This window comes from Carlito syrichta, unplaced genomic scaffold, assembly GCF_000164805.1.
Source record: "Carlito syrichta isolate Samal-C Ts95f unplaced genomic scaffold, Tarsius_syrichta-2.0.1 Scaffold113587, whole genome shotgun sequence".
Classification (NCBI taxonomy): Eukaryota; Metazoa; Chordata; class Mammalia; order Primates; family Tarsiidae; genus Carlito; species Carlito syrichta.
The window spans coordinates 429,796-553,390 of NW_007057683.1; the positions used below are offsets into that span (position 1 = coordinate 429,796).

General features: G+C 39.7%; 1 protein-coding gene and 1 pseudogene across 1 annotated transcript; one reads left to right on the forward strand and one right to left on the reverse strand.

The window, feature by feature from the left end:
- Positions 1-15,610: 15,610 nt before the first annotated feature.
- On the forward strand, positions 15,611-120,900 carry LOC110596790 (serine/threonine-protein kinase Nek10-like; the record flags this gene model as incomplete). The annotated part of the gene is made up of 15 exons (XM_021719133.1): positions 15,611-15,648; positions 39,429-39,558; positions 40,110-40,180; positions 47,196-47,412; positions 63,458-63,641; positions 63,736-63,822; positions 66,420-66,474; positions 76,300-76,337; positions 76,438-76,578; positions 91,699-91,728; positions 94,155-94,255; positions 103,843-103,953; positions 118,711-118,819; positions 120,709-120,761; positions 120,845-120,900. Coding segments are annotated over exons 1-15 (1,388 nt in total), but the record flags the coding sequence as incomplete, so codon positions are not given.
- Positions 29,193-30,738, reverse strand: LOC103274363 (annotated as a pseudogene).
- Positions 120,901-123,595: the final 2,695 nt, after the last annotated feature.

Genomic DNA, 123,595 nt, shown 5'->3' on the forward strand with positions numbered 1-123,595 from the left:
TGCTATTTGTGATTAATGTTCAGGTTTCACTTATGAATGAGAGCATGTGGTGTTCGGTTCTCTGTTTCTCTGTTTCTGTGATTACTAAGTATGATTGTCCCCACCTCCATCTAATTTGCTGTAGAGTTCATGATTTTGTCCTTCTTTATGACTGTGTAATATTCCATTGTGTATATGTACCGTGTTTTCTTTATCCTGTCTACTTTTGATGTGCAGTAGCGCTGGTTCTAAGTAAGTCTATAATTTTCATGTAATTTCTCCGAGCTTATCTGCGTCTATAAACATAGACCTGGGATACCTGGGTTCCTTCTCTCCAGAGTTCCCAGAGTTTGATTTTGCCCTTTCCTTTTGCTTTTTCTTCCTCGGATACTAATTTATTTAATGGAAAGATGCTCTCTTTGTCAACTCTTGTAGGAAAAGAGTCAGAGTATTCTTTATTCTGTATTCAGCTACTGAATAAATAGTTTGTGGACACATCACTGGACCAATTGTACATAACCAGAAGGTCAATAAAAGCTCTTTTTCTTCATCTGATGTGATTAATTATTAGGCAGTTCTTTGTTGTTGTTCTCAAAGAAAATAATCTCCAAATATGGCACTTGTCCTAATTTTTTCTCTTCATGTCTTATTCCAATTCTAGAGAATAATATTGCACACCATCTTCAACTGCATTTTCATAGCAGATTACAGAGTGTGAAACTCGGGGGAACATTATAGGCTAGGTCTTCACAGGATGTACGAGGGGACCCAAAAAAACTCAGAGTTAGTTTTTGGAAGGCTGGGCCCCTTGTGGTACAAGCTTCCCCTTCTAGGTAAGTGTTCTAGGAACTCATTGGCATCAGTGTGCCAGCTAGTGTTGTGGTGAGAGGCTGCAATTGGCTTCAGAAATTTATTTTTGAGATTCTTTCAAAACGTCTGCCCACATTGATTTCTGAGCACACCTGCCCCAAACTGCCAGCAGTTTTTGACCACAAATGGCATGGCCCCTGTGCCTCACCCTCCCTGTTCACCCGATCTCACCCTGAGTGGCTTTTTTGTTTGTTTGTTTCCCTGGATGAAAACATTCCTCAAAGAGGACTGTTTGGCCGATGAGGAAGAGGTGAAACAAAAAGTGGCAGAAGCACTAAAAGGCCTCAGAACTGGAGTGCAAAAACTGTTTTGGGCAATAGAAAAGCCTCTCAAGAGGTATACTGCATCAAACAGAGAGGACTTTGATGGTTACTGAAGTTTAAACATTTAAGAATAAAGACACCATTTTTTATAAATAAATTCTGGTTTTTGGGGGTCTCCCCCAAAATGGGATTTGTTAAGCGAGTATGATGTAATAAAAATGGAAGAATTCAACCATTTCCAGAATGGAAATTATTCAACACTCTTGTTTTGTGTGATCCCATTTATACTATGGCATTAGATAATTGGAAGGGAAGCTGGTGGTTTTTAGCTGAATAGGTCAAATCAAACCTGTAGTAAACTTGGGCAAGTAGAGGAAAAGTGATGCCAACCATTGACTGTACTTCTTAAGTCCGTAAGAAAGCTATAAGACGGGCTCGGTGGCTCAGCCTGTAATCCCACGCCTTTGGGAGGCTGAGGTGAGTGGATTGCCTGAGCCCCTGGGTTTGAGACCCGCCTGGGCAGCGAGACCTCATCTCTACAATAAATCAAAAAATCAGCTGGGCATGGTAGCGCATGCCTGTAATTCCGGCTACTCAGAAGGCTGAGGCAGAAGGATCGCTGGAACCCAGCAGGCGAGGCTGCGGTGGCCGGGAGCGGCCACTGCACTCTAGTCTGGGCGACAGAGTGAGACTCCAACTCAAAAAAAAAATGAAAGCTATAATACACTATAATACACTCAAAACTGAAAGGTTTAAATGGCTCAAAACACTTCAATGACTTCCAGTTGTTTGTGCAAAGGCGAACATCCTCAGTATGGCTACAGACAGGTGACCCTGCATACTCTGGCCTCTGTCACACTCTCCAGCTTCACCTTAAACCAGACTTTAGCAATTTCCAGCTGTTCCCGCTAGGCTCCCTCTGACCACAGGGCCTTTACACATGCTGGTTCCTGGATTACTCTTTTCCGTTCGTCATCTGGTTAGTTGATACCCATCCAGCTCTCAGCTGGAATACATCACTTCCTTAGGTAATCCCCCCATCCCCACTCAGATAAGGTGTATTTCCTCTGATCTACACACTCCTTGTACTTTTCCTTCATGCAGTTGGATTTTTTATTTGGTTTGTGATAAGCAGTGATGATTGTGTTCACTACTATCCCTGGCACTGAGCCCAGAGTCTGGTACTTGAGAAACTCACAAGAAATATTTGCTGCATGAACGATCCACTACTGGCATGATTATGAGCGGTACCCAAAATAATACAGTGCTATAAAGAACAGGGTTTCTTTTTATTGTACATGTTTTCCATTTTCTCCCACTCCCCGCCCCCCCTTGTGGTTTCTTCAGCTCTGCTAAATGCTCCTCCTGGAATGTCCTTCCTCCAGAGGATGGCAGAGTGTACTTCCTGACTTCATTTCAGTCTCTGCTGAGATGTCCCTTCTGTGGAGAAGATCTCACTGATCACCTGCTCAAAATGGCCTCCTCCCTTCAGACTTCAGCCCCGGGCCCTGCTTTAGTTATTCCTAGCCCTTGCCTCTGCCTGACCTCACCTGGTGCTTTTGAACCGGCTCATCACGGGTCTCCCCACTGCAATGCAACATTAGCTCCACAGAGAGAAGGGCCTTTGTTTTCTTTGCTCACTGCTGTTTCCTCAGGGCTGGAGGAGCCCACAGGCCGAATCTTAATAGATATATCGAACAATTAAAGTGAAAATAGATCATTCTGCGTTTTAATGTAATTAAAAATCAGTGTGCGTTTTTATTGGGCTCCAAGGTACTAACATATCTGTAAACTTTTTTACTTTGCCCTAACAAAGCCCGAGGTGAATGCTTTTGGTTTGAGACAGTAAGTCCCTTATTGGCAAGTTCTGTTTCATCTTACTTTTTTTTCCAGTTTATGTATTTTCTCCTTACGTCGTCCATAGTTACTAGAATAGTGAATAATGGGGTCAGGTAGGAGGTTATCATTTTTTAAAATGTAGAATAATTATACATTATTGAGACAAATGTTCTGTGACTGATAAATTGGCCCTGAGAGAGACTGCAAAGGAAGAATTTTCAGAAATAAGAGCATAATTGGTGTAAGACCATGGTATAAACAGGCAGGTAGGTAGGTCGTTATTAATAGCACAGACACTGGATTCAGACTGCCTGGGTTTAAATTCTAGGTCTGCTGTTGAGAGCTTTGAGTGACTGAACTTCTTTGTGCCTCAGGTTCCTCATCTGCAAGCTGGGATAATGGTGGTGCCCCTCTCCTAGGATAGTTGTGAAAATAAATGGGGTTGATGCCTGTCTGGTGCTGGGAAGAGTGTCTGGCTGGCCAGGGAAAGCACCCACCAGCTAGGGAATAGTGATTGCTGTCTGCAGTCAGTGTACACTTTGAAAGGATGATACTCACTGAAGATAGATTGTATGGTGCCTAAGAATCAGATTTGGTTCCTAATTGTTAGAATACGTGAAAGTCAGTTATGCTTATGCTGTGGTTATTTAAAGCTCCGTCTCCCTTCCTGTCTCTGTATTTGTGTCCTGGATGGCCGTTTGGGCTACCGGTAGGGACCAGGGTTCTTCTGGCAGCCAGGCCCAAGCAGGTAGAGGGATGAATAGGAAGGCAGAAACTCTGAGCGTGCCAAAATGAGAAACTTGTGGGAACGGAACTTTCTAGGATGGGCTTGGAGCAGGTGTGCAGAAGGGTCCTTTCACCTGTGCCGTCTTTGTTTCTATGCATGGCTTTTCTGTGGCCTAGCAGGATGAGACTGACAAGAATAATATCACCTCTCCCTACCCCATAACTCCCCCGTCTCTTGCAGCTCCATATGCACACACCATTGTTTTATCACATTATTTGCTTAAATCAGGTAGGAAATGAATTCTGGATTTTATTGTATAAGCCTGAGCTCTAAATGTATCTTAGAGACTCTATGGAATAGGTCAGATGGTCTCATAAATTTAAAGAGAAGCTGCCAAATAGAAACCACTAGAAAGCCTGTATTAATGATGCACCATCACACCATGTCTAGAATTATGTTGCTGGTCACGTGTTTTTCCTTATTTATATGTATCAACATTGATCTAGAGCTTACTGAGTAGTAGGAACTGTTAAGTGTTCTATAAATATTAAGGCATGAAAGTTTATTTTTTAGTTTGGAAAATACAGTTTATTTAGAAAGTAAATTAGAGAGAGAGAGAAAGAGAATGATTCACCTCCCCAAGGTAGGGAAGGAGGCCAAAGCTAAGAAACATGGCGGTGGTGGCTCAGAGAGCCACGTGGAAACACCAGAGTTCAGCAAAGCAGCGGTCAAAGTAAGTTGTTTAATCCTCAAACTTCCTTTAAGATAGTTGTGTCTATCTTAAGTGATCGTAAGGGAGGTTGAGTGATCTTGTCCGGTATCACACAGCTAGAGAGCAGAGGAGCCTGGATTCAGGTCCACACAGCCTGAGCCCAGAGTATGTGCTCCTAACCCCTTTGCTACACTGTTTGCCCATCGAATAGTGAATAATTGGTGGACTGAACTCCTGTGTCAGCAATTAGAAATATTGCCCTGTGACTGATATTTGCTTCAAGGGCATTGTGATTTGTTCTTTAGAATAGATAAATTCCAGGTGGACTTTATCAATGCATTTGTTATTTACCAAGTTTTACTTTTATTCAACTAAAATTCTGATTTAAATTTTTCCCTAATTTTTATGATTTTCTCATCATTCAATGCTTAAAAAATTTTTCAGGTAGGCTTTTGAATATTGATAGCAGACATCGTGTCTAGAAACACCTTCTGAATTAAAAATGGAAAGTTATGGAGTTTCTAGAAAAAGTAAAAAAAAAAAAATAAACACATAATTCTAAGTTAAGGACATTTATGGTTTCACATAACTTTGACATTATAGTGTCTTTGAATCTGCTGACACCATGGGAAATGTATGGCTGGAAGAAAAAACATTTAACAGTATGTAGTTAAAATATACCTAATTTTCACTTTGCATGTTTCTGGCAGTGTTGAATGCTTAACTTAGCCAAGATTAAAAGTCTGAATATAGATGCATAACGACAGGTACATTATAGATTTTTCAGAGTCTGATTTGCTGTGGACTCCCCAGCAGCACAAAAAGCAGAAAAAGGAGCTCTCTAATGATTGATTCCAGCAGTGGAAGCTCTGACTTTTTCTATCAGTGGGTAATTCAGAAACACTTACCTCCAGTTTCTGAATCTTCTTTCTCTTGTCTTTTTGTTGTCTTTATTTTTACAAGTAAACACAATTCTGTAAACATTGGGTTTCTATGTTCATGTTTATTTAAGCTATTTATCTAGTTTGTCATTTGAAACATTTAATACCCAAGTCATTATGTATAGCATTTTACATTCCCTACCGGAAAGCTATGTGAAAAGGAATCCATAATGACACGAGGTCTTATTTGAGCATGTTTTTCTGAGGCTGGGTGGGATTTGGTCAAAAGAAACGTCTTCATATATTTACTACAAGTTAATTTATCGAATAATTAAGAAATTAGGAGATTCATTTGACAATGGGAAGCTGTATATTTTAGTTATCTATTGCTGTTTAACATTCCATCCCCAAATTTAACTGCTTAAAAATATAGCAGTTTGTGTGGGTGTGTTTGGCAGTTCCCCTGTTGGTCTTTCCCGAGCTCATAGACATGCATTCAAGCTAGGTTACTGGCTAGGCTGGAAGATCCAAGATGGCCTCCCTTATCTGGCAGTTTTTGTTGATGCTTGGCTAGGATCCCCTGAATCTCTTCTAGGTGGCCTTTCATTTCTGTGTCAGTGTAGGAGCAGTATTCCAAGAGGCAAAAATGGAAGCTGCAAGCTCTCTTAAGGGTCATCTTGAATGTCATTTAACATCTCTTCCCCCACATTCTATTGGTCAAAACAAGTTAAGGCCAGCCCAAATTCAAGGGTGGGGAAATACATTTACCTCTAGATGGAAAGAGGTACGTGAAATTAATATTCAATAAAGCATAAAGTAGCACTGCCATTCATTAAAAAAGAAGCAGCCGGGCTCGGTGGCTCAGCCTGTAATCCCGCGCCTTTGGGAGGCTGAGGTGAGTGGATTGCCTGAGCCCACGGGGTTCGAGACCCGCCTGGGCAGCGAGACCTCATCTCTACAATAAATCAAAAAATCAGCCAGGCGTGGTAGCACATGCCTGTAATTCCGGCTACTTGGAAGGCTGAGGCGGAAGGATCACCGGAGCCCAGCAGGTCGAGGCTGCGGTGGCCGGGAGCGGCCACTGCACTCTAGTCTGGGCAGCAGAGTGAGACGCCAACTCAAAAAAAAAAAAAAAAAAAGAAGCATCACCCCTAAGTAGCTCCAGGGGTCAAGACCTGGGAAACAAAGCAACAGTATTTTTTTAAGCTCTAACAGTTGGCATGTTAGCTCCAAATCTTGTAATACAATCTCCAATGAGGAGATAGAGATGACACAGTGAGCAACATAGGGAAAGTTTAGTATAAAGAGTGATGAACTATGATAAAAGAGTCAATGTAAGATACAGGGAAACTCTCCATGCTACCCTAGGACTGAGGGAGAGTATCTAGGAAGATAAACTTGGAAGGGGTTTAGACTTCATTGGAAAAGGTATGACAGCCCTTTCCAACAGAGAGGTTGGCTGGATAGGCCAGGCTGCAGCTGCTCTGAAGCCACTGGGCAAGCTGGGAACACTGCTCTGCAGAGCAGGTTGGGGAACAAGGCGCCAGCCCCCATGGCATGGGCACACAATGGGAGTCCAGCTGTCCTAGGGATAAATACATAAATAAATAAAATAAACACACAATTCTAAGCTAAGATATTTATAGCTTCACATAACTTTGACATTATAGTGTCTTTGAATCTGCTGACACCGTGGGAAATGTATGGCTGGAATTAACACTTTACAGTATATAGTTAAGATATGCCTAGTTTTCATTTTGTGTGTCTCTGGCAATGTTGAATGCTTGGCTTAGCCAAGAATAAAAGTCTGAATATAGATGCATAATGCCAGGTACATTATAGAAGGCCTTCAGAGCATGAGGGCCACAGGAAGGGAAGATTGGAGGCGGGTCTAGGCATTGCAGAGGCAGGAGGCCTTTGGAGGGTGAGGCTGCACAGAGGCTCTGGTTTCTGTTTTGAGAGGGTTGCAGAAAAATGGTCACCAAGCTGAGGCTGCAGGGTGTCAGAGGGAGAGTATTCTGAGCATACGACTGGGACAGGCTCTACTGGCTAGTTCCACACCTATACCGCCTACCCCTGGCCCATGCCTGAAATTGCAGGGAGCCTCTTCCTCTTCCTCTTTCCCTCCAGCACCATGTACAGGGAGAGCTGACCATCATGCTCACTTTAAAGGAGAGATGTTTAAAGGGATTCCATTGTTTATTGAAGGGTGTGCTAAAAGCCAAGAGTCAATACATTAATAATGGACGCATTAAGTAGCTTCAGGGCTTGACCTAGCATACCTGTGGACTGGGCAGCTAGAAGAATAGGGCCACACCCTGCCATGGCACGCTCAATGCCTTTATTTCCCTTTGTACAATAAGTGTTTTATTTCTCTATGCCTCTAGCACTGGTTCATCTCCAGAGTATCTTTTTGAATTGTGAAAATTAAATCTTCCTTCAGTTCGATTCTGAACAGGCTCAGCATGTTTAGGGAAGTGCCGCAGCTACAGTTCAGCTGGGCTGAGATTTATGCCGTGATGATGGGCGACCTGGAATTTTCCTCTTGGTGGTGTGGAACCATGGGGCATCTCTCAGCCTGACAGTCACTTGGAAGTGATGTTTTTCTGGAAGATCTGCGGAATGAAACTGAAGAAAGGGAAGGAGAGATGTTTTGTGTTCATCCTTTTGGCTGTCCCTCAAGTAGATACTTCAACATATACTTGTCAAGGGCAATTGACTTAATTCTTTCTCACAAGGAGAATTCAGTTTAATTTGGAAATACACACACTCACACACAGACAGCTAGGTATCAGTCAAGGGCTCAAGAAGGGTCGAGGGCTACAAATCCTCTGATGTAGTGAGGTTCCATCAGGCGCACATCACAGGTCTCCAGGACAATTCAGAAATCTATGGGCAGAACAAGTGCCTGCCAGCCCAGCATGCAGAAGGCCCAGGGGGCTGGGGCAGGAGCTTTGCTTTCCTGTATAATCATCCCCTATACTGGGTACTGCATAAGAACTATACGAAGGGACTTATATTTTCTGCAGATTCAGACGTTATGACAGTGTGCACTTGGAAGTGAGTCTGACCAAGGGATTTGGTGGTAACAAGACAACCGAAGGGGAGAAAGGAAAAGATAGCGATGCTATGAGAGAAAGAAGTCAGAGGAATTCAACAATGAGGAAAGGTGGAAGGCAGATGGCCAGAATAGAGGTAAAGGAATGAAAGAGACATTTTAGTTATTTTGCAGAACTACATTCCACATATGTTATTCCTATGAATGAATTACTCCAAATGACCTTACCAATCATGTATCCCTTTATGTCAATTTATTTCAGAACTTATTTAGCTCATGTTACTAATAAGCAGTACTTTATGCTATTATTAATTTTGATGATTAATTTTTTTATCTTGGCATTTCAGACTGTCCATAGCAACTCTAGAAGCAATAATGCAATGTCAATAAAAAGAAACCTTCCTTTGAAGTGCCAGAAATTGCTCTCTCTAAAACAGTAGACTGTTAGTCAGAAGGCCAGTATTTTGAAATTCAAGTTTCCCTTTGGAGAAGGATTTAAAAAAAAAAAAAATACACCTAAAAACAAAACAATAAATTGTCAAGTTGTGGCAATTTTATGGCCTATAATAAAATGTCAAAATAAAGATTTGAAAAGGTGAGTTATATGTAATTTTGACATATACTGGCAACACTCAACCATTTAAACACTTTCATTTTCACAGAAAGATATACGTCTAGGTTGCACACATTTGGGGGTTAAATTTTGGAGATGTTATATATGAGGGTGACCCAAAAAGTCCAGAATTATCTTTTGGAGGGTGGGCCCCTTATAGTACAGGCTTCCCCTGCTAGGTAAGTGTTCTAGGGACCCATTAGCTAGCGTTGTGAGAGGCTGCATTCAGCTTCAGTGATTTTTTTTTTTTGAGATTCATTGCATTTGCCCATCTCACGATGGGTGATTTCTGAGCACACCTGCCCGTACTGTGCTGTGTTTAGCAGTTTGTTTGTTTGTTTGTTTACCAAAAATGGCATGACCCTCATGCCCCACCCTCCCTACTCACCCGATCTCACGTTGAGCGAAATTTTTTGTCTCCCTGAATGAAAAAAGTCCTCAAAGGGAAACGTTTTACCGACATGGAAGGGGTGAGACAAAAGACGGCAGAAGCACCAAAAGGCATCAAAATGGATGAATTCAAAAACTGTTTTGAGAAGTATCTCGATAGGTGTATTGCATCAAACGGAGAGTACTTTTGAAGATGGCTGAAATTTAAACAAGTAAGAATAAATATACAATGTTTCATAAATAAATTCCAGTTTTAGGGGAGTCCTCTTCGTATATAAGCTAATCTCATTGTAGTGTTCTAGGTTTCCAAAAAGGCCATATCTATTCCCCAGTAAAGACCTTGCCTCTCTGTCTGCTCACCCCCTTCTCATCTTATTTTCTCTGAATTCAATTCTGACTTTGCTAATGTCTCCTTTATCCATAAACATACCCATCAGTGCCCCAGAACTGCAGCAGTGGGGAGGAGCATGAAGATGCCAGTGGACATCTGTACAGTATGCACACTGAGGCATCTGTGCTGCGTACCTGTCTCTTCCCTTAGGAAATGATAGATGCAGTGTAGACTCTAAACCTGGACTGCCTGGGTTTACCTCTGGCTCCACACCTTTCTATTTGTCTTTGGCAAGCTATTTAATGTTTCTGGGCTTCAGTGTTCTCATCTGAAATGGGGATGGTAGTGATAATGATAGTTTCTACATCACAGGGTTGTTACGAGGATTAAAAAGATGGATGGATGGATGGATGAATGGATGGGTGGATGGATGGACATACCAGTAGATAATGATAAGTGGTATAGTACAGCAGGGGTTCAATAAATAGTAGCTGGTGTCAGGCTGGGACCAACAGCCTCATTCTTTAGATAATATTTCCTCCCCTTCTTCACTCCAAGCACTTTACATGGCTTGGTAAGTCCCACTGCTTTAGAGATTTTGCTTCCCTGGTGTTATGTGGTGGACCAGTCCTGGCATTCATGTCCCTGTAGCCAAAAATGACGGCAATAGTTGTGTTTCCTTGAATCAGGTTGACCCCGTTCTTTCCTGAGAACTATATGTAACTGACATACACTGGCAACACTCAACATTTAAAAACTTTCATTTTCACAGAAAGATATACACTGGGTTCCACACATTTGGGGGTTGAATTTTGGAGATTTTATGTACGAGGGATTCTTTCCTGAGAGTGTGTTGAGCTGAGGCTCAGTCAAGAGTTGACACTGAGAGGCAAATGGCCAGGAGCGTTTGGTGGCTGTGTTTGCAGCTGTGGAGGAAGTCTGTTAGCATGAGGTCGATACTCAGAATAAGAAGGAGACTTCTGGCAATGCCCAACCTCAAGATTTCATTTTCTCCAAGATCCAGCTGTAGTTTTGCTCTTCTTGCACTTACAGGAACTTATCAATAAAGTCTGCTATTTGCCTGACCTTTCTGGGTTTCTTCCACTAGTCTCTTATTTTCTGTTGCCCTAAAGGCAAACCCTGAGACAAAGATTCAAGTGCAAGCGGTTTATTCCAGAGATGATCCTAGGAAGTGTGAGTAGAAGAGTAGGGAAGTGAGACAGGAAGAGACGTCAGCAGGTAAAGGATTTCTTGGTCAGGTTACCACTGTGGTCAGCTAGAGCTCAAATCTGTTGAGGAAATTGGTAGTCAGTTTAAGCAAATAATTCAGAATTAAAACACCCAAAGGGGGAGAGTGGGGTGTTCATATACCCAGCTCCTGCCAGTCACTGAGTAAGGGCTGTGTCTGGGGTTTGTTAATTCCTCAGCACTTTAGGTCAATCCCTCTGCAGGCAGAAAAGGTCAAGGGATTAAAGTACATCCTCAGACAAACCTGAGAACGGTTGGAATTCAGTCTAGTATGTTCTGAAAAAGCACCTCTGTCACCTGTTTCAGCTTAATAATGAGAATAGCTCTGACTGGCGCAGTAGAGATATGCCTGCAGGGTGGCCTCAACGTCTTTGTAAGTGCCAGGTGGAAGTTGTATGTATGATCCCCTCCCGTTCTCTGAAAAAAATCTAAAATTTCCCCCATGCTCTCAGGACATAGTTATCTACATTAATAGCTGGAAGACATTAAAGAAACCCCTGACAGCTTTTTTTAGATTTTCCTCATAGCCGGATGGCGTTGAGAATTTTTCTCCCCCTAGTCTCACCCAGAAAGACTCTCTGCCTTCCTGTAGTTCTAAGCTGCTACTGTCTGCACAGACTTTGCAAATAAGAAGGCAGTATCAGGTTGATGAGGTAATGACCATTTAAAAATAGATGTGAGCGGGAAACTGCCAAGGAATGGGGAGGTGGGACTGGCAGTTGAGGGAAACTGCCAGGGGAAGGAGGGGCACAACTCATTAACAAGGGGACACTTCATCAGCAAGGGTACCTGCATAATGAACATTTGTATACCTAACCTGAATTGTATCCCACATCTTTAAAATAAAAAAAAATAAAATGAAGGACAGAAAAAAAAAATAGATGTGATCATAATCACTGCAAATCAGAAGCCGATAGGAATATTCTCTCTTCAAGGGTCTCTGCTACTCATGAAAAGACGGCCGGATGCTTACTTGGAAACTGCTCGATTGCCTTTTCCTCTTAGTCTCTTTTTAAGGAGTAAGAATACACATTTTTATGTAGTTTTATATAGAGACAGGCATTTGTATGATAATATGTTGTAATTGAGAGATTGTATTATCCTTTGTGAAGTTGCCATAATTATTTAGTTATGTACTTGAATTTTAAAAGCTGATGATATTTGGCTTGAATACAAATACAAAATGTATGATGTCAACTTATAATGCCATCTGTTTTTTTTTTCCTAAAGAAATCGTTAGAGACAAGAAAATGGTAGTTGAGGTATAATGAGAAATTTCAAGACTGTTGGATCTGAATTTAATTTGTGTTTGTGACTCGAAGTAGGCAGTGCTGGCTAATCATTTGATGGCTGGAGTGTTATCACTGGGTGAATGTAATCCATTTGTTTAACTGCCCAGCCTCCTCACTGTATTTACAGTTAATTGGTTCCCATTAAGACCCTCTTAGTAGAAACCATAAAGCAGTAGGGTTAGAGAAACCTGAAAGGGAACATTTAGTTTGAGTTCTTTCTTGAAGCCAAGACCTAACAAGTGTTTATCTGTTTCATTTTTCACCATCTTCAAGACAAGTTAAGGGAGAAAAAAAAGACTGAGGAAGGTGATTTATAAATTATTTTTACTGTTTTGTGCCTACGAACACTTCTATAGCCAGAAATACAAAAGCCCCAAAGTGTTCATATGTCTAGTTGAAACCCTTCTCTTATGAATTGAAATTCTTTTTGAATTTTAGTGAATGAGCAAAGCAAAGCTGGTCACTACCCGACATCCAATAATTCCTTATATACCGAAAATTCTTTTTTTTTTTTTTTAATTAGGGTCTCACTCTGTCGCCCTGGTTGGAGTGCAGTAGCATGATCATGGCTCTCCACACCCTTGACCTCTCAAGTTCAGGCAATCCTTCTGCCTTAGCCTCCTGAATAGCTGGAATTACAGGCATGCACCAGCATGCCCTACTAATTTTTGGATTTTTTTTTTTTTTTTTGGTAGAGATGAAGTCTTGCTATGTTGCCCAGGCTGGTCTCAAACTCCTGGGTTCAAGCAATGCTCCTGCCTCAGCTTTCCAAAATGCTGGGATTACAGGCATGAGCCGCCGCACCTGGCCCTGAAGATTTATTTAAACTTTTTCTTTTAATTTTTTTTCCTCATTCTTCATTGTTCTTCTAATCTTTTAATTCGAACTTCTAGATATTGCATACGAAAATCTCACATGAAACCTCCTAATATTTTAGGAAAGTCATGTGAACCCACCTGATGAGGAGAGATACATGTGTGATTGCAGTGTTGTGTTTTTAAACTTAAATTTTTTCTTTTTTCTCTTCATGAGGGCTTATTTACTTCAGGACTAATGAAGCAAATTAAAATTCTAAATTCCCCCAAAAGATTTTCCCCTCCCTGTCCCTTCCCCACGGTTACCCTCACAACAAACTCTGGCGCTTCTCTGAGTCATTTGGGCACCAGCCGATCTGGAAAAAATTGGAAAGTAAATTGGTTGTGGTATTTTTATTTATAATAAAAATAGTGAAATTACTGTCAATGAGTGTCTCATCACGGATTTTTAAAATCCATTGGTAGTATTTAGGAAGCTTTCCATTCTTTTGGGGGACTTGACAATTTTAGCTACTTTAGTATTTTTTTCTTCTTTGTACTTGATATTTTATTTATTAGTTATTTTCAGCTAATTGTGAGTACTGTGCAATTGTCTAGATAAATAAAGGTAAGTGGCAATATTGTAATGTATTTAGTTGACCTAGAAGCATACCCATGACACTAAATGAAAAGATAGGTTATCATGAGCAAGTTTTTGATGATCTTACTAAAAACAAAAACATCTAAAAATATTTCCAAATCCAGCAGACAACATAGACTAAAAGTGAATTAGAAATTAAAGGACTACAAATATATATAAACAAAACATACGCGGCAACAAAAATTTAAATCCCAAAAAGGTTCATAATTTTTTGAATAAAGTTTCTTATACTGTTTTCTTATTACAAAAACAGTACATTCTCAATGAAGAAAATTTAAAAAGTCCCATTAGGGACATTCATAATCCTACTAACCCAGAAAGGGTAAAAAAACTCCACAAAAACAGCTTGATATTATCATTCCAAACATACACACACACATTGATGTTAATGACTATGTTTTCTGTAGCTTTGGTTTTCATATCTGTATTCTGTTGTCTTGATAAGTCATAATTTATCCAATCTCCTTGTTTTAGATATTCACATTATTTTCAGCTTTCCCCTAATTTACATTACATAGGTCATGCATAATTGGCTAAAAATAAGTTAGACGCGAGAAGACAAAGTTCTTTGTGGCAAAGTTAGCCTCTGGAATACCATCCCCTCCTTACTTCCCAAATAAAAAGCCCTGACTACACTTGACTGTGAACTTATACATCAAGACTTTATTCTTGGCTATGGTATATTTTAAACCTTTCTGCTGCTTGCAGCTCACTGATCTTTTCTGCTCTTGAGTGTGGGCAAGCATGGTGTGTTATTGGTGACACAAGTCCTTCTAAAAATATATTTCAAACATCGTAGAGCCGGTTACAGAAGGATGGTTTGATGATTCAGGGCCCCCCTTTTTTGATTTGACACAACCAGCTCCCACTCAGCTCCCGCTTCTCAGCAGAGCCTGTCATTCCTTGTGGAATCTCTTTATCCAGCTGTCAAGTATTGCCAAGAAATGGGGGTCATGGTGGAAGAGAGCACAATGTGCCGATTACCAGGGAGAAAATGCCAGCATCTAGCTAAAGTTATTTGCCAGAATTGCTTTGGACCACTGGGAAAACAGAGCTCTAGTATTCGTCTGTGACTGGAGATAGAAAGATGTCCCGGAAGAGAACACAGAATCTAAGCAATGGGAGGGAATATGGTGATTCCTAGGACATCATCTCAAGTCACCACCAAGAAACGAAAAGAGTGAGTTGTGTGGGAAGTGGGGTTTGATTTCTGCTTTTGTTTTAATAACCCAAGTCACATATCTAATAAATTGGGCACCAAAGAGTCAAACTTGGGCTTGCGTTATACCTCAACATGAAAGAAAAATAAAAAGATTTTTTTACAGCAAAATCATTATCAATATGTGGGAAATCTGGTGACTGGGAGCATTCATTGGTGATCAATTTCTTGTTTTATCAAAGAAAAATTTCACTTCTTGACTATTAAAAGTTTCTTTTTCATCATTAAAATAATAATAGCTAGCTATAAGTTAATGTGACCTCATATGACATCTGACGATTAGGTTCACAAACAATCCTAGCAAAAGTGCTACATACCTAATTGCTGAATATTACTACTGTCATCTTCGAAGTACTTCCCTTGGGAAGCTATGCACTGATGCCAGCACCTAGTCCACCTGTCAAAGCAATTTTGAAACTCCTTTTCTGGAATGGCCATCTGAGCTGTCATTGTTATTTGTTGCTGTCTGAACACAAAGTTCACGAACTTAGCACTGTGCGCTTACATCGGCAGCACTGTACAAATAACTGTATTGGAACACCCTCCCTACTCACCAGTTACTATTCTCTTTATCTGAAGATAAAGGAAATATTGAAAGGAAGACATTTGATGACATTCAGGACATCAAGGGTAATATGACGACAGCTCTGATGGCCATTCCAGACAAAGAGTTCCAAGATTGCTTTGACGGGTGGACTAGGCGCTGGCATTGGTGCATAGCTTCCCAAGGGGAGTATTTCGAAGGGGACCGTAGTGATATTCAGCAATGAGGTATGTAGTACTTTTTCTAGGATGAGCTCACAAACTTAATTGCCCGGCCTCGTATGTGTCAGTGTTGGAGTTTAAACAAGGTCTGTCTTACCTCGAACGCCTTTTGATCAAGCAGTTTTGACCACATTGTCTGCCACACAGTTTTGACCACATTGTCTGCCACGCTATTCTGCCCTTCCAGAGTGTCCATGGGCTGCTGGTAAGTCGCCACACCTGTGGTACTTCTCAGACGACTCCTATTCTGCTTTATACAGTTAGAAAAAGACTTTCATTATTTTCATTATTAAAGACTTTCATTATTCATTATACTCTCGTCACAGGAGTCAAATAATGTTTCCTTGGTTATGGGCATCACCTACCTAGTGATACTTTCAAGTTCTACACTCTTGAACTAAGACGCAAAATCACAACCTGGCTTTTGATGGAGTCAAGTGTTTATTGTGTGCTCCCTCAGCTGTCACATCAATGGGAACAGCTGAGCAAGCTTGGGAGGACACAGGCAGTTGACAGGACTGAGAACTGGTGAAATGGGGACTCGGTATGCTTTGTAAAGAGGAAATGTTTGACTTGAGTAAGATTTGGATGAGGATGATGATTTGGCAGCAGGGAGGGGTTTTGACTTCAGTCTTCATGCTAATGGCCCTGCTCCCTACTTCACTGAGAAACAAGGAGCCATCAGAAGAGGACGTCCACAAACTTCTGTGTTCATGTCTTCCTACTTGCTTGCACTTGTGTCCCTGTAACTGACCTTCTCTCATGTGATTCTGCTTCCACGATCCTAGTGAAGGCCAACCGTCTTCCCGTGTCTTCATTTTCTCAAGGGCGTTGTTCTAGCAATTCTCAGCTCTTCCGCATCAGTTTCTCTGCCTCCACTAGCCCATGCCAACCAATTTGCTAGCATCCTGTCATTTTTCCTATCTTAAAAAAAAAACTCCTTCACCAGGTGTGGCCTCCTTTGGGAGGCCAAGCAGGAGGATTGCTTGAACCCGGGAGTTTGAGACCAGCCTGGGCAACATAACGAGACCTCGTCTCTCTCTATATTTAACATTATTTTTTAAAAATTCCATGAAAGAAAGAACTGGCACATAGGAGGTGCTCAGTAAATACTTGTTCAAAGAATGAGTGAATGAATGAAAGCATTTAAAGAACTTTTGTAATAAGTTAGGTGTGGGCTGATTTGGACTTGTTGGTGATGAGAATAAAAAAGAAAGGGAGATAGGATATAAACTTTGAAGGAAGAATTAAAAATCCTTAATTCTTCCTTCAAAGTTTATGTGAGTTATTATATACATATGTAATGTAGTCTGTAATTTTAGGATTCTGTGTTTGATAATAAGATTATTTGGTGGTACAACCAATAGGGATGCACTTGAGAAGAGTGGTTTGTTTTCTTCCTTCAGGTGCTTTTGTTTCCATTTTTTATATTTTTTCTAAGAGTAAAAACCCTCATTATCTTAATATTACATATACTCATTGGCCAGATAATGTTTTCTTTTAAAATTTGTAACTAATGGTAGATCATTAACATGGGACCCAAGAGTAATCTACTTTGGTTCACTTCGAGTTTTAATTACTGTTTGGAGTTAACTGAGAGTTAGAAAAAGATGACCCGGAGTTCAAAGCATTTAGCCCACTTTGCTCAGGGCATCCCAAAGTGTTTCTGTGACCTCTGTAGCAGCTGGTCGATTCACTCATGAAATAGCTGGTGCTCACCCTTGGACCCTGAGCAGTATGGACTACCTAGCATGGAATTTACTTGGCAAGAATTCCCTCAATAATAGATTGTTCCTGCCTCCCCCTTTCTCTTTCAGTCTTCCTTTTTTATTTGGAATTGTATTTTATTTGGTTTGGGACATTTTTTCCAACAAGCGTAGAGAGAACAATTGTCATTTTCTGGCTGTTCAGTTGACCTCATGAACACATTTCAGTATTGGGAGAATGTCCCACTTTATGAATATCCTCTCCTTAAGCAAGTCACCAGACGAATGTGTTTTCTTAGCCTCCCTTGCAGCTATAGTGCAGTCTTAGATGCCATCAATCAGACAGCCTCAGCAAGTGCTAGATTTGCAAGTGAGAAACGGAAGAGAGCATGTACTCGGCAGAGTCCAGTCTGGGGTGGCAGCAGGGGTGGTGGTGGAAAACGGCAGTACTGAGGTCCAGGTCTGCTGACGGTGTAGTGGTGCAAGGTGTGCCTCAATCCAGTCTTGACTGGAGTTTTGTTGTTCCTCACTGTACAGCCTCTAAGCCTGACTCAGGTCCTCCCTGGGCCGCTGTGAGCCTCCTAACAGCCCTTCATAAGTGCCTTTTCTGTGGAAATGAGCTTTTCAGTGCTTCTGTGGCACAAAGGTCAGGGTCATGGTCTTTAAAGCAGTGCAATAAGGATAAAAGGGAAGAGGGGACATCATGTACACACATTCTCCAATTTCCTCTTCCCCCACCAAAATGAGAGAGGAACGCAAAAATGGCCTGAGTCTTTAAGTATTTATTATTAATAGTAACAAGTAATAGTTTCTGAACACTATTTTCAGGTACTGTGCCTTTTGGACATTGTCCCATAGGGTCTTTTTGGTGGTCCTCCGAGAACAGCCATCAATAGTTCTATGTTTAGATGGGAAAACTGATGTTTAAGTGACTTGCCATCTTTGCTTGGGCTCCACAGAAAATGAAGCTCACATGTGAGCTCCTTCCTGGGGAGGGCAGGTGATTACTCCAGGACAGTGAGAGTAAGGGAAAAATGCAGAGTGAAAAAGAGAAGGAAGGACAATAAATACAGTGTGGTGTGTTAGCCTGCTTGCCACAGTTATACTAAGAACAACCTGTTACTTGGTCATGAGAGATGTCTCTGGACAGATCTCATGGAACTTTCCTGCATCAAGAGTCCACTGCGGTAAGTAAAGGAGAGGAATTCATCTCCTGCCTCTTATTTATCACAGCTTGCCCGTAGGCCTTACCTAACCTCTCCATAATTTCGATTGTGTTACTCAGCCCCACTGGAAGTGTTGTGGGGGCAGCCAGGTTCAGAAGTGCTGCAGCTCTTACCGAGGCTGCCATGATGGAATCCATGCTGGGAGCCAGGCCTCTCCCTGGGAGCCAGACAGCTGGAAGTGATGAGTGGGGCTCTCCATTGGACAGGTTGCCCAGAGCTGGGGAGGCAGGTAGGACAGGACAGGCCTGGGAGAGGGCCTTTTGGAGGCACATCACTCTAATCTCTGCCTCTGTCATCACACAGCATTCTCTCTGTGTCTATGCCTGTGTCTCTGTTTCTTCTTTTGATAAAGACAGTAGTCATAGTGGACGAGGGTAGACTTTAGTCTTCACTTGATCTGCAAAGAAGCTCTCTCCGAATGAGGTCACGTGCACGGGTACCAGGAGTTAGATTTCAGCACGTCTTTCCAGGGGACACAATTTAACCCACAACAGCATCTAGGTCATGAAGGAAGACGTGGGGCCGAATTCATAGCAAAAGAGAAGTGATGAAATCAGTTTTGAGTATGTTGCGTTTGCATTGCTTTTGAGACGGTAGTCCAATAGGCAAGCCAAAGAATGTTTCTGGAGCCTCAGGAGAGATTTCCTGGCTGGTAAGGAGACAGGAGGTCATCAGCATCTGTATGGAACTTGCTGTGAAATAGACGTGTGCTGAATAAGACCTTGGGGACCTCAGCACTTAATGGGAGAAACAGAGAGAGAGGGAACCGTGGGGGAGTAGGCAGATGCGAGGTTAGAAAGAAGAAAAACTAGGAGAAAATTGTGTCAGTCAAGATGTGAAAAAGTTTTCAAGGATCTATATGAGGCTTTTCTCAGGTCAACAGTGGCAAATACTGTGGAGTGGTCAAGTATTGAGGATTGTAGTTTTCATGTGGCGATTTCAGATGACTTCACTAAGGGACTGAAGAATATCCCTTGGATTTGCAATGATGAACCAGAGAGGCTTCAGGGGAATGGTGAAGGTGGAGGCAAGACTACAGGGGGGATGGCACGCAGTGGTACTTAGAACTGGGGCAACAGCCAGTAGAGAAGACTGTGCTATGAAGAAATGAGGACAGGAGTGGTGATTAGAAACCAGGAGACTTGAGGACGTTGTCTTCAGATGTGAAGGAGCCATGGTGGAGAGAGAGGATAAGGATATGGGAGAAGGAACAGGAGGCAGTGCCCTACTTCATACAAAGCACTTTTGCTTCGGTTTCCAAATGTGCTTCTGTACATTACTTAATATGAAGAGAGAATTCTAGAAAATCACTGGAAATGATTGAATTAGGTGTTCCAGCTCTAAACAAAAAATGCATTGTCATAAAAGATAGCTCTATACAGAGTAATTTACAGTAATAGCTTGAATGAACAACACATTTAGATAATTCTAGGGTATTTCAGGTCATGTTTTCAAAAATACCTTATTTGATAGGAATAATTATTAGAGTTGTGACTATTTGCATTTCAGTTCCTGGCTTGCTCTTATTTGGATCTGTGTAAATTTCAGCTTTTAAATTTTGGCTTGCATTTTCAAAAAAAAAAGAAAAAAAAAGCATTTCCCAGCACTGAACTATTAAAATTATCTGTGGAGCTTTTATATCAAAATGTATTTCTAACACTGGTTCAATTTTTAAAGTGTATACTGCAGTTTAATAAAAAAATATTTTTATAGTTCTCTGCTTAAGCAAAGTTACTGGTAGCAATATCTTTAAAAGTTATTTATTTATTTTTAAAATTTATTTTTTATTGATGTAAAATGTACATATATAATTTACCGTCTTTATCTTTTTTTTTTTTTTTTTTGAGTTAGAGTCTCACTTCATCGCCCAGGCTGGAGTGCAGTGGCACGCTCTTGGTCACCCCAGAGTTGACCTCCTGGGCTCAGGCGATCCTTCCGCCTCAGCCCTCTAAGTACTGGGTGCTACAATGCCTGACTAATTTTTTTATTTATTGTAGATACGAGTCCTCGCCAAGTTGCCCAGGCTGTTCTCGAACCCATGGGCTCAGGCAGTCCTCTCACCTCAGCCTCCCAAAGTGCTGGGATTATAGGCTTGAACCACTGTGCCTGGCCAATCTTTATCATTTTTAAGTGTACAACAAAGTGATATATATATTATTAAATTTTAGAGTTGTAGGATACAAGTGGGAATTTGCTACATAAGTAGGCTACATGCTGGTGAAGTTTGGATTTCTATCTGGCCCTCACTCCCTCTGACAGTGGACCAGGTACCCATCATGCTGCCACAAGACTCCCTCCCTCCCTCTCTTCCTCCCTCCCTCTCCTAGCAGTGCCCAGCATCTGCTGATTCCACTCTTGTGCTCATGGGTCCCGAGTTTAGGGTCCACTTATGAGTGAGAACATGAGGGATTCAGTTCTTGGTTTCTGTGATAGTTCACTTAGTATGATGGTCTCCAACTGTATGCAAGTTGCGCAAAGGCCATGATTTTGTCCTTATTCATGGCTGTATAATATTCCACTGTGTATATATACTACATTTTGTTTATCCAGTCCACTTTTGATGGGCATCTGGGTCGGTTTCATATTTTTGCTATTGTGAATAGTGTGGCAGTAAACATGTGTGTGCAGGTGCCTTTTTGGTAGAGCAATTTACATTCCTCTGGATATACTTCCAGGAAAGGCATTGCTGGATTATATGGAAGCTCAGTTTTTAATTCTTCTAGAAATCGTCACACTGCTTTCCATAGAGGTTGAACTAGTTTGCTTTCCCACCAATGGTGTAAAAGCGTCCCCTCACAAAGGGATATAATTTTGGAAAATATTTGTATTGTTTCTTGTCATCATAAAAAAATTCATGTTGGTTGGAGGAGTTTAAAAAATATATAAACAACCGGGCTCAGTGGCTCAGCCTGTAATCCCAGCACTTTGGGAGGCTGAGGTGAGTGGATTGCCTGAGCCAGCGGGTTCAAAACCCGCCTGGGCAACTTGGCGAGACCTCATCTCTACAATAAAAATCAAAAAACTAGCCAGGCATGGTAGCGCGCGCCTGTAGTTCCAGCTACTTGGAAGGCTGAGGCGGAAGGATCGCCGGATCCCAGCATGTCGAGGCTGTGGTGGCCGGGAGCGGCCACCGCACTCCAGTCTGGGCGACAGAGTGAGACTCCAACTCAAAAAAAAACCAAACAAACAATAACAACAAAAAATATATATATAAACATATCAAGTCAAAATTAAAATCACGTCATTTTTACCACCTAGCACTACTTATTATTTCAATATCTTTCATTCTTTTGTATGATGAAATATTTTGTAAGTATAACAAATGTTCATCTGTGCACACTAGGTTTTAATACACTATAACTTTTTTTTTGGAGAAAAACATTTTTAAGGAAATAATGCTACGTGTTCAACTGAAGGACCCTCCTCGTTCTAGTTCCCCTTTCTCTCCAGAGGTGACCACGCTCTGGAAGTTGGTGCGCATCCTTTCTGTCTCTGCTTTTATGCTTTTTCAACGTGTGTAACTATTCATTATCAGTATGAAGAAGTATCACTAGCAGCTGAAAGCTCTGCCTGAGCTGAGGCCCCCTCAGGAAAGCGCCTCACGAAAGTGTCTGAGCCGAGGCCTTTGAATGGCGGAACCTGGACACAGACATGCCCATGAGCTGGGCTGATTGGGATTGAGGGGTGGGGGACCGGCTTCTTAACTGCAGTTCCCTCCAGAAACTGCAACATACTGGCTGTGCACCAAGTTGGTGTGGAGATGGCAGCTTCTCCCCATGAAGTCTGCCAGGCAAAGCCTTGTAACTGTCTAGGGCTCTACCTGGAAAAGAATACGCAAGATTTGGGCCTGGAGCCATACTCCTTAATATGGTAACTCTATGTTTAACTTTTTGAGGAACTGCTAAACTGTCTCCCAAAGTGGCTGCACCATTTCCGTTTCCATGAGGAATGTATGAAGGTTCCAATCTCCCATATCTTTGTCAACAATTATTATTTAATGTCTTTTTGATTATTGCCTTGCTTGTGGGTGTGCCATGGTATCCTATTATGGTTTGGATTTGCATTTCACTGTGTCTAATGAAGTGGAACAACTTTTTTGCCCATTTTAAATTTTGGGCTATTTGCTTTTATTATTATTATTATTATTGAGTTGTAAGGATTTTTACTTATTCCGTAGAGCAGACCTTTATCAGATATATGATTTGTAAATGTATTCTCCCATTCAAAAGTTTTATTTTCTCATTTTCTTGACAGTGTCCTTTGAAGTCTACAAGTTTTTAATCTTGAGGAAGTCCAATTTATTGATTTGATTGCTTGGGTTTAAGTGTCAATCTAAGAAACCACAGCCTTACCAAATTCACAAAGACTTATACCTGTATTTTCTTCTATGAGTTTTATAGTTTTAATTCATATTTAGGTTTCTGATCCATTTAGAATTAATTTTTGTATTTGGTATGGGATAAGGTTCCAACTTCATTCTTCTGCATGTGGACATCCAATTGCCCCAGGACCCTTTGTTGAAAAAACTATTTTTCACTGTTAAATTGTCTTGGCATCATTGCCAGAAATCAACTGACCAGAAATATAAGGGTTTATTTATCAAAAAACTCTCAATTTTATTTATCAATTTTTTAGATGCATATCCTTATACCAGTCCCACACAGTGTTTATTGTTATAGCTTTACAGTAAGTTTTGAAATTAGGAAGTATGGGTGCTCCAACTTAGTTTTTATTTTTCAAGATCATTTTGGCTGTTCTGTGTCCCATGTGTTTCTATATAAATTTTAGAATCAGCTTGTCAGTTTTTTCAAAAGATCTGGATTTGTAGATCTATTTGGGACATATTCCCAATGTGATAGGTAAGAATTAATCCCTTCTCCCTTCCAAGATGTCCACATTCTAGTATAATCCTTGGAACCTGTGTATATGTTATGTTCCATAGTAAAGGGGAATCAAGGTAGCAGATCGGTTTGAGGTTGCTGGGCTCAATGTAATGAATGACAAGACCCTTTAGACATGAAAAGGGGAGGCAGAAGAGTAAATGCCAGACTGAGGTGCTCTGAGAAAGACTCGATGGCCACTGCTGCCTTTGAAGATGGAAGGAGCTATAAGTCAAGGTATATGGGCAGTCTCTAGAAGCCAGAAACGGCAAGGAAATATATCCTCTTCTACAGCCTTCAGAAGGAATTGTAGCCCTATGAAACTCTTAATTTTAGCCCAGAAGTAACCATTTTAGAACCATTCAGAACTATAAGATTTGTGTTTTGCACCACTAAATTTGTGGTAATTTGTCACAGCAAGCGGAAGTTAATGCAGCCATTTAAACAAGAGCAAGTCTTCCAATCTTTGAAACATAAGACAGCTTTCGCACGGCTTCGGGCCACTAGGGACCTGGAACATGAGACATCTTTCCATGTATTTAGTTTTTTTTTAAAAAATCCTACTTTGAATGATGTTATGCATTTTTTAGTGTATAAGTCATGTACTTCTTTTGCTAAATTTATTCCTAGGTAGTTTTTTCTTTTTTGATGCTATTTTAAACGTTGTTTTCTTAATTTTATCTTGGATTATGCATTGCTAGTGTATAGACATATAATTGAGGTTTGCATATTGATTTTGTATCCTGTAAACTTACTGAACTTATATACTGGCTGTAATTTTTGTGTGTGTGTGATTTTCTTGCAGTTTTCTTCATAAAGGATCATGTCATCTGAAAATAGAGATTGTTGTTCTTTCTTTCCTCTCTGGATACCTATGTCCTTTTCCTGCCTAATTGAGTTGACTAGACACTCCAGTGCAATGTTGAATAGAAATGGTAAAAGCAGACTACCTTGTCTTGTTCCTGATCTTAGGAGATGTTAAGGGACTATAAATTAAAAACAAAATCTCTTGCCAACCCATACAAGCTTGCCACAAAAGTAGAAGAGAAATAAAACAGTTTTTACAATTGGATAATCATTAAACCAGACTTGATTCTCAACATAGGAAATCCACAAAAGAGATTGCAAAGACCAAAAGAAATCTCATCCTTTTATAGTTAAGCAGATGCTACCCTCGTCTTACATGTTCCCAATGTAAACGATAACTAGTCTTCAAGTAAGAGGTCTTGGCAGTACCATTTGTCACACGTAGTTCATCCTAAATTCACCTGATAATTGGAGTAGCCACCAGTGTTTGCTAATTGCCTTTATCCAAAAGAAAAACAAATTTCTCACATCTTTATGACAGGAGGTAGATTTGTAATCTTTGGAGTCAGATGCCAGGTGAAGTTAGGTGTCTACCCTCTTATGGAAACAGAGGTAAGCGCACTGTCTTTCTTGATGATTACATTTCAAAGAGATGGGTCCTGTGTCCTTAAAGAGAAGGTTGCAACATTGATAAGAGGCTTATTTAGGTCTTTAAAAGATTGGCATATATCTTAAAGAGGCAGAGATTCAGATTATAATTTTTCTAATGTATATGCACTAAGAAAATCTTTTCATTCTGGCATGAGGGAAAATTTAGGGAGTCCTTTCCTAAAGATTCATGTTGTTTTCACCCTTGTGAGTAGTAGCTTCCAGTTTTTTATCATTTAGCATAATGCTACCTGATAATTGTGCAGACATCTTTTTATCAGGTTGAGGATTATTTTTCCCATTCCTAGTTTACTGAGTGCTTTTATCATGAAAGAAAGTTGAACTTTGTCAAATTCTTTTTCTACATCTATTGAGATGATCATATGCTTTTCTTCCCTTCTTTCTGTTAATGTGGTATATTTTATTGATTACTTTTCATATTTCGATCCAACCTTGCATTCCTGGGATAAACCCCACTTGACCATAAGATATACAGTAGTCCCCCTTATCCACAGTTTTGCTTACCACATTTTTAGTACACTGCAGTCTGAAAATATTCAATGGAAAATTCCAGAAATAAGAAATTCATACGTTTGAAATTGCACACCATTCTGAGTAGAGTGATAAAATCTTGTGCCGTTCTGCTCCTTTCCACTTGGAACATGAATCATTCCTTTGTCCAGTTTATCTATGCTATATATCCTCTCTATTCATTAGTCACTTAGTACCCATCTCAGCTATCAGATCGACTGTCACAGTATCTCAGTGCTTGTGTTCAAGTAACCTTTATTTTACTTTACTTAATAATTGCCCCAAAGTGTCAAAGTAGTAATGCTGGCTTATTTTTTATAATTCTTTTATTTTATTATTAGTGTTGTTCATTTCTTATTTTGCCTATTTTGTGAATTAAACTTTATCATGGGTATATATGTAAGTAAAGGAAAAAGCATAGTATATGTAGGATTCGGTACTATCCACTGGGGACCTTAGAACGTATACCTCTGGATAAGGGAAGACTACAGTAATTCTTTTATATGTTGCTGTGTTCAGCTTGCTAGTCTTTTATTGAAGATTTTTGAGTCTTCATTATAAGGGATATTGGTTTGTAGTATTCTTTTTTTGTGATTTTCTTTGGTTATGGTAGCAGGATAACATTGGCTCCACACAATGAGTTGGGAAGTGTTAGCTTTGGTTTCTTTGAACAATTTTTGAAGAATTGGTGTTAGCCCTTTAAACATTTGGTGGAATTCACCAGTGAAGCCATCTGACACTGGGTTTTTCTTTACGGGAAGTTTTTTGATGACTAATTCAATCTGTTACTATATTTTTATTCAGATTTTATTTTTCTTCTTCGGGCAATCTTGGTAGTTTATGTATTTCCAGTAATTTGTCCATTTCATTTAGGCCTAATTTGGTAACATACAATTTTTCAAAATATTCGCTTAAAATCCTTTTAACTTCTGTAAGTTTGGTAGTAATATTTTCTCTTTTGTTCTTGGTTTTGGTGGTTTGAGTCTTTTCTCTTTTTTTCTTGGTCAGTATTGCTAAAGGTTGTCAGTTTTGTTGATTTTCGAAAGAATCAACTTTTGTTTTCATGACTTTTCAATGTTGTTTTTATATTTTCTATTTCATTTATCTCCTCACTGATCCTTATTACTCCTTCTTGCTTGCTTTGAGTTGAGTTTTCTCTTCTTTCTCTTGTTTCTTTAGGTAGAGTAGGGAAGTAATTTAATATCTTCCATCTTTTTAAATTTTGGCATTTATAGCTATAGATTTTGTTGTAAACACTGCTTTAGAAATATCCCATCAATTTTGCTGTGTTGTGTTTTTGTTTCCCTTCCTTTCAAAGTATTTTCCAATTATTCTTTTAATTTCTTCTTTGACCCATTGGTTATTTAGACATATTTAATTGTTGTTTAATTTACACATATTTGTACTTTTTCCAAATTTTCTCTTTTTAATGATTTCTAATTTAATTCCATTGTAGTTATAGAATGTACTTTGTATAATTTCAATTCTTTTAAATTTATTGATCTCATTAGTTCTTGTATGTATCATTTTCATTTCTTTATTTTCTAAATAGTTTTTCATATTTATCATTCATAACTAATTTATAAAATGTTTTTATTTCAAAGTTTTTGCTTTTTCTCTTTTTCAAAACTTTAAAAAAATTGATTGTATTATGTCATAGAATCCAGTTTATACAATCACAGTTTTTCAGAATAAATTGAGAAGTTCTTCATACTTTGATGATTCAGATAATCATTGCATAGCATTTGCCTCCAAATTATTGGATTAATAAAACAGTAATCATTTAGTCCCTCAAATTCTGCAATTTGGAAAGGGCTTGGTGAGAATAGCTAGCTTATCTCTACTCCATGTAACATTCACTGGGGCAACTCCATTGGGATGGGAGGAATTTCTTTTTTTTTTCTTTGGAGTTGAAATCTCACTCCATCACCCAGGCTGGAGTGCAGTGGCACACTCACGGCCACCGCAGCGTCAACCTGCTGGGCTCACGCGATCCTTCCACCTCAGCTTTCCAAGTAGCTGGAGCAACAGGTGTGTGCTACCATGCCCGAGTAATTTTTTGATTTATTGTAGAAATGAAAAAAGTTGCCCAGGCTGGTCTCGAATCCATGGGCTCAGGCAATCCTCTCGCTTTGGCCTCCCAAAATGCTGAGATTATAGGCTTGAGCCACTGCATCTGTCCAGGAACTTCTTTTAAGAAGGATGGCTGCTACTGGCTCTTGTCTGGGAGTTCCACCTGTGGCTATAGGCTTGGTTCTTGGTTTACATTCATGCACTCTCTATACATGGTTATGTTGGGCATTTTTTTTTTTTTTTTTTACAGTATGGTATTGGAATCTAAGAAGGACTGTCCCAAGAGGTAGAGTTCCAAAAATACAGCCTGCATGTACAAGCGCTTACCAAGCATCTGTTAGCATCACACTTGCTAGTGAGCCATTGGCTAGAGCCCATCACATGGCCAAGTCCAGAAATAATAACTGAAGAGATTATACAAAGGTGTGTGCACTAGCAAAAGTGCTTTTTTGGCAGGTCATCAAAGTAATAGTTTCCACGCCTGATATATAGTAAAGTTTATGTAAGTTTTATAAATTCCTTAAAGAGAATATCTTTTGTTTTTAAACCATAGTGCTCAATATGTGTTAGTTCAACTCTATTTACTGTATTAAACTTGTAATGACCCTGTCTGGAATTATTTGATTTTTCATTGACTACTAAGGACCTTCCTCTTGGACAGGGATTCTTTTATTTTTGTTTCTTTTCTTTCTCAGACTGTGACTCCATTCACAAAGATTGTTAGTTTATACTTTTCATACATTTAAGAAAGGGGAGAAAAATTTTAAAGTAATATATATGCCAATTAAAAATCATTGAACATTAGTGTTGGTACAACCAATTAAGGTGACACTCTCTAAGAGGGATAAGTACAATCTTTATTTCACCTTTCTATTTATCTTTAGCTCTTTCTCCCATTTTTAAACTTTTAAAACTATTTTTGAGAGGTTGTGCAAAACTATTGTCTTTACAAAAATGGCACAAAAGTGAATTCAACAGTTGATACACGTGCAGACGTCATTCACACCTTCAACAACAAAATGTATTCTAACACTACAGAACTGAAGAAAAATACTAGCTTCAATGGCAGCTGTTAAGCCCTAGAGTCACGTAAGTTACACCAGAATGGCTAAATACTGTCCAGGTAAAACTCTATTGTGAAAGCTGAAACAAGTTTAAGACTTGTTCAAGTTTAAGCAGAGATACAAATCTTTTGGAGCCCCATCCATCTATTTGTGTTTGATGTAAATGACCTTTCCTCTAACTTGTGGTCTTAAACTTCTGTTTTACAAAATCTGAGAGGAAAGTACAGAAGAAATCAATACAAGCGAGGTTATGTTAAGTAAGAGTAACATACCAAGTCGTAACAAGGTGGAGTAATGAAAGTCAAAACATTAAAAATGTTAAAACTTGCTTGCTACTTGTTGGAAACTACTACACTAGGAATTAGGTAATATATACAATTATTTTCAAGTAGATTATTTACATTGCTCTAACATGTCCTTCTCTTCAGTACACTGTTAAATGAATCAAAAACTGTTCGCATTCATATCCCATTCCAATAACAGCACACACTACTGCTCCCCCAAAACTGTCAGGCTCAAATGACTTAATGAAAGAAAGAAAGAAAGATGCACAAAAGTAAACTATTGAGGAGAAATAATGGGAGCTAGAAGATGCATGCAGTTCAGCTCTTTTAATCAACCAGCCAGCTTGCTAGCAACAAGGGATGGTTTTCATTGAGGAAGGTACTGTGAAGTGGGCATGTGGTCACCAGTGACCTCGATTTATCTGGAACTGCAGTAGGAATTTGCTCGTTCTTCATTTTTGCTGTAGCCATGTTGTAATTCCCAGAATCAAAATATTTTTGCCCTTTTTGTGACCGTTTCCTTAATAATGTGAACCTCCAGGCTTTTGTCCCAAAGGTGGATACCTTGCTTTTAATTTTGCTTCTTCAACGTTCTCTGTGTTAGTCACTTTACCTTCTATTTCCTCCTGCTCCTCGGCGGAGTCTGCCTTGGGGCTTTCATGGAGATAGTGCTCCCTTTGACTCCGCTTCTAATCCTAGCAACATCCAATCACTTCCTTTTTTCCTTCAAAGATTGCGGCCCTTTCTCCCATTTGAACTGCCAATGTCCAAGGAGAAGGAGGCAGTAAAAAATCATTTGAGTAAATCTAAATAAAGTATTCTGCGCTTTATATTTTAGACAATTCTTATAACTCACTGGGAAGGTCATTTTCCTGCCATCTAAGAAAGGAACTAGAGCACCAAGAAGATACCTAGTTTTTCATGGTCCTACAATGTTGAGGTGTCATTCCATTCAGCCACACCAGGCTCATTGCGAAGTTGGTTTATTCTCTCTGTATAGAGTTGGCAGCCCATGGACTACCCGGAGAGCAGTTAATTCCTAGACGGAAGACAATAAATTTGGAACCGAATGAAGTGTTTTATTTTTCCTCTGTTTTGGAAATCTGTAGTTATTGTGCTGAAAGAGAGAAAGGATTATGTTTATGTGTTCAGAGATTAAGATTAATTTTGAGGGTGTTAGGAGCAGAGACTATGAGAGTTTTCAAGGATAAAGATTTTAAAGAAAGTAAAAAAGCTTTGGACAAGCTTCTTGGGTACCCACCCACTGTGGGAGCTTTACCTGTCCTCTCAATAAATCCTGCTTTCTAAAAAACAAAGTAAAAGTTGTCTGCCTTGAATTTTAGTGACTTGAGCAAGTGAAGGGAAGTTAAGGTAGACCCTTTAGTTCTCTGTTTACAGGAGGAAGGAAATGAAAAGTTTAGTGGTGGTAAAATGGCAGTAAAAATGGGTTCTCATTCTTTTTCACCTTCAACCTAGGAGTTGTATTGGACAATTGCTTATTTTTAAACCTTAAGTTTTAGTCGAATTAGTAGAACAGTGACCAATTATGGCAAACCAGGATGCCAGCTAAGCAAAATACCAAGGAAAACTGCTTGTTGTCATGTCAGAGTTACTGCAAGGAGCAGTTTGAACAAAATGTGACTTCCAATTCCTTCTTTCTTGTTCTCTGCAATCTCTTCCTTCTGTATTTCCTCTACTCTGTCTGCATCCCACACTCTGATTTGAGGGAAATTACTACAAAGGTGCTCCTGGTGGACTCAGTGTCACCCTGGTGGACTCAGTGCTCCTGGTGGACTCAGGTTATTGTCCTGTCACCCGTCAACACCCGTCACCCACCAATCGTTACTGTCAAACATTCTCAGGCCCTGGACTTCCATTTTTATCCTTCCTTTTCATTTTCTCCTTGTTGACATCCCAGAAATATCTACAGTGTATAACATTTAAGAAGAAATCAAAGATTGTGAAAACTCAGCTATTTGGGGTATAAAATATTTTGGGTGTAAACTCCTTTGTCCTCCTCAAATCTCATGAAATCTGTGTTTTTTTATTGATCACTTTCTTTGTATTGGCTTAGAAAATGGGAATAGGGAGACAATGAAATCAGACATGAGGATGCTGTCAAAGGTTTTTCTTTTTATATCTGCAGAATGAGGGGACTTCTGCTTCCAAGATGGAAGAGGAATGTATTTCTTTTCCTCTTCAGTCACATAACGTTACAGATTTAAGATCTGTTTGCCCAGCACTTTATGAGCAAATACAGCGGTGATTAGGCTTAAGACATCTATGGTTCTTACAAGGGAGTTTGAAATACGTGTTATCTATCTTTTAGAATAAAAATGCCTTATTTTGCTTAAAAATTCTTAAACATAGGTTTTAACACTGAGTGTTCCAAAGTAATACATTATCAAAAATTGTTTACATGCCCACAAATCTGTTTTCGAAAATAATAAAATTTAACTTTGAAAAAAAAAACCTTTGTTTTAAAACTATGTATTTATCGGTTATTAAAGGCTTTTCAAACCTTAATCCATGGACGTAGCATTTGGAACAGAAATAGATATTACAAATCATCTCTCTTTCTTACAGATATGAGGAAATTAATACTCACCCCTGCCCCTGCCCTCCACTCCCAAAGTCAAATAACCCAGTTAAGTGTCAATTCATGAGATAAACTTTATTTTTTAAACTAGTCTATTTTCGTCATGGTACTTAAGGAATTTTAATTAATGAATTAACATGTCAATTGTCTTCTTTACTGGATCGTAAACTCCATGAGGCCAGGGTTTATTGTGTGTGTTTTCTTTGTTGCTTTTTTCTAAACTGCTACAATAGTACCCGACACAAAGTAGTTACTCAGCACACATTTGTTGAATAAATAAAAGAATGACTATATGGGAAATCATACAGGCTGTAGATGATTTTCGAATTTGTTGTCAGGTCATCTGAATGAGATTGTGTGGTGAGAGAAGGTTTCATCCAATAGGTAGCACTTAATTTAGGTGTTAATGGGTAGTTTTGCTTGGGGATGATGAAACGAACATGCCAGAAGGGGGTTGCTGATGAACTAGGGGCAAAGATCAGAAGAGAGGCCAACCTGGGTGGGACAGGGTGAAAGTAAGCTCCTACTGGTGCTTTGAGATCATACATACTTTTCTCAAACTGAACTTTCTGGAAAGGACAGCCTGACTGACACCACTGTCACCACCACCGACATTTTAATCTATAATAATAAAAGTCCTTGACCTATTTGATTTTGACTTTAATAGACTGAAGGTCAAATATGTGGTTGTCCACTTAGAACTCCTCAGAATTCAGGAACATGATAATACCTTCTTCACTGCCAAGTTTATTCTGCTGCCTGGTTTTTGTTTTTGTTTTCTAGTCCACTGATTGTCGAAGTCCCTATGAGATGTGACAGATTTCTCTATGTAACAATAATGTCACTTCACATTTGTATAGTACTTAGTATTTTTCATGGCCCTTGCACATATATTATCTCAGGAACAGATTCTAAATAAGTTGCAGTGTCACATAGAATGATCTGAAATAGATTGTGTCATTTGGTCAATGTCCACTGGTCCTAGCAGGGAGATGAAAACTGAGCCTAATATGACTCACCATTTTCCAATTAAAACAACAAAACAGTTAAAGACATCAACAGCCACAGTGGTAATCACAGGTCCTGGTTTGCATAATGCAGTGTCAGTCGATTCTGCTTTTTACGATTATGAATGTTATATATGTTATATGTAAAATGCTTCCTTAGCTTAAAGAAGTATTGCATTACTCTCTACAATAACGAGTCGGTTTTAGTTGTCATTCATATAAGTATTTTTGATAACTCTTCCAACTAGAAGTGTCTTGCTACTCTGGTTTATAAAATGTTACTTAGGGGTTTGAATCATGTGTAAAGGCAAAGGGAATTTCCTTTTCTTCTCCGCCTTTCTGAAGGTTTGGTAACTTGAGCCCCCAAAACAAACTGTTAATAGACAGATTGACAGGGGGAAAGTACACATACTTATTACATGCACATGTGTGCATGGGAATCCTATAAAATATGAAAACTCAAAGAAAGGGCCAGATGACTGAAGTTTTGACAGCATCCAAGGATACAGAAAGAACAGAGGTGTGGAATGTTGCAAAACAGGTTGTGGAAGAGACAGAGAAGGAAAGGTGTGGCTTTTGAAGGTGACCTTGTTATGAAGATTACTGTGGCTTGAAATGTCCCCTCCAAAACTCTTGCTGAAACTTAATCCCAGGATGGCCATATTGGGAGATGGGACCTTTAAGATAAAACTGGATCATGAAGGAAGGGCCCTTACAATTCAATGGATCTCAAGGACCTAGTAATGGATTAGTGGATGAATGAGTCATCATGAGAATGGGAGTAGACACTTTACTAGAAGAGGAAGAGAGAGCCAAGCTAACACACTCAGCCCCTCACCATGGGATGCCCTGCACCGTCTTGGGGCCACAGGACTCTACAGAGTCCTCACGGAAGACCTGCACCAGATGTGGCCCCTAGACCTTGGATTTCTCAACCTCCAGAACTACAAGAAATAAATTCCTTTTCTTCATAACTACTCAGTTCCAGGTATTCTGTTATAAACCACAGAAACAGGCTGGGACACAGATGAAACCTTGCAAATAGCAAAAAGCAATTCTCAGAAAGAATAGATGATAGCTTGTGGTAAAGTGTCCCTGTCAGACCTCCAAAGGTGTCACACTCTCAGGCTCTCTCCTGTGAGTTAATCTTTCCTATATTCGGAGGGTGGCGGTGCAGAGGTGCTCAGAGAAAGCCTGGCTGTTTATTTCACTAAGGTAGATTTTCCTCTCCAGATGCAAATTTCCTCACAAAAGATAGATTTTTTTTTTCAGAGCTGTTACTGTAGTTTGCAGATCCTCTGAATAGCCATGTTGAGATATGCCGAAGAAGTTTAATTTGGGGTGAGATACTCTGGTTTTCTTCACGTGCACCTCCCTAAACCCAACCCACAGGAGGTGGGCCACCCAGTGAGAGAATTTGGCATCTGGAAACCAGTCATGGCCCACCCTTACTATGGGACTAGTGAGGCTATTCTGAGGATTTATACCCTAGGTTGTCTATTATTTTACTGAACATTTACAGAAACGTTTTGTTAAAAATGCTTGTAAAAACTGGGCCTGCATCTAGCATTTCAAATATTCAAGCATGTTTTATACTTTAAGATGCTACTTAGATTTAAAAGGGCTTTTACGCCATTCATTTCACCAGTCTAAGACATGTTAATACATGGCTTCATGCAACATAAGATAAATATAAAACGTTTAGAGAAATGCCCCAAATGACCCATATAAATACTTTGCTTCACTGATTTTCTTAAGTACAGAAAACCATATATATTGTTTAACTGGCTCTTTGTGTGTCTTTCTAGAAGAAAGACGACTTGAGCAGTAGCAAGGGAGAGTACACAAATAATACTGCAACCAGGATTGCCAAATAAAATATAGGATGTCTGATGACATTTTAATTTTTGAGCAAATGCCAAAGAATTTTTTAGTTTCTGTCTCCAATACTATATTTTTAGTATAAATATTTCACAAATATTGCACTTTTTTGGTAATTCAGATTTAACTGGGTGTTCTCTATTTTGACAGAATAAAGCTGCCAATCCTAGTCACAGTCTAGGGGCAGGCAGGCTCTAACTCAGTGTTGAAGGTGTGCCAATTCCTTCCAGTGGCATTCTCTTTTCTCTCTGTGAGAGGTTTGTGTTTAGAAAAATCTTAGAGTTGTTTAGGTATCAAATGTTTTTAACTATCTGTGTAAGGGAGGAGGCATCTATGAGCTGAGAACATTTTCGTGATGCCAGGCTACAGACAGTGCATGCTCTGGGGAGAAGGTTTTAAGAGACTATTCATATCCAGAATGGTATTACCCATTGGATGTCCCCAACTGTGGCTCTTACAGATATGAATTCACGTTCTCCAAATTGATCTAGTATCTTCCTCCACATCTGCTCCCCCTCTAACTGTGTGAATGACACCAATAGCCATCTAATCACCTAAGCCAGATACTTGAGAGATTGGCGGAGGAGTGGTCTTCCCCTTCCCTTATCCTTCCCACATCCTGCCATCTCTGAAGTCCTGTGGCATTCTTCTTCTTATTTCCATGGTCACCACATTAGTGGAGTCTCCCAGCCTTCCTGTCTCTCCTCCAGCTCCATCTGAAGATCGCTGTAGGTCTGGTCGGGGCACTCTTCAACTTCTGGTAGGCTCTAGTGGGACCCAGATCATATTTTATCAATGCCGTTAGGAACATGTAATAAGCAGGGCTTCATAGAAAAAGATTGTCATGGATGGGTCTCTCTACCTTCACGATTCTGCCTAGAATTCTTTTTACTAAACTCTGCTTATCTCACCAAACATCTGAGTATTAGTAGTGTTCACTCTTTCTGGAAAATGCTCCGAGACTCCTGTTCCTCTTGGGTTCTCCCAACTTCCCTCATCCTCATTAATTCTCATTAACTCCCATCCCACATAGTGATTGTTTTCAACAATCACTTCTCAGCAACAGTATTTCTACTTCCAGCAACAAAAACATCCATGGAGTTGCACGCACACATTCACGTACACATACATAGACATACACACATTGTTATTTATCCTATATTGCTAAATGCTCTACAGTGAATCATTCTGAGTACAGCATAACTTGCTTTTCAGTCTAAATAAGTGATAGTTATTGGCACATAGATAATTATGTCACCTCAGGTCAGATTCTTATCCTCATGAATTCAGATGAAGCTTTGCCTCCTTGATCGCACAAATTGTGGATCTCGTGCTTTCAGAGAGATGCTTTATAGTCTAAGAAATTATGTTTAAAAAGATTTGTGGTTTTGTTTCTTTTTCAGGTAACAATGTTATATAAGTTAGCTCCTTTTCTCTTTTATTTTAAAAACTCCTTGGGAGATGAAGGTGTGATAGCCAATGCCTGAGAACTGAATGTACTTTTTAATAGATTCAGAATTATTACATTGCACTGGGATGCAAAAATCCCTTTTCTATTTCTGCTTAGCGAAGCAAGTACTATTGGATGAATGACTTCAATAAAGGAAACTTGTCTCCAAATATTTAGTCCTCACTGTGTCCCAAACTCCTTTAAGATTTTTTTATTGGTATTTTCTAACACTTGTTAAGGGAGCATTTTCTTTTATGATGTCTCCAAACGCCAATTCCAAGGTGTTACATCATTATATTGTCAATGTGATACCTTTTCAATGATAGTTTTTCAATTTCTCGCAAAGTTTTAATTCTCTTCCAATTTCCCATACCTTTTGAGTGCTTCAGCCCCAGTCATTTTTTTCCTGCATATTAGTGGTGAATACAAGTGAGTCTATGAACTCCTACTTGTCAACTGTTAAAATTTTATCTTTTGAGGAAAAGACTAGCATTTGAAGCGTTAAATTTAACTTGGAGTTACTAGTGTCGGTCATGATGGACTCGCCAAGAGTTAGGGACAGAATCTGAAGGGGCAGATGCCTTCTTGTCTAGACATCAGAAAAGCTCCCAGATGTCCAGAACAGTCAGCTCTGAGTCTTTTCAGATTAAGGAGAGGCTCCCCTGGGGCAAACACATATTTAAAAGGATTGCTTGAAGCCACGAGGTTTGAGGTGCAATGATAAGCAGAGGGGGAGGTAGAAAAATAAATAGAAATGTTTGCCTCAGGAGGTAGTGTGGGGCAAAGACAGTCATAGGCCTGGCTTTAGGATGTCTCCCAGGGAGCCCATTATCTTCCTGCTGCAGATCCTCCTTCCACCCTTGTCCTGCTGGGAGGCCTGGCCATTTTGTATACCCCAGAAACAGCCCTTGAAGTCCAAGAACCTAAGAGCCTCGTTAGCACCGGATAGGCTCTCAGCTCTGATTTATAAAATAGGGAGATCGTTCACAGAGTCCAGCACTTTGACCCTACTTTGGGCCAGTGATTTGTGGCAGAGCCCACACAGGATAAAGGATCTTTGCATCTGAAGGGCACGAGGAATGGTGGTTAGATCTGAGAGTTATCAGCATCTGGTTTCAGTGGAATGAAATTATCCAAGGAGAGAAAGAAAAGTGTGAAGAAATAAAACAATGCCATTTAAGAGTGAATGAGTGAAAGAAGACAGTGAAGTGCAATTGTGTGGAATCTGGGAGGGAGAAAGGGCCCATTCTTTCTTTCTTTCTTTTTTTAGATGAGAAAATATAGCTTAATTAGGAAGTAAATTAGAGAGAGAGAGAGAAACAGAGGAGATTCACCTCCCCGAGGTAGGGGAGGGGGCCAAAGCCAGGAGATATGGCCTGGCCATAGCTCAAAGAGCACATGGCCACACCATAGCTTAGCAAGGCAACGGCCGGGGACCATTCTTTCTAATACTGCAACCTGCCATCTTACCTCTGCTCCAGACCTCCTTTATGCTAATCCAAGTTTATTCTCCTACAGTTTGCACCACTGCAGTACGATATAAAATACAATATGTTTTGTATAAAATGCAATATAATTTACTTTAACTTATTTATTGTGTTTTATTTTGTATCTTCTCTATCCCCATCCGTTACTGCAAGGTAAGCTCCATACTTTCCAAGCAGGTAGAAGAGTCCTTTGGAGGTGCTTAGTAATATGTATTGAACAAATGGAAAAAATAGTGTTTCAAGAAGTATGTCTGCTACAGACTGACTGTTCGTGTCCCTCCAAAATTCATGTGTTGAAAACCTTACCTCCAGCATGATGGTGTTAGGAGAAGGTGGTTTGCCCTCCCCAGTGGGATTAATGCCTTTGTAAAAGAGACGTTGAAGCATTGTCTTTTGAGAAAAAAATAAAATGGCAAGTTGTCCTCCAAAGCAGTGCAAATGCAGGTTGTTGGGAGTGAAAGCACACCAGAAACAGGAAATGAAAAAGGAATTTGAGGAGGTGTGGGTGGGACCCTCGCAGTTTCTGCTTCATGGACTTTGGGAAACATGAAGTAAATATTCTGAGTTCTCAGTAGATTAGAACATGAGAGATTTGTCTGTAGGGAGCCAAAGACATTTTTTCTATTGAGGACATTATTTTTTGTTAAGGGATTTTTAAAGTGTGAGCAGTTGATGAGAGGACCACAAGGGAATACTCTGTGTACATTTCGAACCAGCAGAGGATGGAAATCTCAGCCCCAATCCCCTCATTACCATATTATTGAACTCAAAACACTAAATATGAACAATTGAGAGACCTGGAAATCACACTTTCCTGTACAAATAAATCCTGCAAATCTTAAACTGGGAATTCTCCTGCACAATAACAGCAACTCCTTGATTATTTTAAACAATCAATACTGATTTACATCTACTCTGATTATTTTAATGCCAATTTATAAGTTTCTTTACACCTCAACCCACCATCAGAGATAACTCTGTTAACTCTTACTCCATTAATCTAGAGGACTGAGCACAGACGTAAATACATATTATATAACTAAATTATTAAGCTACCTGATTTGGGGAGGGGGGGGTGTATTGAATGCTTTTAGTGCTTTGTTTTCTATCTTATAAATATGATAGAGGAAATTTCTGCTAGTTCAAAATATCAAAGAGAACTACATTCCTTTCCACAAAAAATAAAATAAAAATATAAACCCATAAATCCTCACAGATTGCTTCATTTAATGTTCTTTAAATTGTGTGGCAATTTCAGAAGAGTTAAACATGGTAGATGTTTGTCATTTCTGGCAACATAATTTACATTTCATAAGAGGTGAGCATGACAGATACTATTTCCTGCAACATATTTAAATATGGTCTTCCCCCTACTTTGTATGCTAGAGTTGAATTGCAAAGGGGAGGGGTTGTATTCATCATTTTTTTCCATAGTAGTGCCATATAACTTGTCACCACAGCATCTCAGTGGTACTCACCAATAAGCATTTATTTTTAAAAAAGCACAGGTCTCTGGGTCTGCTGGGCTGGTTCTCCTTCAGGCTGCAGGGGGCAGGGGGGTGCTAGGGGTTATCTGGGCTAGATTGCTTCCACATGTCTTCTTCTGGGTCCAGGCTGTAGGGGTAGAAGCTACCTTGGACACGTTCTGCTCCTGGTAGTGGACAGAAGCTCCTAGAAGGAAAAATGGAAGCACTCAATACCCAGGATTGAGGTTCTGATCTGGCACACTGTGACTTCCACATTCCACTGGTCAAAGCAAGAAAACATGGTCAAAACCAGGAGTGGATAATAAACACAGCCCAACGGGAGGCTACAGCAAGTGTAGGAATAACTAAGTTCCAGGGAGTGAAGAACTGAGGCCAACAATTCCATCTGGCACAGTGGGGTTGTTGTTTCTGGAAATAAACACATCCTTGGCACACACTAGATGGTTTATTGACATTTAGTGCTTAAATTGGAGTTGCTTGATTTTGCTTCTTGATTCATCTGAGATTTCAAAGTTACTTTTTAACAAATTTACTTGAAGTAGTGAATGACAGTTTCCGATACTTAAAAACAAATCTCCAATTACAGATTGAAAATGGGATGTTCTGTGCTAGTTCTCCCTTCCTTGGTATGTATGAACATCTTCACTCTATTTCAGCCCCGAGGTCCTGAAGAGTGAACCGTACGGGGAGAAGGCTGACGTCTGGGCGGCAGGCTGCATCCTCTATCAGATGGCGACTCTGAGTCTTCCCTTCTTCAGCACCAACATGCTCTCCTTAGCTACAAAAGTAAGCAATGCCAGGAGACAGTAGGACCTTGTGTAGTTAAAAATGCCATTTTTTTCCTTCTTAAACAGACCTCTGTGATTTTTATATACCCGTCCATTAAAAGCAAGCATTGTTTTATTAACTGCATGATCGGTTCTTTTCTTATTTCTTCTAAATATATGTCACATGCTATGGCATATTTCCCTTTATAATTGTTTTCACTTATCATATAAACTTATAAAAATAAATATATCAAACTTCTTTTGGTCTCTTATTTTTAATTGCAGTTTGGACTAATCACAATCCGGCATATTTATATCATCTCACACATCATTTGCTTATGAATCTAAGGTTAACTTTAACTCAGCCTGAAAGATACAATTTCACATTCAAAAACTGTTTCATTGGTGTTAATTTTTTATTTGGTGGGGATGTTGTTATTTCTGACTGAGTTTGTGCTTGAAGTTATACTGCTTAATTAGCAAATCTCATGTCACAGCCAAGCCAGTGTTACTGGTCAAAGATCTCCAGGGCTCCTTGACTTCCATCATTCTGATCTGTTTGTTTTGTAGATAGTGGAGGCGGTATATGAACCAGTGCCAGAAGGTATCTACTCTGAAAAAGTGACAGACACCATCCGCAGGTAATTAGTCTTGCAGCTTCAAACATGTAGAGATAAGCAAGAATACCTCATAGCTATCATAAGTCACTGTCTATGGATAAATATGCACCAAGAGGAAAGGTCCCCAAATAATCCAATCTTGGAAAAATATCTGTGCACCATCGGGAATTGTGTTTGGAAGCCACTGAAGTGTCCAGGAAGAAGCTGTGCATTCACTTGAAAGATAATACCTCTGCTAGAGTGATTATTTGGAAGGCTTTTTATCAACCTGTAATAAAACACATGCAATGTGAAGCTAAGTAAAACACACAAGATGTAAGACGTACAAGATGCAAGGCTGTTTGTAACTATGACAAAACCCATAAAAATATGCAGAGAAACAGAAAAAGCCAGGACAAGACCACATGAAACTGAAAAAAACCGTGATAGATGATAAAATTGCAGGCACTTTTTCATTTCTGTTTTTAAATTGGTAATGTTGTATTGTATGATCATTTTTCAAAGAGAATCAGAGGCCCCAGCTATCAACATAGCAGGAGTTTTTTTTTTTTTTTTTTTTTTTTGTGTTGGAATCTCACTGTTGCCCAGACTGGAGTGCAGTGGCCGCTCCTGGCCACCGCAGCCTCGACCTGCTGGGCTCTGGCGATCCTTCCAAGTAGCTGGAACTACAGGTGCACGCTACCACAGCCCGGCTAATTTTTTTGATTTATTGTAGAGATGAGGTCTCGCCTGCCCAGGCGGATCGGATGTACTCCCAAGGCTCGGCCAGTCCCTTTGGGCCCCATAGGGCCATCCCTGCTGACCTCTCACCCACACACCCTCTCATTTTCCCTCCTGCTTCCTCTGTTCTGACCATAGGAGCTCTCGCTAGTCCTGGAGTGCACCCTCCTTTTAGACCTCTGTCCTTGTGGTTCCCTTTCTCTGGAACTCTCTTTTCTCAGATAGATGGATGGCACAGGCCTTCACTCCCTTTTGATCTTTGTTGAAATGTCCCCTTCTCAAGGGGTCCACCCTGTTGATCCTGCCACCTCTCAGCATACTCTAACCCCCTTACCTGCTTCATAAAGCTCACAGCACCACCACTCCAACATATTATACATGTGCATACACACTTTTATTTGTTGTCCACTTCTTCCCCACCAAGACGTACGTATTTGCATTAGGAAAATACTTCTATCGTATGGTGTGCAGAATTTGGAGAATTTGGAGGTAAAGACACAGTTGAGGGTTAATGTAAACTTAAGAGCAGGGACTTTGTCAGCTTAGTTTATAGCTGTTTAGTACACAGAGCAGTGCCTGGCACAGAGTAGACCCTTAACAAATAAAGGTTGTATGAATACGTGACTCTTGTTGATCTGGTTGATTGCTATTTCTGGACCATTTAGAAGCTTAAGTTGGCTCGATATGATTCCTTCACCCCATCAAGCTGAGCCAAATTCTCAGTATTCTTGACTGTAGAAACCCTGGAATCACCCCAGATAGAATCTTTTCACCTCCCTCTTCTGGAGTCTCTTAAAATTTGGTTTGGTATCTGTCCAAGCACTTAGCCCTACCTCTGATGGAACGCAGTTGACGTATTATTGTAGCAGTGTCTCTTCCCTTCAGTTTCTCCTCTCAGCCCATTGTTTGGACTAAGAGTTACCCCTCACCTGTTTGTTGGATTATAGTTGAACCTTTCCTTCTTTGACACAATACTGACCTACAATCTTTGGAGCCTCAGGCTCTGAGGGTAGGTCTGGCTGGGGCTGAGTCCTGTAAACCACAGACTCAGAACTGTTGATTTGACCCTTATTTCTACACCTCTGTGTCCTAACCTTTTAAGTAAAAGGAGATGATCACCCAATCTCATAGATGTAATGATTACACCAAGTAACATATGCAAGTCACAGCATAGGGCTTGACGAATGTTACATACTCGAGCTATTTTGGCAATTATCATTGTTAATATTCTGAGAAATGACCTAAAACCTCTCTAAATCATCTAAATTTCACATATATTGGATCTTGCCCTGTTGCTAGTGAATCCAGATAGACATATTTAAATTGCTCATCTCTACGATTTGTTCTATTCTGTTATTTGCTTTTTGAAAAGTACCTTTAAAATTGGCAAAGTCTCCAGTAGAGGTGTCAAGAAAAGTACCATATTTGCTCATGTAATTTCTCCTTTTCATAAGTATTTAAGTGCCACAAAGGGCAAGGGAGGGGTAGTGCAAAGAAAAAGGTACAGACACATTGCTCTGACTTTGTAAATCCACGTGAACAGAACCGTAAGTCTCTTTGGAAGTATTCCTTGGCTGTTGGTAACCTATGCCTCTTGGGGCTAGTAGATGAGTAGGGAGTCAGAGAGCAACACTGTAGTGTAAAATTTAGAGCATCACCAGGTCTGGAATCTATTGGATTCTAATCCCTCCTCTAACACTCAGTTTAACTTTCCTGAACCCCTGTCTTTTTACCTGTGATATGTGGGTAGCAGTAGTAATTGCTTCATGGACTCGTTTTGAAGCTTGAAGAAGACAATACTTCTGACTCGCTCAACACAGTACCCAGCATGTAGTCAGTTCTCAATAAAATTAGGTATTATTAGGGGACAATGAGAGATTACAGAAGGACCTAGCCTAGTCTGGAGATTTGGGAAACGTTTCTCTGAAGAAAGGAGATGTGATCCAAGCCCCTAGCAAGAAATAATTCTCAAATAGTAAACAGAGTAGAGAAAGACTTTCACAGACCAGCATCTGTGAAGGCCTTGCTGAGGGAGAGAGCTTGTTAATTTGAGGGACAGCCTATTAACTAAGGGAGGGGCAGGGGAGGTACAGAGGCCAGGTCAACTAGGCCCTGAAGGCCTTGCTGAGTGGTCTGAATTTTTATCTCGACCAATGAGGAGAGGACCAAAGGGTTATTGGCAGGCTGGGATGTAGTGAAAATCTCCTCTTCAGCAAAGATCTTGCTGGCTGTTCCATGGGGAACATACTGGGAGGGAGGGAATGTGGGAGGGAGAAGCAGTTCCACTTGTCCAGTGAGGAATGACAGTGGCTTGGATTGAGTAGTGCAGAGAAGTGGGATTGTTTCCACTATGGGTTGGAAATTGAGCCTGCACATTTGGAGGCACAACCATAAGAGGATTCAAAAGATGGAGTGACATTGGAAATATGAAAAGAATTGGATTTATTGGGAGGAGCTTGAGAAAATGGAGCCAAGACCAAGGTGGAAGTCCTGAGGAGGCTAAAGTTAGCTCACTCTTGATAAGTCTATGTTAGAGTTAGAGGTGTCCACAGTTGAGAAGGCTGCTTGGAAGGTCACAAGTTCACTGTCACCAGAATGATCACTTATTAGGGAACTTTAGATAAAATGTTTTTGAGGTTGCTTTTATTTCAAAATACTGAGACACCATAATCACAACTGAAAATTAAAATCTATAACTGACTATAAATTAAGATCACAGGGTGCTTTCTGTAATAAATTTATTTTTTTAAAGCTATTCAAGACTCCTCATTGTCTGGGTTCATAGCCAGATAAAATTTCATCTATAGACAATTTGACATAACCAGGTGCAATGGCTCATGCCTGTAATCCCAGCATTTTGGGAGGCAGAAGCAATAGGATTGTCTGGGCCCAGGGGTTCGAGACTAGCCTGGGCAACTTGGCGAGGCCTCACCTCTACAATAAATCAACAAATTAGCTGGGCATGGTGGCGCATGCCGCAGTTCCAGCTGCTTGGAAGGCTGAGGCAGAAGGATCTCCTGAGCCCAGCAGGTGAATCCTGCAGTGGTCGTGAGCGTGCCTTTGCACACCAGTCTGAGAAACAGTGAGACTCTGACTCAAAAAAGAAAAAAAAAAAAGAACATTTGACATAAAACCAAAATCAACCGTGAGTTCCGTATAGTTGCATATTTCGTCTGATTTTAGTATCAAAAAATAAAGTTCCAAAAGTATTAGGGAACAAATTCAAATTTCCTGTGTTCTTCATTTCCTATTTTCATTAAGGACATGATACAAGAGACACATGAAGGCAAAGTGTTCTGAGTGATTGGTTATGACTCAGCAGCATATCAGACTCAGAGCCAGTCACTCATAATTCCATAGAGCCTTTGAAACACCAAGAGTGGGAAAATTCGCTATAATCATTCTTAAACTGTGTAGTTGCTCACTACATATGTCATCTTTCTTCTAGGTTAGGGTCGCCTCATTTTTGCTTCCTCCATCCTTGTCAAGTAGAGCACACACAGTTTGCATTTCTAATGGGCAGCATCTTCCCTCCCTCCTGTTCGCTCCTGTAGTGTATAAGCACGTTTGCTGCTGAAACTTTTCTTTCCTAGCAGGCCTTTAAATTACGAGAATAATTTAGCAACCCCAAGAGTCTGGGGCAGAAAATAACCGTATTTGTTGTTCTGCCTAGTACCAGCATGACTATTTTTACCTTCCAGCACCCTGTTAAGAGAGTATTGTCTGTTTATGTTTTAAAAAAGAAGAACATTTCCTTTTATGCACAAAATATTCCAGTTGCCTTATTTTTCTCTCTCTGTGACTGGTTGCATAAGCTGTCTGGTGCTTTGTTTTGGAAGCAGTGATGACGACTCACAAAGCTAATGCTTTCTGCTGGCTCTAAAGACAAATGGATTTTTACATTTTTCACCCTACCTTTACTTCTGTTTCTTAAAACATGAAATGAAAACATTGGGACAAAGTATCCCTCTAATTTTTTCCATCTGGTCTCTCAGAGATGAGTGGGGACAAAGTTAATGGGGTGAGAGAAACAACCACAGCTTTTTCTAGAACAGGATTCATACTTATTTGGTTAGAGAATCATTGGTAATCTCCAGCATTTGTTATGACTGATTCTGTCTCTCTTAGGAATTTCTCTGAACGTAAGCAGGGATGTAAGCAGGCAGTTATTTCAGAGCAATGAGCCTAGACTGGAACTTCTGGTGGGAAATGTTTCTGAAGTGCAAAAGTCTATGGTCAAATATTTTGAGCTATAGTAGGTGCATTCTTTAGATGTTGGGCTGAGTTTGTTCATTTATTCATTGATTCAATCCATTCATTTGCTGAGGAACTATCAGGACCCAGATTTCATTTTACAGGCTGGGGAACTCATCGTAAAGGGATACCTGTCCCCTCACTCAAGAAGTTTCCAGTCTTGTGGTGAAACAGACCACAACAATGCAATAATTACACTAGTTTTAAGTACTTAAATGCAGGCGCTACACAGAACATACGAAAGGGAGACAGGAAGTCGGAGGACAGTCCAAAAAGTCTTCCTCATGAAGACTGGGAAAAGAGTGAGATTTCGACAAGTGTATATGGGATGGTGACTGGGAATGGGCCGATATCATTAGCAAAAATGTAAACAATTCGAGTGGATGGAATAAAATGAACAAAGAAATGCGGAGTCAGAGGAGCCAGGTGCTGTTTGGGGAGGTGCAGTTGAAGCTCTTGGTATGTTGCTGGGGGAGGAGAAGGAGAGGCGAAAGGCGATGAACCCAGTCCAAGAGGAACCTGGCATGGCATCCTGAAAATTCTGTTCTGCTGAGCCGTGAGAAGCTATTGGGGAATTTTGAGCAGAAGAGACATGTCGTCAGATTGGTGGATATTATGCATTTTGGCAGTAGCTTGCAGTAGGGATCAGAGGTGGACAAGAAGTGAGCATGTCATTTAGGAGACTCTTTCAGTAGTCCAGGCTAGCAATGATATAGTATACCAATAGCCATGGGATTAGAGGGAAAGCATACGGATTCAAGAAATATTTACAAGGTAGAAGCCACGGGACTTGGTGTTTGTTCAGTGTGGGAGGGAGTGGAGGAAAAACACAAGTGTGGATTTTCTTTTCAATTTACTGAGCTTTTACAGTGTGCCAGCACTTCACAGAGATGACCTCATTTAATCACCGTACCAGTTTGATGGTAGATGCGGTGATTATCCCGTTTTACAGATGAGCTGTCTGAGACTTAGAAGCTAAGTAACTTGTCCAATACCAGAGAATGATAATGTGTAACAGCCAATCACAAAAAGGTCAAAATACCCCCTCCTTTATGCTTTATAAGCTCTGCTATAACTGCTGTACAGCAAGCTGGTCTTTTCTTTTTTGAGTTGGAGTCTCACTCTGACATCTAGGCTGGAGTGCAGTGGCACGCTCACAGCCACCACAGCCTCAGCCTGCTCAGGTAATCCTTCCTCCTCAGCCTTCCAAGTGGCTAGAACTATAGGCGTGAGCCACTATGAACAGCTAATTTGTCTTGATTTATTGTACAGATGAGGGCTTGTCAAGTTGCCCGGGCTGGTCTCGAACCTCAGGACTCAGGCAATCCTCTCACCTCAGCCTTCCAAAGTGCTGAGATTACAGGCATAAGCTACCACGTCCAGCCTGGGCCTCATTTTCAGTTCAGTTCAAAGTCTCAGGATTTGGGAACTGTTATTTTTTATGCACAATAAACTTCTACAATTTTAAAACATGATCTAATTTTATTTTTGACACTACAAGCATCTTAAACCTGTAAGTAGCTAGACTGTATCTTATATTTAGGACTTTGTGTTGTGTAAGACTAATTAAGTGGTGTTAATATTGCTGGTGTTCAGCTGGAAAAGGCCAAGCATTGTGACTCCCAGAAAGCTTCCCTTTTTGTGGTACATCAAGGGTGATCATCAAGACCTATATTATTTGGCTCACTCTTTGTTTCACTGACCAGTTGATCAGGCAGTGATTTCAGAAAGCATCCAGCCCACACAGGAGGAGATGAGGCCATCTGCCCGTCCTGAGACCCAAGGAACAGCTGCAGGCTCAGCCTGTAACCTTTGCATCCCAGGCCAAGGACACAGAGAACAGTGCTGCCTTCGGTTCCTTCCCCAGTTTTCTAAAAATGTCTTTTGAGAAGTCCTGCGCTCAAAGTTATGCTTGATGTTGACCTTATCCCACATCCTCTTGGACGAAAACACCATGGTGACCCACAGTGGAGTTTAATCTTGATTTCTACACTTTATGGTCACATGATCTCTGGTGTTCTGATGTTGACCAGAGTGTTTTAATTAGCTCATCTTCACTTAGGTGCCTCACTCCTGATGCGGAAGCCCGTCCAGATATTGTAGAAGTTAGTTCAATGATTTCAGATATCATGATGAAATATTTGGACAACTTATCTACATCCCAGCTGGCCTTAGAGAAGAAACTGGAACGGGAACGGAGGCGCACACAGAGGTATTTTATGGAAGCTAACCGGAACACTGTCACGTGTCACCACCATGAGCTGGCTCTGCTGTCTCACGTAAGTGCAAATCTTTCAGTCTCTTCATGATGCACTCTAATGGGCTGTCTGATATTGTTTATGCTTGTTTTAAGAAAAATTCATCTAAAGTTAAAATAATTGCTTGTATGCAATATTTCAGTATCATCGAATTACATATTTCCATCCATTTCTGTATCTTATAAATAAAATTTAAATAATTCAATATATCTAAATTTCCAAAGAATTAATTTGTCATTTATTGTATATTGCCAAACCAGAAGTATAAAAAGTTCACTTAAGTTCTCTCAGCAATTCTTTAAATTTAAATTCTATTCTTTGTATAATTAGCAGCGAATGCTTATATTTAGTTTCTTTAGCAATCTGATTGCACCTTTTGGTGTTGCACTATTTGCATATGAATGAAAGTTTTGTGAGTTAATTCAGAGATGGAAATGATATTTGCCTTTAAAATTTTTCTTATTTGTCTGTGTAATTGCTTTCATTGCCGTTTGTGGTATTACTAATGTTGCCATGCTTCAAATTAGAACATGTCTTTCATTTTTTTTGTCAGGAACCTTTAGATTGTTTTGATATTTAAGCGTATTTTTGAACATTGCTTGAAAAATGCATACTGGCCGGGTGCAGTGGCACAAGTTTGTAATCCCAGCACTTTGGGAGGCCGAGGTGAGGCAATTGCCTGAGCCCCATGGGTTCCAGAACAGTCTGGGCAACTTGGCGAGACCTCATCTCTACAGTAAATCAAAAACAAAATTAGCCAGACGCGGTAGCGCACACCTGTAGTTCTGGCTACTTGGAAGGCTGAGGCGGAGGGATCACCTGAGCCCAGCGGGTTGTCGCTGGGGTGGCCATGAGCGTGCCACTGCACTCCAGCTTGGGCGACTCCAACTCAAAAAAAAAAGATAAAAAAAAGAAGTGCACGTGGAGGTACTGGTGAGGCTCTTGTTTCTGCCTCTCATTCTCCTCCTTCTGTGTCTTTGTTGCAGTCATGATTCATGACCTCTGGTGTTCTCATGCTCCAGGCCTCCACCCAGCGGGCTTCCCTGTAAGGGGCTCTTCAACCCAGTAAATGTTTTTCCTTCCATCCTGGGGGCTAGGCCCAAGACAATAGGATCATAAAGCCCATTCTTGGTCAGGGCACTTGGCCATGGAATTCTTTCCCAGCATCCTAAGAACCTGCTGTACTTCAGCTGGGAAAATTACATAGGACATTGGTTTCCAAGAGGCAGTTGCGATTCTTGAGTAAAGGCATCTTCAGTGAACTCCTTTCTAAAAAGAAGGAGAGAACTAATGTTTCGTGGGTTTGTCTTAAGGTACTTGGAATCCAGAAGTTAAAGATTCAAAACAGTTTTCTTTTGAGAGAAAACTCTTTCATCTCCATTGCCTTACATGCTGAGTCTAGTTATAGTTTTACAGAACAATCCATGATGACTATTAAAGTAATAGGTTTATATTTAGGAGCATATAACTTGGTGATATAGCTTTCATAGTTAACTTTTGTGCACAGGGGAGTTAGAGCTCACTTTGCTTAGTATTTTACCTCCTGACTTTGTAATAGCTAGGCAACAATGTGTGTAAGTCATGCTGCATTCCAAATATAATATTCCTGATTAGACTAAAATGCGAGCGATTTAACTATTTCTGTATGTTAGAAATATTTTAGAAATTTGGGGCCTTCTATTAAATTCTGCACTGCAAAGCTACTTAGCCAATTTCCAGTTGTATATAAAGAGTCATTTACTATTAGATTTGTGTGGTTGATGTGGGGGGTGGGTGGGTAGTTTACAATCTAACAACTGAAATCCTCTTATCTTGAGCAAAACATCTTGAGGAGGGCCATTTTATTTATTCATTCATTCATTCATTCATTTATTCTTCTCAACTTTAAAAAATTCTTTATTGTGGGAAATTTCAGACGTTTATTGAAGAAAAGAGTGCTTACTGTACCCACTCCCTGCTTCAACAAATAGCTACCTGGTTCTAATCCTGAATCACCTCTATCCCTACCCACTTCCCACTTCCTTCCCTCTCCAATTAGTTTGAAGCAAATCTCAGATGCCATATTATTTCACCCATCAGTATTTCCTTATGTATTTAGAGAGCCATTTTAGAGATCTAACTCTCAGTCCATGGTCATGTAAAATAAAGTCAGCGCTTTTATTAGGGGAGGGGGCTGAGGTTCTAGAGGTCAAGGAAGAGGTTCTGAAGTTTTAGAGGTTGTATACTCCATCTGTAAATTGGGAGAGGGGATATTACCTACCTCAGAAGATTTTAAGGTTAAATAAATTAACGTGTTTGATATACTGTGTAACTTAAAAAGTGGCACGAAAGTGTAAGATGGTATCCATTATGTAAAATGAGCATTGCTATTGTTAGGAGAATAGTTTATTAATGCAACTTGTTAATCCAGTGCTAACCTGTCCAGGTGGTCACCAGCATTAAATCTGTATATGTCAGTCATGCAGTTTATACATATTTATTGAGCACCTGCTATGAGCCAGCCTCAGTGCCCTCATGAGCATTCAGTCTTTTACGGATTATAGAGAAGTGCTTTCCTTTAAAGCAAAGCTTATTTTCCTGCTTTAAGTGGTCCTAAAATACCTTCTCCTCTTGCCCTATTTTAAGTATACTGATAATTTTTTCATTTTAAGATAACTCAAATGTTAACTAAAAGGAAAAAATGCAACTTTATGAAAGAACCAAGAAGGAAATATGATTGCTTTTCATCAGAAGACAGCATGCAGTTAATTGCCATTATACTCACTGGGACCAATTATTATTTTTTAAAACTTATGTCTACACCACTGCTGGCAGAAAAATTATAGGTGTAAAATTTTATGAGTCTTTTTTTCTTAAGCAGTATTATGATTGTTTCATTTCAAATATAGTGGAATGTTCGCCCAGAGCAGTTAATATCAATAATGCAGTTATGCAACCCGATGATAAATGATTGCCAAAGGAAAGAGAAATTAGTAGGTTCAGTAGAACTTTATGAATTCCCAGCACCAATAAGGAGATCCATTGTGAATTACTGACATTTTGCAATTAGTGGGTAAGCAGACAATTGGTAAGAAACATTAAAGTCTCCTTTTCATGAGGGAGTAGGCTATTCCCTTTCACATTTCAGCTTATTTTTAATTTTGGCAATTTTCATAAAAGGCTAGCAAAGAGAAGTACTAATACATACTTCAGAAGGACAGAGATGTCTTTACTAATAATGTTCACTCTTGTGTACCGCGGATGACCCACTGTGAATCCTGTTGAAGGACGTTAAGCTTTCTAATTTTGCCTCGCCTCGCCTTGCCTCACCTCTTCTTTTTGAGACAAGGTCTCACCAAGTTGCCTAGGCTGGTTTTGAACCTGTGGGCTCAAGCAATCCTCTTGCCTCCGCCTCCGCCTCCCAGTGCTGGTATGACAGGTGCGAGCCACGGTGCCTAGCAGATTTCTAATTCTTACAACGTAAAATAAGTGATTGTACGGAGAGCACAGAGTTGAGAATGATAAGAATCAATCAGTGTAAAATGAGGTAAAGTTTTTACTTGAATGTGTTATAATTAAAAGGGTTTTGTAATATAGAGGGTGTTGTGGCATTATAATAGTCAAAATCATGACCAGTGTTTTGGCATTCGCTGTACACAATGTGTTGAACACAGTACCCTTTAGGTAATGACTTTAGAAAAACCAGTTACAGATATCTCTAAAGAGTGTACTGCTTAGGCCCTCTCAACAAATACAAGGATGAGCATTAAAAATGTTTTGCCTGGACCAGGCGTGATGGCTTAGCCTGTAATCCCAGCACTTTGGGAGGCTGAGGTGAGAGGATTGCCTGAGCCTGGGGTTTCAAGACCAGCCTGGGCCACTGGGTGAGACCTTGTTTCTACAATACATCATAAAACAACAACAACAAAAAAAAAACTAGCCAGGAGTGGTGGTGTGTGTCTGTAGTTCCAGCTACTTGGAAGACTGAGGTGGAAGGACCACGTAAGCCCAACAAGTAGAGGCTGCAGTGACCGTGAGTGTGCCACTGCACTCCAGCCTGGGCGACAAGAGTGAGACTCCAACTAAAAAAAAAAAATTTAGCCTGGAAAAACTGGAGAATCAATGGAAAACTTCGATTACATTCGAATTATTGAAATTTTGTAGACACAGTACTTCAGACTTACTGGAGACCAGCTCCAATACGAGGGTTAGGGCCCGAGGCGAGAGAATCAAGAACGGCGAAAAAGAAGACACAAGTCAACTTTCTGGGTTGAGTGTGGGACTCTTCCAAAGTTTATTCAATTTTCACATGCTTATATAGGACATTTTCAACCCTTCAACCCCCTCACATATGTGCCCATAAATGCTTGCATTACGTTTTCTTTTACAATCAAACGTTTTACAATGATCTATTTGTTCCTCCCTGTCCCTTTTTATTCCCATTATGTTAAATCAGTAGACAGGAACGAAAACAACTTCTGCTAAAAATTGTTAACTGTAACCTTTTAACCCTCACCCCTTTTATAACATATTTCTAACTAAATTCTTACATGTATCTTAGCAGCAATATATTGCGTTTACATTTATAACTAATTTTATTATTTCTTAATTATTTCTTATAAACTTTCCTATTATGCATCTATCTTTATTCTTATTTTGCTTATATGAATCATAATCTAATAATACTTAACAACCTTTATATGAATTATATTTGACTACTCATATTCTATACTTATTTCCTATTTAATTATATTTTATCTAATTATTTTTAACCATTATCCTATTTTTATCTATATAACTATTCTATTTTATATTATTATACTTATACTACTAAATCGTTTTAACCTTACAAATTTATATCTACTATGTCTATACTTTCTTAAATTATGTTTAAAAGCAGCTGCCCTCAGGATCGACTTGTCTCAGTTCTCACAAACTTCCTCCTCCCTCTTACCCGTCTAAGGTGTTAATTTAATATACAGTCTGTTAGCCATTAAAAATAAAGAATGGGAAAGTTTTTTATTTTCCTTATACACTTTTACTTTTCATAGAAACAGAGGTAACAAAACCTTCTCTAGCGTCTCTAATGGCTGCGCTTTTGCTGTTGTTCCTTTCTCATGTCTCAAGCCTTAGTTTTACTAATACATCATCCTCGCCTATTATTAGTTAATGCTTTGTTTGTCACCAGAAAGGGGTACTTTCTGTCTTATGCACACACTCCTAAAGATCAAAGGGGCCCATCAACAGGATTCATGGGGCTTTGCCTCTGGCACGGCCACGGCTTTAGCTGGGGCCTTGCTCCCAGCCAGCGTTTTTCCCATTTTCAGGTAACCCTTACTTTGTCTTCTGTTAGGAGTTGTGGCTCCCGACACAGACTAATATTTGTTTGTTTAATTCTTTTTCAGAGATAGTCTTGCTCTCTTGCCAAGGCTGGAGTGCAGTGGCACAGTCATAGTTCACTGCAGCTTTGAACTACTAGGTTCAAGCGATCCTCCCACCACAGCCTCAGGAGCTTATACCATCATGCCTGATGAATTTTTTATTTCTTGAAGAGCTGGGGTCTTGCTGTGTTGCCCAGGCTGGTCTTGAACTCCTGGCCTCAAGTGAACCTCCTGTCTTGACCTCCCAAAGTGCTGAGATTACAGGTGTGAGCCATTGTGCCCAGCCCTAGACTAATATTTAAATGGGTGAATAAAGTGTATTTCTATGTGTACGAATGGAGCAGAGTTGAATGTTCCAGGGAGATGGCAGAGTAATCACGAGAGAAACATGTTCTCACAGCATGAAACTCACAGGGATTATTACCACTTCTTTTCCAACGAGATTTGACAGGAAGTTCATCTTCACCACTCCTGCTTAAAGGCTGAGTGATGCTTTCTTTCTGCTAATTTAGTAAGTCTGTTCAGTTTGGAGAACTGCTTTCACATCCATAAGCCTATCATGGAATGACACAAAGAGAAAAATTGAAAATGCTTGTAGTATGTAATTAGTAATGAAAGAACAAGGATTTGTTGGATGCCTTCTGTATGTAAGGCATTATGTCTGGCATTGCGAAGTTTACAAAAAGTTACAAATAATGATACCAGTAATGAAGTAGCTTATAATCTACTTGGGAAGACAAGAATAGGTGTGCCTATGCAGGAGGAAATTTCTAATGATTTTAGACAGTTTGGGAAAATAAATGTGGGCGACAGGCCAGGGAGACTCGCAGGGCAAAATGAAAAGAGTCTCGATGACTGGATAAGGACATCGCTCCTGGTTGGAAAGAGTAGCAAAAATGCAGGCTCTCTAGCTTAGCTCGCTTAAGGCTAAGAATCACACTTAGGAATCGTACTGTTTTATGTTTTAATTTAACAGACCAAAAAAGAGAAACCAGGATAACTTGTCCAAGATCCCTCAGCTAGTGACAGTCCTAGGATGGAAAGTTGGGCCTACGGATTCACAATGTGTGTTTTTATGTGCAGTGCAGAGTTTGGAAAGTCTGGGAAAGTAGGCGGGCTCTAGATGATGGACGTTTGTGAATAGCTCATTCAGATGTTTGAATTCACTCCTGTGGGTAGTGTGAACCAAAACTTGAATTTCTCCAAAGTACCTAACAACCAAATGGTTAAACTTAAAGCTAGTTCTTGCTTGTTGTACATAGCCCTTTCTGATTTTTTTCTTCTTCAGTGGTTTCTACCACATTGCTCTATCCTGATCTCCATCTTACCTTTTTGAATTCTCTTTCTCATTTTCTCTTCCACCCCTGGCCTCTTATCTTTTGATGTTTTGCTTGTCTAGCTCTTCCCTTGAGTGGGCTCCATCTAGCCTGATGGTTTTTCACTTCATATGAATTTGGGTAAAAATTGTTTGTACAAGATAAAACTTTACTTTCAATAATTATATGTCATTTTGCTTTGAATCCTTGTTCCTGCTAATAGCAGAAAATGGTAGATGTGACTGATGCCAATTATATCAGTCTCTTTTGGTCCAAAAGTTTCTTTCCCGTTCTATGGACTCTGTTTCCAAGATGGCAGGTAGAGGCCAGCGGAAGCTTAAGCACCCCCATGTTGATGGAAATGGGCAGGGCTAAGCCTGCCACCTTCCCCTCTTGGCCTCTGCCGACCTTAGATGACGTGAACCTGTCTCTGTGATTTCGGGACACCAACTCTGTCCTTGTTAAATATTTATGGCATCTGTAACTCATGGCCTCTTTTCTTAGCACAGTTTAAGTTTAGGGAGTGACCCATGATGCATTAACTCCCACTCTGGGGAGGTCTCTATTCCTGCTCTTCTGCGGCCTGGTTTGTGACACCTTTGCCATCATTAGTTTAAGCAGTCTGCTTTGTGGAGGCCCCCAAGGCAGAGATAGTGGTCCCCACTCCCAGTGAGTTCCCCATGGGCTCTGTGCAGCATAGACATTCCCACTGGGACACATGAGAGCTTTGGGTTTCCGTCTATGCCACATAGAGCCCGTGGGGAACTCACTGGGAGTGAGGAGCACTTAGCCCCATCAGTTCAGGTGCCTTCCTCGTCCTTTCTTACTCTTGTGTCCTTGGTGCCTGCCATTAAATTATTTATTCAACATGTATTTACTGAGTGCCTAATAGATGCCAGGCACTGTTCTAGGTATGAGGGATTCCACAGTGAGCAAAACACACGAGGCCTCTGCCCTCGTGGGCCTTATGTTACATGCCCATATCAACTCCATAGTATATAGTGTTATGATGATCATAAAGCCTCTTTGAAGCTTCCAGTCTTTTCTAGATGCACCCGAGTTTCCTCCTCAAGCACTCTGTGTATCTCTGCCAACTGCCTAACTCTAATCTGAAGGTTCAGCTCTGCAGGAGTGGGTATGAAGAGGAAAACAAAACACTTGCACCTTCTCTCTCATTTTCTCTTCCTCCTGGGAAGCTCTTTTCAGTTCTCATGCTCTCTGTCCTTCCACCTATCACTGCTTTCCTTTCCCCTTGGTGTTCTTTACTCCTGTCTTCTCTTGTGTCTCTAAGCCTCGGCCTGGTCTCAATAGTAGAAGGGCTCTGGGAGAAGTGCCCAGAATTTTCTGATTAAGGCAGAGGACACTGGACTGTGTTTCACATCATATTTGCCACACCCATTTGCTGAAGACCCACAAGGCTAGCTGTCTAATCTCAGTCACCTCTGCATGCCAGACCTACATTTTGAATTGGGCATTGGCCTGTATGTCTAACCAGTAGTCACACTCAGCAAATCCCACAGGGAGTGGGCTCTCCTCCCTTGACCCAGTCTTCCTTTATACCTCATCACCATGATAGGCACCTTGGCATCTTCAGTTCACTCTCCCACAAATCCTGCATCCATTTTGTTAGTAAGATCTGCTAATTGTGTCTTTAAAATGTCTGACAAATTTCTTTTTTATCCTTTCAGTTCTTATTCTTATTATCATGCGTTAGATCCCTGGAGGATCTAACTATCTTGCTTCTAGTCTCTTTCTCACCTCTACCAGTGATTCATTCATTATTCCATTTCAGCACTGTCCACCTGGCTCATTAGGAAAAGCATGTGCTGGGAATGGTGGGGTGCTGTCATTGTTTATTGCTCTCAGCAGCTAGGGATACTGATATTATGCCATGAGCAGGACAGTCCTGCACAAAGTGTGTGAAACAGAACCAGGAGGAGATACATATAAAGAGATTTTTGCAGAAAATTGGCTTACATGATTGTGGGGACTGGCCAGGCAGCATAAAATTCCTGGGAGTGGTCAGCAGGAGGAGCAGGCTGGAAATCTTAGGCATGGGCTGAAGCTCTGTCCATGGACTGAATCTCTTTCTCATCTTAGGAAGCCTCAGCTCAGCTTTGAAGACCTGCCAGCTGATGGAATCACTTCCACCCAGATTATCTGGAGTCACTTTCATCCCTTAGCCATCCTCCATGCCTGCCAAAATTTTCTTTTAAACAAACACATCTGATCTTGGTAAATTACCTATGCTTAAGGCAATGAGTAAGTGTTCACATAGTGAGTCCTAGAAATTTTCTCTAAGCCTTTGGTGAATTAAACAAAAGAGATTCTTATGATAACTGATATTGTCAAACTGTCAAAATATGGCATACATAAGTGTCATCTTAAATTCCATCTACTTTGGACAACAAGGAAGCTGTTAGAGTACTTATTAGCAAAGATTATTTTTTAAAATTCACAAACTCTTCATAATTTCACTTCTTTGTCACATAATTCTTATCCTAGTTTTTGAATACAATCTGTATTTTTAAAGCAAACTTTTGGAGATTTTTCTCAAGTTCTCAGGTATCTTTAAAGTTGGCCATTTATATACACACACACACACGTTGACCATTTAAGAATTGAACAGATATGCAAGCATCCAGATTCTCATTTTCTTAGTGCAATTTTTAAAAAGTGTGCTGTTTATTTATCTGAGTTGCTTTATTTTTATCTTATTGTACCATATATCATTTACAATTGCTGAGCACACCACTAAAGGCATGTGTCTGCAGTCCTCTGCTAGGAGATTAAATTAAGCCATGTAGAAAATGATGTATTTTAAAAGGACATTATTTTTGCGAACATATTTGCTTTTATTGTCTGGTTAATTGTTGACTGAATTTCCCCCAAGGCTGTGAAACTTCAACAAGTAATGACACAGGAAAGGAAGTTTCAGGAAAAATCATGATTTGTTTTGAAACTATTCTATGTTTGTTGTGTTTTATGAAATTAAAGCAGTACCTTACAGGCTCTCACACAGATATAGACACGGTTCTCACATCTGTGCTACAATCCTCCCTTTTTTATTGATATAATTTATATACAGTAAAACATACTGATTTTTAAGTGACTACTTTAGTGATTTTTGACGGACATGTAACCTCCAGTCAAAAACAAGAATCATAACATTTATGTCATTTCAGAAAGTTTTCTTCTGCCACTTTCTAGACAATACCCTGTTCAAGGACAAAGACTGTGGTCATTTCTGTAACTATAGATTACTTTTGCCTATTGTTTGACTTCATATAAATCAAGCATATGTATTCTTTAGTGTGTGGCTTCTCTGCCATGGCATAATGTCTGTGAGATTCACACATGTTGTATTAGTAATTTGTTTATATTGCTAGGTAGCATTAAGTTGTATGAATATACCATACTTTATCTAGTCTCCTGTTGATGAACACTCCTGTTGTTTACAGATTTGGTGTTTTATAAGTTATGACTTTTTTGCAAAATTCTTTTTGTGGGTATGTTTTCATTCTTTTAGGTAAATACCTAGAAATAGATTTTCATGGCCGTAGAAACATGACAGTAATTTTTTTGTAGACCACATCTTCTGCATTTTTAACAAATGACACTTTCAGATTATGACATTACTTCTCTCCTCCTCTTTACTAGTAATTTTACTTCTAGAAGGTCTGTATTTGCCTTAGGAATCCATCCATTTCTGATCCAGCACTAGCTGGGTTATGGGGTAGCAGTGAAATATTTTCCACCATAGTAAATTTGATACTGGGTTTTTAGATTGAATAGTAATGATCAATTTATTCCATAATTTATTTAATTTCGTGACAGTACATTACTATGCTGTGTGCTTTTAAACAGTTCTAATTAAGATAGTATCATTAAAATGATGGGGTTATAACTATATCATGCTAGCAGAATTTTTACCTTTGTATGCATATTTTTGTTAAGAGGTTCAAAATAAACCAATAAATAAGATCTAAACTTGAGAGTGTTTCCTTTTTCTTATATAATTCTTATAAATGTTGCTATTTGTCCAAGTTTTCTGATTTAATTTTAGTATTGCTTTTCTACTTGATAAGTGGAAAATGGGAGAAGGAAAATGCTTCAAGATTCGCAAATGAAATCAGACAATGGTATCATCCAAACATCTTTGGGAGAGCCCTGTGCATGGGTGCACACATACAATTTTAACTACTCGGTAGGCTGATGTGGGAGGATCCCTCGAGCCAGGAGTTGGAGGCTGCAGTGAGCCATGAGTGTGCACTCTAGCCTGGGTGACAGAGTGAGACCCTGACTCTTAAAAGAAATGGAAAAACACATACCACATGTGGGGGCTGAAAGATGGAAAGATTTTCATCTACCACAGGGAGGGGCCCAGCTTCAGACTATTTCATCAGCCTGATGGAGGGATGCAGAGGAGCTGCTCATTGCACTGTGGAAGCTGGCAGGGTCACTCAGCCATTGTCTGCTCTAAAGACTCCTTCAATCAGTTGACCACACTGGCTGTTTTTTAAAAAAATGCTTTGAAACTTAAGTACTGCATTTACGTACACTAGTATGCAGTTGATGATATGTCTCCTATTTTGAATTTTCTTTGTGCTATCATCCATGAAAAGCACAGAATTTGTTTGCCACTGATAAAAGATCACCTCAACTGGAAGGATCTCCATCAAGCACCTGGTGGCACTGAATTTATGTTTTTAAGGGCACAGTTATTATAAACAGGTGGAAGAAACTGGGTACAAATATAGCTAGTAAAATATGAATATTCCAGAACACGAAAGGAATAGTATATTTTTTAATAGTGCTAAAGTACCTATAGAATGCAGCCAGTGTCATATAAATATTTGTTTCTTGCTTCTTCCTCTCTCCTTATAAAGCTAACATGCAAGGCAATTTAAACAATTGCACTAATTTTAATAAAACAGACTCTCTTTTTTTTTTTTTTTTAATAATTAATCAGTATTTTTATTATAGTTTTGTGGGGTACAGTTAAGGGTTAGGTGTACAATTACGTTTCATTCAGACACCCTGTTGATAAGAGGTGTTTTCCCAGCCCCAGACAGATATTTGCTACTGTTAATCCCATCTCCCTCCCCCCCATCGTTTCCTAGCACCGTCAGTCATTTTCTTATATTATTACATTGGATGTTCAAGGTCCATTATATGAGTGAGAACATGTGATATTCTGATCTTTGTTTCTATGAGAGGTCACTCAGTATTATAGACTCTAGTTCCATCCAGGTTGCTGCGAAATTCATGATTTTGTTCTTTTTTATGGCTGCGTAGTATTCCATCGCGTATATGTACCACATTTTTTTAATCCAGTCCTCTTTTGATGGGCAGCATGGTTGTTTCCAGGTTCTTGCTATTGTGAACAACGCTGCGATAAACATACGTGTGCAGGTATAAAACAGACTCTCTTAATTCTTTTCCTACTGTAGCAATTAACTTGGGCAATGTCAGTCTGTTACTGTTAGAACTGCTATTCAACTACAAGTGTATTATGATCTGCTGCACACCTAAAAATGACATTTATAATGAGCAAAACGGAGCTAAACATAATTGCGCCTACACCAACACTGACAGGAAGCATCTTCTATAATGGTGGTGATTTCTATATCTGTGATAATTTTATTGTCTGATTTGCACTGTATTGTCCTTGCTGCCATATTGATACACAGAATGTGTCCATCCATTCCTAGTAGATACAGATGCCAAAATAAATCTAGTTAACTCTCTCTCCTACTCCCTGAAAAATCTTAGGTAATTAGAAAGTACTTTCATAAGAAAGTAAAAAAGATGATAATAGCCTAATTCCCCCCCTCCCATAGTTGCATCTTTCCCCCTCCCTAAATTCCTTTAACAGATTAATGTACTTGCTGGAGATGTCTTCTGAGAACCCTCTAGTGGCCTCAACATTTCAAGCATAAACATCCAACCATCCTCTTCCTTTGACCAGTGCCTTCTGGGATAAAAAGGCACATTGTTGTTGCCCAGCTGGTCATCTCTGATAGAGAAGCTTTAAGTGTCTCATAAGTCCAACTGGGAGAAAGGAAGGGAGAAGTTCCTCTCCTACCAATGGGTCCCTCACCAAATAGTTCTTCAGCTCTTTTTTATTAATTTTTTTTAAAGATGTGGGGTACAATTCAAGGTTAGGTATACAAATGTTCATTATACAGGTACTCTTGTTAATGAGGTGTACCTCCCCCACAGCCCTCTCCTGGCAGTTTCTCACTACTGCCAATGTAGGCTCCTGGATAAAGGGGCAAGATTTAAAGAAAAAAAAACCCACAGAAGTCACAAAACCCACTCATCCTATAGGGGATCTCACCTTCATTTTTGGCTCTTCTCTTGCTTTGATCTTAACACGGCAACTATTTATTGAACACTTGCTATGTGCAAGTTATCGTGCAAAGCACTGAGGGATTTATTTTATTTTTATTTTTTTATTTTGAGTCAGAGTCTCACTCTGTCACCCAGGCTGGAGTACAGTGGCATGCTCACGGCCATCCCAGCGTCAACCTGCTGGGCTCAGGTGATCCTTCTGCCTCAGCCTTCCAAGTACCCAGAACTACAGGCATGTACTACCACGCCTGGCTAATTTCTTGGGGGGGGGGGGCGGAAAATGTCTTGCCAAGTTGCCTAGGCTGTTCTTGAACCCACGGACTCAGTCAATCCTCTCACCTTGGCCTTCCAAAGTGCTGGGATTACAGGCTTGAGCCACCATGCCTGGCTGTGCGCTGAGGTATTTAAAAGGACTTAAACAGCCCCTAGTTCTTCAGGGAGCAATTTGAATAAAGAGTTGGGTCCTCAAATACAATGAAAAACTCTAGAAATCGTAGTAGGAAAAATGTGGCTATAGTGGCATATGGTTTATGACAAGGTCAAAAACTATATCAATTTTTTAGCAAAAACTGTCACAAGGGATCATTTTAGAAATGTAAGCTTTAAACACACTCTACATTCTAAAGCAAACTATATATTCGACATTATCATATTTTCTATGCTTAGAGAGTCTGAAAAGCATCTCTCAGACTGTGAATTTCCCTTTATCAGAATTTATGCAAACACTCAATTACCCATGGATGAAATTTTGGCACTGCAAGTGACTGTTGATTCACAACCCAGCTGGTGATTGGGTTTTGGTTGCAAGTCAAGCCTCCTTAAGTCTGGAATTGCCTTTTTCGGTACTCACAGCTTATCCTCATTCTTCATTTCTTCAAAAAGGAATAATGTCTTATCCATGCCTGTTCTTTACTAACATTTCATTAGTTTTAGAGACATATTCATTTCAGTATCTTAATTGCATCAATTCAGTAAAACATTTTCTCAACTCAGAAATTCTCCTCCATCTTTTTAAACCTTGATAGGATGGATACATCTTGGGTGTAAAGTCCTTGGAAGGTTGCAAATGCCAGTTGTGGTTTTTCAAATAGGATAGGGGATAGCTTGCTTAGAATAAAAAAGGTCATAAGGAAGGCCCTAAATGGCGTGCTTATTTATGTGTATATTTCTAAGGACTTCAGTTGAAAATCTTTAGAGGAAGAAGGGTGCTGTGGCTAGGGACAGAGAAGAGAGATGGACATGGAAGAAATTGAGTGGGTTTCACAGTAAGGTTTTGAGCTTTAGAAGGAGCTTCTAGGTTTGGTGTTTAGAAGGGCTAGGTGTCTGGGAACTGAGGCTGCCATTAGAAACCTCTTATTAGCTTTGGGCATTGGAGAAATTTCTGAGCAGCACACATGCAGCACTGTCAGAGGGTAACCAGAGCACTCATCATCTCATGTTCTAAGTTAGCTGACCAGGGTGGACCCTAAGAAGCAGAAATTGACAATTCAGAGTCATAAAAGCAGACTTTGAGCATCGAATGGAAGACTAGTCAGAAAACCTCAAAGTAGAAATGCTCCTTCACCTGCGTGTTGGCTTCAACAAAGCCAGAATCTCAGTGAAACTTTGAAGAAAGGAGCACTGAGAAGATTCTAAGGAAAGAGAAATAATAAGCACAATTGATTGGACAGTTTGTAATTCGCAAAATATTTTTGATATTCTTTTTATCTTTTCACCTTGTTTCGAGAACATAAACATGTGAAAGATTGTAGAGGTTTTCTTCTGACTCTAGCTACCCATAAGGTCTTAGGATTTCTTTATCTGCAAATCCTACTACCACAGAGTTTTCAGGAACCTGCCCCTTGAAGCTGTTGGTGTCATTTTAATTGTAGGAAAAAAAAATCTGAAATAAATAGACACAAACCCGTCTCTTAAATAGGCACCATTCATTGTTGGTGCCTTTTAGTCAAGAAGGGGTGGTCAACTTAGGACTAACCCATTTCTGACACAGTTCATAAGATGAACTCTTCCCTTTGACTTACGCAGACTTTTGTATTGTTCTGACTATTATTCTTTCCTTCCTTGTGGTCTTGATTTTTTTTGTTTGTTTGTTTACCTGATCTGTAACTTAGATTTGTCATCACCATTTAGCCCCACAGCCTAAGAAGTTTCTGCACACTTGCCACAAATGAACCCACACAACAAGCAGACAGCTTTGGCATCGAGAATTATGTGGGTAAAGAAACAAGGGGAACTTTTCTGCTGAGTCATATGTCGTTTCTTTGCCACTGTCATTTGCTTAGAAAAATCAAAGCTGCCAGCCTTCAGTGGCTTTACTCTTTTTTTCTTTATTTTCAGACATCATTTCTGTAGTTTCTGATAATACCATTTAGGGACATGTAGAATCACACAGCCAGGCTGACGACCTTGTGGTGCCATCATAGCAGAAACGCTCCCAAGAGTTTGGGAGGACTGGGGAGGAGCCTGTGGCGAGTTGTGCTGTGCAGAGTTTCAGGCCAGGCAGTAGTGGGGAGTCCCAAGTGGTCTGTAAGTCCCCTACACTGCGGGGGGGGGAGGTCTTCATCTTTAGAGGACCTCACCTCTTACTCTCTGTGGCCTGGCTTTGATTTCCCTTGGGTTTTGATGATAAGTAAGCCTTACTTATTCACTATGGTGCTGAGAGGATTCACTAGCAAATATTTTAGACAAAACTTAAAGGAGAGAAATTTCTGCTAAACGGATACCGTTTTTTGTTTTTTTTTCCACTGGACTGTACAGATCTTTGCTCCAGAGCTCTCTTACCACCTCCATTCTTTTTCGTCCAGCAGTAGCTTGTAGACCGACTTTTTAAAAATGTATGAACCGAATGGATTCCATAGCAAGTGTATAGATGGAACAACTGATGCTGCTTCTGCATAAAATATTTAAATGATATTTTAAGCATTTCAATATACATTCCAACCAACTTTGGGTCCTACTGGAGGAAGAAAGGAAAGAAGGAGAGGAAGGAAGGAGAGAGAAAGAGGCTACGAAAAACTGAATTTCTCTTTCCAGGAAACCTTTGAGAAGGCAAGTTTGAGTAGCAGCAGCAGTGGTGCGGCCAGCCTGAAAAGTGAGCTTTCAGAGAGTGCAGACCTGCCCCCTGAAGGCTTCCCAACCCCCTGTAATAAGGAGGAAGACAGAGCCTGTGACGAAATCCTGTCAGATGATGCCTTCAACCTGGAAAATATCGAGAAAGGTACTTCTAGTGAAAGCGTGTCAGCCTGAAGCCACTCTTGACTTGTTCCGTTTCAAGGTTCATTTGCTTTTTTATTGTTTTTATGAATGTGCAGATATATATTCAGAGCTCGATGATGAACTGGACATTTCGGATAACTCCAGCAGCTTCAGTTCAAGCCCTCTGAAAGAGTCTACATTCAGTAAGCTTTTCATATCAGTTTGCCATTTGTGGGATTCTGGCAGGTAGTGGTTCGGGAATCATACTTGAGTCAAGTAAATATCACCATAGCCATAACCCAGTGGTTCCTTTTCCAGGTGCAGTGCTAATTAGGAAAGATGTGTCTATCTCTCTGACAGAGCCCAAAGGCCAGCCAGCACAGTGGCTTTGCATTTCCTCAGCTGTCAAGTAAATAGTTTCATTATTTCTACCAGCAAAGGCAGGTTCTAACTGGGGAGTTGAGCTAACTAATTTGGAGACAGCTAAATCACCACAAAGAATAATGGATGTGACCTTTTATGGGTCTGTTGGTTAGAGGGATTAGAAGCCTGTGGAAAACATTACTCTCAGTGTAGACTAATTTTTATATAATTTAATTTACATTAGAGCAAAAGGATGTGTTATATTTAAAATAAGATAAAATGAATATTTTAATTTTGTAGAAATATAAAAATAATGGTATATAAATTCTGTCCATAATGCTAATCTTGACTTTTAATTTGAAGCAGTAAGGAAAACAGGCATACAGGGGTATAGGAAAGAGAAGAAAAAGATATATTTAGGTGAAATTGAAAGAGTTCCAGGAAAGATAGGATTAGATAAATTCAACAAATCTGAAACTGAAAGAGAAGCTAAAGTAGAAAATGAAGAGAAAAGAATTATTTGAAAAGAGTAAGTCGATAAAATGTTAAAATTATAGACATTTTCTGAAATAAATTAAGTGTAAATAATTATCTCTCCTCAGTGATTATATTATGAAAATCTCATAAAAGAACGTTTAAAATAGTCTCCCTAAAGATCAAACTAGAACCCTAAGGATTTAACTACATTTATTGTCTTTTCCAAACTTAATTGGTCCATTAAAATAGCAAATAGGTGTTCCAGATTTTCTAGGACAATCTTAGTTTCCAATACTCTGTCCTCCTTTTTTTCTCCAATGAATTCCTGCCTGCTAAACAAAACGTCTTCATTTGTGATTGGGAAGACATGAATATCATACCGAAAACAAATATTCATGCATATTAACATGTATAGAAAATTCTAGAAGAAGTCTATTACTGGCTGCTTTGAGATGAATTCAGGGCTGTATATTCCTAGTGACAATGATGGAAGGGTCGGTGGGGAGGCAGGAAGAAGCTAGATCCTTAATTTTGCATGTAGTAACTTGAAGTTACCTTGACAAGAACTTTAGGTAGGTTATGACATAAATATTTTATCGTATTTTTTAGATTTTTTTTTGAAAGCAGGATTTATTGAGAGGACAGGAAAAGCTCCCACAGTGGGAGGAGACCCGAAGGAGTTGCCCGTATTTTGTTAGATATTAATAATGGGTTTTCTTTTTGGTTTGTTTGGCATCTTTTCTTTGAAAAAAGCCCTTAAGCAAATCTGTCAAGTAAATAGCAATTTGTAACATTATACTGTAGCTGATGCTTTTATAAACAGACAATCTTTATGATATGTACTATGGTTCAGGTAACAGAAATTCAGCACTGTTGTTGTTGTTTTTGCCACCAATAAAGCCATGTTATTCCTTACATATTGTTTGACTGCCTTCATACTACAAGGGCAGCAGAGGCCAGTTGTGGCAGAGACTATGGCTTGCACAGCCTAGAATATTTCCTACCTGACCCTTATAGTTGGAAGTTTGGTCTTAGAGCCATATGAAAGTATTTATAGGCCATTTACTGAATATATGTCTCATTTTTTTTTTAAATTTAAAAAATGTATACCTAATGTTTATACACATTTATGAGATACATGTGGCAGTTTGAAACATGCATACCATATGCAATGATCAAATCAGAATAATTAAGATACCTATCACCTCAAACATTCATGATTTCTTTGTATTGGGAACATCCCAAATCTCCCCTTCTAGATGTTTTGAAATATTCATAGTGTGGCTGTAGTCACGCTAATGTACGACTGAACGCTAGAACTTATTTCGACTATGTGTTTGTACCCATTAACCAACCTAAATTCATTCGCTCTCCTCACTCTGCCTCTCCCAGCCTCTGATAATTATCATTCTATTTCAATCTCCATGAGATCAACTTTTTAAACTCCCACGTATAAGTGAGAACATGTGCTATTTGTCTTTCTGTGCATGGCTTATTTCACTTAACATAATGTCTTCCAGCTGCATTCATGTTGTTGCAAGCAACAGAATTTTATTTTTTTATGGCTGAAAAATATTCCGCTTTGTGTATATGACACATTTTATTTATCCATTCAGCTATTGATGGGCACTTAGGTTGATTCCATATTTTGACTAGTGTGAATAATATTGCAATGAATATGGGAATGCAGTTATCTCTTTGACATACCGATTTTCTTTTCTTTGGATATATACCCAGTAGTGGGATTCCTGGATCGTATGGTAGTTCAATTTTTGGGTTTTTTTTTTTTTTTTTTTAAAGAGCTTCCATACTGTTTCCCACCATTGCTGTAGCAATTCGCCTTCCTACCAACAGTGTATGAGTTCTCCTTTCTCAGCCTCTTCGCCAGCATTTAAAAATAAAATAAAATAAAATTTTGCAGAGAAAATAATGTAAAGTTATTTTTACTTTCTTAATTTAGGCATTTTAAAGAGAAGTTTTAGTGCTTCAGGAGGTGAAAGGCAATCCCAAACAAGGTATGTACAAATTAAGCTCCTAGAAATATTTTTAGACTTTGCAGATCTGAGTTGGTGGCTAAATTGAAACCTGACAGCCAGATGTTACCATGCACCTGTGAAAATAGATCCTATTACTCAGAACAATTTATAGTGTACCAAGTAGCATGCTGGAAAGAGTACTGAGTTGGACCTAGTCTAGCTCTGCCTTTTTCTTGGTTTGTGACCTCCAACTAATCAGTTAGCCTCTCTGAGCTCAAGGGAGGGCTGGGGGCAGGGCATTTGTGCTCCATGAGGTCATGAGGTTCCTGGTTTCTCATTCCTTCATATCCCCAAGGTGTAGGTTTCATCCTTATGGCCAGTATGGCTCACAAGACTACACTCTACATCCTACAGCCAGCAAGAAGAAAAAAGGAGAAGTGGAGACACGCCTCTTCCTATCACCTCTGCTCACTTACTGTTGGCCAGAACTTCCTCCCAGGACCACATCTAGCTGCAAGGGAGGATAGAGCATGTTTGGGGGAACGCTCTTTTAAAAGGAAGGAGAAATTGTTACTTTGGGACAGCCAGCAATGTCAGTGACAGTTGTTTCTTGGAGTAAGGAGTGAAACAAAACTTTTGCAAGTCCCTGGTGACATTCGAGAGAGCAGTTTCACTGGCACTGGGGCGGGGAGGGGGTTGGAGGGAGCAGAAACCTGAGTGCAGCGGTCTTAGATGTGCCAAGGCAGGTTGGGGGCAGTTGAAGAAAGTGTGGAGTGAGCCGGGAGAGTTAGCTTGCGGGGAAGGGATGTTTGATGGAAAAGGGCTCCTTAGCATGACTTCAGGGCGTTTGGGACTGAGGAGAAGCCATTGGAGAGGAGAGATTGGAGAGGGAAAGAGATAATGGCAAACTGTGGCAGAGTAACGTGGAGCTTGAGGAATAGGTCTGGAAAATGTGGAGTGGCAACCCTTTCTCTGTGTCCAGAGAAAGGGAGTCCATGACAAATTGAATCTAAAGAAGGATATAAGGAAGATTCTTGGTGGTTTCTGAATATTAGATGAGGTTCTAGCCCCCATCTGAGAGACCTGTCTAGATTTGAGGAGTGTGGTCAGCTAGCAGTAGCTAATATAGAGATGGGAAAACGACTGGTGAGCAACAGGCAGAAGGACTGGCAGACAGCGCTGAGGCTAGGGCACTTTCGGCGGCTGAGGCCACACATAACTGGTGATGCCAGTCGGGGGCCTTCAGAACTGTGGATGAAACTGGCTGGGAAAATGGCGGCAGGTCAGTGACAAAGAGTTAAGGCTGCAATGAAGTGTACCAGTCAGGGCTTTTTGGATACAGAAAAACCCATGACTCTAGCTGACTCGTGCAACAGGGGTTCAATAGAAGGCATTGGGGAACTTGCATGATTCAGATCCTAAAGGATCAAGCTTCGGAAGGCATAAGAGCCAGCTGAGCCCATGAAGTTGGTAAAGGAGGCTTCCTTGCATATGTGTAAGGGTATGAATGCTGGGATAAATGAGTTCCTGGCTGGTTTATTTCATTCTTGTATGACCTGCCTTAGGATTCAAAGCCCTGGGAGAGTTAGATTGGCCTGGATTGGTCAGGTTTCTGTTCACTGCCTTGAGGAGAGCTGAGATCCTTGATCGACAGTCCCTCGAGTCCATCGGGGGGGGGGGCCTTCTGAAAGGAGCAGGTGTGGGTACTGGGCAGCCTAACTGGAATCACAACCTACACCTGGGTTTGAGGGTGTTGGGAATTGCCTCATGTAAATGAATTTCGGAATTCTAGCAAATTCCTGGGGGGGTTTGGTTAGGTGGCAAAGGAAGGTTCATATAAAACAAGTCGAGTTTTTTTGCTGTTGTTTAGTCAAGGGTACAACATCACTGATAAATTTGTCTTCCCCAAGAGAGTTAGGTGGAGTCTCTTAACTTCCTAACTCTTTTCCAGTGTTACTGGTAACAAAACCCAAGGAAAAACCCTCAGGGTGAATGATCTACCAGAAAGATCTTTGGAGAAAGCCTATAAGACCTCCTGGCACTCTTTGGTGGGCCAAAGTGCAGAGACGCCATAGTTGGAAGTAACATGAAGGTCAGGGAAAGAGAAACAGTCTAAAACCCTAAGGAGAACCCACAGAGTGACTGCAGGGATGGGAGACTTGAGTTAGAAGATTCAGGGCTTGCTGGTCCCCAGTGTTCCCCACCTTCTGACTTCCCAGCACTGATAAAGCAAGTATTTTAGTACAAAAATAAATTATGACATATAGGTGCTCTCCCCAATTAAGTGAACCTTATATTAAAACGGAAGTTTTCAATCAGATGAATTTAGGACTCTTGGACATTCCAAATAATTTTACTTTTTTTTTTTTCTGAAAGGATCGATGGAAAATTGTCTTATTTGCAAGAATCCAATTGTTGTCTGCCCCTTCAAAAACATAAGAAGCATGTGTACTAGATATTTTAGAGCTTTGTTTTTAAAAAGCTAGCCATTAGCTCAATATTTTATAACAAATTTGGGCAAGCACAAATCAGCAGAAAAGGGGAAGTTTAATCTGAAGTTCACTGAAACAGGGATATTACTAAGAGTCTTAACCTGGGGTTATGACCAAGTCAACAGATGGATCTAGAAAATGGCCCAGAGGTTGATGCTGTGGAAAGTGTGTTCCAAGGTAACAGGCCCTGACCTAAGGCAACATTTACAAAGCTGTGCTGTGTAATGTGCTACATTCAGTGTGACATGCCACCATGAGCACAGCTTGGTTTAAGACAGGCTCTCTTCCCTCAAAGAACTCACTGTGAAATGGAAGTACAGGGGTAGACTTCAGAAGAAAATAAATGATAAAGACAGTCTTTGATTCATGCTAAGTTAGGGGAGAGAAAATTAATAGCTTGAGACTTCCTTCCAGGTAATCCCCAGGGCTTCTCTGAATTAAAAGGGGACAACACTAAAATCTATTTATAATTCTTTAAAAGGCATTAAATATAGCTGAAGTTATTCTCAATCTAATTTGTTTAGGATTTTCCTGCATTTCTTGGTTTATTGATATGAAATATGAATCCATCCTGCAAAATGTTTAGAAGGTAAATGAGAAGTTTTCATATAAAAGAAGACAGCAAAACTACATAGTAGAATAAGAACAAATAGAAAACCAAGCCTGGACAGTTTGATCTTTTGGCTATTCTCTGCCTTGTGTGAAATGGTATAACAGTTACAATGAGATCCTGGGAGACCTTTATTGGCTCTGATACAAGGCAGTTGGTCCCCATGAGAAGTAACCACAGAGAAGTGCATGCCTCACCTGAGCACAACTTCCGAAGTTTAGAATTCAGACTTGGGCTAAATAGTACTGAGAGAAAGCTTAAGCATGAGTTTGTAGCTTTGGTCACCCTAGACATCAGGAGTGAGATTTAAATCAATTGCCTTCTGGAGAAGGAATGTTCCTCCCTGATAAGTTGGAATAGGCTCTCTTGGGCAAATGAGCCAGACATGTGGATAAAACATGAGTAAACAGACCTGGAAGGACAGCTCCTAACTCCTCAGAGAAATTCTTATGTTCCATGGCTGGAGAATAATATTAGAACTGGAAGGCCCCTGGGTAATCCAAGCCATTATCAGTTGATGAAACCTTTTTCAGGAGTATAATTAATGGCAAGACCAAGAGAGGACCAGGCTCCAATTTCTTTGAAATTTCAAACTTTAAAAAATTTTCAAATTTGATAAAAAATACTTTGCCTTCTATTACTATTTGCTGGGAAAGAATTAAGAATGGGCTTGACTTTTCCCGGTTTTTATGTAGGTTTTATAGGCTGACACCGTGTATACACTTTGATAGTTCCAATCTAGCACGTCGTAGCATTTTATTTCAACTTATGCATAGATACTCTGTATAGTGGAATTTCATAAGGCACACAGGGACTTCAGCCTCTTTAGCACACATACTCAGTTCCTAGTAAGCGCTGGCCATTGTAGTATGATCATCTTAAGAACATTTGTTCATTCACTCAGTTCATGGATATTTATTGCTCTATGCCAGGCATGTGCCATACTATGCCCCATTCAGCTTTGCATTCTTCAGGGCATCATGTATGGCACATAAGTGCCCATCTACAAATATTTGTTAATTAATAGATGAATGACTGTCATCTTTGTGTAAATTTCATATTTCTCATTGTAAAGGACTGAAATCTTGCTTATTGGCTTGAACCGACAGCCTTTGCCATAGCCACAGCTCAAGGTCCATTTTTTAAAGGATCCTGTTGCTCAGGCAACAAGATTTCTCTGTGTCTGCTTGTCTCCTGTTGCCAAGGCAACTGGGTATAGTTTGCAGGCTGATTTGAGACATTGGATGTTTGCAGTCTCAGAGATGCCTGTGGTTCACAACTTTTTTGATAAATCAGTTCAGGCATAATTGTATTTGAGAGTAAGCTCCTAACCTGCAGTCTTGCTATGTAAAGATGATCATGACCGTTAAGCATTGAGGATGTGATCGGAGGACCTTGTGTATTTTCAGGACTTGTGGGTACTTTTGCTTGTGGCCAATTTCCTCCCACTCCACCTTTTTCATAATTTGTGTCTAGTTTACCTCCACTGCATAAATACCGCATGATCACTGCTTGCCAGAATCAACCTGGCCTGTCTGCCAATGTCACATTCCAGCAGGCTTACCAAAAAAGCAAACAAACAAAAAATAGTGTTAGACCACTTTATTTTTCTCTGTAGCAGTTCTATATATTCATGGCATATTGCTCATTTGTTCTAGCTGTAATTGGAATATGAGTGGAAGACCACAGGGGCATCAACCCACTTTCTTGTCATGATACCAAGTCCATTAACATTATAGACAGATAAAAGCCCTTATTGAATATGAGAGCTTGACCCTACATAATGCTGCTTATTCACACAGGGCATGTTTATGAATGTCACTGACTGAAAGAGATCTTTCAGCTGTGAAATGCTGCTTAGCTCAGATAGTGTGGCTGCAATAGCCTCAGAAGAAATCATCTTAATGTTATAAGCCAAGGCTCTCATTTCATAAGGTTAATCTTTTTTTCTCAATGTCAAATGGTATTGGCTACTTTTCACAATTGAATTTAATTATGTGATATACTTATAATGCACGTGAAAATATTTCCTTTGTTTAGAGATATATCTAAAGGGTGTATTTTATTTTATTTTTTGGAGTCAGGGTTTCCCTCTGTTGCTCAGGCTGGAGTGCAGTGGCATGATTACAGCTCACTGCAGCCTTGATCTCCAGGGCTCCAGCGATCCTCCTGCCTCTGTCTCCTGAGTAGCAAGAACTATAGGCGTTTGCCATCTTGCCCAGCTAATTTTTCTAATTTGTGTAGAGACAGGCCTTGCTTTGTTGCCCAAACTGGTCTCAAACTCCTGGCTTCAAGTGATTCTTCCACCTTAGCTTCCCAAAGTGCTGGGATTACAGGTGTGAGCCACTGTGCCAGAACTAAGGGAATTTTTTTTTTTTTTTTTGAGTCGGAGTCTCACTCTGTTGCCCAGGCTGGAGTGCAGTGGCACGCTCCCAGCCACTGCAGCCTCGACCTGCTGGGCTCAGGTGATCCTTCCACCTCAGCCTTCCAAGTAGCTGGAACTACAGATGCACACCACCACCAGCTAGTTTTTGTGGTTTATTGTAGAGACGAGTTCTCGCCAAGGTCTCAAACTCCCAGGCTCAGGCAGTCCTCTCGCATTGGCCTCCCAAAGTGATGGGATTACAGGCTGAGCCACCACGCCTGGCCAAATTTTTTTTTTTTTTTTTTTTTTTGCGTCAGAGTGTCACTCCATTGCTCAGTCTGGAGTGCAGTGGCATGCTCACGGCTACTCCAGTGTCCACCAGCTGGGATCTGGCCATCCTTCCACCTCAGCCTTCCAAGTAGCTAGAACTATAGGCACACGCTACCATGCCTGGCTAATTTTTTATTTCATTGTAGAGATGAGGTCTTGCCAAGTTGCCTGGGTTGGTCTTGAACCTGTGGTCTAAGGCAATCCACTCGCTTCAGCCTCCCAAGGTGCTGGGATGACAGGCTGAGCCAGTGGGCTCGGCCTAAAGGAATTCTTAAGAGATAAAATTCTAGACCTTCATCTCCTTCATGGCCATTCTTGTGGCAAAATAATCATCCAGATAATTCACTCTACTCTTAAATTAATTCAGTGAAAAGTCTCTTTACAAAATTTCAAAGTTAGCACCTGCATTTCCACCTTACCTGCTAATGGCTTTGGGTGGAAGCTGTAGGCTAACACTCATTTTCTTTTTTTTTTTGAGTTGGAGTCTCCCTCTGTCGCCCAGACTGGAGTGCTGTGGCCGCTCCCAGCCACCGCAGCCTCGCCTGCTGGGCTCCAGCGATCCTTCCGCCTCAGCCTTCCAAGTAGCCGGAATTACAGTCATGCGGTATCACGCCCGGCTGATTCTTTGATTTATTGTAGAGATGAGGTCTCGCCTGCCCAGGTGGGTCTCGAACTCACGGGCTCAGGCAATCCACTCACCTCAGCCTCCCAAAGGCGCGGGATTACAGGCTGAGCCACCGAGCCGCAACACTCATTTTCATCAGGTCACTTTCTCTTTTGACTTGTAAATTCCAGATGAGGTCATACCAGATCCAAAGAGAGCTGGAAGAGATGACCTTTTAGAATCCTTTCAGCCTTCCATTTCTCTGAATTCTTTCATCAGCTTAAAGTACTGTTGGTCAATGTCCATTTCAAAACTTTCTGAGAACACAAACTGCAATATGTTAAGCCTCTTCACCAGAAAATATTTTTGGAAAGTTCTCTTTGTGTTCAACTACTTCTGTGTATTTTCCAGCTTAAGCTGTCATGGGAACACCATCCTCTGTAGCCATGATTCTCTGTTGAACATAAACATTCAATCTGGTTTAATCTAGAAGCAGACTTCCCCCAGGCTCTGCATAATTTCATTCATTGGTCCATCTGTGGACCCAACAGTTGCATAGTTAAAAGCTGTCGCTTCTGGTCACAATGAGTCTGTTCTATTCTGAAATTTCAAATGACTGTATTTTCTTATGGTTAGTGATATAATTTCTAATAAATTAACATGTTTTTTTTTTCCTGCTATACATATGCAGTTTTGTAAGCTCCTAGATTGTGTAGACTGTTTCTTTTTACCATCTCATCTTAGTGTCTAGCATAGTGCTTACACATTGTGGGCACCTAATAAATATTTCCTGGATGAATGAATAAAGGTGTAATGTTTCTTTAAAAAGATTCCCTCAAGTTTATTAAAGAGGAATTTAGAATTTTATGAGGGAGAGGTAAAGTTGGCAACAGCTTAGTATCAGCAGGATGGTCTATTTCACATATCACACAAGCACACATGGTGCATGTTTTTTGACATGTAAAAATGTTTGGAATGTTGGGTTCTTCTGGACAACAAGAATAGTCATCTATTGAACTCAGCATATAAGTGGTTACCAGCTTTTCAAGAACAGTATAACCTTATGGATGCAAGTATTCCATAAGTTGCATTTTTATTCACCTTCTAAGTATTGTGAATTTAGTAGTTAAGTGACATGACTGTAATATGTGTACAAAGAAAATAACCACACTTTCTAAGGAAGGACCTGGAGCTTACTATCAAATATGGTGGCCACTGGTCACATGTGACCCTTGAGCAGCTAAAATGTGGCTAGTGCAATGGAGGGACCGAACTTTTAATTTCACTTATGTTAATTTAAATGTAAAACAATGTAAAATATCTTATTAATTTATATATTTGTAATAATAACATTTGGGATATTTTTGACTAAATAAGACAGGAAGATAAATTTCACTTGTTTCTTTTTTTTTTAAAACGTGGCTGCCGAAATTTTAAGTTATGTTTATAGCTTGCATGAGATTTCTGTCAGACAGTGCTGGCCTCGTCTAGAAGACAAAGGGACAAAGTTATTCAGAAAGGATTTGCTGGGGTGTGGCGTGTGCACGGAGGTGTGAGGACCTGGAGCAGACTCTCTTGTTCTGCGCCTCAGCCTGGCCTTGAAGCTGTCCTGCCCATACACAGACATTGCTGGACATTGCGGTGATTGTTCCTCTTTCTGAACTTTCTTTTTTTGAATTGGAGTCTCACCCTGTCCCCCAGGCTGGAATGCAGTGGCATGATCGTGGCTCACCACAGCCTTGACCTCCTGGGCTCAAGCGATCTCCTGCCTCAGCTTCCTGAGTAGCTGGGACTACAGGCGCACGCCACCATACCTGGCTAATTTTCTGATTGTTTTTATGGAGATGAGGTCTTGTTATTTTGCCCAGGCTGATCTCAAACTCCTGGGCTCAAGCAATTCTCTCGCTTTGTCCTCCCAAAGTTCTAGTATTACAGTTGTGAGCCTCCGTGCCCAGCCTCTCTCTCTGAACTTTCTGGTGGCAGGTCTGCCCCTTTTCTTTCTTTAAGCATGCCCTTTAGCCCAGGGCTGGGGAGAGTGTATAAGCTATGCAAGGCTGGAAAGTTCCATTTACTTTTCAAGGCTCTGGAAACGTGGACTGAGAATGGGACAGAAAAAATAGGATCAAGGGAGGGCTGGCTTGGTGGGGTTCAAGGAGGGAGATGGAGAAAGATATGGAAGAAACTCAGAGGTGGATGTAAAGATTTTGGTATTATTCTGTTATCTAAGTTGTGTGATAGGTAAATGAGTGCCAATTTGGTTTTACTTAATAACTTAGGTGTGTGTTGCATATATGTATCCAAAAATTCTATGATTAAAATGAAAGGGTTGGGTAAGAGTGTTGTCGGCCATGTTTTCTTGAATCTGAATCCTTGTGTTCACTCCTACTTGGCAAATACCTATCATGTACCTTATAAATAGCAGATGTTTGATATATTTTTGTTGGTTTGCATTAAATTGAAGTATGACTCTTATGAATTGTGAAGGCACAGATGTTTCTTATTTCATTCCAGAAAATGATTAGGAAATTGGCTCTAGGTTACAGTGGGAAAAAACAAAGCTGAAAGTTATTTATGGATATCCCTGGTGGGGTCTAAGGCCACCTCCACAGGGTAGAAGACACTGAAATCAATTTGCAAAATGATCAAGCAATCTAGAATTTGGGGGCAGGGCAAACAAGGCATATTACTAACACTGGAAAATTTAGGAAAAACATAGTTCTAAATGCAAACAGTGTCTCATTATAGGTATAGGGTTTATTCTTCTAAGATAGCAGAAATAAATAGTGGAAAATACCATCTATAAAATTTTAAATGTTATTTATTAGTAATACAAAATCAGTGCTTTGATTTTTAAATATAACAAGAGGCTGGGCGTGGGGGCTTATTTCTGTCATCTCAGCACTTTGGGAGACTGAGGCAGGAGGATAGCTTGAGGCCAGGATTTTGAGCCCAGCCTGGGCAACAAAACAAGTTCCATCTCTACAAAAAAATATAAAAAATTAACCAGGCACAGTGACTCACTCCTGTAATCCCAACGCTATGAGGAAGCTGAGGCAGGAGGATTACTTGAGCCCAGGAATTTAAGACTACAGTGAGCTATGCCACTGCTCTTCAGCCTGGGCAACAGAGTTGGACCCTGTCTCCAAAAAAAAAAAAAAAAAAAGTATAGCTAGAAAATCATTCAAGACATTAAGATACTAAGATTTAGGCTTTTAATCATATGCGGAACTTATAAACTACAGTGATGGGACAAGTTGCTTTCATTTGCCAGTAGAATGTCAATTCTACTCTGTGTTGGAATAAGTTTATTTCTCTCTTTTTAAAATTCTTAAGAGCATCTTAAAGGAAAATAACTGTTATTTGTGTTTATAGTGTAGACCACAGTAGAGTGTAGATGCTCAGGAAGTATTTGCCAAATCTAAGTTGAACAAGTCATTTTAACCGCCTCTAATTCTATTTTCAGAGACTTCCCTGGCGGGATAGGATCAAGACCAAGACCAGGTAACTTAGCATGGGCAGAAATAAAATCAAACACTCCTCCCCGAAATTCAGCGGAATTTATGTTACAGTTTCATGTCTTTCCCCCCTTTTATTTCTTCAGCTTTGCTGCCTCTTGACCTGCTTCTACAAGTGCCACCCCCCATGCTCAGGGCCCACGTTAAGGAACTAGAGGTCGAGTTAGTGACAGGATGGCCGTCCCATAGCCTTCCTGCCGTGATCCTTCGCAGTCTCAAAGATCATGGTAGTACTTTTCAAATCACATTGCTGTCATGCGCCCAGTGGGCTAACACATAATTATAGCTGGGCCTGAGATGTCTGAATGATGCCTAGGACTTCTTTTTAATATAAGTAGCAGGAGAATTCCATTTTGTTTATCCACCTTTATTAGTTTGGCAATTTGATGGTATTACAGTGCTTTCTGTATTCACTTACTGATGGAAGTATCATAGGCTGTTTTTTCAAAATTAGCATTTTTCTACTTTGGTGGAATGTTAACCAGTTGAGCTATTGATGCTTGAAGTTTATACCTACTAATAAAAAATAGTGACTGTGTTTTACATAGGTATTTCTGTGAATTCTCACCTATATGATTCATATAGAGTGAGAGTGAATCATATTTTTTTCTGTCTTCTCTACTTTGACACAGATAATTATTTTTTAGTTATTTCTGTTTGTATCTGATATCATATAAGATCACATTATTTCTCTAACTGAAAAATGATGGATCCTTAAACATAAAAGTTAATAATATTGTCTTGGGAAGAAAAGGATGTGTTCATTAATCTGATTCTAATTTATATTAAAGAGGACCAAAGTCTAATAGTAACATTAAAATTATTAGCTAAACCTGGACAATTCATCAAAACATTTAATGATTGTGCTTTTAACATATGTGTGAATGTGGGACCCTTGAGCATAAAGTTCTGCTTTACTATTTTGGTTAATTTGGTTATTGCTTAATGCTGTTTTCACTTTGACTTCCTTAATTTACATTCTTTTGTAGAGTCAACATATATAGTGAACATGGGCTATGTGAATTGATTTATGTAATATTAGCCCATGTCGCCACATTTATTAAACTTGCTTTGGAAGAGTTATTGACAGTTTGGGCCCATTACAATGTCAACATAGATGCTAAAAAAGATAGTTGTATTATTAAGATGTCCAAAGCTATCATGTCAACCGTGCTTTGTTCCTGTGATTTTGACAAAGGTAAGTTTACAACATAATTTTGAAATTAAAATGATTGTTGTTGATTGGTTTTATAACAACAAGAGTGGAACAAACATGTATATGTAAGCAAATCACAGTTCTGTTGTAATTCATGATAGGAATGCATTTTCCTAGAAGGTATGCTGAGTTAGTCCAATGTATGACTTGATTTTATGTCAGTGATATTGATTAGTTCTCTGGACCTTTATTTACATTATGGTACCGTTTACATTTAACATATTCCTTATTCTTACAATTTTTCATGCCATCTAATTTTTCAAAAATTACTTATCCATATATTTAAAAAACTTGAATCAGAATACACTAAAGCATTTTACCTGTTATTTCAGCGAACGCTACATTTTACCTGTACAAGGAGTGGTTAGTTTTTACTAATATTGTAGGACACATGAATGCAAAAGAGAAGATTTGGATTTCCACCTGTGAGTTGTTCTATTTTTGAGTCCCGAAATTAGGTCTTTATTTTTTTCCACTTTAAGACAAAAATGTGTTTTGGTATATATCATAAAAGCCATATTTTTTTTTAAGTGTTGCAGTTAGATTTGGACTATTGGTTGCTTTATCAAATTACAAACAATTGGTGCCAGACCCACCACACTTGCAACTCATGCTCTATTCCATTCATTACCTTAGCGTCTCTAGTCTAACTAAGAAGTGACACTGTGACACTAACCCAACGGTCCAACAATAGGAAAGTGAGTTTGGACCAAAGTGTCATGTGACATTGTTGATCCTGTCAGTTGTGAGTTATACCCCAACTCTTTGTTACTAAGAGTAGGTAAAACACTGAAATGTGGGAATGACTTATTTTTTTTAAAAATGGATTATTTTAGTGTGTTTTTATTTACTTAATATTTGATTTAGCTTTCCCGGATGGAAAGTAACATGTTGAAAATTATACATAACCAACATCTACAACCCAGTATTGCCTAAATGTTTTGGAAAAAACTGGAGGTAAGGGGAGAATTTCATCAAAATCTGAGTATGCCCCAGGAATATATGTAGTGTGAGAGCATTGTTTTCTGTGTGCTATGGCAGAACACAAGGTTGGAACCATTATTTTAGAACACCAAATTGTCCTATTATGATATGACCTTGGCTTTGTGGCACTCCTGAAATATGGACTTCTAGGTTTATAGTGTGATGATTCAGCTGTACATAATGGCATCTCCAAATTCCTGTACAAGTAACCATGGGACCAACTCAGGTTAATGCTATTAAGAGTTCTCTTGTTCTGTCTTTTAATACTGAGTGTGTCAATATTTTATTTTATATATATGTATATTTTTTCCCTTTGGATTAAATTATAGATTGCAGTCTTCTGTCAATAGTAATGAAAATTTAGAAATTCCTATATTGCTCAGATAAAAATATTAACAGCAATTAACATGAAATCCACAAATGAATACACATTTTAACTTTGTTAATTATTTCAGCTCCATTTCTCCAACTTTAGTCACTTGTGAATTTTCCCATTGCCCAAATCCAGCTATGTCTGAGAACTATATATACTACTATTTCCAATATTTTTCTTGACATTGACTCATTCTCTCAATTTAAATTCATTCACAAAAGAAGTTTATATTATTTCGATAAATGAAAAACCAGTATAAATTATCAGTTGCTATAAGTAGATGGCAATTATAAAAATAAATAAGTCTCAGTAAATATTGCCGTCCATGTTTTCTGAGGTTTGTTGTCTTTGTTATAAAAGAACGTCAGCTAATATTAGAGAAAACGCTGAAGATATACTTGCATCATATTGAAACTCAATCCTTAGTATAACCAGTAGAAAGAAAATTAGAAAAGGAATATCTTTCCTGCTAGGATCTTGAGTTCCCAGTCCACTTACTACATAAAATTAGTCTGTATAGAGATGCCCCATGCCTTGGGAAACTGTATTTTTAAAAAATAATAGATTCTGTTGTCTCTTAGAGTCAAATGAATCAAACTGATAGATATTACCAAGTATTTTGAATGGCAAAGAAAGTCTAGGGTCTGTTCTATATAAAAACAAAATAATCTTTTCCTCCTAAAGTGGGGAAAATGGCATAAATTTGTGAAAATTAAAATGATACCAAAATTGATACCAATATATAAAATGATACCAATATATTTGTTGTGAAGTATGAGATACTGTAATGTTATAGATGCTACTAGTCTGGGTAAAATATACATTTTTGGGTGTGTAGGTTAAATCTAAATTTTATTTATTTATTTATTTGAGTTGGAAGTCTCACTCTGTCACCCAAGCTGGAGTGCAGTGGCACGATCACAGCTCACTGCAGCCTCAGACTCCTGGGCTCAGGTGATCTTTCTGCCTTAGCCTCACAAGTAGCTGGTAATACAGGCACGTGCCACCATGCCCGGCAATTTTTTGTAGCAACTAGGCCTCTCTATGTTGCTCAGGTTGGCCTCGAACTCCTGGGCTCAAGCAATCCTCTTGCCTTGGCCTTCCAAAGTGCTAGGATTGCAGTCGTGAGCTGCCACGCCCAACCAAACCTTAATTTTAAAGTGCAAATATAATGTCAGCTAAAAATATAGCCTAATTGGACTGGAATGACACTGATATTTTCCCCTCCCTTGCTTGGTTTTTCAGTTAGTCAGCACCTGACATCCAGGCATTGAAGTGATGTATAGGGATTCTTATGCTTTGCGTTTGGGATAGAAATCGTTACTTCATGATTTCTGGGCTCTTAATTATGTTTTCTTATTAGATGAGCCTATTTTTACACCTGTCTTTCGTTCATAAAGGTTATATCTAAATTAATGTTTCATCCAAATATTCTAGAAAGCACAGCTAATGTTCTAGTTGCCCTTACATATAAGTAATCTTCTTTAGGTTACTTTCTACTGTTAATCCCATGCCCCCCCCCATAGTTTCCCAGTACCATCGGTCATTTTCTTATAGTATTACATTGGATGTTCAAGGTCCATTATATGAGTGAGAACATGTTATATTCTGATCTTTGTTTCTGTGAGAGGTCACTCAGTATTATAGACTCTAGTTCCATCCAGGTTGCTGTGAAATTCATGATTTTGTTCTTTTTTATGGCTGTGTAGTATTCCATCGTGTATATGTACCACATTTTAAAAATCCAGTCCTCTTTTGATGGGCAGCATGGTTGTTTCCAGGTTCTTGCTATTGTGAACAACGCTGCGATAAACATATGTGTGCAGGTATCTTTTTTATAGAGTGATTTGTGTTCTTCAGGGTATATTCCCAGCAGGGGGATTGCAGGGTCATATGGAAGGTCAATTTTTAGAGCTTTTAGGAATCGCCACTTTCAAACTAGTTATTGGCATATGTACTTAAAACTAATTCTCACAATTGCCAGAGTGATTTTGATGATGAATCTTCTCTTATTTTAATTACATAGCAATTTTTTAGCATATAAGATTATGCTTACCTGATTTTAGTCAATATTCTGTAATGCTAGTTTATATTATGTAATTTGGTGTGTGACTATATATATTTCTATACTGTTTGTTGGGGTTTGGGGTATATTAGTTATACTCCCAACTAGACTGTAAGCATCTTCAGTAAAACTTTTATATATACAGGCATACCTTGGATTGATATGCCTGTATACGTGCCACAATATACCCATATTGTGGGTTTGGTTCCAGACCACAGAAATAAAGCTAGTGTTGCAATTAGGAGAGTCACACAATTTGTTTTTTGTTTCCTGGTGCAAATAAAAGTTAAGTTTTACACTATTCTGTAGTCTATTAAGTGTGCAGTAACATTATGTCAAAAAATGTGCATACTTTAATTAAAAGTATTTTGTGGTTAAAAATGATAATCATCAGCCGGGCACAGTGGCTCAAGCACTTTGGGAGGCCAGGGCGAGAGGATTGTCTGAACCTGCAGGTTTGAGACCAGCCTGGGCAACATGGTGAGATCTTGTCTCAACAATGAATCAAAAAATTAGCTGGATGTGGTAGTGTGTGCCTGTATTTCTGGCTACTTGGAAGGCTGAGGCGGAAGGATCACCAGAGCCCAGTAGGTCAATGCTGGGGTGGCTGTGAGCATGCAACTGTGCTCCAGCCTGGGTGATGGAGTGACTCCAACTCAAAAAAAAAAAAAAAAGATAATCATCATTTGAACCTTCTGTGAACCCATAAACTTAAAATTTCTATTTTTTTATTTTAAAGATGTGCAGTACAGTTCAGGGTTAGGTATACAAATGTTCATTATGCAGGTACCCTTGTTGATGAGGTGTGCTCCTCCCTCCCCGGCAGTTTTTCTTAACTGCCAATCCTACCCCTTCCCCTTTGGCAGTTTCCCATACTGCCAATCCCTTTCTTATAGTATTATGATAATTGTACAAGGTTCACTTATGAGTGAGAACATATGGTACTCTGTTCTTTGTTTCTGTGATAGATCACTGAGTATGATAGACTCTAAATTCATCCAAGTTACTGTGAAGTCCATATGTTTGTCCTTCTTTATGGCTGCATAATATTTCATTGTATATATGTACCACATTTTTTTAATCCAGTCCAGTTTCGATGGGCAGCATGGTTGGTTCTATGTTTCTGCTATTGTGACTAGAGCTGCAGCAAGCATACGTGTGCAGATATCTTTTTGATAGAATGATTTGAGTTCCTCTGGGGGTATATCCCCAATAGGGAAATTGCTGGGTCATATGGAAAGTCAATTTCTAGTTCTTTCAGAAATTGCCACACTGTCTTCCAAAGTGGTTGTACTAGTTTGCATTCCCACCCTTTTATTTTTTTAAAGATATCCCCATCTTGATTTATTTATTTAACAATTTATTACTGAGTCCTTATCATATGCCAGGCTTGGTTCTAGGCATTAGCTGTACAGAAGTAAAAATACACAAAATGGACCAAAGCCCTGCCTTTTTAAAACATACTTAACAAATGACTAAATGAGAGTAAAAACAAGTAATCTATAAATTGAAGAAATACAGCTGGGAAGGGGGATAGAGATAGCAGGAAGCAGGGGGAAGATGGGTCTCCATTAAGAAAACAAAACCCGTCTGGGCTTGGTGACTCAGTCTGTAATCCCGTACCTTGGGAGGCCAAGGTGAGTGGATTGCCTGAGCCCGCGGGTTCGAGACCTGCCTGGGCAACTTGGCGAGACCTCAGCTCTACAATAAATCAAAAAAAAATTTAGCCGGGCATGGTAGCGCGCGCCTGTAGTTCCAGCTACTTGGAAGGCTGAAGCTGAAGGATTGCTGGAGCCCAGCAGGTCGAGGCTGCAGTGGCCGGGCCACTGCACTCCAGTCTGGGCAACAGAGTGAGACTCCAACTCAAAAAAAAAAAAGAAAGAAAGAAAGAAAGAAAGAAAACAAAAACCATTTGATCTGTTTCAATCAAGATTATTTGCCAAATACTGATGACAGTGCTGAGGAGCATACAAGCTTGTGAGGCAACTCAGAAATCAGCAACAGTTGGAAGCTGCTATTCCAATTAGGGAATTGCACAAAATGTGCCCAATATACCTCTTTCTGTTGGCTCAGTGTCAGGAGGACCCCAAATCACCTTAACTGCTAATTTGATGCCATTTCTGTGTCACCTATGGAAGCAGTCCTCCATTATGAAATAAGAACTTCAAACCCAAAGAGTCTATGGGACGTAAAAGTGAAATATCTATGAGTTGGACCCATACTCTTTCTGTGGTGGAGGGTCTTGCTTCAGGGTTGATGGCTGTGGACTTATCAGGCTAATGGTTGGGGTGGCTGTGGCGATTTCTCAAAATAAGACAATAATAATGAAGTTTGTTGCATTGATTGGCTCTTTCCTTTATAAATGATTCTCTGTAGCGTAAGATGCTGTTTGGGAGCATTTTACTCATAGTAGGACTTCTTTCAAAATTGTAGTCAATCTTCAAACCATGCTGCTGCTTTATCTACTAAGTTTATGAAATATTCTAAATTCTTTGTTGCCATTTTAATGGTGTTGATAGCATCTTCACCATCTCAAGATTCCATCTCAAGAAGGCAATTTCTTTGCTCATTCAGAAAAAGCAACTACTACTCCGATCAAGATTTATCATGAGGTTGTAGCAATTCAGTCACATCTTCAGGTTCCACTTTTAATTCTAGTTTTTCTGCTATTTCTGTCACATTTTCAGTCACTTCCTCATTGAAGCCTTGAACCCCTCATAGTCATCCATGAGGGTCAGAATCAACTTCTTCCAAGCTCCTGCTAATGCTGATATTTTGACCTCTCACGAGTCACTGATGTTTTTAATGGCACCTAGAATGAGAAATTCTTTCTAGGAAGTTTTCAATTTACTTTGCTCAGATCTGCCAGGGGAAGTATTATCTTTGACAGCCATAGCCATATGAAATGGGTTTCTGATATAGCAAGACCTGAAAGTCAGAATGATTCCCTGATCCATGGGCTGCAGGATGAATGCTGGGCTAGCCGACATGAAAACAACAATACTCTCCTTGGACATCTCCATCAGAGGTCTTGGATGACCAAGTCTATTGTCAACAAGCAGCAATATTTTAAAAGGAATTTCCTTTTTCTGGGCAGTAGGTCTCAACAAGGGGCTTCAAATATTCAGCAAACAGAAGTGCTGTCATTCAGGTTTTGTTTTTCCATTTCTAGAGCACAGGCAACATCGATTCTGCATAATTCTCAAAGGCTTTCAGAATGGTAAATGAGCATTGGCTTTAAATTAATCTGTATTCAGCTACATTAGACCCTAATAAGAAGCTTTTTCCTTTGAAACTTTGAAGCCAGGCATTGACTTCTCCCTAGCTATGAAAATTCCAGATGGTATATTCTTCCAAAACAAAAAAGACTGTTTTGTTTACATTGAAAATCTGTTAAGTGTAGCCACATTCATCAGTTATCTTAGCCAGATCTTCTGGATAAGCAGATCTTGTCCAGTTGCAACTTCTCCATTAGCACTTGCTAGTTCACCTTGAACTTTTATGTTTTGGATATGGCTTCTTTCCTTAAACCTCATGAGCCAACCTCTGCTAGCTTCCAACTTTTCTCCTGCAGTCTCCTCATCTCTCTCAGCTTTCATAGAGTTAAAGATGGTCAGAATCTTGTTCTAGGTTAGGCTTTGGCTTAAAGGAATGTTGTGACTAGTTTGATCTTCTACGCAGATCACTAAAACATTTTCCATATTGGCAATAAAGCTGTTTGCTTTCTTATCATCTGTATGTGAGTAGCACTTTTAATTTCCCTCCAGAACTTTGCCTTCACATCACAGCTTGGCTAATTGGGGCAAGAGGCCTAGCCTTCAGCCTGTCTGGGCTTTTGAATGTGCTTTCCTTACTAAGCTTGATCACGTCTAGCATTTGATTTGAAAGGGAGAGACATGTGATTCTTCCTTTCACGTGAACATTTAGAGGCCATTGTAGGGTTATTCATTGGCCTAATTTCAGTACTGTTATGTCTCAGAAAATAGGGAGGCCTGGTGGGGAGCTGGTTGGTGAAGTGATCAGAATGCACAAAACATTTATCAGTTAAGTTCACCTTCTGATATGAGTGTGGTTTGCAATGTCCCCAAGCACTCAGCACAGATCACTGTAACTGATATCATAATAATGGAAAAGCTTGAAATATTTCGAGAATTATCAAAGTGCGACAAAGAGACACAAAAGGAACAAATGCTGTTGGAAAAACAGCGCCGATAGCCTTGCTGGATATAAAGTTGCCACACACCTTTAATTTGTACAAATGAAACATCTTCAAAACGCGATAAAGTGAGGCTTAATAAAATGAAGTACGCCCATGTACATCTTCTGTATGTTCTCTGAGACCAGGTCCTTGAAAACTACTGATTAACAGATGCTGACCACAGTACAAACCCTTGTTTCTCTTTGCTATTGTGTTGAGAACAATGGAATAAGGAATCTAAAAGAGTGGGGTTTGGGAGGAGGTGACGGAAGAAGAAATGATTTTACAATATTAGACTTTTATTTTATTTTATTTTTGAGTTGGAGTCTCACTCTGTTGCCCAGGCTAGAGTGCAGTGGCACGCTCACGGCCACCAAAGCCTCAATCTGCAGGACTCAGGCGGTCCTTCTGCCTCAGCCTTCCAAGTAGCTGGAACTATAGGCACAGGCCACTACGCCCGGCTAATTTTTGATTTATTGTAAAGATGAGGTCTTGCCAAGTTGCCCAGTCTGGTCTCGAACCTACGGGCTCAGGCAATCCTCTCACCTTGGTCTCCCAAAGTGCTGGGATTTAGGCGTAAGCTACCGCGCCTGGCTAAGACTTTTAAACATTATAGTTTTATTTAAAATTATTATATTCTATTAAATATGTAAATAAATTACTTGGGTGATGATTGTAGCAAGTGTATAAAATAATTGAGTTAATGGAGAAAAGCATGACTTCCAAATTCCAAATTGCCATTATTAATGATTTTTAATAGCTTTAAAAATAGCTTGTATATTTACAAATACCCTTTGAACTGGTTTGTTGCACACACCAAATTGATTTGTTTGTACAACAAACCAATTTGAATATTGAGGATGGTGACAAGCAAGCCATTATTAATGAGGAATCTAGATATCAAGGACTTTAAGTTCATGCTGTCTTTTGCACACCAATTATCCCATCTTATATGTATGAATATCTAGCCAAATTGTTCCTTTATAGAAATGTAAGTACCAGCAACCTCCTGGAGTCCCCTCCCCTCCGGGAGCTTTACTGTCCTCTCAATAAATCTTGCTTTCTCAAAAAAAAAAAAAAAGAAAATTAAAAGAAATGTAAGTACCAACAGCCAAGAATCTATCCATGACTTGGCTCTTGCTTGGGAAACAGTCTAATTTTTTAGGACCTTTTAACCCACAAGGGTGTATTAATCACCGAATCAGTCATTAAACTTCTATTAATTCCTTTTCTTCAGGAAAAATGATGAAACAGTTACAGTGGTGGCCAAAATATTCTCTAATGGCTGCCGCAGCAGTCGAGTCTCCTGAAAGCAAGAGGCCTCCTCCTACTTTCTGAGCCACCTGCCTGTCCTGCATGACAGCTGAGACCTTGGTCATTCCCAATGGCCACCTCTCAGTATAGATTCAACACATTATTTGGGATGTTTTAGACAGTGTCAGCTTAAGATTTTCTATTTATTTAACTACCGATAATTTTGTATGTTGGAGTGCAAAAGCACAATTCTTAAAATTATTCCTTAGCAAGTGTCTGAGTTTTATTTAATCCATTGATGCTAGAACCAGGAGGAAGACAAAAGAACTGATTCCAAGAGCATTTGAAGAACAAGGATTTATAGATAAGAAAGAAGATCTGAAATAAGATTGCTACATTAAGCATAGGGCTGGTGAAATGTCTACAGGGCAATAAACCTTGTCATGTTTGTGATCAAGTTCTTGACTGGGTGTAAAATCACACCAATATATCAATTTCTGCTGGTTAACCTCTAACACTACAGAGTTGTAAACTGCCTGCACCTTTACTGGTGTAGATTGTTAGTTAAATATGCTGTGATATTACCCATTACAGGATATAAGACGTACTACATTGAAAGAGATTCAGGCAGATTTCAAGAGTGAAGGACTTCGAAGCACCCTTGCTTCTGTGGCCTTTATACAGCATGCCTCTTAAGTTTCAAATGAAAGGAAGTTCATTGCCTGATCACCCAGAAGGTCAAGGGAGCCGATGCTTGGAGTCAGCTTCCTGCCATCCTATGGGAAGCTCCACTGAGGGTGTGGGGCGGCAGGGGAGCTAAGCCCAGACTGCCAAGTCCCTTACTCACAATTTCTGCCTGTCTGATGGTAGAGCAGTCTGCTGGTTTGTGTTGGGAAGTGTCCCAGGACCCAGCCCCCTTGAGTCACCATCTTTGTCACTTCTCTCTCTTATGATGGAACGTCCTTCTCTTTACCTCTCAGCCTTAAGCTTCCATATTTTTGGACCCTGGTCCCCGTATGCAGATAGACAGTCACCACACACTCTAGATCGATTCCCCCCAAAAGTGTGTATTACCTCATTTCCCCTTAGTTTCTTTCCCATCTTTCCATGTGCCCATTTCAGATGAAGAAACCAAGGCCCGAGAAGTTGTGACTTGCTGAGAACTATGTCGCTGATGCTAGCAGGGAGAAAATTCAAGCTTTTGATTTCAGCTCTAGAACTCTTCTCAGGTGATCCCCTTTCCTGAAATACAGTCACCATATAGTTCCTCACCATTACGTGTGGGCTCTGCTGCCACTTCCTCTGTATATGCATACCATACCTTTCTTTTTTTGGATGCAACCTTTACTTAGCTGACTTTATCCTTTGCTGGACTGTACCTTCTACCAGGAAGTCACACTCAATACACCTTCCCTCACGCCCAGTGCCTGTCCTGTGCCTATTAAAAGCCTATGAATCCTTTATGGTCTTTGCAAATGTAACCTTTGCATTCATTCTTCATCCTGTTTCCGTGGTTCTCTAGGTGAACCTCCCACGAAACCCTTGCGAGCGCAACATCATTTGTTTAACTAGGGGCACAGGGATTGATTGCTAAACATTTGTAGAGCTGAACTACAATGAAGTTACTTTATTTTGTTTTACTCAAGTAAAGAGGCGAGAGTTAATCTGTATTGTGTTTTGACAGGACAGTTGTTCCAATATAGAAAAGCTCGTATGTGTTTTGGCCCCACTCATGAAAACAATATATTTTTTCCTTCTTCATAGACGCCCCACCCTTTCTTTTCTCCAATTGTCCAACAATTCTTAGTAGAGAGAATTTAGAGAAATAAAAAATTGAAATCATATCTTGATCAAATGAGAAAATACAGTGTAATCCACTTTTTTGTTGTTGTTCATTGTGCAGTAATTAACAACTTCAGGGTGTCTATTGTGAATAGTAGTTTCAACAGACTGGACATATAGTGTAAATCCTTACAGTTAGCACAAGTGCAAAATAGTATTTACATTCCTTCCCATCCTGAAAGATGATTTCTCTTCTTAAAAGGAGTGCTACTTCTTATATGATATTCTACCTATCCCCTTGATTTTCAATTTACTAACTATTTTTGGATAGCGACTAACTTGGCTATTTTATTGTGCTCTGAGACAATAAAGCAGACTATGGGGCACTGTGAGGCTACTCAGACTTAATGCTTCCAGTTCATTCCATGCATGTGTTTATCAAAAATAGTTAGTAAATTGAAAATCAAGGGGATAGTAGAATATTATGTTAAAAGTAGCACTCATTTTAAGAAGAGAAACCATCTTTGAGGGTAGGAAGGAATGTAGATACTATTTTGTATTTGTGGTAACTGGAAGGATTGTCCGTGGTCACACAGCCTTCTAGTGAAAGATTTAGAAAGGGAGCTGGGGGCCACTTAGCTCCCCTCTAGACTAAATCAATGTAATAGTGTTTTAGGGCCCATCTGGTTTCTTGACCCAGCACTTACTTGCTTTGTAATCTTGGTTGGGCAATTTAAAAAATCACCCTAAGGCTCAGTGTCTTAATCAGTTTGGGCTGCTTTAAAAAAATACCATAAACTGAGTGGCTTATAGAAAACAGAAATTTATTTCTCAGAGTTCTGAATATTAGATGTCCAAGATCAAGGTGTTGGCAAGTTTGGTGTCTGGTGAGGGCCTACTTCCTGGTCCATAAAGGCCTTCTTCTAACTGGGTTCTCCTATGGTGGAAGAAGCCACCAAACTTCCCTGGCCTTTTTTATATGGCACTGACCCCATCCATAAGGGCTCTGCCCCATGACCCCATCACTTTCCAACAGCACTGCCTCCCAGTGCCGTTCATCTTCAGGGGTAGAGTTTTAGCATAAGAATTTTGGCTGTACGTAAGCCTTTGGCACCATAGCACTCAATCTCCTCATCTGTAAAATGGGAATTAAAACAGCTACCCTTCACAATGGTTGTGTGGATTAGATGAGACTAAATGTGTAAAATGCTTTCCGGTGTTGTATCAAGTCCATGCTAAGAATCATTGCTCTTCCTCCAGGTTCTCTCCTAACACTCCAAAAGGAAGGAAAAATAGAATAAAATAAAAGACTATAGTGTCATGCTTGCCACAGAGTAAGCTAGCAAATATAAATATTTTTGACACTTTTAAGTAAATTGCCTCTCATAAGGAATTTTGTAGTTTCCGAGTTTTAAAACTCTAGACAAATTTATTATTTTAATAAAAACTATAAAAGAATACAAAGTATTCTAGTATTCTAAACTTTGATTTTATTTAAATTTCAAGGACCCCAAGTATCATATATATATTTTTTCCAGTAGGAAATACCACATAGATATGAATTATGGGCATATTATGTATGACCGACATTACACTTGAACTATGATCAGGCTTACTGATGTCTTTTTAAGAAAAATAGTGTTTTAATAAAATCTTAACACAGAACTGTTAATATAAATATATACTGCATTTTTCTTGGTGAGTAGTTGGGAAATATAGTATTTTCAGTGAGCGAATCTGAATGAATTTTGAGAGACAATGCTTTTAAGCTGGCTAAAATGATGTGGCTAACATTTACCACTGACTGGGTAGTTACTGATCTTTAAAGGAAGAATAAAAATAAAAAGATATTTATTTGGATTTTTATTAGTTTTGTTTTTCTAACGTTAATAAGGGCTGAATAAGATACATTTCTGGGTAAGAGAATATAAAAAGGCTGTGAGGATTTAATCAGGTAGAAAATGAAAAAGAATTCTTCTCATACCCAGGATTAGCCAACGTTGTCCAGGAAATCAAGAGAGTTTGCAAATGTGACAGCTAGACTTCCCACCCATCATTTCCAGTGTCAAGTCTCTTTTCAATCCTAACTCATGCTACAGTTTGGTAATCCTCTCAGAACACCCAGTAGTGCTGAACTGGTAATGGGATCCCAGCTTGCCTCAATAACAGTACTTGAGAGATACCTGAGAGAATGCTCTGGCCATAACTGAGATAAAAATGACCTTTAGTCTAGGCGGTGGGTGTGGAAAACGCCCTTTAAATGGAAGAGAAAGAACAGATTAGGTGAAAATACTTTTAACATAAAAAATGCAATAAAAAACATTCAGAATATGTAAAAAGCATTTACAAATAAATAAGAACAAAGAAGCCTAGGATACAAGCAAGAAGCTCAGCAGATAAGTACAATGACCTCACTAGTATTCAGTTAAACACAAAGTAGAAACATCAATCAGATTGCCACAACTGAAAAATGTAATATATGTAGTGTTGCTCGAGATGTAGAAAAATGAATTCTTTTGGTCACAATGTGTTGCAATTCAGCCACTTTAAAATGTATTTGTTAGAGTAAGTCAATGGTTATAGAGAATGGGCTGGAAACGTATGATGACAGAAAAGAATCTCCATGACAGACTGAGTGAAAAAATAAATCATAGAACAGTTTATACGGTGTGATGTATTGCCTTTTGTTTAAAAAGAAAGGAAGGGAAGAGAAGAAGGGTGGAAAGGAGAGATAGAGGAATGAAGAGAAAGACAGAGAAAGGGAGGCAAAGAGGGGGAAAGAGTACTACTATAGATTTTCTGTAATAGTAGCTTTCAAACTCTTGGAAATAACTGCCGACAGGCCACACGTTTTATATCTTGACTGCACCCTCACAACGCATTCTGGACTTTTTTCTTTTTATTTCAAGAGCTTTAGGGGGTACAAATAGTTTTTGGTTACATGGATGCATTGTATAATGGCAAAGAAGTGTGGTCTTTAAGTGCACCCACCACCCCTGCCTGTGCACAATTCTGACATTTTTTTGATCTAGTTTCCAATTCATTCCAGTCAATTTTTCAAAATGCTAGCCATGACCCATTAAATAGATTTCAGGACTCAGTTATAGTTCAAAGAATATTGTTTGTGGCATACACATATCTAAGTAAATAAATAGAGAAGGACTGGAAAGCACCACACCACTCTGACAATGATGGGGAGGTGACTGTGATGGGTGATGGTTCCAGGGAGCCTTGAGACTCGTTTGTATTGCTAATGATTTTTTGTTTGTTTACTTGTTTTCACAAGGGCATCTGAAACTAAACATTTAAAAAATTTTTTTTTATATAGTAAGCAATCTCATTATTTTCAGAAGTCACTTGGATTAAGGGGTAGTGGTCAAAGGGTCATAAGGAAAATAATTTTTAAGTTAAATTGCATAGCTGATTAGTCCAGAGGGCAGACACTCTAGCTAACTCTCTCTGTTTTTGTATTTAGGGCCACAGATGAGCACATTCTTGTGGCAAGGTAGAGTCAAACTTATGTGATATCAACTCAAAATGTCATCACAAACTTAAGAACTCTCTGCCATGCTGTGAGATAACTTGTTACCTATGAACGTTACATCTACAAATCAAAAACATAAAGCAGTTAATATAAAAGTGATCCAAACCCAAGCCCTCTTTGAAAAAATGCAAAGTCTATCTCTCTGTAGCAACATCAACTTGGCCACGTAACACAGTGTCTAGTTTCAGAAATGGTTCTAGTCAAATGAGTCGTAACATTTTAAGAATTATTTCTGAAAGGAACACCACTGTAGACAATATGGCATGTATACATTTGGCCACCCATACAGTCTGGTGCAGACAATGCCAGGTCTCTGTTTTCTACTTTAGAACTACAGTCATTCTTTCTGATTCACCTTGACATTTGTACTCTAAGGGTAATTTATTAAACCTCTTCTTAATGATCAAATAATTGACACATAAGAGGAGTTACACACAGTGTCCAGAGGAAATAGATTCTTTAAATTCCAAAATTTGCTGGGCTCGGTGGCTCAGCCTGTAATCCTGCGCCTTTGGGAGGCTGAGGTGAGTGGATTGCCTAAGCCCGCGGGTTCGAGACCCACCTGGGTAGTGAGACCTCATCTCTACAATTAAAAAAAAAAAAAAAAAAATCAGCCGGGCACGGTAGCGTATGCCTGTAATTCCGGCTACTTGGAAGGCTGAGGCAGAAGGCTCGCCGGAGCCCAGCAGGTTGAGGCTGCGGTGGCCAGGAGCAGCCATTGCACTCCAGTCTGGGCGACAGAGTGAGACTCCAACTCAAAAAAAAAAAAAAAAAAAAAAAAATTCCAAAATTTAAACAGGGTATTAATTACACAACTAGAATTGAATTATTTCTTGTACTAATTTCTAACTAACTCAATAAAGGTATCCACAATATTTCTTTAAATGTTTATTTTTTTTGCATTTTGTGTCTTAAATATAAATGTTCATATGCTTATAATAAAACAAGTTGACTCCTTTAAGCTATCACATGAAATTTTCTCTTTAAATGTCTTGTAAACAAAATATTTATGGTAAAATATGCACACTTTCTCAGAAAGCACTTATATAAGAATCATTTTTTGGGAAATCTTAGCTGTTGCTAAAGCAATGATTCTGTTCCTATTTAATTCCATAGAAGCACCATGTTGAGTGAAGGGGAGAAAAAGATCTTTGGGACTTCTTAAAAACTTTTATTTTGTAAAAAATGAAAATTGGCAAGAGAAATATTTTTGCAGAGAGCTTGCTCTAGGTTAAGGGAAGGAAGGGAAAGAGAAGGAAGAGGGATAAAGGAAAGGAAGATAATACACATTCCATATCCAAGGTCTCCTTTCATTTTCTTGGCAGTCTCCAGTGTGGTTCTGTAGATGAAAGAAGGCATAGGTGGCTTAGTCCTAACCTAGAGAATAAAGCCATTCCTTTCAATAGCTTTATATTCCTTAGACTAGGAGTGAACCATTTTTCTCCATGGCATAGGAAGCCGATTAGGCAACTTCATATACAGTTGGGCACCAAATGAGCCTGAAACTGTGAAGATGGTGTGGCTCTATGGTGAGAATTCAGAGTAAATTTTGAATGTTCCCTGGGTAAACCTGGAGAAAAATCCAGGTGAAAATTACAATTTGTGATAATCAAGCGTTTGAAAGTTACTTAATTCTAGCTAATAGAATGTTTGTTTTTGTAATTGCCTATTCAGTAATAAAATTAGTTTTAAAATATATGTATATGCATTTTCTTTTAGTTGGAGTCTCATTTTGTCACCTAGATTGGAGTGCAATGGCACAATCATGGCTCATCACAGCTTTGACCTTCTGGGCTCAGGCGATTCTTCTTCCTCAGCCTCTCAAGTAGCTGGAACTACAGGCACATATCACCATGCTGGCTAATTTTTTGTAGAGACAAGTTCTTGATATGTTGCCTAGGCTGGTCTCAAACTCCTGGGTTCGAGCAATCCTCTTGCCTCAGCCTCCCAAAGTGCTAGGACTATAGGAGTGAACCTGCACATTGGCAGTTTTAAAATATATTATTGAGGGCATAAATATTTAAAAGCATGATAGTCTTTTAATTATACAGGTTTGAAACCTGGCTTTTCAGTGGCCACAGTATCTAAGGCACCACTGACGCACTGATGGTTGCCTGCTGTAATTGCAATCTATATATGTAAGAGATAAGCAGTCTTTCAAATGTTGTGTCTAGTAGCATCAAGATGTTACTTAGAAGTCTGAGAGATAAAGGGAAGGTATTGTTTATTCCATATCATAAAATATTGAAGTGTTACAGGGTCTCTGCATACTGTGTCATTGGCAGGGTGAGGTCTTTGCTTTACAATTTTTTGTCAATTTTAATTCATTTTTCCACTAATATAATTTTTGAAAGAACTTGACTAACTGTAGAATCTATCACCCGCAGCGTCTGCAGGAATTGCTGTGTCCCAGAGGAAAGTCCGTCAGATCAGTGATCCTATTCAGCAGATACTGATTCAGCTGCACAAAATTATCTACATCACACAGGTCAGTGTTTTAGCTTTTGATTTCCTTTTCATCTTTAAAGTAAGTTTGGTGCTAGTATTGCTGAAGAATTGCTTTGTGGGACCTTTGGTTAGAGTGAATACTTGCTTTCATTCTCTCCAATGACATATATGTGGGAACACTTTGGTTTAGCAGCAAAACTGGGAGGGTAGAAGAATGAAAACCAAATATATCAGATTTTCCCTGTGAATCCTAACCAGCTTTCACTGTTGATGCTCAGTCAAAAATAACCTGATCACAAATGGCACTTCAACACAAATGGCACTTCAGTGTAGGAGTGAAGTGGAGACAGAGTTGGGCTTCGTTGCCCATAAGCAACTTTACTATAGAAAAGGAAGAGAGATACAGTGTCCACTCTTTAATCCTGAGGATGCTGGGAAACCAGAACCTTTCGGAGGGTGAAAGCCAAAACCACACATTATTTGTAAATTCCAGTAACTGCTAGGCACTGAGAAAAATCAGGCATAACTCTGACTACTAGTGATAAACAACTTGAATGCTTATTGACCTTTGGTAAATGTGTTGAAACCTGGCTTTTCAATGGCCACAGTATCTAAGGTACCACTGACTCCTGATGGCCGCCTACTGTAATTGCAAGCAAGTTATGTAAGCAATAAGCAGTCTTTCAAATGTTATGTCAAGTGGCATCATGATGTTACTTATAAGTGTGAGGAGTAAAGGGAAGGTGTTGTTTATTTCATATAAAATATTGAAGTATTACAAGGTCTCTTACTATCTCATTGGCAGGGTGAAGTCTTTGTCGGAATTTTAATTCATTTTTCTGTTAGTATAATTTTTGAAAGAGAACTTGACTAATAAAAGGGAAATTTTTGTTGACAAAGAAGTGTAGACATTTGGACATGATTTCAACTGTATATCTTATGTAGTTTGCTCATTCATTCACTCATTTGACACGTGATTATTAGGTGCCTACTATGTGCCAGACACTATCAGACACTACTCTAAGAACTTGAGATGTATCAGTGAGTAAAACTTATACACATTCCCTCACTGTAAGATTCAAAGAGCCAGGAGGTAGAAGTGGAGGAGTGGGTGGGCATGCAATCAGCTACCAATTGTGGCCATGTCAATTGTACATGCAGGTCCTGAAAACAAATATCACAAGGTCAATGGATGAACTGGACCCACTGTCAGTAAAACTTGGGCTAATACTCCATCTATCACCTGACTACCTTCCCTAAAACAAAGCCAAAAAAATTTTTTTTGATTGATGTACCACAGCGACATTATAACACTCTAGGAATTAGTGTCAATTTACTAGCAATGTCTAGTATTTCCCAAAAGCCTGTGCATTTTCTTTTCCCCAGTAAACAGTCACTAGTAAATGGTTTCAAGGCTCTTTGGGGAAGGCTTGGAGGAAAATTTGTAGTGTGTACTTGTAGCAATGCTTTAGGGTCTTTCCTCAGTGGGTCTCGGCTTCCCTATTAATCAAGGGGCTTTGGGTCTCTGAATTGACTTATGTCTGGAAACTGTGGCAATGGCAGCTCAGGGCAGGTTTTTGTCTGCCAGCCCTAGAGTTTATTTTCCATTAAACAGATCAAGGAATACTCTAGTAGGCAGGCCATCTATTTCTTTTCCAGGAACACCCTAATCCATTAACCACCAGCAAAGATCTCTGTGGCCCAAGGCTAACAGGACACCCTGCAACCCTTCATGGGAAATGATCCCAGCTCATCACTGGCGGTCTGACAAGGGTACGTTGGAATCATGTGTCCTTCAGTGCCGTACCTGGTCTACAAATGAGAGTGACCACAGAGATTTTCAAAGATGCTCGTGCCCCTACCCCCTTCTCAAGTGTATTTCTCGATGCCTTAGTGAACTGAGTGGCTCTTAGATGTTTTTGCTTTACGTGGTTGGGGAGTGGGTGTGCATGTCAGGCTTGGTAAATGCACCCAGTGTTCCTGTCTCTTGAAACCTTTGAGTCCCTCCTCTACATGCCAAAGGGCCCTGGCATCTTACCCTCATGGAATACAGGCCACTGTTGAGTACAAGTTTTAGTCAACCAACAAATTAAGCTACCACCTCAGCTGCATGAACTAACATATTAAATCTGAAATTTCTAGTACATGCACCCATATCAATGAGTTCAGTCTGATCTCATGCCATATTTTATCCTTCTTGGCCCCAAATTTTATTTTGATTTATTTTTTATTTGTATATTTTATTTTATTATAGGTATATGGGGTCCAGGTGAGGATTAAGTACGTAAGTAGGCCACATGCGGGTGAAGTTTGGGCTTCTAATTGGCCCTCACTTGCCTTGGTAATGACCCAAGAACCCTTTGTGTTGTCATTTGACCCAAGTACCTCCACTCTCCTGCCTCCCTTCCTCCCCTAGCAGTGCCCAGTGATCCCTCTCTTGTGCTAATGTGATTTATATTCAATTGGTCTAAAATTTTAGAATCCGGTTCTGCACATACTCTCTGTGTTGCTGCTGATATCTAATAGCAAAAGCTTGCAATTCTTGTGGAGTGTAAGTGATTTCTTCCTAGGTCATAGTATGCACTGACTCCCCTGGATTATGTCGAAATGTGACCCTCGTTGTGGAATTGACTCTCATTGTTGAGAGTCTTATGAGAAATGAGCATCTTTCTTCAAGATGTCTGTCCCAGATGAGGTTATCATTGAGCCTGCAAGCAAAGAAACACTTCTTCTCTGACACAGGGTGACGAATTATTTCCACTAGCAGTAAAGTCTCAGGGTAACTTACATTTAAGACTGTTCGTTTCATCTGGGTCCCATGAGATGTCCCTATTTCAAGTTAGGATCCTACTTATTTTTCTGACTTTCGTTTGAGAGATTTGATGATGTGTGAATTCAATTGGCATTGTCATTAACAACCTTTCTATTTGAATTTTGCTTTTGATTGTCAGCCATATCAGTGCTGTGGCAGCACAAAGCAACAGATTCTTTTAGGGCTGTCATGGAATCTTCCCGGTCTAAAACCATGACTTGAGCTGAAAATTAAGGACCCAAGCCTGTCATTTCCTTTCTGTAAATGTGCAAGTGTGTTCATAAGAATCCGTTCTACCCCACGGTTCTTGTAGTTTCTATTACTAACTAACAACTAAGAACAGTAGCCATTTACCTTCAAAGACACCTGCTTCAGTTGTCACTTGATTAAGATGATGACCCAATTGTGATGCCATTGTCCACCATGGATGACTGGCACCCTACATCCTATAGACAACAAACAAATAGACAAAACCCAGCATTAGACTGAGTTTCAAAGGCACGATCAAATTGATTCCCAAACCCAACTTTATGAGTTTTTCTTCTGGGACACTCCTAGAACCTGTGTCTGTATCAGTGAGAGTCCAGCCAGAAACCACACAGAAATTTCAGCAGGGACGTTTTGATATAAAGAACTGTTATCTATAACGTGTATTATCTACTAAGGAGGGGAAGAGAAATCTAAGGAACATAGAAAAAGCGGATTGGAAGTCACGACCTCTAGGGCTGAAGCCGAGTCCCCACAAAAAGGAACAAATACGGAAGTGGACACCCCCGCCCTAGGCTGAGGTCCAGATCTTACTGGAGAGGTCAGAAAAATGACTAAGGTGCTATGCTAGAGAGCATGAAGCAAAGTGTCCCTCTGAGGGACTAGGGCATGCCAACCACAGTACGGCATCATGCAGTGGGGCTTTCTGGGAATTGGTGCTCAAAGGTGTTGTGCTGGGAAGCACCATCTATGGGACCAGGGAGGCCACCCATGGGTAGGCGTTGCTCTGTGAGACCCTCTTGAGAGCTGCCTATGGGGTGGTGCCACTGGATCTGTCTGGGGGTGAGCAACCACCACTAGGGGATCCATAGGTGCTGATCACTATTAGCTTCTGGACCAGCAAGGCAAGACAGGAGTATCTCTGGAACCTGAGAGTCAAGCTCCACCCTCCTCCTCCCGTGGCCCTGCAGAATCCTTTTCTGATAGAACTTAGCATCCTGCCCTGTGGCAAGGGAGAAAGCCAGGCAAGGAGGAGTGGCCTTGGCGCTGACAACATTGGTGACAGAAACACGTAACCTGGGAGGCAGGGCAAGGAGCTGCCTCGTGGTACTTACTCTGAGTTCTCATTGCCTTACCTGTGACTTCTCTCTCTAGCCTGAGGAGTCCTTAAGCCTGGGGCTGAGTAGCCTGGCTCTTATCTATCAAGTTTTGTCCAAAATCTGGTGTTCTTTTTAGTCATGGTAATGGCTGCCTTTTTGAGACGCAAGAGCCTAAAATGGATTACTTTTCCATTTTCTGCTGTCAGCTTTTCTCTTAGGCAATCACACAGAACTGTCTAACTGATTAAATGAGAGTGGGTGAAAGGGGTACAGGAAATATTGGGGGAGGAAGCTTGATTAATAAATCAAAATATATCCACCACATCTACAGTGAATAAAGATATTAGATTCAAAAATGCCTTTCCATTTAAATATGATGATAGAAATATGGGGAAAGCATTCTTTAACTTTAGTGTTATGGAAATAGCTTTAAATAGCTTTTCAGTTACTTCCACTATTAATGATTAAATTGAGAGAAATATCCTTGAAATTTAAATACAGTTTTCCTATGCCGGTCTTGCTAATTTTTATGTAATAAAAACTTTTTTTTTTAATGGATATATTCCATTTCTTTATTGGATTTCAAAGTATTTTAAAGCAAGAATGAAATTATTATAAATATCTTATTATTATGCTCTTAAACTGCCAGTGTAACAAATGATTTCTTTTTTTTTTTTTTTTGGCCTGATGGCATTCCTTGCCATGAGTTCACATATAACTATTGTGTTTTTCAAACGTATTTCCAGGATACTTTAAAGTTTATAGCATTGCACAGTCAGGAATGATTCCTCTCTGGAGAACTTTAACTTACAGTGCTAAAGTAAGTCAGTGCTTTTCAAATACAGAAGAAAAATACACGTCTCAACATTGTACTAATGAATTTTCTAGAGGTTAAACACCAAGATCGGTTTTCTCTCTCTGCTAACTGCAAAGGAAAATGGAAAGTAAGGCTGCACTGAAAAAAAAAAAAAAAAGCAGACAGGCAAACAAAAGTCCCTATTGTTCACATATTTATTTATTAGTGAAACTCTCACAGACTCAGACTTGGTGTCCACCCTGAATGGTGGGGCCAGACACCTCGACAACCAACGGATGGACTTACAAGGAAACCTTCTTACTTTTGGCCGGTAGTGTGGCCTTTCCTGTACAGTTTTCATGGAGACAGATCTATGAAAATCATCTAAAAGCAACTACTGTTTTCCAAGGCAGGATGGTAAAATCCTTGCCCTGCTTTCACTGATTTGACTCTGTTTCATCAAAACCAAAATGGCGACCTTCAGACCAGTAAGCTGGGCATGAAGTCAGTGGTTCATTTCCGTTGCTGGAAACCAAAATCCATCTTTGGGCATCAGCAGTGACCAAAGTACATGTGGTGACTTTCAGTACAAGTCTTCCCGTGCTATTGCTGAGGTAAGACCTGCACAGTCAAATTAAGCATTGGTTTAACTTTACATTTACGCTTTGTTAAATAAATGCTTTGAAAATCGGGATATACAGCATCTTTTAAAAATTAATCAGCAGTCTCCTAGAGAACAGACAGGCCGGTTGTTTGAAGCTCCTTTGGATTGGCCATTTTCACAACCACAATCATTGCCAATAGAAAAAATATGTGGTTGGAACGGCACTGTGCCCTCTCAGATGAAAATGATGAGACTGGCTGTCATGGATGAAACGCCTTGGAAAACAGTAGTTGCTTTTAGATGATTTTCATAGATCTGTGTGTCTCTTCCGCAGCAGTGCTGGATAAATAGAACCATCCACACCTACTCATCTGGATCACCTGATCACTAAAGGAAAGGGGCACTGAGATGAAACAGGATAAGATATGTAGGGTAAAGTTGTGTTTCTTAAATTGGCTCATGTTTCCAGGTTTTGTAAATTCTAAGAGCAGTGTTACATTTTATGTCGCTTGATGCTAATCTTTGAACATTTTTCTTTAGCATTTAGGGAAATAGACTCTTAAGTAGTAATGTGTCAAAATGACTTTTTTCTATTTAAAAAAGAGTAGGATGCTAATTTGCCACTTTATTAAATGGAGCCCTGTAAGCTTCTGAAAGGTAGTTCTTCAGAAAGAATCCATATATTATGCAAGTTGGAGAAAATCTAGTATAAAACTTCCGTGTCAGATTTTATTTATTTTTTTTTGTCACTTTGTGTGGTGCAGTAAAAACAAGCAAGCAAAAAACAAGCTGTTTGATGTGTAACTTTGAGGAAATCGTTATCTTTTCAAGGGTCAGTTTCTTCATTAGTAAGATGAGGGACTTTATGGGACTTCTGCCAGCCTGGAAGGAAATAAATTATGTGAAAATGTTTATAAATCTAAAGTGCTACCCTACAATAATGCCAGGGGTGGCGGTGTTTGTTCTAGTCCAATGGCTGTGCCAAAAGACTTCCTACCTCAAAAAGTATCCCTGCATGTTACATAATGTTTTTAAGCTCTGGTGTCCTTGCCAATAAAGTAGCACCTGCTTTACAAGTTTGTCATGGGGGAAAAAAGAGTGAGACAAAGCCCATCATAGAGGATGTGTGGTGTCTGGTACATATGAATCATAGGCATTAATATTTTATTCTTACTATGATAGCCCTTACATATATTACGATATTTATATCGTCCGCACAATGCATGGGTCATCATTCTGTGTAAAACTTTAAATTCTTGCACGCACATTTTAAAGACAGGGTACTGTCCATGGTGAAAAAAAAAAGTATTACAGTAAGATCAATGGCTTTCTTTTTTCTTTTTATTTTTTTGAGTTGGAATCTCACTCCATTGCCCAGGCTGGCGTGCAGTGGCCACTCCCGGCCACCGCAGCCTCGACCTACTGGGCTCAGGTGATCCTTCAGCCTCAGCCTTCCAAGTAGCCAGAACTACAGGCGCGCGTAATCATACCTGGCTAATTTTTCTTTGACTTATTGTAGAGATGCGGTCTCGCCAAATTGCCCAGGCTGGTCTCAAACGCGTAGGGTCTGGCAATCCCCTCACCTCGGCCTCCCAAAGTGCTGGGATTACAGGCTTGAGCCAGAGTGCCCGGCCAACCACTTTCTAATACTGACCTGTGCATGCATCTTGAGCAGACTGAGTATGAACTTGCTCAAGTTGAGTTTTTATGAGGATTAATTCAAGCCATCAGGAGGAGTAAAAGCAACGCAGGTTAACTAGAGCCTTATCAGGTTGAATGAACATCAGGAGTTTTTGGAATATCTGAATTAATAATCTGATACTGATAGCTGCCCGTATTTGGCTAAGTCCAGTTTGAAGGTGCCTATTACTGGAGTTTCATGCCTTCAAAAGCTTGTTCTAGCAAAGAAGTCTTGATGCCTCTTCCCATTGGCAGCTACGTAGCTGTCAGCCGAGCGGCACCTAGACGGTTCTGGGCCAACACTGACCTCTGGTGTTGGATTTGAGGAAGTGGTCACTGCCGGTGCATCCCTTTAGGGAAGCAAACCCAGTGTCCCTCTAGGTACGGGTCCCCTCACCGCGCCAACCCATTTCCCCCACCAGGAGAGTATGCTCCTTGCTTTCAAGGTCTGTTTCCAGTTTAAGTTAAATTCATTTATCTTATGCTGTTTCTTCTACACACATGCATAATGTGTACTCATCTCCCCTCGCTGCTGCCTTCAAATGATTTGCTCCTTCTTGCTCAGAGAAATCTAGGGTAGAAAGTGAATCCCATTCGGATCAAGGTGAAAGAAAGCTGTGATATTTATCAAAAGAGATAAGCAAAGACTCAGTGCTGCCGATCTACGATACCTTCAAAGTATACTTCATGACTTCAGTATCTCCAGAACAGTCTTATTCTTCCCTAATTAAACCTACTTTGACTCCGGCACTAGTCCACAATTGCATTGTTTTTCTGTTTTATATACTTAACAGTACTTCATAATGGGCCTTGCCTTCTGTTGCATTTTGGCCAGGCATCAGCGGTTGCGAGTCCCTGTAGACCATATTCTTTGCTCTCCCATTACCTGTATATGTCCCTCTGTGTTATGCTGGATCGGTGGATCGGCGTACCTTTGGTCAGTCAGGATAAGGTAAGTTACACTGCATCAGCAAATACACCCTGAGATCCCTTGGCTTGGCACAGTAGTGTCTTATTTCTCACTCACTCAAAGAGGCCCTGCTCCTTCCTCCCTGTGACTGTGCCATCGGGAGGGTGAACTCCGAGCCCCTCACGGTAGGGAGGACAGAAAAGGAGATGTGCACTGGCTTGGAATTGCCTCGTTCTCAGAGTGACACGTGTCGCTTTTTGGCCAGAAGGCACCAGTCAGAACTGCAAGTGTGTCTAGAAAATGGAGCAGGAGTGGGTAATAATTGTATCTGACACATTCCTCTCTCTTGTGAGCTGAGCTTTGACTTATATTCTCATTTAATTTTGAGAGCTCCTACTGCGCCGTGTTCCTTCTCCATTAGCCTTCTTTTTTCTTACTTGTTTCTTTCCTTTCAGGTTCTCTCCATCACTTAAGCAAGACCAAACGTTATCTGCACTCCAAGACCCTTTTAATTCTGACCCTCTTTCTTTTCCATGACCCCTCCATTCCGAATGTCACTTCTTCCCCCTGTGCACTTCAGGGTCTTTGCTTTCCTTGTGTAGATCCAACCTGCAGAAGTACGACAGATCAATTTCTTTAAGTTCCCGTTTTCATTTAGTTACTGTGTTTCCTAAGATCCTGTAGTGACTTTCTACTACTTACTTGTTAAATCTCACTCATCCTGGTCTGGTCCTAATACATACACATCCATTCTTTCTTTCTTCTGGGTAGGTTTGGTCCCTAAATCCCATCTCTCTTCAGCAGATGGTTTCAGGAGCACTCATTGACAGGCACTTGACTGCATGAATGCAGATATGTGCTTCCTGGGCCAATGTATCATCCTTCCGGACCAGGGCCATGGCTATGGTGTTTCGCCTGGCTCTGGGAATGCTTAAGCACCTAGTCGGGCACAGTGGCTCACGCCTACAAATCCCAGCACTTTGGGAGGTGGAGGCAAGAGGATTGCCTGAGTCCAGGGGTTCGAGACCAGCCTGGGCAACTTGGAAAGACCTCGTCTCTACAATACATTAAAAAATTAGCCAGGCATGGTGGCTCATTTCCAGCTACTTGGAAGGCTGAGAATCAACTGAGCCCAGCAGGTCATGCAGAGTGCCACTGCACTCCAGCCTGGGCAACAGATTGAGACTCCAACTCAAAAAGCACCCTTCCTATCAAGCCTGGTCTTTACAAACTTCAATGTATATGTGCAATGAATACATAACTTAGTTATATTAAAAAATCAATAAGCAAAAAAAATAAGACAAATGGTATATTAGCCTTTGAAAGAGTGTGAGCAATGTACTTTTTGCCTTCTGGATTGCAAGGTAAAAATTATAGCATGTAGTCATGCTATCATGGAAATGTGTGCTTAGCCCTACGAGTGAATATTGTTACAGTGACCCTCAGTGAACACTTTCAGTAGTCAGCTGTGCGGTGTTAATAACTTGCTTGTAATGATTGTTTTCTCATTTTCTGCAGCTTCCCCCAGCTTTGCACCACAATTTGAAAAGAAGGGTCATAGAGAGGTTCAAGAAGTCCCTCTTCAGCCAGCAGAGTAACCCTTGTAATCTGAAATCTGAAATTAAGAAGGTATGGTGTTCTATATCTAGGCATTCATTTGCTAACAAAAACACATCATAAGAGCGACATCATATGCCTACTTTGTACTTTAAGCTCTAGCCTCTATTAAAGGTTATTATTACTGCTTAAGATACTAAATTAAGGGTATGGCTTTGCCTCTAATTTTCTCTTTTATTTCTGTGGCCCCTTTTTTCAGGTGACTAACAAAAAGTTTTTTCAGTATGACTGCATGTTTTCCTAGGAATAAATGTCATTACACATCTTTCATTTGAAACATGCATATTTTAACTGCTTTTAGAGAAGTCTACTTTGATATTTTATTAAAATAATCTTCAAAAGCCCCTAAATTGAGCTTTGCAACTCGGAAGAAGTCATTTAACCATCTGGGACTATTAGTTTGTATCATGTATGAGAGTTGACTCAACTATTTCTAAGATTCTTTCCACCTTTGACACTCCACAGTTTTTTAGAGCCTGGGTACTAGCAAATATTTCCATGCATACATATAGAAACTAAACTACAAAGAGGCTAAATCAACCAGGCAAAAATAAAACTGTTTACCTCTGGTTAACAAAACCTGGAGGTGGTAAATCCCTTTGTCTTATGGATGCATTTTTGATACAGCCTCTGGAAGTGGCCACTAGCACCCCATTCTCCTGACTGCAAGGTCCGAGGTCCAAGCAACTCAGGCCCACCTGGGTAAAGATTCTTGGTCCCACTCCATTTCTATATTTTAAAAAACGTTTCACCCTAAACCTCAACCTTGGCATAACCATGATGCCCATGACTTTTCCCTTAAGGTTTCTCTTTCCTTTAATGGATTCAATCTTCAGCATAAACTTGCCCATTATTTAGAAAATATGATAGGCTCTTTGATAAGGAACGTGAACAGTGTGTTTTAGCTTTGCTGTCTTACATCAGTAGTGTCTGCACGTGCACACACACACACACACACACACACACACACACACACACACACAGACACAAAGGAGATGGGAGCAAGGGCACAGCTGCAGGTAAACAAAACAGACACCCTTCCTCATCAGAGATGAGAGAGCAGGCTTTCTTTCATGGGCTGCATTGGCAAAGGGCCAAGAAACAAAGCTTGAGGAGATCAAAACAGAAGTAGAGACCTGGAATATTTATTTTACGGTATTTATATACTGTATCATGAATACTAATAAACATGTCTTAAAAAGACAAAAACTCAAATCTCCCATGGAAAGAGAACATGTTGCTTGGTTTTTACATTCTTATTAAAATGGTATTCAGAATAATCCAGTTTGAACAAAAGCTTATTTTAACAAAAACCCTAGTTTTAAGAGACGGAAGCATTTGCAGCAAACTGTCATACACAAAGGTCGATTCAAGGCTCCCCACTCAGTGATTTTCCATCTGTGCTTGTTCTTCAAGCAAATTATTTTCTCTTTTATTACTTGGGTTTTGCATCTCTTCCTCACTGTCTTACTTTTCTCCTTTGAATGAAAAGCGAATTTTTTTGTTATCCCCCACCCCCTATCTGCCTTCCTTTGTGCTGTGGTAACACCTCTCATTAGAACTCTTACCTTCTGATCCTTTTGGTCTGGGAAAATTAAAACAGGAATTAATGGGATGTTTGGGAAGCAGTGGTGAGGGAACCCAAAGGGATCATCTTATTGTTAACTTGGTGATGAGGCAGACTAAACTCTCCCATGAAAAATGCCATGGTCTTCTTCTTTGATATTACAAGTTTATGGTGGTCTATGTGATGTCTGGTATGGACCTTCAGGTAGGGAGAGGTCCTATAAACTGATTTAAGTCTTAAAGGTTGGGAAGGGAGGACACTCAGCTCCAGGCCCAGCTTGTAGTCAACAGTGGCATGGTCCCATTTCTCCCAAGGCCACCCAGTCTTGAAGCAGTGCCCCATGAAGCTGGCTCATAGCATCACAGGGCTCACACCCCTGATCAGGTAGGTCAGCTGGCCACTCGTGCTAAAGACATCTTCAGCTTGGGATTTATAATACTTCCTATTCTTCACCGCTGAAATGAGAAGCCAGCTTCTCAAAAACACCTTCCTTAGTCCCCTGCCCAGCATTAATCTTCTCTTTCTCTATGCTTGAATGACCTTGTCACTCATATTGTTTTGCCTTAAATAGCTTGTATCTTCCTTGCTCTTCTGTTTCCCCAAAGGCAGTGAGTATGTCAGGGTCTTTCACAGTGCCTGGTCCGTGATAGGTGATAGGAATTACTGGATATGGACTATATTTTATGCTGACATGCATTTGGTGTAGTATATTTCACATTTGTTCTGTTCTTTTTCTTTTCCTTTTCTTTTTTTTTTTTTTGAGTTGAAGTCTCACTCTGTCTCACTCTGTCACCCAGACTGGCCTGGGAGCGGCCACCGCAGCCTCCCCTGCTGGCTCCGGCGATCCTTCTGCCTCAGCCTTCCGAGTAGCCGGAATTACAGGCATGCGCTACCACGCCCGGCTGATTTTTTGATTTATTGTAGAGATGAGGTCCCGCTGCCCAGGCGGGTCTTGAACCCGCAGGCTCAGGCAATCCACTCACCTCAGCCTCCCAAAGGCGCGGGATTACAGGCTGAGCCACCGAGCCCTGCTTGTTCTATTCTTTATTGAAGTATATAATGTATTCATATACACAGTTCTGTGTGAATGTAGAAAGAAGTGATTCTTCCCCCATCTGAACCTAAGTGAGAAGAGTTTGTGATCTCTGTTTCTTTTCCCCTTTCTGATATAATCTTTTGCTAGCAATAATTTTTGTTCAGAAATGGATTTTTTTTCATCCCCTATATAGTCACAGAGGAGCGGCCAATTAGCCTTTGACTAACACAGTCACCTCACACCAGGGCCATGGATGCAGTAAGTGGTGATGGAACATAAATGGACTTGATTTTCACCTTTCTCTCTCAAGCTTTTCCTGAAGTCCACAGACCCCATGTCCCTAGTTTGAAGGAGTCATCATGAAATGATTGTTCCTACTTATAAGTGGTCTAAGACCCAGCAGGCTATATAGAAGACTGAAAAAATGAAAAAGCCCCTTTCTAAGAAATTAAGCTCTTTATTTATAACACACTTAAAGGTGTCTTCAGTCCAGTCTGCTCAGTCTTGACTAGAATTGTGAGGAGAAGACAACAACTAAGTTGTTGTATAGGTGTCTTTGGTAACTAGGACTTGCTCATGGGAGAAAGGAGAAAGAGAATAAAGATAGAAGGGATGAACTCGAATTAGAATGGGAAGTCTCAGCTTGAATGAGCACGAGTTCATAGTAAATCTCATCCATTAAAAATATACATATGTCCTCAGATTTTACTAAAAGGGTTTAGAAACTAACCAATGAGCTCCACTACCCATGACTCCTCAGAGACACAGCTGGTTGCAGGTCTAGAGTAGGAAACATACAAGATTAGACTGGACTGTCTTGACAACAGAAAGCAGCACAGTAACTACTGAGGCCGGGCTCAGTGGCTCAGCCTGTAATCCTGTGCTTTGGGAGGCCGAGGTGAGTGGATTGCCTGAGCCCGTGGGTTCAAGACCTGCCCGGGCAACTTGGGGAGACCTCATCTCTACAATAAATCAAAAAAATTAGCCGGGCGTGGTAGCGCGCTCCTGTATTTCCGGCTACTTGGAAGACGGAGGCGGAAGGATCGCCGGAGCCCAGCAGGTCGAGGCTGCAGTGGCCGGGAGCGGCCACTGCCCTTCATTCTGGGCGACAGAGTGAGACTCCAACTAAAAGACTACTGAAGGTGTATCAGAAGTTGTCAGCGGCCAAGTTGAAGAGGCTCCCACTGGTCATCTATGAGATAACTGGAGTATCAATACGAATACTTACCATAATTGATTGACAGCATTATGTTTAAATCCAAGAGCTCATAATGATACCAAAGAAGAAAAAAAGGAAATCTCTCATAGGTAACCTTTGGAGGATGCTAAGCCACCAACTTATTATTTTAAAGATTATTTATAAAAGAAAGAATCAGACATGTTGCCACCTTTCCCTTTTGCCTTCTATCTCAGAGTAACTAAATCATTGAGGGGGAAGTTTCTCTTTCTAGAAGTACTGCAGCTAATAAATGCCAAAGGGATGAAGAATGTGACCATTTACAGTTTCTAATGAAATAATGGATTATTTCAGAAAGGACAGTCAGATAGTATATGCGCCCCGAAGGAGGTGCATAGCACTATCTACGAATTATTCTTGCTTAAAGCTTGAAAGTACATCTGATCAGGCCTGCAGGTTAGAAGTCAGCAAACAACAGGCCTCGGGCCAATCTGTTCTGCTGTGTGTTTTTGTAAAGAAAGTTTTGTAACTTTTTATGTTAGGGTTGTGAAGTACAAGTGAGTATTTACTACACACATAAGTAGCATACAGGTGAAGTTTGGGCTTCTAGCCGACCCTCTCTCCCTGGATGGTGAACCAGTTACCCAATGTGTTGTCATGTGCCCCTTCCCTTTTCCCTCCCTCCCTCCAGTCCAGTGTCTGCTGATTCCACCCTTGCACTCATATCATATATCCAGTAGTCAGGGCTTGCTTATGGGTGAGAACATGTGGGATTCAGTTCTTTGTTCCTGTGATAGTTCGCAGGATAGTCTCTAGCTGCATCCAAGTTGCTGCGATGGCCATGATTTTGTTCTTCTTTATGGCTGCATCATGTAAATAAAGTTTTGTTGGCAAGCAATCTCCTCCATTCACTTGTATATTGTCTATGGCTGCTTTTCAGTTACAGGCAAAGGTGAGTAGCTGTGGCAGGGACCATGTGACCCGCAAAGCTGAAAATGTTTACCATCTATCCTTTACTGCAGAAGCGTGCCACTCTCTGCCCTGGATCTCTCTCCACCTTCAGCAAATACAGGGGACAAGAGGACATGTTAAGTGGCATGTTCTCCCCATAGAGATAATGAGCAGAATCCAGACTGGAAAGTTCTACAGGAAAAGTGGCCCGTTGTCTTCAATAAATAAATAGCAAGGAGGGGAGGACAGACAGGGCAAAGAAAGGGGAGAGAAGGCGGGGGCAGGGACTGCCTTTAAAGATGAAAGCATTTGAGGACAAATATTTACCACTTGCAATATATGAAATTATTTTTTTCCTAGCAGACTCTTTTAAAAGTCTAAAATATCTATTTATGAGAAATTCAGGAAAATTTAAACACTGATTGTGTATTTGTTATATAGTCATGTACCAGGTAATAATGTTTCAGTGAGCAACGGACTGCATAGATGATGATGGTCCCATAGGATTGTAATAGCATATTTTTGCTGTGTCTTCTCTGTGTTCAGTTATGTTTAGATACACAAATACTTATGATTGTAGGATAGTTGTCTATAGTATTCAGTACAGTAATACTCTGTACAGGTTTATAGCCTCGGAGAAACAGGCTATACCTTATAGCCTGGGTATGTAGTAGGCTGTACCATCTAAAATACTCTATGATGTTTGAACAGTAACAGATCACTAACAGCATCTCTCAGAATGTATCCCTGTTTGAGCATTGCCTGATTGTATTCAGCTATCTATAACTTCTCCTAGGTGGCGTAATTATATTGTGGCTCTGTTTTTTTTTAAGAAACAAATTCATCTTTTTAAAGAGCCATGTTGAAATATTATGGATGGCGTGATATGTTACACAAGGTTTGCTTTCAAATTCCTTTGAGTCAGACAAGGGAAGAAGGGAAGCAGAAGAGATACCATGAAGCAAGATTGGCTGTGTTTTAGCTGGGAGATTGGTGCATGGCATTCACTGTATTGTCCTCTCTACTGTTGTAAATGTGTGATTTTTTTTGGAATAAAAATAGTCGTGGTTTTTTTGTTTCTTTGTTTGTGTTAGTAGCGATGCTTGGCTTCTCCAAGATCAGTCCCTGGGTGTCAGCGGTTTGAGAACAGTTCTCCCTGCAAAGCTGCCACTTAGGATTGGACAGATTATGTTCTGTCCCAGAACACCTGGATGACGGGACTTACTGGGGCTGCATTCTCCGGGGGAAGGAAGGGACTTTTAAAAATTTGTGCACAGGCACAGTATGGGCTAGTTGGAGCCCTGGTCCCAAGTAATTCCAGTATCATCTGAACCAAGAATTAAAACAAAAGAATCTAGACCCAGGTGAGCAGCAGTTAGCTATTTAGGCACGTAGGTATGCTTAGTGATTCTCAATTGTTGCCATACATTAGAATCACTGGGAGCTTTTAAATATTTTCATGCTCAGACCACACGCCACATCGATCCATCCCCAAGGGTTGGCTCTCCAGGGACTGGATTTAGGCATCAGGTTTTTTAAAGCTCCCAGGTGATTCTATGCTGCCAAGGCTGAAAATTAGTGGTAGGACCAGTGTTGCTCACATTTAATTGTGTCTATAAAGCACCTGAAGATCTTGTTAATATGTAAATTCTGACTCAGTAGGTCTGGGGAAGGGTGGAGATTGGGCTCTTCCAACCCTAGTGATTTTTACTGCTGGCCCAGAGATGCACTGTGAATAACAAGGAGAGAGAATGTAACACCTGCCCACTGTGAACTTACGGTAACCCCTACATACCTGAGACTTTTTATTAGAAGGCCAGGTTGTTTATTTTATATTTTATTTTAAAGATGTAGGGTACAATTGAGGATTAGGTAGACAAGTGGGTGTCGTACAGGTAAAGTTTGGGCTTTCTTTTGGTCCCCAATTTGCCTGGTTTGAGATCAGGTACCTTATTGATGTGTCTCCCCACCCGCCTGCCACTGCCAATCCATTTCTTATAGTGTTATGGTGAATGTTCAGGGTCCGCTTATGAGTGAGAACATGTGGTACTTAGTTCTTTGTTGCTGTGATAGATCACTGGGTATTATTGACTCTAAATCCATCCAAGTTGCTGTGAAGTCCGTATGTTTGTTCTTCTTTATGGCTGTGTTATATTCCATTGTGTATATGTACCACATTTTTTTTTTTAATCGTGTGAATTTCGATGGGCAGCGTGGTTGGTTCCATGCTTTTGCTATTGTGAATAGTGCTGCAATAAACGTGTGTGCAGGTTTCTTTTTTGTAGAATGATTTTAGTTCCTCCAGGTATATTCCCAGTGGGAGATTCCTGGGTCATATGGAAGGTCAATTTCTAGTTCTTTTAGAAATTGCCACACTGTTTTCCATAGAGGTTGAACTAGTTTGCATTCCCATCAGCAGTGCAGAAGCATTCTCTTTTTTCCGCATCCTTGTCAGCATCTGTTATTGTTTGTTTTATGAATCATGGCCATTCTTACTGGGGTTAAGTGGTATATCAGTGTAGTTTTTGATTTGCATTTCTCTGATGATTAGTGAAGTTGAGCACTTTTTCATGTGTCTGTTGGCTGCCTGTATGTCTTCTTTTGAGAAGTGTCTAGTCATGTCTTTTTCCCACTTTTTAATGGAGTTTTTTTTTCTTTTGAAACATTTGAGTTTCTTGTAGATCCTAAATGTTAGGCCTTTGTCAGATATACACTTTGCAATATTTTTTTTCCTATTCTGTGGACAAGTTGGGCTGTTTAGTAGGCCAAAACATTTATCCAGATACAATTGCATCCTAGGCTCAAGATTCTGCATTTCTAACCAGCTCCCAGATGCTGCTGATGCTGTCATTCTCTGGTCCACACTCTGAGTAAGAAGGCCTAGACAAACCCAATGACATCTTCCCTGTGTAGGGAGTGGGTTCCCCAGAACCACTTCCTGCTGGCTTGGGCCCTCCTGGCACTTCTCTCCATTCCTAAGCTCCACTTCACCTCAGGTCAGCAAGGTCCAGTGTACCTTATTTCACAGCTATAGGCCTTTAATTCCTAACTCTAGAATTCCAGCTATTTTCCAGGCAGGCAGATTGCTCAGCTCCTTGGACTTTAATTAATTAATGGCTACTTATGCATAAAATGCTCATGCCTTATACTTGCCTGGCCCTTGTTTGGACCCCAGGGAGATATCAGAAGTCAGCAGCACCCAGCACTGAGCTGTTTTAATCAAGCAGAGTAGCTCCAGCAGCAGGGTCTCCTGCCTACCTGGCTCAGGCCACCATTCACTCTTTGCCTTGACATCATCTTCAGTATTGAGTCAAGGCTGTGGGAGAATGAGCTCCTCTCCTGGCTTAGGTAACATAGATCAGTGGATTTCCAGCCCTCTTTTGCTTTTGGAATTTTCTGGTAGAAACACAATCCTCACTAGAAATGTAAACACTATAGTAGCAGGGTCACTTCTGGCAGAAGTGGGGGATGTGGGTGGGATGTGCTTTCTCGTGGGTTAGAGAGATGGTAGAGAGCTGATGAGGGGCCAGGCATCCGTGCATTTGTGGGTCATATGTGTACGTGTGTGTTTGAAAAAACTGTGAGCGTAAATGCTGAACGTTGCTTTTAACAAAGTGGCCCACCCAAAAGGCTAATAAAAAAACCGAAAGAAAGAAGCTGCCTGTCAGAAAAGACGAAAAACTAGGCAATATGTTATATCTCCGAAGGGTGTAGTTCGGTCAGACAGGACAAGGAAAATCTAAAGGCAGTAAGATCAGAAGACTAGTGAGTGTGGTGTGATGAAGCATGTTGAACATTCTTCCACTTCTGGCACCTAATTTTGTTTATTTGTGGCTCAGTTTCCTTCAGAGTTCTACCTTAGTTGATTAGATTTTCAATATTTTGTGTAGTTCTACAGCAAAGATAATCTGACTTTATAATATGAAACAAGATGTAGTCTGGTAACTTTAATACAGATTGCATGGGTAGTTTCTCATTGTTTTCTTCCATTTAGGTTTTGCCTAAAAAGTACTATACTCTCAGTTGGCAATTAAGTGCTAAAATTGCTCAATTTGGGCAAAATCAATAGGTTTTTTTTTGGTGTGTTTGTTGGGGGAATGGCCACAGTGATGCAGTCTGTTCTCCTTAATATATTTACTTAGCTTGTAAAAATAGCTCAAAAGTGTGTACAATCATTTGCTCTTCCGAACTGTACATGTTTATTCTGAGCAGGAGAGCCCATTTATTTCAGCTCAGAAGGAAGGTCTTAAACATTCTTTAAAAACTAAGCATGCACACTAAAAGCAGAAGCCCACATAAAAGCTGAATACTTATGCGAAAGAGGGACTTGCACGATACTGGTGTTGGATGGCAGACCCTTCCTAGTCGCATCCAGCCACAGGGGCCACTGCTTTTGAGATGCTCTGATGTGTCCTGCATATTTCCACTGACCGGGTGAACATTTTCTTTGACATCTGGCATGTCCAGAATTAGACTCACCTCCTGCTCCTCCCTTTCCTGTGTCCACATCGGTTTTCCTTCTGCTCAGTCTTTAAACTTCACAGTCTCTTTCAACTGTTCTACTTTGTTTCTTGTACTCCCTAAGTCATCAGTGCCCAGGGAGTCTTTGTAGTGTAGTAGTTTTTGACCCTTCATGTTAGAAAGCCGTGGGCTCTGGCCCTCGTTCTGCCATTTAATGGCTATGGTTCGTGTGCAAATTACTTTCCTTCTTAGTTTTCTTGTCTGTAAAATGGGGATAATGCTTGCCTTAGTTATAAGAACCAAACAGAATATTATTGTGTCTGGAATGTTGTAGGTACTCAATGAATGGTAACAGATGCTACTCGACTGTTGTTATTAAATGCAAAGACTCCATCTTCTGTGTTTATTCCTTCCTTTGGTTGTCACCTAGCCTAAGCTCTTGCTTCTGGCATTAGTACCACAGCTTCTTTGCAAGTCTTCTTGTTCTCCAATCTACCTTGCCAGACTCATAGTTCTTAAACATTTGCTTTTTATTAGCATGCACAAACACCTTAGTAGATTCCAGTTTCCTACTGTGTCCTGTAACTCCGGGACCCAGCTTTCCAGACTGCCACATGCAGGAGCATCCTCATAGTCTGTCTGCATTCTCTGATGTCCTCAGCCCTACTCAAACTATTGTGTATGTGGCTTATGTACACTGCATCCAGAGTGACCGTCACTTCAGAACAGATCGTGTTGTGCACACGTGCACACACACACACATACCCATAGAAAACCCTGCCGGGGACTCTTTTATTTATTTATATTTTTTTTCAGTTGGAGTCTCACTGTGTCGCCCAGACTGGAGTTCAGTGGCCGCTCCCGGCCACTGCAGCCTCGACCTGCTGGGCTCCGGCGATCCTTCCACCTCAGCCTTCCGTGTAGCCGGAATTATAGGCGCGTGCTACCATGCCCGGCTAAATTTTTGATTTATTGTAGAGATTAGGTCTTACTGCCCAGGCGGGTCTCGAACCCGCGGGCTCAGGCAATCCACTCACCTCAGCCTCCTAAAGGCGCAGGATTACAGGCTGAGCCATGGAGCCCGGGTTGCTGGGGACTCTTAACATACAGTGCCCAGATCCTCACCATGGCATTCACAGTCCTGGGAGTCCAGCCCCGCCTCTCTCCCCACCCACATCTACCACTCTTTCTCCTGTCTCCCCACCAGTCATGAAGCCCTTTCTGAAGTTTGCTGATCTGCTATATTGCTTCCTTCATAGTCTTGCACATGCTTTTCCCTCCGCCTACAATATTCTTCCCACCCCTCCTCCTTACTCATGACTTCGGCTTTTGGCATAAATGTCGTTTTCTCGGGGAAGCCTTTCCTGGCTAAGTCAAATCCATCAAGTCAAGTCTATCTGTGTTACCTCCTAAAACCTCAGGCCTATCCTTTGATGCATTTGGCACAGTTGCAATTTTATGTATATCTAGTTGAGTGTTTCACAGATATATTTCTTCCTAAGTAGGCTGCAAGCTCCAAAAGTATACTTTTGGACTATCATGGGTTTTTATTTAAATTTTTGTATGTTTATTTTTGCTTTGTTATTGTTGTTTTTTATTGTTTTGATCTGTGCTTGGCACTTGATAGCTGATCTTAAAAATATCAAATTAATGAATCGCATTTAATTTTCTCTCTTCATCCTGAATGCCCATAACTCCATAATATGGAGTCATGTCACATTTTTTTCATCTTGTCATTAATATGCAATGCCTAGCCTTGACCCCAAGTTCCGCTCTCCCAATAATGCCCGTTTTGCTTCCCATGATTGACTTACATCCATTTTTTAAGGTTTGGCTCTAATTTTTCTTCTGTAAGATCCTCTGAAAACCATGCTAATCTTCAGTAAGCACTTTCTTTGGTAAGTTTTAATTTTTACTTATTTTTAATTTTTTAATTTTAAAGATGGGGGTATAATTCAGGGTTAGGTATACAAATGTTCATCATGCAGTTACCCTTGTTGATGAGGTGTGGTCCCCCTTCCCCAGGCAGTTTCCCACTACTGTCAGTCCCATCTCCCCACCATCCCATACCCCCACAGTTTCCTGCTACTGCCACTCCTTTTCTTATAGTATTACGATAATTTTTCAAGGTCCGCTCATGAGTGAGAACGTGTGATACTCAGTTTTTTGTTTCTGTGAAAGATCACTCAGTATTATAGACTCTAGGTCCATCCAAGTTGCTGTGAAGTTGATGATTTTGTTCTTCTTTATGGCTGCATAATATTCCATTGTGTATATGTACCACATTTTTAAAATCCAGTCCTTTTTTGATGGGCAGCCTAGTTGGTTCCATGTTCTTGCTATTGTAAATAATGCTGCAATAAACATATGTGTGCAGGTATCTTTTTTGTAGAGTGATTTGAGCTCTTCTGGGTATATTTCCAGTAGGCGGATTGTGGGGTCATAAGGAAGACCAATTTTTAGGTCTTTAAGGAATCGCCACACTGTTTTCCACAGAGGCTGTACTAGTTTGCACTCCCACCAACAGTGTAGAAGTGTTCCCTTTATGCCACATCCTCTCCAGCATCTGTTCTTTGGTAAGTTTAGAACTCACCACCTCATTTTACGTGTCATGATTTATTGCGTCACTCTGTTGTTTCACATATGATAACCCATTTGCCTAGTCAGATTGCAAGTCTCACAGATGCCAGATCATTTCTGTGTCCTCTGAGATCATAGACATGCTGTCTAGAATATAATGGGGGGACAAAAAATGTTTGCTGAAATAATATGTATATCCAGAGGCTGAACTGCAAAAAGAAGTTCTGGGAAGTTCCTAGAATAAAAATAAATGTATCTGGGATTCAAACACAAGACTAATAATGGATTTTAGTCCTTGCCTTCGTCCATGGACCCATCTCTTTTTAAGAATTTGCAGTTCTTAAGCTAAAGGTGACTGCTAATGTGATGTCAGCACTGGAATCTCAAAAACTCTTTTCAGGGTTTGACATTAATGAGAGGGTCTTGTCTTTGTCATCTTAAAATGGCCATATTCACCTCTCCAGGTCACAATTCACATAATTATTTTCGAGACTTGAAACATCTTCCTGTCTGTAAAATCTTTAGCGTTCCCAGGCATACGCTTAATTATTAAGTTGAATAAGCTTTTTATAATTAGGATGCATTTTCAGGAAGCCAAATGACTCTGTGCTAAACCATATAAAAATCTCATCTAAAGTTATTTGAAAGGTAATTCCAGAAAATCATTTTCAGTATCACAAGACATATTAAAAAACTTTGTTGACACCACCTATGAGCTGGGATATGAGACATAAAGAATGCTTAGAACCACCTCCATGACACCCTACAAAACTAATGAGAAGTCATTACGTGTGTGACCATCAGATACTACTGTATTACGGTATGGTACAATCTTACCATCTCATCATATTACAGATGAGTTATTAATTTTATCAGTTGTCACTGAAGTAAGGAAAATACATTTTCAAGAATAAAAAAGGATGGAGCCACATTTTTTCCTAGAGTGCAGTAGGTATTTGCCAACATGGAGACTAGACTGCAAAACTATAAATGATTTGTGTTTACCATGTCCAAAGTATATTGGTGGAAAAAAGAATTTTCAATTGCTAATATAAAAGATTCTAAGATGGCAATGCATAATGCATGCAGTGAGGTATGCATTATTTTTATCAGTTGTGCAGAGCAATGAAAAAGAACAAAAATGAATGTTGCTGTATTAATTTATTAATTTTATCGGTTTTCATTGAAGTAAGGAAAATAAATTTTCAAGAATGAAATAGGATGAAGCCACTTTTTTTTCTAGAGTGCAGTAGGTGTTTGCTAACATGGCAACTAGATTGGAAAATATAAATTATTTGCATTTATAGTATCCAAAGTACATCAACAGAAAAAATTAATATTCAATGGCTAACATATAAGATTTTTACGGTATCAATGCATAATCATAATGCATGCAGTGAGGTAGATATAGAGCTCCGTGAACTTTTTTTTTTTTTGAGTTGGAGTTTCACTCTGCCCAGGCTGGAGTGCAGTGGCACACTCATGGCCATCCCAGCGTTGACCTGCTGGGCTCAGGCGATCCTTCAGCCTCAGCCTTCCAAGTAGCTGGAACTACAGTCGTGCGCTACCACACCTGGCTAATTTTTTATTTATTGTCTCGCCAAGTTGCCCGGGTTTGTCTTGAATCCGCAGGCTCAGGTGCTCCATGAACTTTTATGCACATATATTCACCCATGTAACCATCACCCACATCAATATATAGGACATTTCTAGCCCTGTAGAAGCCTTCCTTGCCTTTTCCTTGTCAAATCTCACCTCTTGTCACACTGTAGCATTATCTTGATTTCTATCACCATTGATTAGTTTTGCCTGCCTGATTATGAAAGTATCTATATAAATGAAGAGATACACCGTGTTTTGTTTCTGGCTTCTTTCATCCACCGTTCATGCTGCTGTGTCCATAGTTTGTTCTTTTTTTTTATTGCTTTGCACAATTCCATTGTATGAGCACACCATGCTATGTCTGTCCATTTTTCTGTCCATGGACATTTGAGTTGTTTTCCAGGTTTTAGTTATTATGATAAAAGGTGCTATGAACATCTTTATACATGCCTTTTGATATATTTACTTATATCTCTCATATAAATCCTTAGAAGTGAGATTGCTAGGCTATGGTAGGCATGTGTTATTTAATTATAGTACATACCACCAGACAGTTTCTCAAGTGATTGAACAATGCTGTATTTGAACTCATGAACAGAATATATGAATCCAAGGTACCTACTATTGCATAGTATAGGTTGTGCCATGTGCTTCTGATTTATTAATATGAATTGACATTTTAAAAGTATATTATATTAACTGGGGCACTAAAACTTGACCAGCCCAAGTGACAGTTAAAATTAAAGGTGAAAGAAGGTTGAAAAAACATTTGGAGTCTAATATTCCATTTTAGAAATTCAGTTTTATGGATGGGCATTAAGCAATTGAAACTTTAATAAATTCTGTCATGTGGTGAATTACTCTTTCCTTCAGAGTGCTGGGAATTAATGTTTGGAGATTACAATTAATTAATAGTAATTTAGAAAAATATATTAAGAAACTTGTTTGCCTTGGTCAAACAAGAAGGCATTATGGCATTATTCAAAACAGATACATGAGCAATGATAGTGATTTGGGCTAAACATATTGTTCTCTTGAATAATTGAAGTTTATTTCTCCTATGCCTGATAAAAAATAACATCTTAATGTCCCAGGCTCATTCCATTATTTTTCTATCAATTTGTCTTTTGCTCTCCTAAAGCTGTAAAGTATATTTTTTTTCATGTGCCCAGAGAATTGTCTGGCTTGCTTTCACTATAATTTTCCTGCTTTCAATTTATAAGTTGTTTTGGAAGGAAGGAGATGTTTCTTTTATCTATTTACAAGAGATTGAAAACTAGAGAACACCAAATTTTCTGTGCAGAGACACAGGGGCATAGAAAACCCCACACAAAGGTCTCCTATCATTTCCTTCTGAATGTGAAATAAGATGTGATTTTGCTTTTTCTGTTTCAGTTATCTCAGGGATCTCCAGAACCGATTGAGCCCAACTTTTTTACAACAGATTATCATTTATTACGTCATTCATCTGGTGGTAACAGCCTGTCCCCAAACGACCTGACAGGTAATGGTCATCAGCATGGGTGATCTGGCTTTCATAAAGACATGTATTATTTGGATCAACATCTGTCCCCAAAAGATTATTTTCAAGTTAAGAAGAAATAGAGCTTATTTTGATTATCCATGGCAATAGTTGGAAGGGACACATGGTAGGAATCTAAAATTTCCTCATGATTTATCTTACACAGTGGTGGCAGTTTCTGTGGTGATCATGTATTAATACCATCAACAAACAGCGGAGTCTGTGTGGGTGAATTGTATTTCCTTTAATTTCTTCTTGCTTATCTGATGATAGGAAATCAAATGCCTGAAGCATCGAGGGAGATAAAAAGCAAAAATCAAGAGTTTAAATTTTCAAGATACAGAAAACTTGGACTACTTGGAAAATCCGCATTAGACTTGTTTATTTATTTATTTATTTATTGCATAAATTTCACATAGGGACGCAATTAAAGGCATGGATTCTGGAAACCTGGATGCCTAGCTTAAGATCTTGTGTCAACATTTAGTAGCTGACCTTGGACAAATTGTTTAACCTTTCTGAATCCCAGTTTCCTTGCCTGTAAAATGGAGCTAAAGTGCCTGTCCATTGGTAGAAACTCAGCATCGTTGAACTCTTCCCATCACATTTGAACTCTAAGAGAAAGTTTTCATGCTACCCTGAAGTTTCAGAATCCCTACATGATTTTTGAGTCCTTATAAATTATAGTTATGTCACTTGGTGAAGTGGATAGAATTGAAGCTTTTGTAGTTAAATGAAGACTTACCATTTCTTCAACTTGGAAAATGTTCACTTTTGTTGTTGCTTAAGCAAGTTATTTCATGTATTAATTAACAAGCTTTCCTTAAGTCTTGGACTCCTGGGATGTTGGCAGAATTTGATTTAAAACAGTCCCTGAGAAATCCATCAGATAAAGATAAAATGTTGTATACAGTCATTTGCTTTTATAAGCCTCTCCCAGGACAGGTAAGTTTATCTGTAGGCTAAACTTTTTATCATAGCAACTGTGATGAAATGAAGAACTTTGATGGAAGCCTCTCAACACCTGAGACCGAGTTGACAAACTCCCCCCAGGTCAGCTGCATGCTCTACCCCAGGGCGAACTGGGCTTGGCCTGTGGCACAGCATGCTGGGCACAAGCCTGCTGGCACTATGGGGAACGCCTTTAAACTTGGCTTTAAAAATGAGCTGCCAGTACTCACACCGTCATGCTTCCCCTTGACCTTCAACCCATTCTTATTTCTCTCTCCAGGGTGGCAGGGGAACTTCTGAGCCTTCACGGGTCAGTGTTGGTTGATTTGAGTGAAAGCTGGTCCTCACTGCTTTGGATGGCTTTGGAGGGGGTTAAGTGTTGATATGCACTTTGACTCCCCATCAGAAAGTCTTGTGACATTACATGTGCTTTATTTCCCGTGAGGCAGCCATATGGCAGGGTCAGATCTCTGTTGCCTTTCTCATCAGTTTCTGCCTCTTTATGATCATTAATTTTCCTTCTAGCACATATTTACTGTTTTTGCTTTGTGAACCAGGGAGAGTTTCTTGAGCGGAAAACTCACTCATCAGGTAATTTGTATTTGGAATCACTTCTCACCTGGCCTTAACACATACCTGGATACCCTGACTTAGCTGGCCAGTATAGTCTATGGACAATGCCCCTGAATCTTTGTATATTACTTTGGGATGGCCATGCATAAAGCACCAGGTTATTAAAGAAATAAAAGCAAAAAGTTTGAGCATTCAAAGCCAAGATATTTTGGAATTTGCTTTTAAATTTTGTCTTTATCATTAAGAAATTGATTGGTTTGGACTGTAGTTGAAGCCATAATTGCCAGTAAAGGTTAACTGAGAAAATGTGAACCAAATGTCAACTTTCCATAATTTATCTATTTCAGGTCTGCCTACAAGTTCTGACTTGAAGGAGGGAATAACATATGAGCAGATGCAGGTGAGGTTTTTTTGCAGTGTCTCTGAATGGTTTTATCTTGTTGCTCATCATTCAACACTAATCTAATGTTTTTTAAATTTTAGACTGTGATTGAAGAAGTCTTAGAGGAAAGTGGTTATTACAATTTTACATCTAACAGGTAAGATCTAGAAGATTGTTTCAAATGTCAAAAATAAATTGAAATCATCGGATGTTAGATCTGATTTCACTATTCTTGATTCCAGAGATAATTTTTTGCCTTCAACTTTTACTTTACTTTTATAAAATATCTTTGCTTAGACTAGTTACACCCTTGAGTGGAATATTATGTTGCCCAACTTCTGTGTGGACATAGTTGCTGTATTCTCTGTTTAAACAAAAAAGGGTGATTGCTCAGTAGTAATTTACTCCCATAAAAAATAATAAACATAATTATATGGAAAAGCAGTTCTAGTTTTTTTTAAGTTAAATATTTGTTTGTCCCATTCTAGAAGAGCTAGGAACTCAGATTTCTATCACTTTAATCTACCCATTATTTGCATAGAAGTCTAGGGAAAAAAGTGCAACTGAACAAAGAATCACTTCAGGTGAATTTAAGACATGTTTGTGAGGAAGGGATTTTGCTATGTATTCCTATTTTGCTTACCCTAAACAATAAACTTCTGCTTACTGGGGCCTGTATACAATAGTCTAACATAACTATTATTGGCAGTCTAAAAATACACTCTGTTTTATCAATATCATCCAGTTCTGGATTCCTGTAAGTTTACTTTTGAACACAGTGTCGGCCCAACAATTTGAATATAATTAGTTTATTTGAGAGGTGATTCCAGAAAACATTGGTAGGAGAATGAAGAAGTCATTCAATAAAGTTTTCATAATTAGACAAGTTATCATTATGGGTGACTGGAGCTTGAACCCACTGGAGAAATCTGAAAGCCAGTGTAGAGCACATACCTAAGTTATTACTTTCAAAGAGTGAGGGAATTGGGGTATTTATCCTCCATACTCCATCAATTCTTATTTGAGATCTTTCCCTAGGAAATGTTCATTCCCTAGTATTTCTAGCCTTTTATAAATGTGAACAAAGAAGGCCTAGAGACCACAGAAATACTCAAAAAAGAAATGCTGGTACTGGCATTTGGAAATCTGGCCAGCGTGCTTTGAAGTTGTGTAGATGAGGGGGCGTGAACATGTATGGTGTCTGCTACACACAAGTTGTCTCTTGATTTTTTCAAGGAACCTACTCATAGCTGAATCATCACATTGATTGCAAGGATCCACATATATCCTCTAAAGGGCTCAAGATTATTTTAGGAGACTTAGTTCTTTGGAGTATATTCTCCTAGGGTAGCCGTTTATACTTGGAGGAACTGCCTTCCTTTCCTGCCTTTGAAGCTATTTTGTGACCACTATTTTAAGCTTTTCCATAAGTTTTCCCCAAAGATACTTAGTAAACATGATAAGAAAAAGAAGGCTCAAGAATACCCTGTTAGGGTATTATATGGAAATTGGATTATTTTTAAAGGTTAGTTCAGTCCCTGGTTTGTTTCTTCTTCTTCTCCTGTTTCAAGGAGTTTTTCTTATAAATCACAAATAAGATTATTCAACTACTTGCTCTTTTGGCTTGATAATATGGTTTCAAAATACTACCTTTATAAATTTAGTTCTGTTGTGATTTGTAACGGCAGAGACATGATGAGTAATTCTCATTTTCCAAATATATATCGTTAATAGAAATTACCATCTCCACAACCACTTTCCTCCCACCATCCCTGGAGAGATGTTTGAATTTTCATTTTCTACTCAAGGGCTGAGTATATCCAGCCTTTTGTGGATAGCATGGATATTTCTGTTCTTGATTCTCAGCATCTTCATTCCTTCAAATGCCCTTGGCTTATAAAGGGGCAAAGATCACTCATTTTATCTGCCTGTCTTCAGAGACTCAGGATCATGGGCAATTAATATCTTCATATGTTTGTAGAAAATCAACTAAATATCAATGAGAAACCCTTATTTTTCCTTTAAAAATAATTATTTAAGTCTTTCTTTGGAATATATATTTTTTTCAGTTTGACTTTCATTAAGTTTTTAAAAAATCTAGTTTCAAAAGCGTATTCCTTTATTAAAAGTTATTGCAAAGTTCCTTATTATGATAAACAGATAACAAGATGCCTAGTAACAAAAGCAAAAGATTATTCATAACTATATTTGAAATTGTGAATAGAATATGAAGGCATGATTTGAACAGTCAAGCTCAAGCAGTATAAGTTAGATATGACATTAAAATTTTAAAAAATGCTCCAAATTAAAACACATCATATTTAAAAAATCTATATGCCTATGATATTCCCTTTTTGGCTTCTAATAGCAATGACAGAACATATCTTGGGAGAAAAACTCTTCACAGTTTCCTGGTGAAAATAACTCTTAGTTGTACCTCAAGCCACTGCTTATTTATGAGGATTCCAAGTTAATTCCCAAGAAATAAGTCAGGCTTCACTTAGAAGCATTTAATAACCCACATGCTGGAAATACATATAACTCCAGATACAAACCAGATCAGCTACAACTGTCATGACTTTTCCGCAAAGGATGGAGGATGCCAGATGTCACAGGACATGTATAGGACATTAGAATCAGAATTGAGAATTGGTAGACCGCATGTGTCTTCAGTAGATTCCACAGAATGGCCAATATTACCAAAGATGTTAATAGATGTTCTCTGAAAAATAAAATTTCATAACTAAGTATATTTGGGAAACTCAAAATGTATAATTTTTCGTTTTGGGGGAATACTAACACCCATTACAATCTTTTTTTTTTTTTTTTAAATAATTAATCAGTATTTTTAT